We start from the raw sequence: 104719 nt of genomic DNA, 5'->3' as shown, positions 1-104719 counted from the left end.
CCAAAGTCTGACGCAGCTGTTAAATTCAACAATTCTTGCATCGTAAAAATTCTTGGCAACCTCTTTGGCAAACGAATGATGAGGTTGAGGGCGTCGGTTATTCATACGCCATAGTCTAAAAGTTCCATCGGATCTCTCGGTAGATTACTTACTGACGTATTGCTATTACGTAAGAATAAAGGAGGAAATGGGCGGTTATACGCTGCAGTCGTCAAATGATATGTTTTATATCGGTCTCTTGAAATCTGAGTTATAACGCAAAAATATAAAATGAGAAATTAATAATACATATGTATTTGTAAATGCTGTTTGTATATGGTATGAGTAATAATTATTACGTATCAATTAATATAATACAGTAATAATAGTAACTTTCTTTGAGGAATTTCAATAAATAATTTAATTTTGATTTATTTTATCTGACACGTATGTATATTACATTTATTATATTTTTCTTTCAACTTTAATTTTTATCATTACGTAGCATTTCTTAAGTATCATTTCCTGGGTTTTACCATCTCCTTTCTATTCCCTAGTAAACCTGCTTTCAAGTTCCTTCCGGCAGTCTTTTACGTTAAGCTTTCTCGAGTAACGATACCCGGGAAACAAGTGTGTTTTCCATGCCGCGATATTATAATAATAGTAGTAGTAATAATAATAACATCACCGTCTTTATTATCCGTACAAAAGACGAGCCGCGTCATAATAGCCGCTTTACGATACCATTTCCGCCCACAAGTACGCGCACATCCTCGGAACATCTCTAGGCTATTAGTATTACCTTCGCAAAGTATACCTCCGTTCCACAGTTACTCCGCTTTCAGGACGACTTGCTTCTAGACGACTCGTCTGCATCCAGTCATTTCGAGCTCAAGCACGAGACGATTAGAAGAAGACAATGAGCTCGTGCAGCAAAATTGCTTGCTTCACGAATACGAGAAACAGCTTTATTCTAACCGACTGTGTAACTCGGGTGCGCTTCTCTTCCTCGATTTTAAGCTCGATTGTATTTCCACAAGACTGTTTCTTCAATCTTTGCTTGATCTCCAATCGATCTTCTTCATCAGCACGACAGCTCATCGAGACAAGCGTTGGTGAATGACCTATCCTCGCGACACCTGATTTACCATATCGCAGGAAATGAATCGCATTATCGGTCGACTGGTCGTCGAGGACGATAGTCATGCCGGAGAAAAAGCCGATAAAGAGCCACAGGCGACAGGCAGTCTAGTGATACGACAGCTTCTCTCCTTTCGCGGCCAACGGTGTGTATACACGTCTCGTACGCACGTACGCACGCACGTACGCAGTGTCGCGTGGCTCGCACCTGTGTACACGTAGTACAAGCTCTCCGCTCTCCTATCTCGTCTTGTTCACCTAGCTAGTAGATCGACCACTGTTTATTCGGTTAGCTTTTCCGCGTGATTAAATGCTTGCTCTCCGGGCGTATCAGCTCGTTACTCCAGTGAGGTTGTCTCCGAAGGCTGATTCATGATGCGCCACGTACAACATCCCGATGTGGTATGCATTATCGGATAGGTTGACGTAACGTGCTACGTCTATGTTCGAAGTCTCTTAAGCTGGGTCCACGTTGCACAACATTGTCGAGCAATACACCCGGCTAGGATATTGCGAATCGAGTTATAATCTGTTCGCACTGTCGTCTTATTATTATCGGCATCATTGTTAAAATATAAATTTACTAGGGAAACTTTGCACATTTTTACAATTAGAATATCTCATATAGGGATATTTTTAGAAAATGAGTTTTCAAGTTGAATTTTTAACCTTTATTTTTCTGACTGATTGATTCCAAAAGATTTCGATAGGTTTGCTTTATATAGAAAAATTGAGATCTTATTTTTTACATCAAATAGAAAATAAATGAACAGTTAGTTATTTAGAGGCTTAAGAAAGTTTTCGACAAAAATATAGATAAACAGTTTTAAAAGAGAAGATGATCTCAGACTGTTTTTAAAGTATTAGAGTAGATTGCAAATTGAAATCGAAAGTGGGAGAAAAATTTCGACTCGGTATTTACTAGTTATTGATTATTATGATTCGATCATCATCATTAATATACACATTTGTTAATTATTATTCGTTTTTCAAAGCCTTATTTTATCGCTTATTTTATACACGTTCATTAATCGTAAATTCTACGAAAGGTTTATCGAAAACGTATGATACTTGATTAGATATTGATAAGGAAAAGACTGTGATATCGACGCAATCAAAAATCGATGATTCACTACTCCATTTTAGATATGAGTTAGCCTGAAAATGTATTTCGCTTATGTTACGCATAAAGATCACATTTTTATCGGACGTTTTCCGATAAGCGCCACCGGTACATACAGCACTTTTGGCTCGTTGCATTGTTTGCAAGCCCAGAGATATGCATACGTGTATTGATTTAAAAAAATCAGCGTGACTCACTGTTTTATTATATCCACGGAAGTCAGTCTCGTAAAGCGTTTTCTCGTTCTCACAAGTCTTATTTTCTTCAAGCAAATATTTATTCTGCAAGTGTTTTGTATGATCCTAGAAAGAAAAAGAAAAACAAAGTTTTTGAAACGATGAACGGAAATTTAAGTAGAAGCAGTAGACGTGTATATTTTTTTTGCCGCACGTGGTAGATACAATAGTTAAAATAATTCCACTTCCTCTCTGTGTCGCAAATAAAGAACAGAGTTTTCTACGTAATTCGTCCTTATCTATCTAAGTTAGTCACCGCATTTTAATGTTAACCGCACGATTGTCACGTTCCGTCACCTTGAATCATTTTAGATCGCACCATTCGTCTAACCCGGTTATATGCCGCGCGTGAGAGGAGAAAACACGCGAAACACCTGACGTATGCAGAAAAATAAGTCACGCGTGGCACGAGCGAGAGCGAGATCTATTACGCGTAAATCGAGAAAATCCGTGCAATGCCCGCGACGCAATAAGCCACGCGTTAAGTCACTCCACGACTTTTTTTTTGTCCGATCACGCAGGGTGACTGTTTACTAGGTAACGATAGAAAGTATGCTTGTTAACATTGGCCGGTATATATTCTCGCTCTTGTATTTTAACTACGCAGCAGTTTATTAACTCTCAATTTTATCTGTCATGTATCTATCTATTTGAAGTTTTGATATATGCGGGTGTATTGATAATATTGAGATATCTAAATAGTATGTGTTGATAATATTGTACAATATTAAGATAAAATGATCTAAATGGTATTTAAAAAAAAGTATTCATTATATATTTTAAATACCATTCAAGATAATATATTTTTGAGTATGACATCAGAAAGGTGATTTATATGCCTATGGTGCAATAAAAGTGTATAGATGTTAAAAGTAGAAGCTATTTACACCATATTTTTCCCATATATATATTTTTGATAAAAATAATAAATCTAGACATATATAGTTTTGTTGATAATTTTATTACTTTGAATTTAAAATATGACATTATTTTTATTGAGCACTCATTTTCCCACGCACTATTCGAACTTAATAAATGATCAAGAACAATCAATCAACAGTCCATTGAAAAACTATCGAGCGTGTCGCTCCTTTTTCGTCAGAGTAGTTACCCATATAGTCTAATTTTCGCGGATAAAGTTCGTCATCCGCAACACGCGCGTATATTCGTGTTTAATATCCGCGCGACGCGCTTATCCGCGGACAAAGGCGACGACGTTCATATTTCACGGACCGAAGGGTCACCAATAAAGGGCTAACCACCTACATAACCCACTAACGCCTGACACGCGTCCTTTTGTGGCCGGCTACCCATTGTTTCTTTCGCAACGACATCTAATCGAACGGAAGCCGCGATCTTCCTCTCTCTCTCTCTCTCTCTCTCTCTCTCTCTCTCGCCGGAGCCCGATACGTAAAAATCTCTATTTGATAGCGCAACGCGGTGCGATCGGTGGAAAATATCGACACGTGTACTCATTTCACGCTACACGACGATTAAAGGGCACGGCGATAAATATTTTTCACACAAAACTGAGCGGCAAATTGCTTGTGCAATATAACGATTACAACATTTACAATGTCTATATAATAATTTGCTATACATACACGCCGATTTTGTTGATAAAAAATTATTGACATGTATGTTTATTTTATGATATATAAAGAATTTGACGCGACAATATTTACATGCCGCCTATTTTCGCTTTAGAATATATATATACTCGCTTGCCCATTCCTCACTGTTTCAACCACAGGCGACACGTGCATTGTTTTTATCTTTGAATTTTATACAAAATTAATTACAATATACAAAATAATTAAGATTTGTAAAAAAAAAGAGTTATTTAGATTGATCTTTTATATTGTAATTGTCAATAAATACCAATTATTCAGAATAACGTGTAATAAACTGTCCACCAAGTAGAATAAAAAGAAAACATCCCTACCAAATCAACGGCGTCTATTGCACTTGCATCCCGCGTGCAAAAATATAACACGTACGAGAAGAGCTCGATGAGAATCGTTGTCCAATCGTCGACGCAGACAAAAACGCAGAGAGGGACGTTACTACACGTAGACGAGCGGGTGGGCTCAAACTGGTTCGCGAATGTATGCAAATAGAAATGTAATCTGGTGTCAGCGGCGCGACCAATAATGTCAATCAAACGCACTGGTGGCCGAAAGCCAACAATGGGGAATTGGCGATGCGAGTATATGGCCCAGAGCGAATATGCAGTATGTAAATGTTGTCATATCAATGGGGATCTGCATATGGATGCACGCCAGATATACAGGCGCTTTCTCTATCCGGTGACACGCGCGCTTTTGGCGACATGTGCACTCGGTTTAACTCCCGCACGTTTTTCTCCGCGATTTCCGAGACTATCACATGCGATGCAACGTACCGGCGCCATACAGATTTGTGAATATATTTTTCATTCACGCCGGGTCGAACGCGTTTCCGCGTTGTTTGCACGCGGTTTGCGAATCGATTGAAAATGTGAACGACAGCGCTAGAATTAAAAGGGAAAATGAAGATATTCATTATTCGGGAGTTTACATCATCTAGATTATTAATGAATTCGAGTATGATTTCGAATAGTTAAAAAATAATTAGTTTAATCATTTAAGAGAAAGATTATTTATTTATCAATTAAAAAAATATGAATATCACTTTTGATGCCATCTGTCACAGAGAGAATCTCTTTACAGTGAAAAATTATTTTTTATTCATCTGTGCGCAATGCAATATTTTCAAAGAATATTTTCAAAGAAATTGTCCGCCTATTTTTAGTCTCAATTTTTTTACATTTATGGATTTGAAAGGATTTCGATCTTTTTTTAAATAGAAATTAAGCTTTTTATTTTAAATAGGAGGAAGAGGAACAATTTGTTTAGACGAGTATAGGAAAACATTATTTTTGATGCATTTTTACATAGATAAAAAATTTATATTTTAAATATACATATATTTTACATGTATATATAAAATTGGGTAAAATTACAAAATGATATATACATAGTTTTGAAAAAGGACAATCTGATTGCTTAAAGTAAATCAAGGTAAATGTTAGATTTGAAATTAAAAATATTTTTCGGGATATTTGTTTATTCATGAGAAAAAAAAATATATGTATCTATATATATATATATATATATATATATATAATAATCAATATACATAGTTTGCGTATTTAATTAAAGCTATTGTTTCATTGGTCGCTAGTTTCCATGTCCTGCTACGTTTCGGTTTGCACATTTCTACTTTATTCGACTTTCCACACCTGCGCTTCCGATATATAGTCGGTGTTATTAAAAACATAGCGAAGCACCACGAATGTTTTCCACGCGCGCTGTTACATTGGCGTGATTTTTTTTTTCAGTTACACGCCGGATATATGCGCTCTCCTGTTTGCTGTTGTTTCGGATCGAGTTAATCCACGGAGAAACATACGAGTAAAAATCGCAGCAAAAATGAGGATCGAGGAAAGGGAAAAAAAAAACGCGAGTCCATATGTGGCATATGTGCGTGCTTGTTATTCGAAACCACCGATACGCAATTTAGTTGACGCAGCGCGAACTGCGAACGCGAACACCGGAAATCTCCCTAATGATGAAATTTGCACAATGTGTCGTTACCACTGATTACTTTTTTTTAAAAATAACTTACTTTATAATAATAAATCACTTCGATTTTTAAATAAGACTATATATTATTATAAATATGATATTATTAAATGGATATCTTACTTACCTATGCAGAGAGATATGCCCAGACGCGCGCCAGAAAATATCAGTAGCTCTGAATTTGCTATTAATATTTCAATTTCCTGATTTGCATATACCGTTGTCTGGGCCCGTTACAAAGCAATTGCCACGCTCTAATCCGCTATACAGAACAACCGGCAACCCAACGTCTTGCGGTCCGCATTAGATTCAGAACACTGAATAGAATGGGGCACAACGCTCGATTGGTTTGCGGTCGCATCCCTTAGTAATGAGCCTCGCAGATGGCACGTCTCAGGAAACCCATTAGAACGATTCTAAACACCGTGACCGACCCGCGCAGATCGATACAAATTGGGCAACCCAAGGCGTCTACTACTTCATCTATATATAATCATGACTCTTACTTTATATAATTAAGATTTATTTGAAAATTAGAATTTATTAAAACAAAATTTACTTTATGCATATTGTCGATTATTTATTCTTAAATAATTTAAATTAAGAATTATAATAATAAGGACAATAAAAACGTTTAATAACTCTATAGCATAATTAACATAAACGGCTTAAGATAATAAAAGATAGGATTAGATAAAGGAGAGTGATGATATAATATCAAGATACGTATGTGTCAATGCTTTCGGCGTGTTCACATTTATTCAATAGAAAAATCAAAAAAGTACAATAATGGTACGGCGACGCATAAGTGGCCACCGCCGCAATCGACGTTGCGTAACGTTACGATATATCGAGATAACTATATAAAAGTGAAAAAATCTGTACAATGAAAGACATGGTGGGTAGCGGAGAGATGCCCCCGTCCCTTTGCGAACTCCCAATGGTCGTCGTCGCGCCTCGAAGGCGCCGCGCGTCACGAGAGAAACGAGAGCATGCGAAAAGGGAGAAGAACAAAAAAAAAAAAGTGTAGCCAGTAAGTCGGATTCCTCTCGTTGTAGCAGCGACTTTGAAGGTGCTTCGTCGACCGACGGTCGGACAGCGGACGTGAGAGCGATTCGTAAAAGTAATCGACCATGGGGAGTGGTGATGATTACAAAATATTAAGATTACAATGATAATATAATCATAATAGTAATGATATCTCTTTTTTTTAATATTATAATATTAATAATAATTAATAATAATAATAATAATTAAATCCGGCAATAATAATAATAATAATCTATTAATAGATAATAATCATAAACGTTCGCGCACATAGTACTTAAAATCATACTCAATAAAATTAATAACACGAAAAAATTGTCATAAACTAAAATCAAAAGTAATCGATAACATATGGTATATGTAATGACTTATAATAGCACAGCATTGCATGATTAGATCCGCGCGCCAAATACGCATCGGCTTCTCGTTATGCGTTTTTTTTTTTTTATCACTTTCACATATCATCTCCTTTTTCAATTCATTCGGAGATAATTGGCAGTATCTCGCAAATTCAGTTTTCGCGCGAGAAGCCGAGGCATATCTCGACGATCGCGCGACCACACACACATATATAATTACGTTCGTTTAAAACTAAAAACATCAATAAGACGCGAAAGAGGAGAGAGGTGGATACGAGAGGGAGAAGAGAAGAGACAAAGGAGAAGAAACGATGGATGGAAAAAAAACAAACAAAAATAAAGGAAAAAAAAAAAAGGAAACAGAGTACAAGATATATTCTCTCGAGCATCTCTGCATTCTGTGTTGATTATTACAGCATTCTCGCTTCCGTCGCTGCTCCAGGTCGGAGAGACGGGAAGAAACGACGAGAGAGGAGGAGCTCAAGAGTTTTCTGTTCGAGGTTTTCTCCTCGCCTCGAAAACACTCCTAGACCGCTCGAAGAGCCGCTGTCTTAAGTCGAAATTTAATTGGAGGCGAGGAGAAACAAAATGCAAAAAAAAAAGAAAGTAAAGTCAGGTAGCAGAAGACGAAGGAGACAAGTGGATCGTTACGAGAAAGTCAAAACGATCGAAATTAATAGGGGAGAAATTAAAAGGGGAGACAAAACTAAAACAAAAAAAAAAAAAAAGAAAAAAGAAAACAAATCAACAGTACTCTGCTCTCTTTCGCTCACATCTGTACTAAAGAAGGAAGATTATTACATAATACCATATATTTTGTATAATATATATCACGTGACCGCCGTACATCTTCCGTCTAATCACTCGCATCGGGATAATCGAAGCAAAAAAAAAAAACGAAAGATATACAATATCTAAAAAATAAAAAAAGAACAAAAGAAAAAAAAATATACCGACACGCGTATAGCATCTCAATATCGTATCTCAGTGTTGTCGATAGAAAAAAAAAAGGAAAGAAAAAGAAAAGCACCTCAAGCGTCGTGCAAAGCGCTCGCATCATTTCCCTCCTCACTTATTTATTTGGTCGCTTCTTTGGATTGGTCAGCTGGACGAAAATTGATCAATGAGATGTATTGTCTTTTTTTTTTGTGTGTTTTTTGTTCTTTCTATGTTTTATTATACACATAGATCGCGTATTCCATTGACAGTCTTTACAACCTGATTATATATTATTTCTGTCACGTGTCGGAATTATTTGCAGTCCAGACTCTATCACAAGGCAGCTGCGAGCTTTACATACGACTTGAGAGACCCCATAGCAGTTTGTTCTAGGGGGGGGGGGGGAAATTCTAACGATTAAAATTTCTTATTTTTTGTTATCAAGTTACTCTCTTTCTCTCTCTCTCTCTTTCTCTCATTCTCGCTCTCTTTGTATTCATACGATCTCACGCACGCTCGATCGATCCAAAAATTTCTTCGCTCTCTCTCTCTCTCTCTCTCTTTCTATCGTTTTCTTTCTTCTTTCGCAAATAACGTATAGATCGCGGCGGTCTATATGGTCCACGGGACATTTGGCTACAGGTAACGTATTTTTGTAGGCATTTAAAGTTTACGAGCTTCTTGCTATTTAAAGTGGAGCATAAAAGATTACATAGCAAAGAGATAGGCAAAGGTGGTCCGCCGAGTGTGACTTGCTCGTTTCTAATTTCAATTCGATCAATTTTATATGGAGTGACAGATTACACATATTTGTGAAAAATGTTGAAAGATTTCTATGAAATAAATGCGATAAAGATTTACGAAAATCACATAAAGAATCTAATAAAACTTTCTTGTCGAAATATTTTCCAAGAAAAAGATTTCCTTTTTCCCAGCAATTATCCTTGAAAAAAGATTAATTATATTTACAAAATTTAACAAGAATAGATATATATTATTTTGTCATGTTTGTATATTTGTAATTTAAAGCAAATATATAATAGTAAGAATTACATAAGAACAACACAGTTGCGTAAATACTAAATTGACGGGCGAGACTAAATCGAGATACGTATTTCGTCGAGCGAGTGACACTCGGAGAAAAGCGGGGTTTCCAAGTGGCACGGTGACACAAATGATCGACCTATCGATCGGAGCCGAGGGTCACTGTTACGTGTCCCAGCGTGCTCCGTTAAAGAGAACGAAACCGTGAGCGACGGTTGGCACCTGACTGTGGCTGGGGCGACAGAATCGCGAATAATTCTCTTACTTCTAGACACGAGTACTACACATCCGAAGAACGTACAACAGTCATTTTATGGCAAACTTATACAGTCTGAGCAAAAGAAAATTTCTCATAAGATCTTAGACAGTTACAATAGTATTAAGGGTAAGTGTATGTTTGTGTATGTTACGTGTAATCATGTAAAATTCATATCGCGCGTGTATGTCGTGTCAGCGTATATATATGTGTGTGTGTGTGTGTGTATATATATATATATGTAATTTTGTGTACAACGAGTTCTTGTCTCAATACATTCAAATTTGCGTGTTATTTGAACTAAAGGGTAAGAGGGGCTCGTCCGTTCAGCGCAAAGAATGTCAATCACGAAAAGCACGCGTTATGATTATATTATTATTATTATTTATTACTGGTAAAAGAATGTGATTTTATGAAGAAATATAAGTGTATCTCGATCGATATTCTTCGTCGATCTTGCATCGAGTGATGTCCTGCAGGAAAGTCCTATCAAAAGTTTATCATCTGCACGAATCCGAAAGAGCCCACATTTTCCCTTCAATATTTTCGAACTCGATACTTTGGGAATTCGCAATTACAGGAAAGGACAAAAACTGCCTTTCTAGGAGAAGGAAGGTTTAATCATTCAAAACAAAAAAATATAAATATATATATATATTTGTAAATATATATATATATATATATATATATGTATATGTATGTATGTATATGTATATATATGTATGTATGAGAGGGAAATCTCGATCCTAAAAAATATGCGTCGTTAAACAAAAATACACGAATCTCAATGGTTGGTCCGATAAGACTAGTCGATTACCTCTTTACAGCGCCGGAGAGTTTGAGACCTCAAGCTTTCACATGTTTTGCGACGAGTATAATAATAGAAATTATAAAAAAAAAATCAATAATACATATTAATAATAATAATAATAATCAGTGATCGTACTATGTCGTAGATGAGTGCGAACGCAGTGATAAACAGTTTTTCGTTGTTATAAACCTAGCTATCCGAATAAGATCGCTACAACAACGCCGTTATCCTCCGCCTCACGTCGAATATAATGGTTTATCTCTCTTTAATCCTAATAACCCTATCTTTATCTAATTGAGGTATCGGCCAATCGAGCGCTGATGCCGTTCGTTTTGACGAACCGTTTTATCGAGAGAGAACGAAAAAAGTCGAGGACGAGAAGAAAGAAAAGGGAGAGAGAGAGCAAGAGGGAGAGAAAGGCTTTCTGCGCGCGGACGGGCGGAAACGAACGGCGTCGGCCGCTGAATTCGCGTAACAATCGATACCTCTAGGAGATCATATGAAAGATTCATTAACATATACTTAATCTTACGAGATTACTACAAACTAACGCGCGCGCGAACGCGTATAAAAAAAATAAAGATAAAGAAAGAGAAAAGAAAAAAAAAAAACTAGGTGGGACAAAGAAATGCAAATGAGAGAAAAGCGCAACCGTAGTTGCGAAAGTATGTAAATCGTATTTTCGGGAAGGGGGGGGGGGAGGGAAAGGATGTATTAGTATTCAATGTGATTATTTATTATAATAATCGGATATTTTATTAATAATTACGAGATCACAGTGACGCTTTGACGCGCGGGGATCTCAGGTGGGCGGGCTGCCTCTACTGCTGCATTCTTTTCCATCACATTGTGTTTGTGTGCACTTGTCTTAATTTATATTAATATATATTTATATATATATATATATATATATATATATATATATATATATATACACATATATACATATGCTGCGGGTTCGTTTTTCTTTTAACGTAGAAAGACGTTCGAGAAGACCGCGTTTCTCGTGTCTTCCCATCGTTAAAAGTTGTGGTTAAATTATCTCACTGTCAGATGAGAACTTTCTGGCGTGTAAACGTATCAACAGCCTGCCCCCCACGATCCGCATAGTCACAGTTACAGCTTATTTCCCATCTTCGACTTACGCCCTTCGACCATCAATCTCCGAAGAATCAATCGTCTCGTCTCCACTACCCTTATAATACCACCTCCCCGTTATACTTTCTCCGGGCACATCGAATATACGATTCTCTTTCCACCATACAACGAGTTTTATCATCTCTCTTTCTCTCTCTCTCTCTCTCGAAACAATATAATATCCCCGAATATACCATTTAAAATATATATATATATGTTTTTATATATATATATATATATCTATATATATCTTCCATATTATATATATTTTTATATGCGTTTATCTATATATCATTATTATATCCTCAATATGGCTGACTATTACCTAAGTGCTTTTACAGAGCAATTAATCTAAAAAAAACGAACAAAAAAAAGTAAAAAAAAATATATCGGGGAAAAACCGTAGTTCGAACGTTATCGCGTTTTTTTACGGCCCCGAAAAAAAGCGACTATGTACATGCGCCGTGTTTTCTCACTTTCAATTTTCCTCCGACATGTATATATATATATATATATATATATATATTCCGCCCTGGGCCAAATTCGGCGAATTTGCTCTGCCTTTCCCTATCTATACGAAGTAATAAGAATTAAATGGCTACGACCTTTTTTTTTTAGGCCGTTACGCGCCACGTTTTACCGCGCTGCAGGAAAACGGGAATTTTCCCTTTGGTCGGAATGCAACAACCTCCACGAGAGTAAGAGTCGTCTCCCTCTTAAAACTCGCGGCTCTCCCCGTGACAACGACAAACACTATCTATATCGTATCAATATGTATACACGATAATCTTGTACCGTTGCGTGCTCTCTCCGCGAAAGGAGCAAGCTGCACAGAGGAAACTCGATCGAAGATTAGAGATTCTGCCGCGGTGAGAGTGAGAAGCGAATCACCGTTGAATCCAGACAAATTTCTCGCAACAGCTGTCAATGTTTCTGACAATTGGCGCGAGTTCGATCATCGACACGAATATTATTCAAATTTTGACAATTTTATCAAATTTTGACAATTTTGACACGCCGATTAGAAGCGAAAATTCCGAATAAAAATTATTTATGTAATATTGTAAATATTATCCCGTGAAATTAGAATTCCATGAGATAACTTGTACGATTTAAAACTTTATAATTTATATATATATATATATATTTATATGTATATAAAGAGTATCTTTTTTAAATATTCTTCTGGTCATTTTTCATCTGTTTAATAGATTCAAAAATATGATCAATTGTTATTTATATATTAAATGTATAAATTTATAATATATTAAATTCATTTGCTAAATACTTGGATGGAAATCTAATTTCACCATACAGTTAGATTCAACGGGTGGTCCATGTTCCGCAGAAATAGATTTGAGTTTCTAAAAATAAGAAATGTGCTCGCAAAAAGACGACAGAATGGAGCGCTAAATATGATGAAAATACACACGATAAAGGCTGGAAAATTTGCGCGTATTGAGATTAAAACGACGCGTTAAATACTTATTTTTTTCGTCGTCTAAGACGACTTCTCCTTGCAGCGCGTTTCACTAATTCTCGTATTCCCTTAAAATATCCGTGTCTCAACGACGCTAACTACTTTCGTCTTTAAGAATTACAGACACCGACATTATTATTGACTTTCCACAAAGCCGCTCCTACGAAAGCGTCTGGCGAGGATTTGCTTATCTCGAAAAATGGCAGTAATATATCTCGCCCGCGCATATATACTATTTACTTCTCATAAACGCCTATTAGACGAATAGAAAAACTGTATCGCCTATAAATAAATACTATGGACCTACACATTGGAATACTTCGACGGAGTAACGTCACGATCAGCCTATCAATAGGGAGACAAAGGAAAAACGCAATAGACTTGCACTCGGGGGAAAAAGAAAACGCGGCCCGCAGGGACGACTGTACAGCAGCCTCAGATAGTTTTGGTCTCGATAGTCTGCAACCGAAAGTCCAAGGGTATATATGCGTTTCCTCCCCTTCACTCGTTATTTTCTTCGCCGTTCCTACAAAAACTAACTTCCTTAAGAAAAATCATGAAATGAAAAATTCTGATCCGCTCGAGCTCGATTGAAAATCGAGACTCACTGAATTGTCGAGTGAAAACAACATATGACATTTTATCGATACACTACGCTCGAAATCATCAGGTTACGTTACGTCGCACGCAACAAAACCGTCGTCGATATAAATTATAGAACGGCGAAGCGCGAGGAAGTGAAACGGGGGCAATCGCGTGGAAAACTGAGAACAGGTGAGTCAGAGCGAGAGAATCGATAGACAATTTGCTGACAAAGGAAAATGGGGAAAAACGCGCGGAAAAGAGAAGGAAAGAGAAGGAGTATAGACGAGTTGTAGAAAAAGTACGCACAGGGGAAAGAGGCAAGTGCCCTTTCCGATGTGTCGCGAAAGGCGTCCCGCCTGGACGAGGGCGCCCACCTAATAGCTAAGCTACCGGAGATCATTTGAAAACTGTCCACGGGAGTCGCAGCTAGCCAATCAAGATGCTGCGATCCTCGACCTATATAATCGATTATCTATTTTAATTATTATAACATCGACTTATTTACTGAGTTTGTTTATTATTTTAGATAAAATCCTCTATACATACACAAGTTTGCTCCCCTGTCTCCACCTTACGTCCTCGCTCGTCCCCTATTCTCTTATATATTTGGAATACGTCATCCCTCTCGATATCTCTCTATGTATATACATACGTTCCGTCCGCGTCGCTTCGACATCTAGCAAGGCCGATCGATTGTAATCCAGACGGAATAGATTCGTTGATTAAGTTTCGCGATATTATGTATCAGACCAAGTATGTATATATATTGAGCAAACCTTGCGAAATGTCGTAGCGCGGCGTCGTTGAAAAAAAAAAAAAGAAAAAAAAAAAGAAGAAACTTTGAGAAAAATTTTCGACTCCGATATCGGTCGGGAGACCGCGTTATCTACAAATCGCACACCGAAGAGTCTTTCTATGTTGGCGAGATCAAGAGAGGGACGGACGCGAAAAGAGAAGACGTCGGAGAATAAGGGACGTTGTGGTCCGCCCTCTCGCGTTCCCGTGTAATCACACTACTTTATTTAATTCTCTTTATTTATCCATAATGAGATCATCATTTGATTATTGGGTTTAATCCTCTTTGGATCTCGTCCTTGCCTCGCCCCTCTATACCCTCTCCCTCCTCGTGTCGTCTCGGGCTCCGATGGACGCGACGTAATACGCAATTCGGTTACTCTCGCCCGGGTTATCTCCCCTAAAACTCTCCAGCCCCCCTCCTGTCTTTCGCTCTGCGTTTACGGATTCGCAGGACAAACTATCGGTACGTACAGCGTTCGAGAGAATGACTCCTGCGAGTCACGCGAGAATGCGCTTGTACCTAATAATTCGCCACCGTCTCGCCATCGCTACCTCTCATCATTCCACGGCAATCACAGTCATAATTTATCGATAGCACGTAATTCTCGCGACGAACAGCAGCGAGGTAGAAGTAGATCGGGCGAGCGATTTCTTTTGAGCTCCAATGTCGATTTAATCGACAGAAAATAATCAAGAGATCGGAACCTTACAGATAGGTTCCTAATCAGAGATCTTTTTACTCCTTTCTTACTCATTTCCACTCGTCCCGAAGGGACATAAAAGGGAACACATTTAATAGAGAGCGACTCTGATTCGTCAAATTAATCGTTTAATTATCAATTATCACAATTATCGATTAGTAAATTTGTCAATCGTCATAATCATCAATCATTATCATTATAAATTATCAATTATCAAATTTATCATTATAATCATCAATTATCCTAATAGTAAATTATCAAATAAATCTATTATTATCATTATTATCATTATCAAAACCAATCAATGATCAAATTATTAATCATCAAAAGTTAAAAACATATGGATTAATCATCAGTACTTTCATCGTCATGATCAATTATATCAATATTTTCTAAACAGTCAAGTGGTCCCTCAGGAACCGATCGAAAGTCGGTCAAGCGCATTCTCGCGTAGTCGCGCGTGGCAGGGACACGCCAGATACAAAACAGATATACAAAATACAATCGGAGTTATCGGAGTGAATATTTAAACGAGAGAGACTGTTTGTCTTCTCGATATATTCTACCTCGAGCATAATCCATCGTCCGATCACAAAGTGAGATCCGCAGTACGCGCCGCAGACTGCTCTCCACCTCCTCTCAAGACGATCAGTCCGATCGAGGATTCCAGAACTTCCGGAAGACACCCGGAAGGGAATTGCTGGCGGAAGTCCGTCCGTATTCTAACGGTTCTCAACGCCATCGTTCCAGTCGCTGACACGATCACCGATCGAGCCCGCGGCAACGACGGCTCAACAAGACTGGCGTGTCTATCGCAGGCGGGAGACAAGTCTCCAGCCAAGGTACAGGGCTACCGTTGCCCAGAGGGTCTCTCGCAATGGCGTCGGAATCAGTAGCGACAGCAGGCTGTCGGTGGATGACGAATTGCTGTTGCGACCATTGGACAGACCCGGGCCGATCACCGGTAGTCTCGACTTCTCGATCTCAGCATCCTGCAACAGTAAACAGCAACATCGATCGTTTAATATTTTTGCATGTGATAGTAAAATAATAATACTAAAATATAAAATATATATTCCGTGACGCGAGTAAAGAGAAAGTATCTTTAAAATTAGATATTTAAAGCGCTGAAATATTGATATCGACACCTGTGAAAGGCACAAATAATAAAATAAAATAAATTTATAATACCAGCAGTTTAGTCGCTAATCTCCAAAAATGAACAGTGGAGAAGAGTATCTGACGGTAAGCAAGCGTAACCAAGTTTCTCCGATACTTTCGTGAAAACTTGGCGAAGGCGACCTGTCGTAAGTCTCTCCGCATAGAAGATCCAGAAAGTTGGAGAATGGGGTACGGAAAAGGAATGACGTGCGTGCGCGCGCGGGGTTAAGGTTCCTAATTGGAAGTGTCCTAATTGGACGGAATTACCGACGATCCGGCACTCTCTTGCGGCTAAGCCTTCGACGGAGGAGAAAAAAGGGGAAGAAAAAGCGTCGCGGTCGTTTTATCGAGTCCCCTTATCCCTATGAATTTACACGGAGAAACGACGACGACGACGACGACGACGATGACGACGACGACGACGACGACGATATAGAGGGGAAAAAGATCGCGTCTCGCAAAGTCCACAGCGTGTCTCTACTCCCTTACATTTTTTTTTACGAACGCGCAAACCACTTGCGACCAGGAAAAAAAAGCTCAATTAAAGCCTGCTTATTAACGACACTAATTACCCAATTAACTTCCATTCCGCTGCGTCGACTGACGTTCGCGGCTACTGTGTTGGTACCGCGGCGGGACTTCGTGCCAAGGATCGTGCAAATGACTGGCGCTCAAAAAGAAATTCCGTTAGAACGTACTTATGAACGATACTTATCCAATTAGCTCGCGCTATCTTCGGATGTTTATCCGATATAATATCCGGTATATAATAATTTCACGTATCAGCGACTCGCGAGGAGGCTGCATTAAAGAAAACACGGATGAGATTGCTCTGCGGATTTTGTCGTGAAAATTTTGTTTGCGGCAATATCGGTGAAAGTTTCATTCTCAATGGAAAATGAAAAATTTGTATTTTTATCATCGATGTATTTCTCGAGGCAAGCTATAAGTGAGGTAACGCGTTTTCAGCTCGTGCCGAGGACGATTGATACGTCTCTGTAAAATATAGCTAGAGAAGTAACCTTATCTGGAATATAATACCAGAAGAACGTATAAAAAATCCATTACATCGACCTAGCCAAAGTCCGAGAAAATTATCGCGGATCTCGGATACGATACGATCTCGTAATATCTCGCGTGAAAGAACAATCTCCTGCCGCAGGACGATTAACTCCCAAGGGTTCCTTTTGTTTCTCCATTCCGCCTGCCCTCCCTCTACCACCCTCGTCGACGTTATCTCGACTCCGACCCGCGACTTCCGATTCCCGTCTCGTCTTAATCCACTCGCTGCGACCGGACGTGCAATAATAAACGCCCGGGGAAAGCCCAATCGCCGAGGTGGTGGGCTTTTATGGGGCGGCCATAATATCTGGACAGCGTCGCTAGTTCGACCCCCACGAAAAGGGAGAGAGTGAGAAAGGGAGAATCGCGCGCTCTCACACGTTCGCAATCACGCACGGGAAAAAAACATTCGATTCGTCGTCGGCGCGATGAGAAAGATTATCTCGGATGTGGATAGGGCGAAAAGTAAGAGGAGTAGACGAGAAACGTCACATTAAGGGAGAATTATGTGGGAGGGCGCGAGAGTGCTCTGTCGTGGCAGTTCTATTCGTCAATTAATAGTGTCCCTTCTTCTTGCCGCGAAATCACGCGTTGATTCCGTAGGGCGTTGAGTCTCCGTAGCTCAGGGAGAGATCCAACGAGCTTGATCTACGCGCGTTAATGTTTAACACGTACGAGGAATCGCGAGACCGACCACCTGCGACAATAACCGCGGGATGAATTTTCTTCCTCCTCTCTTTGAAACATACCGTTATTTTCCATGGGTATAAAAAAGCTGGGGAAATATTGTTGTTATTTTATAGCCTCACGGTTCGAGAAAGAAATATATATGATTCGTTTCCAATACGTCATTCGTATACAAGTAGAAAATTTTTTATATCAAAACTGTTTTATGGAAAATGAAATGTGAGCGAGTATGGTTGTATGTATTTATAAAGTGTGTTATATCTGTATAAAAAGGAAATTTTTATAATTTTCAAAGAAATATTAAATAGAGAAAGAAAACATTAAAAAATTGTCAGAAGCTAGTAAGTACTCATTGTCAGTGTGTATTTATACAAAGGAAAATGCGCCGTCACGATAGGTCAGTCAATTCTGTAGATTTGAAGAGAGGAAAGAGAGGAAAAAACAAGGACACACCCGGCAATATGTGGCAGTAAAAACAATACAATCAAAAATATAACAAAAATGCATCAAGGATTGGAAAGTAAACTGTTGGAAAAGATGCAACGCGCTCATTGCTTTACGACGGATGAATCGTAAAATGTAAATTTCCCGGTGATTGCGCGTACGTCTAACCGCAACTAATTCTTCAAGTACATTGCGAAAGGAGAATCAATACTTATATCGCATTTCCACGCTTATATCCATGGAAGCTATCTTAGTACATTTGTTGTACTAATAAATAAAAAAAAAATAGCAAGTCATTATTATAGCGAACGAAATAAGAACTCGCTTATTTCCTTTTATACGTCGGACAAAGTAAATCAATTTGCGTGCGGTGAGATAATAAATGATCGAGATAAAAATCGCGAATTCGATCGCCGTGGAAAGGGTTGTCAAAAAACGATTACGCACGAGCGACTTTTGCGAGAGAAAGAGAGAGCGCGATGCTAAACAAATCGTTCGTCTCTTTCTTTCTCTCTCTCTCTCTCTCTCTCTCTCTCTCTCTCTCTCTCTCTCTCTCTCTTTTTTCTCCGTCTTCGTTCAGAAACGTGACGCGATAGAGAGGTCTTTACGGCCACGCGCGACTACTGGTAAGATGGATTATTGTGCAACGTAATTGCGTGGTTTGCCGTGGAAACGGCCAATCGCCCGGCTCCAACGTTTTGCCGCGGAGACTAAGTAAGAAAAAGCTGATGGAAAACCGAAGTTGCGGTTGGCACTCGTTCGGTAACGCGCAACGCGGCCGACGAAACGAGCTGCGCCTGCCGATATCGAATGATGGGCGATAACAAAAGTATACCATCACCAAACCAAGACGAAAACAAGGCGATTATTTTATTCCTCCGAAGGAGGAATTGTTAGTGTGGCACTTTTAAAGTTTGCGTGAAAAAAATTTCTCATTATTATTGCATCTCGGTCAACGCGTTATATATGTATATTACTTATAATTGATAATAGTTAAATGTCGATCAACATTAATTCTTATGATTGCACGATTTCCGTACACGAATATAGTAATAAACCGCGTCTGGATGCTGGTTACGGTCGTACTGCAAGAAATTACTCGCGACTTTCACTATTTTTCGCGAGTCGGCGGTCGCTTATCTCAAGCAGAATATTATTATTACACGTATCGTTAGATCCATGAGATATTATATAAATTATCGGCTAAACGTTGCGCCGGCAGGCGAAATCGAACAGGCGCGGTGTACGATAATAATTTTCTCTCGTTTTCAATAAAGCGGGAATAGGCGAGCGGGAAGTTTTGCGCCGCGTGACAAAGCGTCATAAATTTGCGCGCAGATTACGCGCAGTAGCGCGACCGCGTTCCGCGAGAGGATAGCAAGAGTGGCGTCGCGAGAGTGGGTAGGTAGGTAGGTAGGTAGGCAGGCAGGCATACCGGCGAAGGTGAAAATAAGACGTAAACGAGAGTTAAGCGGTTTGCGTGCGGTGAACACGCTAGGCTACACGGCCGAAGAAATATCGACGACTTTCTTGCGTCGAATCCCTCCTTGCCCCTACTCCCCTCCTATATGCACCCGTGTTGCGCCATCGCGAAAGATCCGTTATCTCACCGCGAGGAGGGTATACTAATGTATCAATTTGCGCGTCGGTCAGATCGTTTAAACTACTAGATAAATGTCAGCGCGTTTCGCTGTCAGACGCGCCGTCGTCGCCGCCGTCATCGCTGACACGTTATTTCGCGAAACGCCGAAAGGTTTAAATTAGATCGAATCGTTTGGCAATTTTTTTCTTAGACGAAATTTCGATATATGCCAGGATTCAGCTGGATAATGAGTCGAAGCGGGGTTCCCTCTCTCGCGGGGGGGAAATTGCCTGACTTCAATTTCCCGAGCAATACGGCGAGGAGAGTCGGCTATTTCCCTGTTTCTGACACGTTGAAGCGCTGTATCTCGTGTTTTATGGCATGCGGGCGCGCGCGCTCGCTCGCTCTCTCGTAATCCTGTAATATTACATAAAAACCAGTGAGGTGCAACCCTCTCTATGCGGAGGTCAACGAAAATGCGTATATGACTATTCCATTACCGAGCAAGTGTAGAAGCGACGATCGGTCGAAAGGCTATTCGAAAGAGCGAGATTAGAGTAGGAGCAAACAAGCGGCGAGGGGCGGAGGAGGACTCCGATTGCACGAGATAATTGAAGATAATTTTCTCGGCCTGTGGCCACGGCTCGTGCTGCCATGCCCACTTAACTTTCACGTAAGGGGATGTGGCCACTTAGCCGTTTACATGCTCGCTTACTCTCCATGCATATGTAAAGCGCCGTCGGTGGTTTCCCGTGATGGGTAGACCTAAGGAGAAGAGGCGGAGGTAGAGCACACATACGAGAAGATCTCTCTGACTTGTGACTGTATTCCCGGAAGTTTAGGCCGCGAAAAGCTTTTAGTCGCTTTAGTCGGGAAAGCCGCGATCCGGTGGCGAGTTTTGACCGCTACACGATGATGTATCTATGACATTTATTTATGAATTTACATCAGTGGATACAAACAGTGTGGCGGTGACATATGTCCCGCGTGCGTTTTTGCGGTGCGAGGAAATGAAAATTATTACATTGTCACATTTGGCAGATGCGACAAATCTGTTGCATCTGACGCGATTTGTTTCGACGTTGAATTTATCGAAGCAAATGTAGATTTTATCGAAATGGCTTAAATTTCAATTTTTATCAAGCGATATAGATATAAACGAGGCAACTCGGCGACTTGCGAGCCATGTTATCAGTGATAATTAATCTGACATTTCAATTTCTTCGCGCGGGCAAACAAGAAAGTAGGACGAAGACGATCCTGCCGAGGATGCTCCGCGATTCGTATTATCAACAAGACGCTCCTCAAGTTACTGTGCCGAGAAACCGACCGGTATCCGATCTCTCCTCTACAGGCAGGCGAGGAAGAAAGATTTCTTCAATTTCACGGGTCTGTTCGCCCCCTTCAATTACCGGCACTTAACCAGCAATAATTAGACGTTCCGGGATTGGGTATCACGCCGACAGACCTTTAAAGCGGATAAAAGCGAGGCGGAATAAAAGAAGGATACCCTTTCCACCTTGTGTTTACATCGTTTCTCTTCCCTTCTTTTTCTTCTCCTTCGTCTTTCTTTTCCTATTAATGTCTCATCCTGCTCCCTTTATTTCAATCCGCCACGGCAAACAAGAATCGTCGTAAAGCCAGGGAGAATTGTCTCGCTCATCGATACATATTTGATTGAACGACTCTCTGCGAACGAGTCTTCTAATGACGAGGGGATGGATATCTCGTAATTCTGTCGAAGCAGTAATGAGAAACTTGCCGCAATAATTGCGCTCAATAATTTCTTTCTCGTATTCTGCAAAAACTATGAGCCGGATGAATTGTCGGCTATAAAATATTAACATCGCGTAATATGCGTCTGGATTAATAATAGACAACAGGAGATTGCATTCGTAATCGAGTGTGTTTGAGCGTTTGAAATTCAAACATTCAAGAAATAAGGATTGCGATCTCTATGTTTCTAGTTTCTTAGAGCATCTTTAGAAAACAAGAGTTTATACAATTAATTTTCCGCAGCACAAAACATATTTATCGTTTCTTTCTATAATCTCAAAGAGTCTGAAAATAATCCTTTGTATATGTATATATACATATATCTGTGTTCATCTCTCGAGCTATCAATGCGCGAGGATCGATCTGTCAAGATAATATCATAGACACCAGTCTCAACCACGCTGCGTTAATCTCACAGATGATGACATTACGTGCCTCCACTACACATATACCAAATATCTCCCGATTCATCTCTCTTATCCGCTCGTTCGCCAATACGCACACAATCGCTGCTTCCTTTCTTCCGACCACAAACGAGAGAGGAGAACCGTCGTAAAATCCCGGAGAGAAGAACCATACCGGTCGGCGATACATATTTGATCGAAACGACCGAGCCGCGGTCGTCGGAAAGGGGGGAGGCGGGTGGAGTTTTGATGAAGTGCCGGTGGCACGGGGCACGTACACACGGGGGGCAATACTAGACGTCTCGACGGTGGTGAAGCCGATATTTATTGCACCCACGAGACCCGCGCGCACGCACACACACACACACACACACACACATATATACACACAATAACGTCGATATACTCTGATATAACTAAATTCGCGTTTATGGGCCCCGCCCACGCAACGATGGTAGTTTCCATCTTTCTTAAAGGAAGAAACATACACCTTCTAACCACGAATCCATCGCGATGAAATGTCGGAAAGTTTCGAGGCGAAACGGAAAGCACTAAATCATTCGTGACGCTATTAAAGCCTGAGATATCAAAAGGATCTGGATCCTATCTCATTCGTTTTCGGCTAAAATCGATTCTTCGCGCATGCTCGTGATATCGTTGGGATAAATTTGGACCAGTCAGACGAGACAGAGATATAGGAAAACTGTCCGTGAACTGTCTTATTGAAATAATAAGATATTTCGATGAATTTTATGTAAGGGAAACGTCAATTTTAATTATGTGCAGCTAAAAATATTTTGAGGTCCGTCACGATTCACGGAAAAATTCATGAATAAAATGTATTGTGCAAAAATAGGAAAGATATATATATATATATATATATATATACATACATTTATAAAGCCGGCGATAAAATTTGTAAATTAAACGATAGGAATTTAATAGAAGATTCGACGGCGAGCAAAATTTTGAACTAAACACCCGCCAGAAGACCTCTCTTTGTGCGTATTCGTTACGTTTTATAATACCCGCGACGCGAGGGTGGCTTTATGACGAATAAAAGCCTTCATGGGGAAGATGAAATTGCGATGCGTGGAGTGAAAAGTTACACGATGGCTCCCGTGCGTGCGCGAAAACGGGTGCCGTACAATTTTTATACGAGGCATTTTACACCTGTAGTCCTCTCACTAAATTGTTCCTGTATTATGTCATCAGCGGCGAATAGAATATAGAAAACGGCGAATATGATAACGTTAGCATGTTCGAAAAAATTACCGATGAACCGATGGGAAGTTAAACTAACGTTGTAAGCTATAAGAAGGCGCGAAATTTTATGCAAAATATTTAGTAAATATCGTTCCAATTGTTTTCCATATATATGAATATATGAAATATTATTAATTCGCGTGCGCGATCAAATCGCGGAGAAAGAATGCAAACTACGGATCTCAATGTATTCGAAACGTTATTTCATATTGACATCCGCAATCTGCATTCGCATTCTTTCCCCGCGATTTAATCGTGATTACGGATCTTGATGCGGAATAACGATCTCGCGTGCGTAACACTGACCTTGGTCCTGCATGCATGGAAGTCGCCGGCGATGTTCCTGAGATTGGCACCCACGCTCGTCCACGATTGCCTCTCGTTGAGGATCAGGCAACAGCAGGTGTTACCGCTGTTGCAGTTGCTCACCTCGATCGGGCCCGTCTCCATGATGGAACTCTCCGAGGCGAAGCGTCTTCGCGGCCGTGGCCTTGGGCTCGGCAGCGGCGCGCCGCTGCCGTTGACGCACTCGGGGAACTGGAAGGTCGCGTCTCTCATCGGGCTGTTGGGGACGGAAACTGTCACCTGGGGCGAGGGCGGTGGCAGCTGATCTACGGCTGACTGTACCAGATCCGGCAACGGCAGATTCGACAGATCTTCGGCGCTGCCGGGCTGTAGAAAGATCACCAGAGGCTGCTGGCTCTCGGAACCGCCGGGTCGACGAGGTGCTCGATCTAAACAAAACAAAACAAAAAAATGGACATTTAGAATATGTATAGACGAAGATAATCGCGAAAGAATTTGTCAGCTCGACGTAAATTGAGAAATTGACTCGGGATTCTCTCACATCGAGTGCGTTTAACGAAAAGTCACGTGATATGTAAATTAATAATGATCGCGTTTTACAACTTCCCATGCGCGCCAACGAACGTAATAACACCGGGGTACTCGTGTCGCCACGCTCATAACGACAATTGATTACACGCAAATTACGTCACACAATAGTGACTTTCCATTCCGGTGACTGGAATATGCTGAGACAGTTACTTCGCTTATAAGGTTTTAATACTACAAAGTGCTCGCTGGACAAGGTAAGCATGTAGTCCGTGTATGGCGAGAACGACATTGTTGAGTAATGATAGCTTTAAAATTTCTAACGGGTGATTCGCGGCAACCTTCTCTTCGCAGTTTCAACATTTGCTGTATGTTACGAGAGAGAATCTCCTGAGTCATATATATGTATATATATATATATATATATATATATATATATATATATATATATATATATACGAAGGAGAAAGAGAGAGATATTTTATCTAAATAAAAATATTATTGTGAAAAGTGATATCTAACCGTGTTCTCTAATCTTATATAAGCAATTATTTTTATGTAAAAAAAAGATAAAAATATATTTACAAAGCACAATCATGTATATATGTTGAGGCTTAATTTCCTTGGCACGAAGAGTGCTTTTAATTCGTGTGCGCATTTCTTTGATGATGCAACAACCGTCAACAATATCGTAGTGAGGCATCAGGCAGAATCAACTGTTCCACGAGCTCGACAAACATACGTCTCGCTATCTATGCTTGAAAAACGTGCGTTATCACATCTCGCGGCAGACTGCTTGTCTCCTGTCTGAATATGTATGCCTTTTTTATCTCTCACGGCTATGATTTCGTTAGAGCAGAGTCCTCATCGATAAAGTCTCGACTCACGACCGTTTCTGTTATCCAGAGTGACACGCTTCCCACTGCACACTTATGTCGTCGCTTGTTTACCTGTCAAAATAATATTCTTCTCTTTCCTATCGCGTCATCGACGTCATCGACCAACGCAGTTTTATTTTTTTTTAATAACTACCGTTTTCCCGAGTTCGAAAAGAATTTTAATATTGATTCTAATATCATAGAGATAGCTAGTTATAAATAAATATTTCTTCATCTCGTATAATCAATATCAGATACGATTGCACGTCAGATGTATCGGCGCACGTAAACTGATGACGTCATTCTTTCCCTATAGATAACGGAGCATCGAGAAAAGACACTTGTCGCGCGTTACGAAATAGAATCGCGCGATATCATCGCGCTTCTCCCTGCTCTCGTGGTTGCAACCTTGAGAGATTGAGAGCTCATCATACGCAGTGAAAGCATCATTTACTATGCGTTGCTTACTGTACTGTAAGACTCTAGAAACATTTAGACGCGGCCACTTTTCATTTTGCGCGATGGATGGATGCACAAATACATGGCCGGGGAGCCCCATGCGTGACAAAATAACAATTCTGGTGCCTCCCGGCCGCTCATTGTCTCATGGACTCTGCGCATCCCTCTTTTCTCTCTCTCCCTCCCTCTTGTCTTGTCTCGTGAGTAACCGCGCACATGGTTGCATCCTTGACATTTCGAGTAGAGGCCCTGAGGCTCTTTCGCTTGTGCAACAGCACACACATCGTCGTCACCTACACTCGATTAAAGTCTCCACCGCTCGCCGTCGCGGAATCTTCGATAGCTCGTCGAGAGTGCTGCAGTATCCGCGACAGAAAGAGAAAAAGAGAGAAAGATGCGGCTGACTGCACTTTTCGCTTGCAAAACATACGTGGCATCGACGCCCCACTGCTTTCTACTTGCTTTTCCAGCCAAATGTCACTCGACCCGTGGCCCGCGTGAGAACTGCCCGCGCGTTCGAACCTTTTGCACAGAGATTTATAATAATCGAATCCGATATTTGTTATTACGACTTGATGTACCGCTTCTGATAGAAAGATTAGCAATAGTTATCCGTAATTTACCAGAGACGTAATATCTCTTTGAAAATTGATTTCAAATCGACAATAACGCAAACGCTAAAAGTTATACATCTATGAACAGTGGACAGATGCATTGCGTAAGAAAACATAAAAGAATAAAAAAGAAACTGTAAACAAAGTGCGTCATATTTTTATCAAAGATAAGTTATCTTTCTAGGAATATATAAAAATGTCAATATAACTCATCGAATATATTGTAACAATAATACAATAAAATAAATTATTCTAGAACAATTGGATGACTATATAATTAGTAAGTACTCGGTAAAAATATATAATTAAATAACATTACGTTTATATAAATATTTATATTTTTATTTAAAAAACGAGATATTGAGTCTCTTAGAATTTTAGAAAATATATTATATTAGAAAGAAACCTTGAGAACGAATCAATTTACTATATATATATGGCTGACATGTCGTTATCAAAGAAAAGAGAGGAATAGCTCGACCAAGCATTTTCATTTTACGAAAAAAACACACGGTGATCTCGCGCGCGGTTTTCGTATCACCTTTGTTCAACGGTGTGTACCGAAAAGCTCGTCGTAGCAAATCGCTGAAAAGGGCATAAAGTTTCAGTGCTGGCGCGCGCAACGCATAAAAGGCGAAGGTTGCCACGCGAGCAAAAAGTGCAGCGCGCACGTGGCCAACACCCGCATGCACTCTTCATGGTTTCATGTGTGCACTTTGGCGTGTATATCTGGTTCGAGCTATGTGCACACTCCGAGGATAGAGACGTTGATCGACAAGGAAAGAGAAGAGAAACACAGAAAATAGAAAGAAACGGTATATACCTATATATACATGCACATATATACATGCATATATACAAATGAGAACGAAAGAGTGAGAGAGAGAGAGAGAGAGAGAGAGAGAGAGAGAGAGAGAGAGAGAGAGAGAGAGAGAGAGAGAAAGGCAGATAAATAGAATAGGACGAAGAAAGAGAGAGGAAAAAAGATCACACAGAAAGGAGCGAGCGAGAGAGACGGAGATGGTAGCATATGCGAGCACGTGAGTCACATGGAGCGCCCTTTGTACATAAGCGCAACGCAACTTGTTACAGTGTATGCATGTAACGGCGCGAGCCAGTTTCGACTGTGTAGGTGTACGCGCGCGTGCACGCGCGCAGTGAACGCACAAAGAACCTCTCTCAAGGCCGCCGGAGTTGCACAGCATCGCGTATATACGTACACGAAATGCGTAAAATACACCTCGGCCGCTGCACCGTATATATACGCTTCTCTGCGCGCGCGTTTCTTCTCGCGCGTACATGCGCGCGACAATCGGGCGCTCTTTTTATCGCGCTACTCTTTTACATACATACTTTTCCGGAACAATGAAGCAGCGACTGGATAGAAACGAGAGCACGTGGTTGTAACTACGTCGTTATTTCGCAGACCTATCGTGGTTCAACCGTGATTCCCCATCTCGGAAAGAGCGTAATGTGTCTTGACGTCTAGCCAATTGCTAATTGATGTTCTCTTAAGAGCGTCATTTTTATCAATCTAAGAATTACGGTCAGCTGTTACTTACGCACTGAGAATTAACTTATCGTAATTAAGTTTAATTTCACATCACGAGATTATAAATTTCATTATTAAAATATATGCGATAAGTCTGTAACAAAAAAAAATTGAATAAAGAATATTGTAATAGTGAAAGGCTAAACTGAAATATCTTCATTCATTTGGCAAAATCTATGATTAATCGCCCATAAATATAGATAAATATTGTTTGACCAAATTAGCTGCTTAAAATTAGACTTGTAAATTCACACTTTTACTACGTAATCAGAAACGATAATTTGCAAGATAAACGTTTGAAACAAAAGTCTCAAATTTACTGTGTTTTTGGCTCATGACTTCTCGCATATATATTACATGTTTGGAGAGGGATTATACAAAGTGCGCGCAGTCGAAAGGTTATGCACGTAACGCGATGCATCGATCGATTGCGGGGCGAACAGAAAGGTCGATCTGTCGGATTCGCGGCGCATTGCGTTTAATAACTGATTAATAAGAGGCGTCATTATCTATCTTCGATTTTAGCACATCAACAATCTTACTAGGCGCGTTATCCTACGTGATATCGCGCAATTGAAATGCTAAAAAAAAAAAAAAAAAAGAAAATACGTGGCGCAATAATGTTGCGTCAACCGCGCGTGCGATATTAGGCATGCATTTCCAATACTCATTCGTCTTTTCCAATGAGCGATTGATTCGGGATCTAATTATTCCATTGTGACAACTATAAAATATTCAATTTTAGATAATTAGATCAAAATCGCTAGTAATCAATTAATAGTAGATAATATGATTAAAACGACCAAACTAGTCAATAAATTCTTTATTTAATAATACGACGTTTCGACCATTTGGTTGTGGTCCTTTTCAAGTGTCACTATAATGAATACAAAATAATAATAAATTAAGCACAGAAGATAAACGCGAAAAAATCAATTAAAGACAAATTAACTTAGTACGTACATTCAAATAAAACAAGGGTGTATAACAATGTGTTGTAAACGTGGAAAGTAATTAAACATTTCGCTGTTGTAATATTAATAAGACGAATCAACAAAGTAACGAAACACGTCTTGTCAAAACAAATCTTGGAATTGAACTGACGATTTTAAAAACATTTTAAACGACCTTTACTATGACAAGATAATAAAGGTCGTTTAAAATGTTTTTAAAATCGTCAGTTCAATTCCAAGATTTATTTTGACAAGACGTGTTTCGTTACTTTGTTGATTCGTCTTATTAATATTACAACAGCGAAATGTTTAATTACTTTCCACGTTTACAACACATTGTTATACACCCTTGTCTTACTTGAATGTACATACTAAGTTAATTTGTCTTTAATTGATTTTTTCGCGTTTATCTTCTGTGCTTAATTTATTATTATTTTGTATTCATTATAGTGACACTTGAAAAGGACCACAATCAAATGGTCGAAACGTCGTATTATTAAATAAAGAATTTATTGACTAGTTTGGTCGTTTTAATCATATTATCTAAAATATTCAATATTTGTAAAGTCGATATCATAATAATATCTCACTCTCTCTCTCTCTCTCTCTCTCTCTCTCTCTCTCTCTCTCTCTCTCAGTTTGATTAAAATAAGTAAATCTTGTGTATTAATAAATTTTTTTAAAGAATTCTTTACAAAAATATAGAATAAATAATTAACGTTTTTATATATTTATTTATGGATATTTATTTGTAACCGTTCCCGTTCGTCCGTTCGTTTGTTTGTTTGCTCCGGATGCGACCTTCCGTAGCGGGCGCAATTTCGACGTCAATCCGGTGCAACAATCACGATTATTAGCGCAACGGTCGTCCCTGGTCACCGTCATTATTTCACAAATACTCGGTAATAATCGGACGAGTTTTGTAGCGGACAAACGCGTTGCGCGAGCGGAAATCGATTCCGCGAAGGGCGCTTCGCCGAAGAGGCAACGATCTGCGATACGGCTCTTCGAAACGCGCTTCGGGACACGTGCGGCGCAGGATGCGTTTCGTGAGTCGCGAAAATTAAATAAAGTACCCTCCTTCCATTCCGCACGCCCGCTGCACTTCCCCGCGATTGTCTCATTCTTTTATCGCCCGCTCGTTTCACGTATATATACTTCCCCCGTCACGGTTTCCCCCCTTTTCCCTTCCTCATCACGTCTCCTCGTCATCCCTGATAAATTTGCAGAGCGTGATTCGAGTCCATCATTCATGTGAAGGTAAAAGACAAAGCAATAAAAAAGAGTATTTATTCGCTTCGTGCTTCTTACAAAGTGTCACTTGTCAGTTTCTTATTTTTTTTCGTCTCGCATTTGTTAGCATTTAATAATTTGTAATTTAAATAAAATAATCATTTAAATTTTTAATACTATATATATATATATATATATATATATATATATATATAATTTATATTTCTTTTACGTATGATTTCTTTTACATTTAGAATGATTTTACCTTGAGTAAAATCGGAATCAGTTCGAATCAGTTCGAATCAGCCGTGAGTGTTTACCATCGCATCTTCTTCAGCGTGTAAGTGGACGCTTATTTTCGACTCTCGAAAAGTGCGTTTTGCGAAGCATGGAGCGCAAAGATCGCGCAAGGGCGAGCTGAGCGCATTAATCAACGTGGCATTTGGATGTCTTAAAGAAAGAGGACTGAACCTTTAGTTAGCTGTATTTCATCAAAATACGCAGAAGATAACGTCAACGAGCGTTGCGCATGCAACCAGAAGTTATTTTTAAAAATTGCGAAGGACTTTAATTAGTATACAGCAGGGGGTGTCTCATCGTGACTCACGATGCATCTCAAGTTACTTTAACAAGTAACTGAATTGTGACGCGATGGAGATGGCAAAGAAGGAAAGTAATAATTTGAAAGGATTAAGGGCGTGTAAAAAAAGAGAAAAAAAAAAGAAAAGAAAAAAAAAAACAAATCGTTCCGTATCGAAAGATCGCAAGGACTGATTGTGAGTGCATACGTACTTGACTTTCACGCTCGATGAAATTTCGATGACAGATTACGATAAATATATAATACGAGTCGGCGCGCAATCTCGGAGGCACAGGAGGAAAAGGTTCGCGTAGATAAGATCTGCCGAATTTCATGAGCCGGTGGATACGCGTGCCCCTATCTGATCCGGTCTACCAGAAACGCGCGGCTTCAAGAGACCGTAAAAATGTTTTACACCGCGCGTTAATGCTAGTGCATCGGTGAAGAGCAAAGAGCGGATATTATCTCCTCGATGAATTATTAATGCCGCTGCAGGTAGTTAGTACTACTACACCAAAATTAGCGGAGAGTCTGTTGACTGCTTCAATCAGCGCTGGAATTAACAAACCGGAAAGATGCGCGTCCGTCGAAGATAATAAATATTCATTTGCCGGAATATGAGCAACGACCTCATTTACGAGCGTTGATTACAAAATGATTCATAAAGGATTTAAAAAAGCGGAGTAAAAAAAAAAAAAAAAGTTACTTGTACGTTACTTAAAATCATTTTAATGTTACGGAACATTTGTCAGAAAACATCTATACTTTTCCACTTACTTTCCTGAATTAACGATTATATATTTCTAATAAGCCGCTATTACTTCATCATAACGCGTGGATTATTCAATTTTAACTATCCTTATGTAATTGTAATAACAGATTTAAACGTCATTATAGAATCTCGAACGGACGTAGGGTTTGATAATTAGAGAAAAAAAGTGCGATCTAAGAGTGACTTCTTGTTACTATTCCATTACTTTGAACTACATTATTACGTCTATTCCAATGACCGTTCTTTTATCTCGATCAGCGACGCTTGCATAACGACCAACGACCGCACCGACAATTAATTAAACGTCCACTTCTGTCCGCGGTCCGGAAACCGCTACAACGCGCGTTTATTATCGTTTGCTTTTCGCGCGTATGCTGATTTATCGACGTTTAACGAGGCATCTCCGAGAGAAAAACTGCAGAGAAAGAGAGAGCAAAATTCGATAAGCTCGACGGCAGAATAGATAAAAAGAAGCGACGTCGTGCCCTCGAGTGTGTCTGCCTTGCGACGAGATAAAGCGCGGTTTACACGCGCTTCCGACGATAACGGATTGCCGATGTGAGAAAGAGAGACAGGGAAGGGAAGGGAAGGGAAGGGAAGGGAAGGGAAGGGAAGGGAAAGGAAGGGAAGGGAGATCGCAGGATCTCCGTCGGAGTGAGGGATGCGATGAATTTTTGAAGAATTCTGTCAATAGCAGTCGCGCTTTCGCCGAGTATATATGAATGGCGGGAAGCGGTGGAGAGACCCGGCAATCTGCAATGACGAATTCCTTTCAATATTTCATGAGGTCTATAGACTCTCCAGTCACTGTTCTCTCATCCCGATGGGCATCGATCGCCCGTCCGCCACTACTCTAAGTGGGATATCCTTCAATAAAACAAGCAAGTCATAGCTGTCGTGGTTTTCACGCTCGATTTAATGCTCGAGTCAATGACGAAAAAGCTTTCATTATTATAATTAATTCTAATTATATATATATATATCTGAATTCTCGAGAAATGTCGTTTCAAGGGTGATTTTAGCGCGTGGATGGATAAGCCAGTCCAAAATTGTGAGCAGCTGTTACGAGAGACAAGAGGATTTACTAGAGAGAGTAACATAATACCAAGTTCAGTGTCAAGTGCGTATCGCATTACACGAACGTCATCCGATCTTTCTCGTACCGAGAAATCGAACTCCTCCGATTAGAGCGCGCGATCCCGATCATTTGATTCGGCTCTTATCAGACCCGTTTGTGGGAAAGACGCGCAAAAAGAGATAAGTGCGAGAGATAAGTCGAATCATATACCACATTTAACTCGCAGCGTCGTTTCGGAAAATTTTTTTTTAATTGATACTGCATATATTCAAGTATTTCGCGTTAACTAGTCGACGGCGCTCGTTCGAGCGTGATAAATTCCGAGGAAACGTTTTACTAGAATGAGCAACGTTCGGATTTTGATTGTATCTTTCTCTTAAAAAAGGCAACGAAGGACAGCGAGGTGGCAATCTTAAAATATATTCGGGTTCGCGCGCGCGTAATCGCGACGATCATCGCGCTTTCGCGAGGCGTTTGCCGCTCACGCGCGACCACACGAGGGGGAAGTTTTCTGCAAATGTGTTACGAGAAGACTCTCTGGGCGCGCGGGGGACTGCCCACAGCTGTTCCTATAAATAACAACCCTCGATTTGATGCAACCGAGCGAGTGCTCGCGGCGGCAATTCTGCATCTTCTCTCGCGAAAGCGCGGCAACTATGGTTATTGACCCTCGTGCGCGCGGGCCCGGCCCGGCACTATTTCCGTTCGTGAAATAATGGGCCGTGAGCATCGTAACGTGTGATTTAAACGAGCGAAAGGATCCCGAGGTTCAATACGTTCACTACGTAATCCAATATATAAATGCGAGACACATTGTTTCAAATTGTTCATTATACGTGTTTAGATATACTTGAAGAATATATTTTTTTTTTAATTAGTCGCTGTACTATATTTGACTATTTATAATCTGTTTGAAGAGAGATATCTTTTATATATATGTAATAAATTTCATCATTTCTTGAAAATGTAAAGAATAAAATATATGTACTTATACCTATTTATCTTGTTTCAGCGAATTTTTTGAATAATAATATATTAATTATATAATTATAAATTAATAGATTAATTGTAGATTATTTTATATATTAAATTATAGAGATTGAGAGAATGAATCCTTTCTGATAAATAAAATAAATCGGAGATAAACTTTTGATATTCGTAAATCAAACGTTTTTGAATTTTCACAATTTTGTCGATAAATGAAAATTACTCGCATGGGAAAATAAGAGCAGCGTGTGTTCGCATTAAAACGATGCATTACGATTGAAGATTTGATTATTGTCCGGGACATAATTACGTTCTGCCTGACGTACAGCTTTATTCGCACACCGAGTAAAATGCAATAAAATATATTATACGATAAAGCGGGATTTATCCACGGATTACATTATCCATCACGATCGCGAAAGATTAAATCTCCATAAATTATTCGTTGTACAAACGATATTCATTAACGACACGGTTCGAATAGCCGCCAAGTGTAATGTGCGGTAAGCGCACCCGGTAATCTACCTGATTCTCTCTATATATTTTTAATGCACCGAAGTAATATATTTTACCACGTAACTATAGCTTACAGAGATTTTTTCAATCACAATTATCAGATTGTAATTAAATGAAGCGAGCAAATTTTGTTATGTTTATCCGAGATCCGTCGATAAAATTTCCATCGCGATGTTGCTTCACTTCAAGGAAGGTTTTAATATGTTATAGAGTTATCAATTTTAGCTAATCAATCGATCGCACGACAACAATCTTCTACACTTATACTGATTGATGCACACTATAATAATGTTTTTGTTCAGAGAATAGGAAATTGCTCAAAGTTATTCTGCACGCGCCAAGTTTAAGACTTCAATGAGAATTGAGTACCAATTCTCTTGCGGATTTTCTACTTAATTTACAAAGAGAGAGAGAAAAAAAAACGAAACAGAGAAAGAGAGAGGGTGTAATCGATGATGTCACGCACTTGAGATTGATAGCCGCAATCTCTTTATGACATGCGTCGGCACGATCGACATCCGAGATTTGGGCTTCGTGGCAGCATCGGCTGCGCGTTTTATAGTGAGTTTTAGTGCGTGTGCTGCGATTGACCGGTGATCTTTCTCTTTCTTTTTCCTTGTCTCGCTCTCGTATTCCTCTCGCACATATCACCGATTATCCTCCTCGCTCTTCGGGCCTCCTCTCTTTTCTTCGTAAAGGAGGCACGATCAGCGGGGCAGGGTCATGGCCGGACATCGTCTGCCGTACTCTCTTTCCGTCTCTTTCTGTGTCGCTCGATGCTCTACACCCACATTACATCTGTTCTATTCTCGCGTGTAGCCTCTCCCTCCCCCCCCCCTCTCCCCCTCCCGTAATGCACTCTCGTAAAGCTGAATTTTATCGTGCGCCAAATATGAGCTATCGCGATTTCACGAGAGATTTTTTCTCGCACCATCGAATAGATCTGTGAGCGATTTTTTTTAAACAAAAATTGCAACTGCAGAAATGAGACAATTTATGGGAGACGTGTATTGCGGTATTTATTTCTAGAAGGATTAATCTAATCAGCATACACTCTTTTCAATAAAAAATGGCAAAGCATTGTTAAAACGTCAAAAGAAAAATAGATTTATGTCGATACGAATTAAATATCATTATACCTTTATATATTTTTATTTATTGTATAAAATAAATTTTAATAAAATTTACTTTAAATGTTACATTTTACAATAAAAAATATGCAAATTTCGCAAACTTTGATTGTACTTGAAAATACAATTTATAAGAGCACAAAAATATAAATGAAAATGAGCATATTACTGTAGGAATAATATTGCTATTTCCGCCACGGTGATATAATGTGCGACAAAAAAATAATACCAAGATATTACTATCGCGAGGGTAATGCTCGAAACTCGTGTGATTTTTTTTATAGAATGACGTCAAAGATGTACGCCTGAGGCATTCGCAGAAAGTTGAAAGTCAAAGTGTCTACGAATTTCGTTACCTGAACCGAACGAAATATTCCGACGGTGATTCATGACAAGGACAACGACCTTCGTTAAATTTCCATGCAATTTTTGTTAATGTGATGCAACGCATGCGAAAGGCCCAAAGTTTCTCTGATTCTCGAAAACAAGACAGGTCAAGAAAGAATGGTTCTGTATTTTTAGTGAATATATAACTGTACAGCTTTCTTTTGACTGACATATATTTTAAGTTTGATTTATTTGAGACGAAAAACATGTATAAGTAATTTCAATATTGTATTTTCAATCGATCACTCTTATTATGAATTTCACGATGAGAATGTAAATCTTTATGACGTACGTTCGTAAAATATATTTATCGAAACAGCCTCTATGAATTATTAGCAACACGTAAAAAATTAATCACGCCAGGCGCAGAAATTAAAATGTCACACATGAGACCCTACCATATTTCTTGCGCTGCTTTGAATTGTTCCCCGCCACAACCACGTGTTGCACTCCAGAACTCTTCTGTCCGAGATGTTATCGATCGCTCTCGCTACGCTATTTTCGTTCTGATAGCTTTGACAATCCACTGATTCTGATACTTGGGTAATTTTAATGTTTTAGACAGCATCATATTACAACCAGTAGCAGCTTTAAGATTGGCAAGTTTGCCTTATTTATTTACGAAATTGTCATGAAAGAAAGGAATTGTGTCGCTTTTTATAATTTAGACATTTATTAAAAAATTATAATTGTAATATTCTTACAAAAAATTAATAAATTTCTTACATTTTACTTTTTATATTACTACATTTATTTCGCATGTTATTTTATAATCTACGAATATACAGTCATTGTAAACGAGAATGGCGCGTGCTGCGCTTTATTTCCAACAATTGCGTCGCATAATCGATAAATGTGTCAAGGGATAATCGGATTGATAATCTCTAGTCTGATAATCGCTCTTAAAAATACTAAGAAATGGTAAGATCTCTTTCACGTCATCGCTCTCAATCTCCATCATACTTTTTCAGTTACCATAACGAAATAAATTCTGTTCTACATCTATATATTCGCAACGAGCAATGACAAAAATAATCTATATATTCTAATTTTCGGGTATAATTTTTTTTAATTTTTTCCTACACAAAATTATGATATAATTTCCAATCTTAATTATCAAACATTATCTTTTGCTACGTATAATAAAATTTAATAAAGGAGTATAAATCTCTCTTTCTCTCTGAACATAAATATCATTATTGAATTCATTCATCAAATAGCATTATTAAATTTATGTATATCGGTGTATTTTGCATTTTGCTAAATTTATGCGTTAATAATTGTATGCGACAGTCAATCAGTTCAATCAACAATCTTTTCGCTACTAACCTCGGAGTCGAGTTGTTCGCAGTTTCAAGTTTCAAATGACATGTTGACTGTCAGTATTTTTTTTCTTTCTTTTCCTCATTTCGTCTGATAAATCGCTCATTGTGATTATTTGCTTATAAGAAGCTCCTGATGTATCTCAAGATGTAGAAGCATATATATATAAATTCGTGCAACTCACGATTTCGCGACGGATGGTGGGCGTTCCTGCTCCGGAGGGCATTGTGCAGAGTTACGTATAGCTGCAGCATCAGCTGCTCGTTCGTTCGCGTCTCATCGTTCTCATCGGGCAATAAGAATGGTACCGCCATGATTAGGTGCCTTTTTTACTCTTTCTTTGCCTCTGTTTCTTCTTTTCCTCGATCGTAGGCGCAGGTAAACGTGCACTCCGAGATGCGTTTCAAAGTCAGCGTGTTCCCTGCGTCGCCCTTCAACGGCGCACTGCAACGAAAGCAAACAATGTTCGAAGATGAGCTTCACTATACACTCTCCTCGCACACTTCAATCGCTCGTTCAGAGTCTCGAACGATATCTATTTATATAGTTAGCACACCGAATCGCGCGGCGCGAATTAGAACACGTATTAGATGACGCACGTGTGACCGTTCAGTTCACCGGCGCACGCACGCTTTCAACGTTCATCGTAGTAGATCGCACGTGGTGCGCGCACGCAGCAGCTCTCAGTGTTTATATGTATCGGAGAAGAGAATTACGCGATTAATTTTTTTCTCGCGCGACCGATAAATCGGAACAGCCTCTTCTCGTACGTTCGAGGAAACTGTCTGTGTGTGCGTTTCAAAAGTACTGATCACTCACGTTCTTGGCCACTCGATGGAAATCGCGAGAACCGTTCCTCCCCGCGAATTATCGTTCGATCGCTCCAACACTGAACTCGACGTAACGTATAAAACTTTGCAAAAAGTGTGTCGCAAGTTCTCACCTCGAAGAAAGTCAAAAAGCTCACGCTCTTGTCGACGCACGAGCGTTCAATGTCCTCCTCCCCACAGTGGTCTGATAGCAGTCGCACCAGTTGATTCACGTCGCATGTCATTCGAAAGAGTATAAACACATAGACCGTCACGTGAACTCGGAGGCGCGTGCGATGTTAACACGACGGGATGAAAACGTTCTGCGTCAACGACAACGAGCGACGATAACAACGACCGAGTCACGGGTGAGTCGGCGACACGCAAACTCTCTGGTCCTCTTTGGCGCGATATATCACACGCGTGTAAAATTCGGCGGCGCGCCGAAAACAAGAGTAAAGGGAGAAACGAAAGTTAGTGATAAACTACGACGAGCGACACGAGATCTCGACTGAGCAGAGTAACGAGAAACACGTCTGTTCTCCTCGAGGTCTGACGTGGTAATGATTCTGTGCTTTCGCAGTCACTCGGTCCGCACGTTCTGTCTCGAGGCAGCACAACCGGCTGCTTTCCCCCCCCCCCCCCACCCCCTGCGCTCCGCTCCGCTCCGCTCGCGGCCGATTGGTCGAACGGTGGGGACACGTGCGCGCGCAACTTCTCGTGGCGAGAAATAAAGCGGCTTGGTGAGGGTAGTCGATTTACTCCGGGGTGGGGTAAGCGCGCGCGGGGAGCGTGACAATAGATTGTCTGCTCCTCGGACGTCGCGAGTGAGCTCCGTTTGAACGCCAATATTTACTGCAATCATGCGTTTGCAGTCACCAGATACACGGTGTGCCCGGTGTGCCCGGTGTACTCTCAACGTGAATAATATATTTTGGAAAATTTTTATCAGGAAAATTGATACGGTCGATGACATTTTAGACGTTTGATAAAAAAAAAAAGAAAAAAAAAAAAAAAAGAACATAATTCAAACTTAAGACGTAAACTTTTTTTTTATCGAAATTAGATAAATGTAAATATTTTTTTGTTATAAAAAATATCGCGTACATTTTTTCCACGTCGATATATTTTGCGTTACGCTTTGTAGCATTGATAGATGTTGATGCACGAGGGCAACTGGTTCCGTGCTTGGAAGACGCAAGTGCATTTCTGCGCCGCGTGCGACACAATCTTAGACAGAGCGTGTAGCACGTAGCAATGGGATCTCGACGAGGGAGAGAGTGAGAGGCCACGCACGCATACACACACACACACGAACGAACCGGCGCTCGCGTGCACTACCGGGGCCGTAAAGGCACGTATGACACTCGAGCGCAACTGCGCAGTTTATGCGACCAACTACAACCTTTGTACAGGGGTGGGATTTGCGACTGCCAATCGAAACTGTTTACGTTATCTCGATTAAAAAAAAAAGGATTAAACTCTCTCGGAGAAGCTGAAAAAATTAAACGAAATTTTTGTTCATTTTTATGGTTTTAATTCGGATTCTAATTTTATTCAGATTTTACTGGAATTTTAATATCACGATATTCCTTTTTTTGAGAGAGCAAATGAGTTTCGATTGACAGTAAAGTGTGTGTCATCGATATTAATACCAAATACTATTGCGATAACACCGTCTATAACTATTACATTGTCTCCGTTTATACTCTCTCCGACGATTATAATAGACGCTCGGATAATAACGAGCATCGGTCCGCGGTGTCAAAGATTAACTCGAATCGTTCGAATGACTACATGCAGAATTAATGAGCTCGTGCTTATAATTAATTAGGAACGGGTGAGCGAAATGGTCATTAAGCGTGAGTGGGACTCACGTTTAATTTCCCGATAATTTGTGACGACGCGAACGATATTTACGATGATATATACATTTATATCGCAGTGCGTTAATTTTTTCTTTTTTTTTTTTTTTTCGTGTAGCCGATGAATGGACGAACAGAGAGAGAGACAAAAACGCACAATATGCTCCTATTGCGCGCGCTGATTCATGATGCATACGTATACACACGCATACACACACGGTAAACTACAGAGAGTGCGACTATATAAATAAATATGAGCATATTGGTTTGCACGCACATGCACAATCTGCATGAAAAACGGGATCCTGCATTCAATGCGAATCAAGAAAAAAAAATCGGTATCACATTATTAATACTATTCTCTTCGTTGCACATACAATTCGCGTAATATTTGTTGAATTTTACAAAAAATTACGCACCCTACGACGAAACGCAATCGTATTATAAAAAATGTACTATTATATCCTTTGAAATTCTCCTCAATATTTACATATCTGCTTTTATAATATACACTTATTAATACACAGCACCGCGCATTTAACTTAAATAAGACTTACATCCAAATCACGGAAGAATCGAGTTCATCGCACTTCACTCTTACGAATTTCCACTCACTGAATTGCATAACGTAACTTAAGTAAGTACAAGAGACATGCATTCGCGCGCGCGTTAAACAGTTCTCGAGAGCGTAAACGTGCATGCCACTTGAATCGATGGACGATCGTGGTCTGTTCGCGATATGTATGTGTGTCTGTGGGTGTGTGTACACAGGCAAGAGAAAGAAGTGTGTGAGAGAAAGAGAGAGAGAGAGAGAGAGAGAGAGAAGAGATTAATGCAAGGAGTGCGGAGACGTGCAGGGGGAGATATTGTCATTGGATATCAGATGCGGGAGTTAAAGGCCAGGTGAATCTCGGCGCGTCGGGGATGACGTTACAGAGAGATGACATTACCACTATAGATCGTGGAAATCGGAGTCGATGCGCGCTGAGATGTGTGCGCGCGTCCGTAGAACGTTCGACGTTGGAATGGCACGTCGGGTATCGATGGATCGATGCCTTATATCAGCGGCGCGATATGAGACGCAAGTCAAGTGCGCAAGTCGCCCGTCGCGTCGGTGCGATAATTTTGCGCGTGCCAATTTCAGCGGATCCTCTCGGGACTGAGATTCATCGGTGGATCGATACGCGTACGCTTATCGCATGTCTCACGGGAGCTACTTGTTACGAGAGGCGCTACTTCTACGAAACAGCAATTGTCTCAATGTACGCAAAAATAAACAGGAGATGATGATATCAGTGACGTGCGAGTTGCTTGTACTATCATTGTACGACATGTCGATTCTCTCGACAAGGTTAAACTTTGTTGGAGAAATTAAAGTTTGCAAGAGAAGTTTGAAGAGTATTTTCTGATATCTTTTACGCGATGAAAAAGGAGACTTTAAGTTGCGAGAAGAGATGAAAAGACGCGATTGGAATTACGAAATGTTGCACAATGTATGCAACATGAAATGTCTTGACGGATTAAGATTGGATTAAGATCACTAGGTGGGCATAGAAAATATGCAAGCGATTACACTAGCGATGCAAACAAATAAGTGACTGAAAAGAAGCGTTAAATCAAATACAGCGAGCAATTAGAAAACTTGGAATCGTTTTTGTCTTTAAACTTAATCTTCATTTGCCTCAATATACGCGTTCCGACAAGTTGCGTTTTATCAAGCTTTTGATAAGCATTTTCAATCAATATCCGAACAAAATTATTCTTCAATAGATGTTCAAAGATAGTACGATTACATATGAAATCATAATGATGAAATCTCTGATTAAATTGTTATTACGCGTTTCTTATCCATCATTTTTCCGAAATTTTTTTTATTTTCATTTTATTATCAATTATAGTCGACAGATTGTACAGATTGTCTTATCTAACGCGATTATAACGATGGTAATTAATTAATAAATAAATAACCAGCACAGCTCAGACTGTACAATTTTCATCATGCAGAAACGGTCAGGCGATATCTCGCTAAATCTATTAATCGCAATTGTCTATTTAACAACCTTCAGTATTCTCGAACCTATCAGAGTTGACGATCAGAGTCAATGTCGCAAGGTGCTTCTCGTTGCTCTCGGTGATTAAGATTAACGATCCGCGAGTTTAGAGTCATAAAAAACGCTTCGACAAGAGCAACCATATTCCTTTCTCTCTCGCGCTCTCTCCTATCTCTTCCGCAACCCCGTCCTTGTCTGTCGTTTTATTTCGGCGGAAAGAGCATCGCGCAACGCAACACCATCGGTTATCGTCCGACGGCCGAGATTTAAAACCAGTAGCACCGTAGGACCGGGCTGTATATTTTTAGAACGACCGCCGCAATCGCGTGGGCGAACGCTGATCATCGGTCCGAGAGTCCGTACTTTGTTTCTCGAGCGCGCACCTTGATCACAATGATCCCGTCGGATCAATCGGCGTATTCCGCTCGACTACAATTTGGCAGGGTAGGATAAAAAAATGTGTCTAGCAAAGAGAAAAGAGAGAGAGAGAGAGAGAGAGAGAGAGAGAGAGATAAATTCCGCGCATTTCAAGGCCTCGCGATACCCCATGCAACGTTTCATTTTGGAGTAAGAGCTCCCTGTGATAATAAATTATAACGTGCGTGTAAGAGTCATCGTCGCGTCTGTTCGTAACTCTAAGCAAAGTACATTATATCTTCATCCGGCCGACGGTAGAATCTCCACGCCGACAAGAGGGTTTTCATTTCATATACCGTTAAAGTAAACATACTCATCAACTATAACTGCGATGATTGAAAGCTATTGGTTTAATAATACATATACATATATAGCCATTGAGAAAATTATTAGGCATCCTTAAATTTGCCGTATTTCTTATTCTGTTAATAGTATATAAATACTAAAAAGATTTAAAAAACTATCGATAGCACTTACGCGCAAAGATTCCGATAAAGGCGTAAATTTTTAAAAGTCTGATTGTAATTCTAGTTATCACCAAATTATGTAAATGAAATTTATACATATTTCACGTTTATGTATGAAAAGCATGTTTATGCATGCATATCTGCGTCACGTATCGTAAACAACCTGTACAACGTCGTTAAACTGAATCTATGCGAGATAACATGCGTTTAGAGAATGATTCATAAACTCAAACACTGACATATAATGTATACACACATACATATATATATATATATATATATTTATTTATTTACTTATTATATCTGTTCAATCAGTATGGAAAGATTGTGAAGAAGAAAGGAAGTTTAAGGTCTCCTGCGATTAACGAAGCGCCTTAATTATCGAGGCAATTACCGCGGCGGGGAAGAGTGTTATCGCTCGTCGCGCGACACGCGTCCACATGTTCGAACGGGTTTCATGTCTCTTCGCAGTATTACGGACACGCTGTTGCCATCGCTTACAAGGTTAACGGCGAGAGTAAGCGTTATTAAACGCTCCCTGTAATGAGTGACCGACAAGAACGGAGCTGTTTGCCGCAATTATACACATACAAAAAAAAAATTACTATTTTATTGTTTTATCTTTTTTTTTTTTTTATACGGTAGAAACAAATAAACTTACTTTATAAATAAAATAAATAATGCATTAAAATTGTCTGTTTCTTTCTTCTCTCTTCCCCTCTCCATCTCTTATCTTTTTTACATATTTTGTTCAAGTGAGACTAGTGTGGGAAACGACAGAAAAAAAACGCGTGCTACAAGAATTCACGTCCGAAAGATGACTCAACTTATCAGGTTGATGTTACGAATTGCATGTCTTATCATTTTTATCAAGTCATTGGTGCGTTCACCCTTCGAGCAGTTCATCGAACCAGATTTCGCGCACTCGTTTTCTGTAAATATTAGATGTTTAAACGGTCACGAATATATCAGTAATATGTATCTCGCGGATATATGTCGTGGATATTTCACCGTGACCTCGTTTTATCCACGTGGCTGCTGATAACGGACAAGAAAAAAGAAAAAAAATAGGAAGCTGAAAACAATAGAGCCGGAAAATCGTGGGCACGCATCTCTTTCATAGTCATTCTTGAACATCCGTTTGCGTTTTAAATACAATATTATTTAAGAATGATTATATTCAAATAAAAATATATAGGAGATTAACTTATCGGATATCAAAACTAAAATAAAGATTAAAAAATAGGTAAATTTGAGGCCTTTCAACCAAATGTATTTATAGAGCACAAGATAAATGCTACGCTGTCTGTTATCATTGGTAACCTAACCATTTCGAGAGACATATAAATAAATAGAAACAAGAACGATTGCGATAAACGATGTAAGTAGGTAAACTTAAAACAATTCAATGTATAATTTTCGCAAGTACAAGCGCGGGTATATGTGTATTTACGTACGGATTCATCGTGCAGCTGCAAAAGTACGACTAATATCTGCAATTTTGCAATTTTAAGCCTACGTCGTCTACGTGCTAACTGCCCTGAGTGAAAGAACTTGGTTCCGAGAACGTTCCATAACGTTAGTCACGAAACCCTCGAGATACATTGATGCGCTTATTACGGTGATTTCCACGATAAGTTAATCCCAGTGTCAAGGAAGGAAGTCGCGGCGAATTAGTTTCTCGAGAAATAATCAAGGTGTACGAAAAAGATAATATTATTCTTACGTTCGTTGTGCTGCGACGTTCAATTATCACGTCTTTTAAAGTCGACAGACAGTGAAAAGAAACGTTTCTACCTTTGAAGGGAATGGAAGCACGCGTCAATATCATTCGGTTTAGTCACGAATAGTGAAAGTCTCAGTCAATATTGGCGAAGAAAGCAGTGAAAAGTAGTACAATAAATGATCTCGTAAATAAGAGATCGATAAAATTGAAATAGAAAATTTGCTTTGCGTTATTTGAATAAGTCTTTTCTATTATATGCGTATCAACGGATGATATGATAATCGGACACGAATGATGGATCGTAAGGCCGGAACTTCGCGAGGGTGTTTGCGGATGTGGTAACGAAATCGTCGCTCTTTAGCCGCAAGGTTTCTTGTCTGCCGCGTTCTTGCGGTTTTTTAAGAGACGGCGGAGCCGTGAACCGTCACGATAAATATCGAACGTAGTTATGATCGCGGACGAGGTCTCTGCGCAAAATCCGTTTTTATCGCGGTTCGATCGCCCGGCTATGTTTTTATACACACGACGGGACGAGTTTAATAAACGTTTCGAGGCAATTTTGGTTTTTCTGCTGATGCTGATGCTGTTTCAATTTTACGCACGACGGCTGAACTTGATTTACGTGTCTTACAACCTGTTATTGACAAATACGTTCGTAACGTTAAACGCTGCGACAATAAAGAACGATGCGCGGTCGATTCGATAAAATACGAGTTGCTAAAATATTTGCGGGAGATGAGCAAAAATGTCGGATTGCACACAAAACTCAAACGCTCAAATGGACAGTAATTGACTCAATACTTGCAGAAGTGCACGGATAAGCATGTAACGCGCAGGTACCTACGTACGTTGCACTTGAGGATAAGTATTTACCGCCAGCCATCATCAAGATGTAATAAAGACGATTGCAATTTAGACGCGACACAAGACACCATATCATTATTACCTAATTATAACGTGATATAACACAGGTACAATATTATAACACCAGTCTTCTTGCATTACCGATATACAACATTAGTAGTACACGAAAATATTAATAAATTTACGTCGCGTCACTGGCAAAGATTTTTTTTTATTCTTTTCTTTCGCAATAATGTGAAATACATTATTATATGACACTTCTCGAGGGAACTTCGCTTAAAGAAATTTTCTGACATATACACATAATATTCTGATCTTACTCGCTTTTTTGTCCTCTGACGTAGTGACCGCGATAAGGCAATGACTTGGAAGTTTTGCTGCGAAGAACGTTTTACTACGATTGAAAACGACGTTGTTCTGAAACACAAAATTAGGACACACATGATAAAGTATTTTCGGAATATCGGGTCGTAATTTTGACAAAAGGATCATGTAATTCCCATATGTACACTGAAAAAATAATATTCTCATTTTAAGAATATAGCACTTATTTTATATAGAATATCTTCCTATAAAATAAGCGTCAAGAGGATTTTCTTAACTAAAGACAGAAATCCTCTAAAAAAATAGAAAATTAGATATTCTTAATATGTAAGAATATACACACTTCTAGTCTAGGCTTTCGTGACCATTAGAATTGTCTAAACTGGGGACTTCCGAATGGATGCCGCGTGATTAAACAGCGTAATGCACGCAATGATATTTCGCAAACGTTGCAGTTTGTATCTTCAGAGCTAAAAGCCCCGATACTGAGCTCTCTTGAGTTGGGGTTCTTATATCTTGCGAGAGGTTTTCTATCTACGGGAAAAATTACCGTAATGCCCTCTAGTGGTGTGAGCGCAAATAGGGTTTGTATGATACAATTTAAGAATATTTTCTTTATTTCATATACTATTCTTAACAAAAGATCATTAGAGGGGAATATTCTGAATTTTTTAGAATATTTTATTGGAGGAAAGCTTTAGAAGGAATTCTTCTAAAATAGAGAATACAATTTTTTCGGTGTATATGTATACATATATTTGCTTTTCACGTTATTATTCCATCATATATACGACGAAGTAATGAAACAATTTTTTCTAATTGGTCTCTCATTATAATGAGGTTCACAATTCTTAGAAATAGTATTGCAAACGATATGTGCTATCATAAACCGGATCAAGCTGTGGTTTTATGCACGTGTTAACTTTTATATGTGTATCATACTTTTATATGTATATTAACTTTTACGTCGTATGCATTTTTCTTTCTTTTTTATACAATTTTACTTATTCCGAAGAAAAAAAGAATAAACTACATTTTTTCTCTTGTAATTTTTTCTTTGCTTCTTTTGCATTTCTTTACTTGTATCTTTTCTCGTATCTACTCTTCTCTCTCTCTCTCTCTCTCTCTCTCTCTCTCTCTCTCTTTCTGTTTGTGTTGCTTACTCTCACGCACGCACTTCTTTACTCATTCTCTGTTTCTACTTTTACACTCTCTCTGTTTTATACAAAATAACAGTGTTCAACGTGTCATTGATTAAATTAAAATAATATTTCGTCGCGCTTCGCTTTTATCGATTTCCGATGAATTCAGGATTAAATTCAGATCTGAGATTGAGCTACTTACCAATACAATTAGTAGATATTACGTAAATACAATGAATAAATATCCTGCCAGTTGTCACCAAGTTTTTCTCTAACTACTACTTGTAAGTACAGATAGATACTGTACTAATGAGATCTATTTGTAAAATAACATCCAACTTCTTCAGAGATGTTTTTCAGACAGTTCTTTTGAAAAAGACGAAGAAGGGGAAAATGGAAGGCGAATGGTTAGGTCTGACAAAGGGCGTGACAAAGTGACTTGCCCTTTTCCTGCTATTGGCAGATAAACAGTGAATCATTCAGCCTAAATTCTTTTATTTAATTTTGTGAGATTCTTTTCCTACTTCTTTGTTTGATTCTTTTTTTTTGTGCCACACTATGTAATGTCGAAATGAGTTATGTGGTAAGTGACCATGAGAATAAAGAAATGTTATGCTCTTTTTTGGTCTAATCTGCATTTTCTAAATTTAATCCTGAATTCGCTATTTTTTTCGTCAAAGTTTTTTTATCTCGCAAGCACATTAATACCAGAAAAAAAAATGAAAAGATAGAAGAATCTTATGTTAATCATATTGCGCTTTGAGTTTAAGACAAACAAATATAAAATACATTCTTTTAATTTTATTTGCTTAATCTTGGTGCATCGAAATGATCATCCGATTTTGATCATTCGGTAATTTTAGAATATTTCCAATGATAAGAGTATGCGAATTGAAGATTTGATAAGATAACGTGAATCTTCGCTTTAATACGTTTTATTTTTATATATTTCACATAACAAATCGCAACACATAAGAAATATAATGTGAGACACATCACCCATGATGCACCTGTAAAATCAATGTATGAATCGATTCTGCGCTATTAATATATTTGAATTATCAATTTGATTGATTTCTCAGTCCTCGATCCGAGTACTATAGGGGAAAATAACAGTTATGTATAAGAAAAAGGTTATTGTAATTGATGTTGTTTGTATACAAGTTATCTATTGACTCATCAAAGATGAAAGATATGTCATGGCGGACTATTTAGCAAATCGAAGCAGTTACTCAGTGGGATGAATCATAAGAGATGCGCCTTTTTCAAAAGAACAGGTTTGGTTCGACCTAGCAACCGGTCGAGATGGGGAAGGGATGCTTTTCGCGTTGACCACTGAAAGTTTAAACCAATCGAATACAAACACGTCAGAAGGAAGCATGATTCATTCTATAAAAAGAAACAAATTAACGAAGACGCCATTGGCCGCGCGCTTATCGCACACTTGTCTGTGCATCACGTAATCTCATTATGCATACGCTAGGTTAAACTTATCACATAATTAAGAACAAGACGATAGGGTAATAAAGTACCTTTGCGCAACACTAAAAAAAAAATAAATTTTTATATTATAAATTTCATTTGATTGCTTATTATTCGCTCAGAAATGCTGTTTTTGGAATTTTTATTTTCATATTTTCTAGATGTTTTCTACATGTTAAAGAACAAACAAAAAACTTACTTATTAAGGTTTAAAAGTCAATTCCTTCTATGAATAAAGTAAGGACCTAATGTAAAATTTCCTCAAAAGGAAATTTTTATAATTTAATAATTTTTTTTTTTACTGGAAATATGTGCAATGAAGATTTAAATGATATGTAAATGTGCAAACAAAAAATCCATTGGCGATGATTTTAATCTAGAATTTCAAAATAATTAAATTTGTTATACTTTCTTTATACATTTAGAATCTAAAAAGAAAAGTTTTTAGAAGATTTTAATAAAAAAGAAGTGTGAATTAAAAATAAAGGAATATACAAGTATTTGTTGCAACCAGGCTGAAAATCAGTTTAAAAATTTCTCTGCAGAAAATATATATATCAATGTAAAAAAGTAGGAATATTTGTTATAATAGGTTAATAGTAATATTTGATATAATAATCTTTTGTTTGCTTAGCATAGCGTCTGAGCATTATTTGAGCGTCTTAGGATTATAAGACGAAAAAGTCTTAATTTGAATTGAGAAAAGATATGAAACTTAATTTGAGTTCAAAAGATAAAAAATTCTTTCTGTATATTTACAAAAGTGCTTTGTAAAGAAAATAATTTGAATTATCAAAACACTTATGTAAAATCATATTTTTTAATCTTTACATCTCTTTTTGTGGAAACCACTTTGATCCTAACTAAATATTTTTTTAAAATTTGTTCAGAAAATATAATTTGAACGGGCAATTAAAAAAATAATAATTTTATCTAAACATAAAATTTTTGATTCTAGAAAATCGATACTTAAAAATGATAGAAATTATATACATACATTATACATATAAAATACATGTATTCAGTTGCGTTTCCAAGGTTTTTATCAACTTTGATCAACTTTTTTTTATGTTAATGCTAATGAGTATGGCAATTAAGTCACATTTTCATTTTACATGCGTAACATAAACAACATATCTATTCTGACGAACATCTGAAGTGTCAAAAAGGTTTGTAATGCTCGTAGATTACAAATAAGTGAACAAAAGTGAATATTTTGAAATAGAACGGAAGAATTTATTTGTAACCTTGGTATTGTAATGATTAAAAATAAACTTTTAATTTTTTGTTATATTTGTACTCGGAATTTTAAACGAGTTTTTTAAAATTGTTTTTTTTTAATTAGATTCTAATTAGATTCAGAAATTTTTTTATATGTATTCACTGGAAAAAATAATAAAGTATCTGAATGATTCTGAATTTTTGTACTAAATGTGTAAATGTATTCACTTTTTTATTAAAACAGTTTGCTAGTTGTAATTTGCTTTATTTTTTTACTTCATTTTTCGTTTCCTTTTTTGCCATTTTAAATTAAATGCTAAACTATCAACGTCCGTTCGTAGAAATTTCATATGCGATGCTTCTGACAAGAATTATTTTTCTGAGAAATTACGGATCTACGGCACATTTTAACTTGCACGCGGCGTAATTAAGAGATGTTCGTCGACCGGAAGTCGCCCACCGCATAATTCGGTAATAAGGCGCTTCTAATCGCGGCCGGAAATCTGCCGACTTGCATTTTCGTGATCTCGTTAATTTCGCACGGAACGACGAGACGCGACCGACGTCGGTTTCGGGAGGAAACGCGCCAGGAAGGCGATTTTTCATGCAGGATGCGAGGTTGCACAGGGCGGCCGATATTTTGCCCGATAACGCACGAACAACGACCGGTTTCGGAGCGGATTATAAATGCTGCTCGATATATTTTACGTGCCGTGAGAGATGAGACAGAGAGATCCGCTCGATCTCTTCCCAGAGACTGGAAAATAAAGAGAAAACTAAAGGAGCGACGGTACGTGACATTGTGCTTAAACGCAAACTACAAAACTTTATCGCATATTATAGTCGATCTAAAAATGCATACGATTTATTATATACACGTAATGCTATCTTGAAACACAAGAGCACAAAAGTTACTATAGACTCGGACATACTCGTAAATATACGAAAAAATGCGTTTTATAATTTTATAATAGCTTTCTTGCGGAATGTATCAAGATTACATGTAATATTTATGAAAATTTATTTTTTACTACATTCTTACACCCGTTTTTTTTGTTCAAAAAGAGAATATTTTTCACTTCAAATAAAAACATACAAAATTTTTATAGTAACTATTCTAATATTATGATCATTTCGCGTGAATTTGAACGCGTGTCTTTTAACTGTGAAAGTACATTGCAAATGTTCTTTCTATTTTATCGGAATAAAATTTCATCTTAACGATATTTCGTATTAAATTAGAAACAAAACACTTTAAACGTGCGAAAATGCAGAGTTTGCGATAAGAGCATTTCATTATTGGATGTAGCAGAAAAATGATGTGCAAAAATTGATATATGCGATCAAAGAAATTCGATGCAGAAAAACAACGTAAAAGATCAAAAGATTTTCTTTACTGCATTTTGGATACCTGCTGCACCTACACAACAGGAACCGATAGATCTACTGTGAAACTACTGGGACATTTTCCCCACCACACAATCACACAACTGTTTATACAAACTCAGATTTTCTTTAAAGATGTATAAAACGCATCGATTCAAAATATCCAATTAAATATCAAGTATATATCTCACGATAAAATTTCGGCTTAACAATATTTCGTATTAAATTAGAAACAAAGCACTCCAAACATGCGAAAATGCAGAGTTTCGCGATAATAAGAGCATTTTATTATTAAATGTAGCAGAAATGATGTCCAAATATTGCTATATACGATGAAAAAAATTCGATGAAGGAAAATAGCATAAAAAAATCGAAAGATTTTTTTGCTTTATTTACTTCCAAACTGCGTTTCGGACACCTGCTGCGTCTGCAAAATAGGAGCCAACAGGTCTACGAATAATATGAAACTACTGGGATATTTCCCTTTTCACCACACAATCACATAAACTATTCACACACACACATCTCAGATTTTTTTTAAAGATACGTAAAAAATAGAATTAAACGGTCTAAAAGAAATGTGACAGCGCGTTCACGATTGCCATTTAAATCTTTGAATGAAAGAGAACGTTATTAAAGATTCTGAATTTATTCTCTCTTTTTCTCTCTCTCTCTCTTAACGCATATAATCTTATAGTTTTTATTTGTGATAGATTTATGACACGCAGTATGTCAAAAGTTTGTACTGAAAATGTATATTTTGATTATATGCATTAAAAAGTTTGTAATATAATTTTATTACTCTCTATGTAAATTTATCTTATTTTAAAAAAATAATTTGCGTTTGAAACCTTCTAAAAAGTAAACAAGAGTTGTTTACTTTTGAAATACATTTACTTACTGACCTATTGTCTCGAAATCTTAAACGTTGAAAATCTTTTTTTTAGCCGTGAAGTTATTTTACTTTTCCAGAAAGGAAGACTTTTTCTAAGAAAATCGTTTTAAGAAAAAAAACTAGTTTTTCAAACATTGATTTTAGTTTAAATCATATCTTATTGTCAGTCTCTTTCTCTCGAATTTAAGGAAGACATTGAAAAACCAGGCCCTAAATGACAATGTGTCTTGGGATACTTATCGACAGACTGTGTAGTTTCAGATTTGTTTTGAAGAATGGTCAAAGTAAATTTGTTTAGATGAGTCTTCTTTGTTTTCTTTATCTCAAACTTAATCTGAAAAAAATTTTTTCCAAAAAAAGTTAACTTGTTATTATGTTCATAACCACAGGTGTTCTACGTAATACTATAGTAGGTAGTTGACACTTAACAAAAGATTTACAAGACGCATCTTGAGAGGATTTCTTCGCATGCAAGATGTCACATCTGGCACCACTCTCCTGTCCTCATTCTTCTTTTCTCTGCTGTCTCTCTCTTTTTCTCCTTTTTTGCCGTTTCTCTTCGCCATTTTCGTTGGGATTTCTAAAAAGATTCGCAGCGCGTCACGTAATAAACGAGAGAAGAAGGGAGGGGAGAGGGGAAGCTAAAGACCCGAAAACTGGTCCCGCTCGTCGACAAGGTCCCTATCTTTATGGCATCTCCTTGTGAGAAGGACAAAAAAGGTTCTCCCTTCTCGTTTCTTCTCATGAGAAGTGCGTAGTTCCTGGAATCGGGTGAGGTTTTCTGAGACTTTCAAGACTCATACGGTGAATCCTGCGATATATCGATGAGGTTCTACTGCGCATCGAAAAAATTCCGCTCGGTTGGTCCAAGTTCGCTGGTAAACGTAAGATGCACTAAATCGACAGGTGATGTTTCCGCGTGGAAAAGTATTTTTGGAAAAGGTGATATTGGCAGTAATGCCAAATCTATTGTGTTTTACCTGCTTGAAGGAACGTTTTGAACGTTTTGAACAGGTGTATGTATGTGTGTGTGTGTGTGTGTGTGTGTGTGTGTGTGTGTGTGTGTGTGTGTGCTACCGTCTGTAGTCGGTAAATGCAAAGTACAATTTGAGTATAATGTGCACTAAATATTAAGATTAAGTCGATAATATTATTTGTAGCATAAATGTTTCATTATAAAAACAATGTAAAAGTTAAACAAAGCCTTTCTTTTTTTTTCTTTTCTCTATTTTTTTTTCTCTAAATTTTGTTTACTTTGATCTAATTGACTATAATGAATAAAAAATATAAAATTATAAAATACCTATATATAAAATAACATTGAATTACGCTTTGACGAAAAAGTCATTATTCTTTATCGGTTCGCATGATACGCATCCAAGTTTTAAAATGCGGATAGTCGAACATTAAAAGAACAAAGGAATACAGAACGATCGTTTACTGGAACGAAATTACATTAGCATTAAACGCGTTATTCGAGCCACGTAATTATAGGGTATAGCGAGCAGCAGATATACATATACAGTATCGGAATAATATCGATAGATCTGATGGAATGGAAACGATACAGTATAGAGAAACATGCTGGCACACAACTGGTTTTTTTATCGGCCATAAAATCCTTTTGGTCTATAAGAAAGTCTCGGGGGAATTCAATATAAAGACAGAAGGAAGAGAATCGTTTAAAGCTTACCATGCAGGTGGATTAAAATCATCATAAATGCTCAGATCCAATGCGAGAGATAAATCAGTACGAAGAACTAGAAATTATACCGTTAGATCGCGTCTCAACCTTCTAAATGATTCACAAAAAAAAAGAAAAAAATTATAAAGGGCTTGGACAGCAACCTTGGATTGTGGTGCGGTACGCGAGCAAAAGAACGGCAAAACGCGTGCGTTTTCTGTGGATCGTCATGAAGATAGAATTAGGGCACAAGCTAGAACGGTGGTTAGCGTGGGAGAGAGAGGCCCTAATCACAGTAATTTTGTTATGGGAGCCACGAATGGGGATGCTCCGGTGCCTTCTACACGATGCATTTTAATAAACGCGAGACAGCAATGCTTAGCCAGCGGAAGAAAGAGAAACTGATAGACAGACCACGAGTGGGAGGATAAATGCGGCGCGGGGGAGCAAGTAGAGGGGAGGCGGAGAGAGGAGCCCCATGGTGTTGCCGTATGGGAAATCGCCGGCGGCGATGGTCAACGCGCGCATAATCGGTGGGCGTTACGCGAGATTATTACGGGAAGCCAAAAAGTAACGATGAATTATTCTAACAATAAGTTTGAGCTGTGCAACCGCAATATGCGGAAAGTCTCCTTTTCGCAACCGAACTAATAGAGACCGGCAATAAAAGACGTTCCTTGACCTCGGGATGCACGGTGGACCAGACCGGGCACACAAACTCGCTTTCGCGATTCCGAGGAACCTTCTACCGGTTTTCTGCCGGTCCCGAGGGTCTGAAGAGAACCTTTTCGGAAATTATGGGTTAGTGAGACTACACCGATCCTCGCTTTCACCCCACTATCTTTCTCTTTCTCCATCTCTCTTGTCCACTCATTGACTCACTCATCTCTCAACGCGATCCGGTATATCTTATGACGTCTGACCTGCGTGCGTCTACCTGTGTTCGACTTCTTTCCTTCGATGTCTTTTCAAAGCTGAACAATTTTTATGAATCTTTTGATTAATCGCTTCCTCAATTTAAAAAAATTGACTCTTTTAAATCTTAATCTAAAGTAAAATTTAAAATCTAAATTTAAAATTATTTTTTTCATCATCCGATATGGCACCATCTGTAATGTCGTATTTTTATGTGTTTACTTGTCGTTCAATTCTTTATATTCAACTTGTTTTTTTCAATGTCTCTTTTCTAAAATTCAAAAAGTTTCAAATTTTTTTAGTAATAATACATTAATAATAATTTATTATACATTAAAGTAAGTAAGATTAGATAAGATTAATGGTTACTTGTATTATATATAAAGAAGGAGAGAATTTGCGATTTAAACAAAAAGATCTGAATATTGTGCAGCGAAAGGTTGTATACGCATTCATCATTTTTTACGATTGCAGTGGCAGTTCACGGAAGTTGTCCACCGAATCCGCAAGGAGGAAGTCGTTCTCAATCGAAAATTATGGCTGAGTGATGTCATGTCGATCGTCCTTTTCTTCCTTTTCACTCCGCCTCATTATCTCTTCATGCTTGCGCATTCTCGCAACGAGTCAATGACACGACGATTTATAAATTTATACTTTTGAACTTTTTTTAACGTCATCCATTTATGTTACCGTACTTCTTGTCACGAAGACGGGCGTAACTTCACGCTCGCTACCCGAAAAAAGTATCGTTGTCGGTAGATATAATGACATTTATTAAAAGTTGCAAGAGCCTTACGTGAAGATATAAAAGAAAATTTTTATCATTAAATATATTTTTAAACTTTCTTTGTCGTATTTTTAAACTTAGATTAAAACAGATTCCGCTTCGACGAATTCAAGTTTTTCGAAGCACGTTTAAACATGTTACGGCTCTTTTGCCGCACGAGCTTTACTACCGACTCGGAAAAACATATTTTGGCCGAAGGGAAATAAAGAAGAGTTGGTAGAATCCTCTCGTTAATCCAAACTGGGACTCGGCTGGGCGAAATCCTCTTTAGATGAAAGTATTAGTCGAGAGGAAACAAGCGGGGCTCGCCAATTTTTACTTTTTTTCTCTCTCGGACACGATGATGAATAATTAGAGAGATGCTCGGATTTTTTCGCCCCCGTGGGATCCGCAAATACGTACACGTGGCCTTGCACCGTTTGCCTGCAGGGTTATGTGCACTCGTTATCTCGCTGTTTCAGTGACCCGTTCGACCAAAAAAAAAAAAAAAAAAAAAAAACACATTCACCGTGAGGAAAATTCAAGTCTTCGGTTGCAGACATTGACGGACGAAAATCTTATCGTGAACAAACAAGGTTCTCGAGACAGATCTTACCGCTGTCACGATAAAGTAGAGTTGCGATAAAAAGAATTGTATCGACGTATTGTTTACGAGTTTGTTGAACTGACCCGACTATTTCCTAAAAGGAAAAAAAGCGTGGAACAGAGTTTGTAGATCTTTATTTCGCCCATTAAATCTCACGCGTGAAATATTACGAGATTTACAACTGTATCGTGATTCAACTGTGATCAATGTATGTTGTTGCCTACAGTGTATAAATCCCGTGTTTGGATTTATCAGATTTCATATCTAAAAATACCACATGACTCATATCGATGCTCGTATTTCGCAATCGTAATGTCATTTCTCAATTTGACATAATTCAATCGCTCAATAAATATCCGACTTTTCTTTTATTCTCTAGTTCAAGTTTGCTCTCATTATAAATAAATTTAAATTTCTAATATAATAAAATGTACTAGATTTTCTCAAATCAAATCAATATGGTAAGAATTCCGTGTTTATAGATAACGCTAATCTGATCGCGCGATGCAGCTATTATCTTATCGTGCTGCCAGCTATGCATTCCCATGGTCACACGCAACAGTTATAATTTTATTCGAGCGCGAATCATTGGTGAAATTGTGTCACCTGCTTTTGCATACATCCGTGTGAGTTATGCGTCACGTTTAGGAACCATCGTCCGCTCGTAGAGGGCAATGCTTGATTGTGCAATTCTCCCCTTCCTCTTCGCTCTCCCTCTTTCCGTCTCTTTATTCTCGACGCTCGAGAGTGTGCCTTCGCTAAACGAATCAGCGACTACTGGTCTTCAAAAGAGGATGTGGTAAGAAATGGTTAGAAGCGGGAAAGAAAAAGTGAGCAGTTTGATGAACGAAGAAAGAGGAAAATGATGTAAGACAGAGAAAGAAAGGAAAGCTTTTCCATGTTTATAATGCGCATATTATTTATGTAGAGAAAATAATTATCTATATAATATCTATATAACCTTCTTGATAAATTTTTGCCTCCATAATACATAATAATAAAAAAAAATATTCTTAATCTTTGATGTCTATAATATAAAAAAAAAGTTAATTATTTTTTATCTTTATAGCAAATTAACAAATATAAGTAAAAAAATGACAAATTAAAAAAAATAATATAAAGAGATAAAGGAAAAACAGAAAGTAGGAAAAATAGATACCTAAGCAATTAACTGACAATTCTTAACTTATACACATGCACGTTCTTTTATGCTTGCCAAACACGATGCTATTAACGTATGTTTTTGCTGCTCAGATCGTGGTAGCGGACCGAAATTCGCGGAATGGTACTTTCAGTTAGTTTACTACTTACTCTAGTGCAGTCTAGCTGACGCAAAAAATTATTCTCGACATTCACGCGAGCATACCGCCTTCGGCTTTCCGCGGTCTTTCTATCTTTCTCTCAGGGACGCACTGATGGACACGATTAACCAATTAGCAGCGGTGTTCCACTTGCACATGTATCATTGCCCCGCAGCTACGTCGCTCAAGTGGCTGGCTCGACCGAATGCATTGTTGACAAAGTACGAACAAAAACGTCCTGTTATTGTAATCTGAAAAACGATTCTTGCTCCACCGTGTCGAGGTGTTTTCGGGATGTTATGGTTGTTTTTCATCCATGAGTTAATAATGCAGTTAATCAGCTCGAATATTTTTTTTTCGTATTTCTTCAACATTGTCCGCATAAGATTTTTTAATGTGTTAATGTTGAAGTCAAACAGTAATGAAACATTTTTTTCTACATCGTTTCAAAATCCACGAATATATCCTAGCATTTTTTACAAACAAAAACGTTTTTGTTGCTAGCGATAATCTTTCCGAAATATCAGCGTTAAAAATGATATTTCTTAACAAGTTTAGCAAAGAAAAAAATTTCTCATTGAAAAATAATTAATTCTTAATTAATTGTCAAAGTATTATATATGTATATTATACTGCCTACAGTTTCATCATTAATGTTCTTTGTGAAACTCACTTCGCGTGATCGTATCTAAATGTTGCGCGTCCGGTCCGATATTTTGCTCAATCTTCGAGTCCATAAAAATTAATCCCCGCCCTCGGTCATCTGAGTTAACATATTCGTATATGCACTGGCCGACAAATGTCCAAGTTCGTCGACCCAAAATACTTCGCATTCCACGAAGACGGGCCCGCCAAATGCGATGTATTCCTAGATGTTCGCGCTTCGCGTCAGGGACGTGGTTCGTTCTCCTGCAAAGTCGTTTGCACCGGTCCGTGCGCGCGATGACTCACGCGATCGGCAGTGAATTCACGCCGTACATTGACCTAGACATCGGTCTAGTCGTCTGTTGTACACGTGCGTGGATCAGGTGGTGAATACGGTGCGACGGAAAAACGGAGGAAAGAAAACGGAAAAAAAATCGAAGCTTATGGTTCCGGATGACTTGATGACTAAGAACTCGCTCGTACACGTGGGGCGCGTTCTAACGTCAAGGGGGTAACTTCGCAATAGGGGTCTCGCAGTCATTGCCACCGCCATAATATCGTCGTCATCATGAGCATCATTATGTCCGGGCCCCGATGAGTCATCCGACCGTTGGGCCCCTACCTGAAGATGCCAACGGTGCGGTTTGCAGGGGCGCCTTCTCGCGCGTAAGGCCCCCACGCGCTAGCCAACAGACTAGCTAACCTTGTTAGATCCCCTATACACCTTGCACGATGCTGCTAATTATTCCGCGTACAACAGCCGGCGTGTCCCTGACGGATACCGCGGTACGGAAAGTTGGTCTGATGCTTGCGCGGTTTGCAAATAACATACAGTCGACGACACATGGTCGCGAAGCTTTTTATCAGATAGCTATTCCTGTCGCGATAGTAACGTTGCAAAAGTTTTCTTTTACCTCGCGTTATTATGTTTACTGAAATTATTTTTATATATATATATATATATATATATATATATATATATATATTGTCGTACATTTTCTTCGATTTAATCTTACACTCTATATAAGCACACGCTTTGGAATGTAATCAATTTCAAGGACGCACTGAAACCTGTTCAATTTTATCGGCCTGTTTCGTCGTGAATTCCGGTAGCGTGATTTCGAACTTGGATTTTGCAGCTGCGGCAAGTCTTATCTCCGGCAGCAATGTGTTCTTTTTGTACAGATCCTGGTAGCGGGCGGCGCGACGTAACTATAGGTGAAATAATGAGATAAGATTTTATCAAGTGGCAGCAGAAAATGCCTGTAGTCACGATGATAGAATAACGGCCGAGTTTTTTTTTAAGACTGTGAACGTAATATATGTGCCTTAGATTACTTGGCATATGTCAACCGATGCAAGTTATGAGTCACTGCGCTTACCGCTACATTTTCCAGTAATGAATCGTACTCACGGTTCTCTATGTCTCAAATAATGTATTTAATAATATTTTCGACTAATAACAATTTCATTGCAATGATGGCACTAGCTTTTTTTACATTAATATAATATTGTAGCATAAATACATATAAAAGAGAAAATATAAATATAAGATAAATATAAATACCACATTTAAAAGTATATAAATAATTTCATCTGATTTTATAGATTCGCAATCTGCAAGTATGATATAAAAAGTTTGCTTGTTGATAAAGATTTAAAAATCATTTTGATTAATAATACTTTTTAATGCTTAAAAGCAAAATCTGTGACAATAATTACTATTTCAAAATCAAATATTTAATTATTTAATATTTGTTGATAGTTTAGTCACATGTTTTTTTCATAATTTTATATGTAATAACACGACATTCACAGTCAAGCGCTATTTCAATTTGCGTAATATATATTGCTCACGCCATAATGGTTTGTAAAGTGATATCTCGCATCGCGAAAAGGTGCAAATTCATCGAGCTCTCGGGACGCGAAAGCATAGTGTAAGACGGCTACCCGAGACGTCGGTCGGAGAGAAAAATCGGGAAAAAGAGGCCGAAGTCATTCAACAATGTCACTCCACCGGCTGGGAAATAAATGAAATGCATTTCCATAGAGTGCATACTTCGATACTTGTGGACTATTAATATCAGTATGACAGTTTGACTAATGATCCCCAATATCCAAGCACAGCTTTGACATTACGAGATTAAAATCCGACGGATAAAAAAGAAATGGAATCGGAGGACAGAGAGGAATAGTAGAAGAAAACTTTAGTCACACGACGACTTAATACGATTATATTCGTTTGGCACGTCATTTGTATCTGTTAAATGCGCGTCTGCAAAGAAGAAGATAATCAAATCCAGAATTAAGCTCATTATACATCATCCCATGAAAACGTCGTGCGTTATACGTGTTATCATAGGATTTGCATATGTAAACAGTATATTGCTATTTAAAAAAAGGTACAAAATTCAGAAACGAAATTATGTATTACAAAAGCCTAAACGGGTCCTATGACCCATGCAATCGATCGCTTTTATTAGTTTTGTCCTAGCAGAAGGAAAAATGACGAGCGAGAAACGGGCTCGATTACCCCTCTCGTCAGAGTCGATCAGCGTGGCAATAAGGGGTAGTTTACCCGGACCATCGAATTTGCGAGGGTGTTAGAGCGACGCGAGGGGTGGACCGGGGGTGGTATAACAATCTCGCAGAGTGTTTCTGGATATCAGCCTTAATGCGGGGTGTCTGGTCAACCAGATGCCCTGATAGGCCGATACAAATTTTTTATTCATGACTACCGTCCTGATGGGATTTTCATCGCTGGATCACCTGTCTGGCCACCGATCAGTGTCCGATGTGATTATCCGGGCCGTGCGTATATACTGCTTCCTATCGCGGGCCGTCGTGTTTTTCCCGTTTCATCGACGTTGACGATCCAATCGCTAGCATTTTCGGAATTTTTTATTTCGTGAAACCTATTCGCGCGTGTCCGGACGTATTGGCGCTGATCGATAAATAATTCCGAATCGCAATTTTCTTTAACCGAACAAACGTTTTACTTCTCGCTATTTACATGACAGACGAAGCAATGAAGTTTAATTTTTGCATATTTTATCCGCCAATTAGACGCAAATGGTTGTTGCTCGGGCATACATCGGGGAATCTACGAGTCTCTGTCCCGTGTTTTCTCATGCGAAAAACTGCAACAGCCGAATTGCAAGCTTATTCCGCGAGCGAATCCCGCCTCTCCTGCAAACCATGCGTGCACGAAAATTAAATTGAGTCTTTCAATGAGAAAGGGCGCTTTTTTTCTGCCGCGAGGAACCGAATCAAATAACTGTCGAGTGGCAAAAATGAATGGAAAAGAAGAGAATACGAGGAACGAGGAGAGAGATAGAATAGTGGACAGAGAGAGAGAGAGAGAGAGAGAGAGAGAGGGGGCATGGAGGGAGGGAGGGAGAGAGGAAAGAACGAAAGAGAATCTGCCGAAATTATCGTTCATCAACGGAGCACTCATAGAAGTCTCGTGGGAATCCGCGCTCATCCGCTCTTTGTTGCATAGCAATTAAAATTAGTGTTGTTAATTACGTGCCGCCGCTGCGGCGCCTGCGACGCTTGTTAGCGCACGAGGGCGCGGCGAAAACTGCCAAAATTAAACGCAGAACAAAACGTAATGCGCCGCGTCTAATGGCGCGGGTGCGTATGCAAATCTCGCCGTTTTTTCACGGAACGAGGACAGCCTGATTTAGATATAACGGTGCGAGAGCTGGGAAATATTTTCAGAACAAAGAGAAAGAGAGAGAGAGAGAGAGAGAGAGAGAGAGAGAGAGAGAGAGAGAGAGAGAGAGAGAGAGAGACAAGAGAGAGAACAATGCGCGAGTAAATATTGAATCAACGATTACATTTTTTTCTTGTTTTAAAAAATTTTAATCGCAATCAAACAGCAAATTAACAAAGAGATATATTTATGCAGCATAATATAATTCCAACAATACTATTGTGTCAATATTAAATACAACATGAAAACTGAAATTTAGGAAATAAAAAAATTAATCTCTAATAATTAAGTTGATTACATTTCTTCATTAAATTTCATGATACTAAATAGTTCTCTAATGAGATTTACGTGATAGTTAAATATTGTGATTTTAAATATATAATATACAGCACAATAATTTTCCAAATCCAAATCGAGATATTTTCTTTGATTATGTAATTCTCAATTTCTGTTTATTTTACAGTGACAGAGTTTGATTATATAATTTATAAGATCGGCGTAAAGTACTTTCAGATAGGGAATTCTCAGCGGGTTATATCCTCGTTATTTACGACCATACGCGTCCGTCGTATTATTTATGTGGCTATAAATAAATTGAGAAACCTCCGATCGCGTTCATCTATCAACGACTAACCTTTCACCACTTCTTGGCACCCAAGCCCAAGTGACATTAATCCGGCAGCCGCCTCCACGGTTTTTCCTCGCGCGGTACAATGTCGGATCTCTACATCACGCAGATCGCCAGTCACGAAGACCACGTGATGAGGATCCAAGCACGAGGAAGACAATGCGTTTAGAAGCGATGCGGCGCCACTCCGATACTTAAACTTAATGTCTGTGGACTGTGATCTGTTATTCGATTCTTATTCTAGATGTACTATTTTACAACTTGCAATCAATATGCTGCGAAAGAGATAGCGAGAATAAAAAGCCCCATATGGGAATAATAACAGAAAGTGTTATGTCACATAATTTTCCAACGCAAAGGAAGTTTATAAAACAGGAGAAAATTCCATTGAATTGTATTACAACTTGTTTTGTACTCCATTATAAGGTAGCCAAATAAAAACAAGAACAAAAAAGTGAATATACGAATATACGAATAATTAGATGCACTAGAAAAAGAGACAGAATCAAAATTATATCGATAAAAAGGTGTCTATCTATTGCGATAGAAATTAACAGACCTTTCACATTAATTTGATTCCGTATATACGCAAATTGAATATTAATCCGTATGCATTATCTCCGCGATACGTTTATTATAGCAGATTCGCATATAATTATATCTTCTATTTAATTATATATCTTCCATCTGCATCTAGCAAATTTTATGCCTGGTTTATTTACCATGCAAAAGTCAGAGTAATCTCATATAATGTTTATTCGCATATTATCGTGACGTATATGTCGATTTTATTTATTTTACTAAGTCTGAAATTTATGACAGACGTATAAGCTTAAGAGATATTAATTTAATTGCTATTGTGTTAAATAGTAGTTCATGATATTTATATGAAACAATGTTCCTTTACTCTTTATCATTTACATAATATCACGAAAAATTAAATTAAGCTCCTGTTGTGTGTGTGTGTGTGTGTGTGTTTAAGAATGAAAGAAAGAAATACCGACCCGAATATCATTTACATTTAATATACGCTCGAAATCATTTTTCTTCGGTCCGAGACTAATTCGGCAAGATCGCATCGCGAGCGACTAATCCGTACGATCCTGCGGAAAAGCGTACGCTCTCTCCTCCCACCAATGTATTTGTTAAACAGTTGCGTAAGTACCTACAAACAGCGGCGTGATTGCGGTCACGTGGCGGCTCGCATCGCTCAAATGGAAAGTAAAACAGCGAGCGTATACGCCCCGGAGGGTGGTTTCTCTGAATGGCTGTTGATTGTAATCATCGGGTGTAAGTAATGCCCGCACGATGCCATTATACACCGGCGTAAATTCGGCTCTAGAGTCGTTCCAAAGTACAGTCGCGTCGGATGCGTACACGTGCGTGCGTGCGTGCGTGCGTGCATGCGTGCGTGGGTACGTGTCGGTGAATCCCGAAAGCCCGGGTCGTCGCGCCGGTCGCGTAGGAAAACACGGCGAAAATCTCTCTTTAAAACAAACGCCCACGGTTTCCACCCGCTTGCCCGTCTGGAAAATCGTTACACGAACAGTTTATTTAAACGACTGCACGTCCGTTTGTAAGAAATTAATGGCGGTGAATTCATGGAAAGAAATTGCTGCTAGATACCGCTAGAATTTTTACGCGCGAAAAATCGCAGATATTCGGAGGGATATGTAGGATTTTCATTTCCGTATTTTTCTCGAATGTTAAGTCCTTTGTAATATTCTTCTTCCTTACAAATGTGCGATCATACGTAATACTTTATGTATATACATATACTCAGAAAAAAAGTAAGTGTCAAATCAATACTTATATACTCATATGAACGCGTTCATTGTTTCATATATACGCAACATACTACTTCAATAATTGTCATTTAAAGAATAAAAGAATTATTTTAACTCTAAGAAAATTATAATCTTCGATTTGAACATGTGTTATTTTCTATCCAACATTTTTTCCTCTCCATTCAAGAAAATTATTCTTAAATAACAAGAATATATTTTTCTTGGTTGAACTATGTAAAATGTCTTTATCCAAACAAATTTTCTTTGTTTAACGCAATATAATCTCATTTCAAGATTTACATTCTGAAACTAAAAATATTGTCAAAGTAAGAACATTCTTTGTTTCTTTGTATATATATATATATAGAATTAAATATTATATATAGTACATATAAGTATATAAAGCATTATAAAGTATTATGTACGTAATAAAGAGATTTTATCTATTTATTTATTAGTAATGTTACTGGAGCATATTACACTTCGCATTATGTAGCAATCGCATTTTGTCCCGAGCGAAACTCACGATATACATTACGTAAGGTGTGCGCGTGTGCGGCGCGAGACCGACTTCCTGGCAATAAAATTTCGTCGTTACAATCTTGCCACTTGCCGTACGCGCTGCAATCAATCCTAATAAAACGTTCGTTTTCGTTACGCTGAGCGCGTATCGCCATTCGTCGACTTTTTCCTCTCTTTCTCTCTCACTCCGTCTCCCGTCGATGGGTGTGACTGTCGCTGTTTGAAGACAAATATCTAGAGACCGTAAGGCAGATCGAATGTGTTTGCCGAACAGAAACACGCTGTCAAACTAGGTACAGAGCGGTTTGTCTCTCGGTACACAAGAGCCCGATCCTAATTGGTCGTCGACGGTGGTGTCTCGTCGCTCCTGAAGCGCCCGCTCCGTAACTCCTTGACGCTTCTCGCCAAATTGAACGTGTATGTTCGCGCGTAAATTGAGGAATTGAATATTCATATAGCCCCGGACCCACTCCTACGCACAAAGGTGAATTCAATTACGCATGATTGCCCAGCCTCTCCTCTCACTTCTCTCTCACGAGACTTCTCCTCCTCCTCCTCCTCCTCCTCCGCCTCTCTTCTCGCTCGTCTCGCAAAGCAGTTAGGCCAATTTTACGCTTATTGGTACGTAAATACGGATCAAGCCGTGGAAGTCTCTCGCCTGTGAAAAGGTGCAATTCCGCACACGTCACACACCGCACCCGACGACGATGAGCACTTTAAGCTTTTATACGTGTATTGACGTCAATGTTATATACATATATATAGGTATATCCGATGGAATCAGAATTTCTCCATGCGTGAATGAGTAATCCGTCTACGTGTCCTCAACCGATTGGAGGCTGCAAGATTCGAGAGGGATACGCGCAGATTACATTAAAGAGACACGCACCTGATGAGTAACACACGTGTGTCCTTGGATTTAATGGCAATAAACTCGTTATATTTTTATTAAAATAATTAATTAATCAATGAGTAAGGAAAAATATTTATAAAATGCTACTTCGAAATTAAACTGACAGTTGAGAAAAACGAGAAGTAACAAATAATAAAGATTAACTCCGCTATTACAACATAGCATGTAACATCTAACAGTGTCTGAGATATGTTTTAACGGACTTATGTGCGATTCACGATGCTACTCGTTAATTCTTCCACTGCGAGAATCATGGGAGTGTTGACATCGTAGCACGTTCTTTACGATTGCATCCCAGGGTCGTGATATCCCTGGCCCTCTTTCAAAACTTAATTTCGCACCGTTTTTCGGACAATGCGCGACGCGAAACGATCCGCCCGTTATTCTCTCCGACGAGATCGGAAATAAATGGAGGGAGCCACACCGCGCTCGTTAACGTACTAATAACTCATCAGTTTTACGACTACGAAGGTGACGGTTCTCGGATTTTAGGGCGACATGCATCAGCGATTATCGCAGGTGCTACGATGGTACGTGAATCGTGTTCTCCTCTCGACCAAATCCCGCCCCGAATTCCGTCAGGAGATTGCCGGATGTGAGTTTATTACGATAAAATACGATATACAATACGCATTGTGTATATAGAAAACGTTACCCTCTAATAGCGTTATTTCGTGCGTGTAAAAGTGCGATGACATAAGATTCTCTCGTCATTTCAAAATTACCGTGTCACTCTTAACTGTAGCTGTAGAATATATTCTAGTACAATAAGATTAGAAATAATATTAAAATAGAAATTTGTATTTTAAAATCGCTATAATTCAGTAAAATTTCTCGTAATCATATAACAAATAAGATAATTATCTTTAAAATACGACAAAAAATATAGACGCTGAGAGAGAGGTAACAGAAACAGTTTTTATTACAGTAAAATAAAACGTATATTTTCTTTCGTGTATCCAAAATTCATAGTCTGACTCAGCTTTACAAAAGTTCACGTCTGACTCATTTTAGATTTTTGAACACGCTTGCATTTATCATTATCTTATCGCGACCATAGTTTGAGTAACACATTCGATGACATCTCTCGCTTGACCTTATCGATCGTAAAGCGTAGCAGTGACTCGGAACAGTCCGGCCTCGATTTGCCGGGGTTCACCAGGCACTTCGATATATACGAGCGAGGATCGTAATATGAAATAAATTATAGCCGTGATGCAGCGGCAAAATGCGCCAACCGAGTTACAAGGTGTGCGTCCATCGCCGTTACTTCGCATCGGTAACACCGTCCGCGCAATGTTAATGACGGGCGTGATTTTCATGTGATATTTTGCAGAGCGTGTCCGATGATCTGGTCATATTCTTTTATCATTTTCGCTCTTTTTCGCGAGACGAATTTTTCGAGGATAGTTGAAATTGCTGCGAGACATAACCGGCATGGCGGTGTTAATGAGGCCGACGTGATATAATTACGGTCGAATAACACATCGGGAATCGTAATACGCGATTTGTAATTCGTGGTCGAGCCAATTGCGGCCGAAATTTGCATTTAATCCAACGGCGAACGCAATTTGCGACGAGTGCAATGTTGCAACAGTAATCGATATGACGGACTGATTGACATGGACGATGATCCACATCGCTATTGCCAATTTATAACTTTCGCTTTGAAAATATATATAACAGATATATATATATATATATATAAAAAAGGAATAAAATCATATGTTGTTACATATATTTTTTTTTAAATATTGCATATCGGTTGAATGATAAATTATCGTATAGTTTCAAGGATTGCAGCAAAATCTGGCGTAGAGCAGCATTACGGGAAAGCCTCTTAAATTTTAAGCGAAAGCCCGTGCCAAGAGGATGCGAAGCGGTATATTGCCTGCCAACGTTTAAAGCGGGAATTAAAACTTGCGGAAATCCAGCGGATCTGCGCGGAAAAATATACACGCATATCTACAACGAGAACTCCCAGTCGTAAACGAAATGAGACGTAAAATCTCGCGCACGATACGCCTCTTGGCTCAAGTTATTCCAATAATGATCGTTGCGCCCGCTAACGTTATAGTTATCACGCCTAGCATTGCCGTTTTGAGAATTATTACCGTGTGATTCCTGCATTTTTCCTCGGTCATTTTATATTCGCGGTAAATTTCACTGCCCGTCGCCATTCACGCGATCCGATCCGATGAGAAATCGACCGTACGAAATATTACAATCCTTGGTGGCGATCTTTGCGATTTCTAAAACAATTCTATTGTATACCAAGGTACGAAAAATACATGCAATAATGAAATTACCAGGATAACGATGGATATGAGAAATACAACTGGATAGATATTAAAAAGAATCGCTGGTCAAAGTAAGACGTAACGATAAGCACTACGTGCCGTTACGGGGCTCGCAATGCGGAAATTTGAATCACGGTAGCGATTGAGATTAATCGCATGCCTATTTCGAAGTGCTAACAATAATGCCGAAGTAGCTAGAAGTAGTAATGAGATGATGAAGATATATGAAAGATTAGTCACGGTAAATCTATCAACGTGTTACACGTGTGTAGATAGTTACTTTAAGAATAGAATTGGTCGTAAATTAATATACGAGCACAAAGTTTTTACACCTACACACGTTTCCTTACGAAATTAGCAATATTCATACATTAATTTGTACATAATAATGCAATAATCCAGTGACAGAAGACAAGTCGAGGCTTGTACGAAAACGTGAAAAAATATATGCCCGACAGTTGGTAACGTATTATTTTATAGGGATAAATATATGCCCTATAATATCGAGAGAAAAAAGAGAGAAGTAGGGACAATCAGCTCTTCAGAATAAAATCGGAGCAATTTTTATAATGACATAAGCGAAATGTTTTCTGTAACGTATGATCGTTTCAGTGTCGATATACCGTCAATTATGATGTCGATGCATAAACGTGATGCATAAAGTGGTGCAAAGATGACGTAGTTCCAGACGTGAATAAACATGACAATCGTATAGCGAGAGAAAATACAGGTCACGTTTGCGAACGTGAACATTAAGTCGACGTAACGTTTAATGTAAAGAGAGCGAATGCATATGATAATAGAGAAGGAAAGTAAAACACAGACAAACGTCTGTATTCTATACAAGAGATACCTACATTACATTTTTATGGTTTAAATTTAATTTTACAGAAATTACTGAGACAATGTCAAATGTAAAATATGCCAAGTAAACATTTAAAAACCAAATATTATGCAACTTTTTCAAACAAAGCAACGCAATTTAAAACGTGAGCGCGACATACAATACATAAATATATAGCGATCAATAAAATTAATGATACATTTAAAAAGATAAACTTTTGTAACGACAAACAATAAATATTGTACTTTCCTCTGTTTAAAAAAAAATATATATTTTGCAAATAACAACATCGAGATTCGCTCTCTTTTAGAGCAAATAAAAGATTATGTCAATCCGTTCGTGTCAAGATTGTACACCATCTATATCAATCGAGCTAAAATTGCAGCCACAATTAAGATACGCTCGTCTACGAGGGAAGTCGATAGGCATTCCCGAGTCACCCTGACGAAATAAAAGCGAAAGAATGAAAGTCAGAGCTTGAACACTTTTCTCTTCGCAGAAATGCGTGGCATTTCCTCGTCGCGGACAAATTCCTATTACGACAGCGAGGTGGGGAAGGGAGGGGAACAGAAAGAAAGAGAGACGGAGAAAAATAGCTCGGATAGTGTTTTGTTTTGTCCGGCGTGTAGGTGGACATCATGATGACAGGGTAGAACATAAACGTGGGGCTCCCGAGGGAGTTACGGGACATAAAATCCTGCATTCTCCCTTCTACGCTGGCGTCTAGATGTCGGGACTTGCTCGAGACTTCCCATATAAAACGTACCCCTACATCCTTGGCCCTTGCTCATCAACGATGACAGCTGATCCTCCCTTTAGGCCGAATTTGTCCTACGATCGAGAAGCCAGATTGAATTTGCCTCCTGCCTTCATTGATCCCCGTGAAGGAATCATCGTTCATTGCTATTTGCGAAAAAAATATGTGTGCCGGTATTGACGTAAAATTAATATTAGATACGGGATAAATCTTTTCGGATATCAATATGCGAGCACCGACATTTTATCAAATATTTCGAAAAAAAAAAAAAAAAAAAATGTTTAATAACTCTATATATGTATATATAATAAAAATTACATAATTGTTTTAATATATATACCTTTATATATTATATAAAAAAGATTATACTTTTATATGATTATGCTTTTGTAAAAATATTATGTATTATATCTCATGAATTCTTTAATACAAATAACAGTACTATATATATGAGACTAAAATTTTTAATTTTTTATAATTTCCGATATTTTATATGTATATAAAAATCTTATTTATTTATTTATATATATTGTTATAACTTAGTTTCCTTGAAAAACAGCTCGTTCTCTTTTCCTAAAGAAATAAAATTTTTTTGTAAGCATAGACAAGATACTTTTAACGATATGTAATTACGATAGCGCGTGTATACGCGATATTAACGCGTAGAGGACAGGAGGTCTCTTTAAACAATAATCTGCTCTGATTTTTTGGTTTAATCATTTTTCACTCACGGGTGGATGAATGAGTTTTACCCGCCTTATGTTCACTGAGTCGCGCAGTAATGACTTTGTTTATCACGTCATAAGGCGTCCAGGTGAAATATTGCATCGGATTGGCGCCCGACACTCTCCAGGCTTAATTGCCACTCCATCGTCGTTTCCAAACGACTTTACGCAATAACAATCATCGTAGCACTCTCGCGCTCGCTCACACAGGTATACGCAACACACAGGCTACACGCACACTCGAGCGGTCGACGGTCGACCGCACGCACCCGCTAATGCTTGTACGGACCGATTCCGTATACCTGCTCCTCCAGACACGACGGAGTTCATCGGCAAATTGAGCTGACTCACGTCTTCCCGTTACGCCACGTAAATGCGTGCAGTGTGCACACTCTGGATGGTGTAATCTTTTTCTTTTTAGAGTGTCGCAGCTATGAATCAGAGGCACGAAATGCTTATCCTCGATTTTCTGTCCACGATCATAATTAGCATCGTACGAAACGCTTTGAACGGTTGGAGAGATCATGTAATTGAGAATTTATACAAAATTGTATTATCAATATCGTAAATGTGTAGAATGCATCTTGAACAATATTGTAACGCTGTTCGTTTCATTTTCGAATCCAGGATTTTTACATTCTTAATATCTTGCAATGATTGAAAAAAATTAATTAATGTTAAATTGAAGAAACTACGCACTTTCAAAAATAGTTGAACATAGAATTTTACTATCGGAGAAAAGTAAAAGAAGAAGACGAGACAAGCACGCGCTGTGAATTCGACCACGTGTGCTGGTTACTCATGCACGTATATGCATGTATGCAAATCTCCCCTGTCCGATTGTTATGCAAGATCTACGATAGATCTATGCTAATGGAAATCGTTAATGCATCCATAAGGATCCTAATCGGGTGCCGATAATCTCACCGCGGGATCGTGAAATTAGAATACGCGCGCACAGGTGGGCATCGCGTGTACGCTGCTCGGTCCGAAATTGCGTGACGTCATCTTGCGTGGAGGACCACACGGTGTTTTCAGAATTTTTTTCCAAAGATAATATATCGGAAATGAAAATGAAAACGAAAGTGAAAAGGACGCGACATGTAGATATATAACTAATAGCTTGATAAACTCATACACAATTCTAATTTCAATATCGATCAACAAATAAAAAATTTATACAAAATTATAATATAAAAAGAATAAATAATATAAAAAATTAAAATAAAAAATTATTTTACAAGAAATAATACTGCTTTCTACATACAGTAACCGATCTTAATATTCGATAATAATTTTTACAGAAATAATAAATCGTTATGTGCTATTAATTTTCTTTAATCATTTTATATCAAATTATCGCTTCATAATCTATTGCGTAAAGAGTGAGAATTAATATTTTCCCATATAGTGTCCCTACACTTTTCTTCAATATTTAAGTGTACTAGAATTGTGTCATCCAATCTAATCAAGAGTTATTTTGACAATTAAAGGAGCTTATATGATGATGAATTATATTACGTTGGGGAAACGAACCAGCAGAAATTGCTGCTCTACCTGTTTCAAAAGCGTCGAATCACGTTCGAAATAATAAATCCGGTAAACGACGTAAATCCCGAAGCGTATTAATGTAAATTCATGCGAACGGGTCCTAATCGCCTTCGGGTACACCTGCGCGCGCCATATGGTGTTTTCTATTCCAGGACCACGATATATACAAATAGAATATACAGGGCACCCCGGCCTCGACCCCACCATAGGTGAATTTGGAAGCGACTCCCGACCCTCAACCCCAATCATTGTAGCGCTACGGCTAGACGGATTACGAGCTATTATCATTCCGAAGTCGAGGGGTGTCCGCCGCGCGGTCAGGAAAAACGCGAGCATATGTTTAATAAGTTCGTATGGCGTTTCTTTTGGCCCTTCCGGGAGAGAGTTAACCACGTTGACATATGATAATTAACTTCAAGTAACAGTAATTGGAAACTTAGTTCGGAAACCAATCGCGATTGTAGTATTGTGTGCGAATTAAATTCGGCAAAAGATCTAATATCAAATCTACGTTAGTGAGAACTTCAGGTATTTTGAAAAAATATTTTACTAATTTGTGTCGGAGAATCGCAATGGTGAAAAAAAAAAAAAAAAAGAAAGAAAGAAGAGAGAATTCAAATTTAAATCTTCTTCGTTAAAAGAGATTTCTTTGCTCTTTTGTGTTTAATAAAAGTTTTTTTCCCGGAAGAGAAGAACATAATAACAAGGAAGAAACGGTTTCAGTGCCGCGTCAAGGTTTTAGAACATATTATAGGCGGCAACAGTTTATTAACGCACATATGGGTTTAGTCTCGGACCTGTCTCCAGCTCAAGTCACCGACTAAGCCAGCAAGGTAGCTACTGGTTTCCCGCTTGGTTGATCCTGTTCATAATGCTACTCGAATAAAAGAAGTTTCTCTGACCAGAACGAAAAGGGAAACCAAAAAAAGAGAAAAGAAAGCGACCAGATTCGGGCTGCTGTAGACGGATTGTAATTTCTATTTTGATCGTGATGTTGCATGATCTCTCCGTGAAAAAGATTAAACCGATGTTAATTTGATTATAAAACCTTTCTATATACTCTACGCATAGATAAATATCTAATCTATACACACTTTTTAAAATGTACCGATAATTATTAGTATTAATAATTAATTGTGTATTTAACATTTTAAATTTTAAATAAATATAAAAAAAGATGTAAAATGTCTCGTCGATATACATATGTCTCAATCATATAATACCATGTGTAATTGTGCATTTACAACTTTTGATTTTAATTTATAAAACAGATAATCTATATAAAATATCAAAGTAAAATATTGATTTTTTTCTTAATAAATATATATGTATGTAATATAAAATCTCGCGTATCGATATGGAGGTTAATATGAGGTGTTTCCAAACGGAGTCTTTAAAAATTCTGATCGTTAACCCCGTGATAAATAACGAAAGTTCGAGTGTATCTTTCGAAAGATCAGGTTGGGATAATGAGAGGCAGGGACTGAGCCGCAGGTGTGGGATGGGGACCTGCTACCGGGTTACGCGCATCATTGGCGTAAGTATCAAAAAATTTTGATCGACAAAAATTTGTCCCGATAATATTTTTGTGCATCAACAACGTTCTCCAAGTAAGTCTTTAAACATGATCTAACTGTGTGAGATACAATATTTATATAAAACACATATTTCTCTGCAAAATTGACTAATATATTTTTCTAAAAATAAAGATTCCAATCTAAGGAATAGAAATAATGTTAGAAATCTATCGAAATATATTTGACGTCGCAAGTCAAAGAGATTGAAAATCTGTAAAATCATCACGCAGTTACTATAGCGTACGGTATACTCGACACGATTGCTCCATTCCGACAATTTACTTCGCTGACTATCAGAAAGATTCATTTAGACCCGAATCACAATTTCCAGCGGAATCGTTCGTGGCATTCGAATAAATTTTCCCGGGATCTGTCGGCCGCCCTTACTTCCTCTTTTGTCGTGGAGATAAATTTCCAGAATCGACGACGTTCAACGCAGCGCCGGGGAAAATGGCAGCGGCTAATTGCAGAGGACTTTTATACCGTCTGGAGAAGCCTCTTCTCTCTGTCTCGTGTAGATCGCATTCCACGCACGAATACGCACACGCTCGAGGGAAAATCTTGAACACGCGCGGCCGAGAGCTGACGGAATGTAATTTCGTTCTGGCTGAAATTCTGCCAAGGAAGACGCGACCTTATTGGCCCTTATATGCTGGACCGGATGGTGGCCGCGGCATCTATAAAACTCGTCCGACCATTATTGTATGTCCTACCACCTATCCGCGTCCAAACGTCGTACGGAGATGTGGAAAGGAATCGTGGTCCCTTTATAACAAGGACCACAAGGAAGACACAGGAATACGACGAGAGGACGGGCATCTCTCGAGTCGGGCAATTTGAAAAATATTAGCAAGACTGAAGGAAATATTGCCTGGGAGTTTATGAATTTTTCAAAGACACTAGTTGTGTAGGTACATAAAAATAAAATATCTATGATTTAAAGCATTCTCTATTGTTATATACTTTGTTTACTATATCAAGAAGAAAATAATATATTATTCATTAGAATTCTAAAAACATTTGATTTTTGTATACCTAGCTAATTCAGTGAATCGCGTTATTGTTACATGGCATTACGTTACGCACAAAGCGATTTTCGTGGTAAACCAAGAGCGACGAAGCTCGACGACCTTTTAAACCTCGCCCATGGAAACAGTATTTGTTCAACGGGAGGTGCTACCGTCTGCTCGTTTCATCAGCACACCCGCGATGACGGCCGATGATGACTTTGATTCGCAAACACGGCTCCCAATTATACGGGGATGGTATCCGTACGGTAGCTGACCGTGCATTAGCTGCACCAACAATGCATTATTCAGTGTATACACGTTGCGTTGACGTATTTGCCTGTTTCGTAATATGATTGCTGCGATATTATTCGATGCGCGCGGTTCAACGTACCTGGACATCGGTTCGAATTTTGCGAGCTGTCACTGACAAATTAATCCGGCCTTCTCATCGTTTATTCGCGCGCGCATAATCCGCGCCGCGATTGAATCGGAAAGAAGCGGAAGAGTAAATAATTTTTGTTGCTGCGCCAGTAACGCACGCACATCTCGTATACTTAGTTTCCCGTTCAGTAGACATGCGCTGGATTTTAATTCAGAAAGCTTTTACGGGAAAACACACCGACTATTATTATTCGTTAAGTGAAATTTATTTGCGGTTTTTATACTTATATTAAAGCGAAAATTATCGGAATTGTATCAATATTAAACACACATTAAAGCTGATGCATATTTCGTCATTTAAGCATGGATGTAATAATAAAATACAGTAGTATAAATGTATAAAATAATAGACAAGACATAATGTAATAAATACTAATAATTGAAATATATCTCCACTAACTGGGTTTTAAGTGTGAGAGTATTAAAATTTCTTGAAATGTTCTTGAATCAGAAATTAAAAATTTGCTAATAGAAAGCAAATTATTATATTATTAAAATTATTTAAAAAAGATTTTAATCGATTTATTTAATATAAAAACTATCGCAAATCTATTTGAGAAAAAAATATACAATATATATTATATAAAATAAAAATTAGTTTTGGTACACTTACCGGTACGATGCACAATGGAGCAATTGTACACAACAGTAGATCTGTAAAATACAAATATTCAAATTAAAGTAATATCCAAATAAAGTAAACAGTTTCAAAAATAATAATTGAATTATTCATTCTTTAAACAAGTACTTAATAAAAAAAAGTATATAATTTTCGGAACAAAATTTTTAAATAACTAGATTTTTATAAAATATGATAAAAAAGATATACATATATTTGGCACAAGATACTCTCTCGATAAAAATCAAATTCCCCTCTCCCCCCTTTTTTACATAAATAATGTAAATAATTATAAGCACAGAAATTTTGAAATATTTTGTTAAAATATCAATTGTTATAAATAGTTTAAGTATTTCAAAACAAAATGTAGAGAGTATTCTATATATATGTTATATATTATATACATTATACAAAATAGTTTACCATCGCGAAAATAGCAAGCTATTAATCTCTCACACACATAAATATTACATTAAATAATCATAAACTACTCACTGCATGATTGCTCCACCGTTTCTCATTCGAGCTTTCTCCTCGTCTCTCGTTCATCTTTGTTGTTCCTTCACTCTGGCACTCACTCGCGAAAACATTGATAATCGCACGATTGAACATAAAATACGACAATCACATGACACTTTGCACGGCGCTCTCAATGTTAATCGTATGCGACACGTATTATGTGTATTACGACGGGAAAACAACGTGAAAGCGATCTCGTATATCTACGATTTATTTGATACTGAAAATTACGCAGCTAACTTGACGTGTCACTCGTCACGACGATGCCATCACTGCTGCTAACGAATAATAAACTCTCACATTTTGTCATTTCGCATTATAACATAAATGAATAAATCTACAAGTTAAAATTGAAGGTAAATATTCGCGGAATGTAATATTTGAAAATATTTCGTCGTTTTGCCCTGTACAAGCGACAAATTTTGATCGAAATAAGTACACGAAATATTTATTTTAATAGATTACAATGTAAAAAAATTTAATTTTTGCTACGCGCTTGACAATGATTAAAGTATGTCGTTAAAAATAATCGCATAAATTAATTAACTAAATGCAAAGCTATTCGAGTCAATTCTTTCTGTATATATGTATGTATTATAATATTATAAATTATATGAGTATATAATTAGGGATTATTGGCGTGATTATTGTCAACTCGATTAATATTGCGCTATGTCAATGTAAAGATGTTACTTTAATAAATATACTAACTGTTATAATTGTAGTAAATTATCGCGTTTAAAATTTCCTATTATATATATATGTATATACAATAGGAAATTCTAAACGAGGAACGATAATAGCGACAAGTAAAGAGAGAGAACTTAAAGAAGATCGTTCATCGTAATAATCATAGTAAATCGTCGCGTCGTTATCTCGTAGTAACTTGTCGCGATCGCGGTTCGGAAAGAATGAGCACAAACATAGCTGCTCCCGTCGTATATTCAGATCTTATTACCTCTACGCGAGTGACAAGGTCGCCGCGCCGTAACCGCGCGCAGCTCTGTGCTGTGTCGTCTTATCACTCGGCGGTCGTCACAATATATATTGTGACGACCGCCGAGTGATAAGACGACACAGCACAGAGCTATTGTTTACGTGCGCGCGGTTACGGCGCGGCGACCTTGTTATTCACGTAGAGGTAACAAGATCCGAATATACGACGCGAGCAGCTGTGTTTTGTGCTCATTCTTTCCCGAACCGCGATCGCGACAAATTACTACGAGATAACGACGCGACGATTTACTATGATTATTACGATGAACGACCTTCTTTAAGTTCTCTCTCTTTACTTGTCACTATTATCGTTTCTTAAATAACCTCGACGTAGTATATGTATCACGCAATGTCAGAATAAAAATATTTTCGAAATCCTCGGTCACTCATCGACACGTACCGGTACAGAAAAAAATCGACGAATGGTTTTACGATATGTTTAATTAGTAAATATGTATTTTATGTGATATTTTACGTGATTGATTCGGTCGAGATCTATCGCGAGTAGCTGGCAAAAGCGCGACGTAATTTATTTTCGGAGATGTTACATTCCGCGAATATTTACCTTGAATTTCAACTTGTAGATTTATAGATTTATATTATAAATGTGAAAATGGAATCGTATAATTACTCTCTAAAATGTGCGTGCGAGCTTACTTACTTTGTAGCACCAGCGATACATGTATGACGAGACATCATGACGCACTATGACGAGAAGTCGGCTCCGCAGTGTCCGAGCTCCGAGCGGCTCGTCAGGTCAGGTTAATGCGATCGCTTTCCCGCGTTATTTCCGCGCCATAATACAGCACGTGTCGCGTATGATTAACGTCGGCAGTCGGGAGTGCCGTTCAGTGTCGCGCGATTTGTCATATTTTACTGATTATCCGCAATCGTAATTAACAGTATTTTCGCGAATGAGTGCCATGAACAAGTAGCGAAGGACAAACAAGAGAGAATGAAGAGATTCGTGATCCGAGGATGTATCGGACAACGGCGGAGCAACCGCGGGGTGAGTAATTTTTTATAAAATTTTGCCTGCGGTCAAGACGGCGTTACGAATGCTTCGAAAATCATCTTTATTCTCATAGAATATGGAATAAAGATAAAAGATGTTTCGAAGTATTCGTAGCGCAGTCTTGACCACAGCTTTAATTTAATATTTATTTGCTACTTGTAAGATTAAAAAGTCATACGTTTATTTTTTTCGTGATAATAAGCGTGATAATTATATTATAATATATATATATATATATATATATATATATATATATATATATTATTATATCATTATATCTGTACGTAAATCTGCATATATAAAAGTTTATAATGCACATATAAAATATTTAAATTTAAAACAGATATACATACATAATATAAAAAATATATACATACAATATACTAAATATGTTTTTATCTATGTAAATATATATATGCACAGTGCACAAATACGCGAATAAAATATTTTAATATTAATTTGTTTAAGATTTCAAATTATTTGGATTATTTTTATATAAGAATTATTACAATTTTATTTATATTTTATAAAAGTTTTTATTTAAAATTTATTAATTATTTTGCTTGTAATAATTATTTTTTAAAATATCAATTTTGAACATTGTGTGCTAACGTGAATAAATTGAACAATACATAATATAAATATTTTTGTATTCTATATAAATTAATGTTGTGTACAATTCCACTGTTGCGCTTTGGAGTGGTATGTTAAATTATTTTTCATATAATATTGAAGTAATGAATTTAGGAAAATCGTATTCAATAAATCATAAAGCATTTCTCTGATGTGACTACCAAAATATAAAAATTCGAAATTGCTACTTTAATAGTATTAACAAATTTTAATTACTTGCAATTAGTTGCAAGAAAATTAAGAATTAAAATTTTTGAAGAATTAAAAAGGTTCAAATAATTAAAATTTAAAAATTTTTACTTGTGTACATTAATTTTTTTATTTTACATTGATTCCACTTTGATGTTGTGAAATTCTGTCATCGATTCTTGCAGTATTTTCAACGCAAACTCGCATTGCATGATATGCATTCAACTTTTAATAGATCCAAAGAATTGTGAAGCATTTCGCACGTATTTAATCCGTGACTGTCGTGTCAATACTGAGTATTGTGCTGTTACTGTATTTAACTATTCCTTGCTGAACTTCCGCGTACCTGTCTTGATTGACGTTGCAGGTGAGCTCGTCTTCAGTATTATCACGTATGCTTTGTAATACTACTCGCATCGAGCGATTGAATAATTTCGATTACAATTAATTAAGACACTATGTAAATATTTTCTTCTCTTACTAATTAATATAAAATGTTGTTTCAATGAAAAATACAACAACAACGAGATTTAAATAGTAAATACTTAATGTTACAAAAATAAAAGCATAAGAAAATGCAATTTTAATGAAAATTCAATCGCATTTAATTATCAATACATAATTTAAAATAAAAAAATTTAATGTACACAAATAAAAAATTTTAATTCTTAATTTGCTGAATTTTCTTAATCTCTAAAATTTTTAATTATTACTTTAATTTCTATAATAATTCTTCCTTGAACCTTAATTTGCAAAAAAAATGTTGTATTAAATGATAATTAAAACAAATGTAGATATAATAAAAACCAAAAAATAAAGATTATAAATTATAACAGAGTAAATAAAAAAATAAAATTCTACAACTGATTTCACATTAGAATATAACGATTCTGTCATTGGGCTGACGAATCTGAAATGTGATGAAAAAAAATTTTGTTATACCTGTATAGAGGGGATTTTGCGTGAAATCGTCGAGCACGCAATTTTGTAAAAACCGTGAAAACCGAACGTTTCCACGCGTCGTGAATTCCGACGAAAATTCACGCTGATGCAAGTAAACAAATGCGCAATCGTTAAACAAAAATATTCGGCCAAACTGCTGAACACACACGTGACTACCGACTAAATATTTACGTAGCTGAGTGCCGGCGCCGGCGTCGGTAATAACAAAGGAAAATAGGCGAAATGCAAACAACAATGCATCACATTCGTGCGACACGCTTCAGACAACGGCGCGCCTTTTTAACGGAGTGGTCTATCCCTTTATATTTAGGATAAAAAGTACTTAACAGCTGATAAGTTTTCGACCGTGACATTCTTCCTAATATTAACTGACGGATTTTTAGAAAAGCCGACGTACGAGTAAGAGCATGCAAATTTCTTGAAAAGATTTAACGAGTATCTTTTTTTTATTGCTGCGCTGTGTCGTTGTAAGATAGAAAAATATTACTCACTATCTTCAAACAATAAAAATATAGCAAATAGAATCAGCTTGTAAGCTTTATGATAAAAAAATTGACTAATCGGATAATATAATTTTTTCGGCCGACAAATTACATTGTAAATATTCAATTTGCGAAGGAGAAATAAAATCCGCGATTCTACTTACATCTTATTATGTTTCGTTATGTCGAAAACGCAATTCCAACACGTAACAAACCACCATCGCTCTCCTGAGATGGTTATAACGCGCTCGATTTAAATTAATAAAGCTAATCAGGCTAATCTATTGACCGGGCGAGGCCGCCGCCATTGTTGATGGTTCGCTCGAAATATGCAAATGAGCGGGGGTTGAAAGCGGATGGGTACATCAGCCGCGCGCGTCATCACTCAGGTATCCGCTCGTCGCCGTTATGGCTCATTTCCCTGTGTCTGTGGATTCGCCTGTGATAATGAAAATACCGGGCAGCCAGTATAGCGGGAACGAGGAGGGGGAGGGGGGCGGGTCCAACCGGGGCGATCATTACAGTCATCAGCGAGATGACCGGCTCGATAGTCGATCAATTAAATGACTCTGCTGGACTCTCTCTCTCTCTCTCTCTCTCTCTCTCTCTCTCTCTCTCTCTCTCTCACACTCTCTCTCTCTCTCTTTCTCTACGAGGCCCAAAATCGATGCTGCGCAAACGAGGCGCCTCCGGCGTATCGAAAAGAGTACGCACCCCGACGACGAGCAATAAAATTATTTTAGAAAATTACCGGTGATGATGATGAGAGACGCGAATCGAGTTAGGTAATATTTAATAAGCGTGTGTTTTCGAGTAGCTGATGTCGATCGCATATATATATACCTTGCAAAATTGTTCGCGGATCTCGTTACATGGAAAGCTAACGCAACGATAAGTTTGTTACATCGCGTTTAGCCGACCGTTGTACGCAAAGAGGTATCTAACTTAATCCTGGTCTGCGTTACATATCGTTGGTAAATGGAGTTTTGCGGATAATTACAGCAGCGACTGCGGTAAGGGTCGAAATAAAGTTCGGTTAGCCAGCGTTCATTGCGGAATCGCGAACGCAGAATTGTGGACACGGAATTTCAGTTTTCCGTGATTACAAGGGGCGTGGCACGTCACTAAACATTTTACGATGTAATAATACCAGCAGAGATAATTGTTCTATTATGCGTCGTTCCGTTTGCGAAATATCGGGGTACTGCAATGTCTCCAAAGCCTTCACCTATTCTGTTCTTGGATTCTATTCGAGAATGAGAATCGAATTTTAAGATTACAGATTCGAATAACTATATATCCTTCTTTCTGGCAAAAGTTTCGCCAACAATTTCTCCTACGACAGCAAAGAGGAAGAGGAAATATTTTTTGCTCTCGATTATTTCACTCTCGAACGGTAATTCAAAGTCATTTCACTGCCTATAAAAACAAGCAATAAGAAACCGGCCACAAATAGTCGTTTCTTTTTATGGGACTTATTTTTGCGTTATGCATCTTAAAGCACAAGTTACCGAGAATCCTGTTCACTTGCAACACGCTTATAATTTATACGAATCACATAGCGTGTATGTCATAAACATTACGTCATGATTTCACAATTTATGTTAAAATAATACTAATAATAATAATAGTTAATTACATGAAAGAACGCGCAAGTGCGAATAAATATAAAATCATAATTATAATATAATTGTAATATTGTAGTAAAAAATTTTGAATAGAGTGTTTATAAAATTATTAAAATATTGTCAAATATGGATAATTCATAATAAAGAAAATAGAGAAAATAGAAAAAAGCAATAGAAGAAGTATGATTTTCATATTATTTTAATAAAATAGAAAAAATATTTAAAATAAAAAAGAAAATTTAACGGGGATCTGTGTGACATTACTAGAATAATATAGTTCCATTGTGCACTTTTAAAAATAGACTCTTTATAAAGTGTCACTTTTGTTACATGTTTTTGTTATGATTAGTCATAAATATGCGAGAATCTCAGAAGGGACAATAGTCAAAGTCTGATTTACCCTTTGGCCTGATAGATTTCAAACACTTTGAAAACAGTTTTTGAAAGCACTTTTACAGCGTCAAGCATCAGTTTTTTCCTTTGGGACACTAATCCCAGCTTTGGATAATATTTCTAAGTGGCTTATCTTTTTTCTTTTTTGTCTTTTGTGTAGTTTTGCATTCATATGCATTTTAATTTTTTACATAATAGTTTTATACGTTTAATGCATTTTTCTTTAGAATTTCATAACACAAATAATTCAGCGACATGATGACGATAATAAATGAAAAAGGACGAAATGGAAAAATATTCTCCAAATAGCTTTCATTACGAAGTTTTTCTCATGCGGAAATCATAAAGTTAACTGATTTCCTTAAAGCAATTGCCAACTTATCGAATAGTAGAAGGGAAGTTTAAGCCTTCAATCTCATTTTAGCGTAGCAGCTGTAGATTTAAACACTATGTGTATGTATGTATATGTATATATGTATGTATGTATATATATATATATATATATATATATATATATATATATATGTATGCATATATGTATGTATGTGTATGTGTATATATATGTATATATATATATATATATATATATATGTATGTATGTATGTATCGATGGCTGTAAAACGAACAGGCAATGAGCCAAGAGGCGTTGCTTTACACGAGAGCACGTGTAACCCGTACGGAGGAGGATCGTTGCGTACCTTATGGGGTTACGAGTGACGTTACCGGGGTTACAGCGAAGTTATAGCCGTTCATGCGAGCTGTTGCACGGGCTATTTGCCTTTGTACAACCAAATACGAGTTTCGCTTGCGACGTCGAACAGGAACACTAAGCAGCTGCGAAGAAAATTCGTGGTGAAAAAAGTGTTAAATATGTACACGTACTATTTTATAGAGTCTTATAGAAATGGATTTAAGAATTAATAATAATCGTAATAAAATGTATCGCGTTTTAAAACTAATCAATTCAAAATTATATATATGTATGAAAATAATCAGTTTTGTGTATAGATAAAAAAATTAATAAGATTAATTCACACATAAATGTCATTTTTTTCATTTTGTTACTGTTATATTATTTCAAGTATAAGAAAAGAGAGTCGTGTTCTGTAAAAAATATTTTTTCTCTGAATCACTCGGAGCTACCGTTATCGTCATGACGATCATGATCCATTTCCTCAGCCGAAGGGCGTTTATCGTGATCGTTGAACGCCTCCGCGAACAAAACTACACCAGCAGACATAGACGCAGGATGTAAGTGCAATTACCGGCAAGGATAGGACTTATCCGGGCTGTAGGGCAGCGGGCAAATCACGTGAGGGAGCGAAAGAGAAAGAGAGCGCGCGAGAATGCTATTTTCTCGCAAATCGCGCCTTTGACAGTCTCGTCTGCTTCAGATCGGTCGAACGCGACGGTTTTCAACGTGCGGGAGTAGGCTGTCGGTTAGGTTTATAGGTCTAATTTAAATAACGGGCAACAAGGGGTGCTATCTCATCGCGGTCGTCTTCGTCGTGAATCCTCCCCGTCGTTCCGAACCTTGTCAGTACCCTTCTTTTACTCCGCGTGTCTGATGACTGAAGGATTTACGGACTTTTATTGCGCAGCGCATTTATCTCGAGCGGGTGCTCATGCAAATTAAGATCTCGCTGCTCGGAGACGCATTCGGAGCCCAAGTACGGAACATTACTACCTCTGCTGCCGATGGAGAAAGAAAGAGAGAAAGAGAGAGAGAGAGAGAGAGAGAGAGAAAGAGTTTTTGTCTTGAATCTCGCAGTGCCGATGCACAATGCTTCCCTTTGTTGCCACCTCGGCACCCGCTACCCGACCATCCTTCCCCTTCATTCTTCCTCCACGGTGTACTTTCCTTCGCACCGATTTACACGGAGATGCGATCTCCTACGGTATTCTCTGTAAATTCTTACAGCACGTGTTTCTGCGTTCTTCGTAGAAAACAGTACATTTGTGCGCGAACGACAAAAATATTTTTCTTTTCGTGTAATTTTCCAAGGTGTAATTTTCTCGATCAAGAGCTTTTTTTTCTCTTTAGTTGTGTCGTAAATGTTTATTTCCATGTGAAATTAGCATCTCTCTCGTTTCATAACATTATTTTAAAAATATAAAATAGGGTAAGAGAGATAAAAAAAAAAAAAATAGTATAGAAGTACAGTTGTACAGATATTGTGCTAAAATTGGCTGAAATGGTGAACGGCTTGCATTGCAAACGATGCTAATAATTCCGAGCAATTTCAAGCTCGAATGCCTTCTCCATTGCGAAGCGATTTATATACGCATTAAATTACTTTTCCTTTCTGCCGCCAGTAGGAAGCTATGATAATTGTACAAGACAATTGTACGCCACGGAATCGCGTGAATAGCCTACTTTCTACTTTTGCATTTCGCCAGTTTATTACGAAGGGGAAAGGGCATAAATTCTCAAAGCAACAACTTGAAAGAATAGGTCTCTATTTATTCAGGTATAACAGATGTTTTCTATTGCACTTTTAATGTATATTTAAATTGATAATATTCTCCCTCTCTCTACCTGATTATATGTGAAATTATAATTATCTCTTCTCCTATGATTTTATAGTACTAATAAATGTCATCGCATACAAACGAGATGAATTTAGAACAAGGATACAATTTTAGTTATAGGGAACTACTTTGATCCATTTAAATTAAACTCCTCCATATATACTGATGACAGATCTTACTGACAAAGTAGTGATTATAGTACATGTCGCTTCAAACCCGATACATAATTTATTGCCCCGCTTAACCGATGATAATAATACCGGGTACTGCATTCATTAGCCAAACTCATTATTCATTTAATACAAAAAAATGTCATCTGTTTCGATCAGAACAAGCGTCGTTACGCTTTCTCAATTATACCATATGACAATTTTATAGCGTATGAAGGGATATAAAATATTTTAAAAACCGGAGAAATAAGTCTAAATATTGTACGATGAATTATTTCCCGAAAAGTTGAAAAAAATCTATATTTATCTCTGACCTACTTTTTTGCGTTACTCACTTCCACAAAAGTCAAGTTGGTTAAATAATCGCACAATTATCAAAGTATGACGACAGCTGTTTAAGCTAATTATATAAAATTATCTGGAACAGTACTATTTACAATAACCTATATTTTCTGAGCACTTTCATGTCTATATATCGACTAATATCACTTACGAAAAAAAAAAAAAAAATACATGCCCTTCTTCTCTTTCTCTATTTTCATCCCGCAATTGCCCCTAATTTACTAATAATTAATAACAGTACACAATCCCCGTATCAAGTATGAGCTATGCGGAATTTAAAAAAAATTGCAGGTTGAAGATAGTCCATATTGTTATTCACTGGACATCTAATAGCGGACTTTAGCGTAATTTCGTCATCAGGCACGCTTATCGTGACGACTTCGTCATGTGCTCCGACCGGAGCAGACTGCACGGGATGCAATTCGCAAAGTGCACGCCATATGACGTACAATATAGTCACCCCGCGACGCGACGCCGCGCCGCGTCGGCCCGCAGGGAGTGAAAGTATAATGTCGGCACGTACGAAGGAATTTTCTAGCGGCACGTGGTCGATGCACGAATTGACGTGCATATGGGAGAAAGGATTGTTCGGTGGCGCGTAGACGGGAAAATTAAATGCAACTGTCGGGGAGACGGGAGAGGGGACTAATTTCGGGCTGTCGCGGCGACAGTGGCGGCGGCAGCGACGGCGATGGTTTTTCGAGGGGTGGGTAAACGCATCATACGGCTTCAAATATAAATACTAGCGTGAAAGGAAGGGTTGTCGCGCGATTGGGGATCGCTACGAATGTGTCATACGGACAGATCGAAAGCTTCAATTCGCCCGAGGGATCGTCAATATACGTATGGCAGAATAGTGACTGATCGCTCTTCACGCTTGGATAATCCCAGAGTATTTGCGGCCGGGAAGTCGAGAGTGTAGGTGTAAGGTTTAATTAATACGTATCGACCCGTTGATGCTTTCGACCTTCCGCGATTAAGCGGAGATTTCACTTTCACTTCTCTCTCTTTCGCTTCTCTTTTTTCCCCTGTCGCTACCTTGTTGTACTCCTTTTCAAATATTTTATAATTATATAAACAAGAAACATAAAAATTTTAACGTATAGTATTATAAAATTGTCCTAGAAAAGCTTTATATGTAACATAACGAACAGATATTATAGAATTAATATTTTTTATGCACAATTTTTTACTCTACTAATATTTATTATTTATATTGTCTCTGTATAATCTTATATTCTTTTGCATAATTTTACATGAAGATTAAATAATGAATATAATTGATAGCTGTGATTTAGAGATAAGCAGTCGTGACGGCTTGTAATCTCAGCAGTATATATGCATAAATGTATCAAAGCTAATATATCCGTGCAGGTAGCAATTAGCACGGCGGGTTCTTGCGAAAGCATGATCAACGAGTGGATGCTAACATACAAAAGTAGTAAGAATATAGTGAGATGATCGTAAAAGTTAAAACGAGTACCACAAGATATAAACGCCTGCGGTGCATTGAATCGGTGGCTTCGATTCTGATAATAGAGGTCACGCTACGTAGACGTAGATACTCGCACGTGCTGGTAGCTAACGTTCCTTCGGTTCTGTGTTACGTTAGCTACTACTAAGTACTAATTAACATCACAATGGCACATTATACTCTATTCTTCATCGGTTCTACGAAGCTGTCTCACTAAGTGATTATTACCGGGTTGCGATCGCGGGCATACGCGATCGCAATCGACGTTGGTGAATTATGCAACGAGTTAGTTACTTCATCAAAACTCCCAACATTATTAACATGTCGGTTTCTTATCTGGATAAAAATTTGCAGCGTAAAAAGAAAATATTTTTTTTTCTCTTAAAAATTACGAATAGTAGTACAGGGCCGCCCTAATAGAGCGTATTTATAATTAACGATATAACGAATGCGATTCTCGGCTTCGCACGATTTGTAATTGCTTTTGTCCGTTTAGTAACTTGCGCGAACCCTTTTATCCTGCAAACTGACTGTCGCGCCAGACAAATCAGTAAGTTGCTTCGTTAATTTATATTCATTACATACAAATTGAATATTATATTATTCTGCGGTGGGGCGCGAACTCTTCCCCTAAGGGCTCTCCGCACGGCTGACACCCTATTGCCGCACGAGTAATCGCGTTTGTGTGCGGCAATGGTTCTGGTACAATCAACGGCACGAGCCTCGCCATTCTGATGAATCGCTTTGTTTGTATTTCATAGCTACAGATATACGATACTTATTGAGAACAGACGTGAAATCTAAACGGCATCCGTAAAATATATGTATGATAGTCTCTCGATCGGTTTCGTCGAGAAAAAAAAAGCTTGATTTATTTCGACCTCGATACTCATCTTTGGTTATTTTCGCCAACTGTACGACGCGGGAATTTATCTAATGCATTGTAGCCGTCTTATTGCAAACTGCCGCGTGTCCGTACTGGTGCAATAGTAAATCGCGAGGAAATATCGTTCCCCTGAGAGACGGAAACGGATATTTATCGTGCGCCGGGAAAATAGAGAGAAAAAAAAGAACAGAATGATGTCATTATTGCTTTTACGACAGTCTCTCTCTCTTTCTCTCTATCGCTTTGTAAAAAAATATTATGGACATTCAGAGGAAGATTATCCTCCCTGTTCTTTATTCTCTCATATAATTTCGCGGAGCTCGTTTTTTTTTTCAATTACAGACTTCACTATGGTAAGGTCGTGGCGGAATAATTATAGAGTTGACACAAGTCACAATTTACAAAATTGAATAGGTATAAATAAATTAGAGCTAGTCGTGGCGGAACGAGCTTTTATCATATTTTGTACAATTTTGTACGATAAAATTATTTGAATGAATTACAGAGCTTGAGAGACCGCTATGTCGCGTGAAAGGATCTTATGGTTTACAGGTGATAAATTATTTAGAATGAGATACTTGTTCCACTTTTATTTCGTGTTTCGTGTCACGAAGGTTTCAACATTATACGATATATACTGAAGACGAGGGTGACGAAAAATACCACATGTCTAAAACGTATAAAGAGACGGATTCGGACGTTTTTACTATCTGTTTTTCGCAGAGAATTTATATTTTTACGAAAAAATTTTTTTCTAGAATATATCGTAGTAAAACTTACAACGAATATTTAAATATCTTATAATTATTATACGCAAATTAAAATTTCTAATATTTTGTTTAGATTAATGCATATTTATATCAATATTGCACGTTTTCTTAAGATATATATTTTATTTAAAAAAATTGACGTGATTAATTTAAAAAAAAAAAAAATCCTGTATCAGAAACTCTCTAAGAAATGTTCTTTAAAGTATGACGATTAATTTTATTCAAAATCCAATAAAGAGGTGCGAGAGACAGCAAAGGCGAAAAACGGCTGGTAAATATAAACAAGATTCAGATGGTGAAGAAACTTGCGGACGAGTAGGAAAGAGAAACCGCGCAAAGAGGTTTCAATGCTATCAGCCACCGCACTGAACGTCGCGATCCTTTTTGATTATACGTTGCGATAGAGATTGTAGCACTGTTCGAGGGATGCCCTTACCCATCCACGACGGGGCCCATCCCCCGTCCCTTTGCGCCCGGCGAAGATTATGGCAATACAACGTCGGTCAAACTCCGGTAAAAGGCCCTTCTTGTTTTTTTTCCCTTTTCTTTTTGCATGGTCTGCGCTCAGGAAAAGACGTTCTTTACGCGCGTGAGCATAGGTTCTCTCGTCGCAGGTTACTCGCTTCCTGGATAATTTGAATCCCCTTTTACATCGTGCAATTCGTACGTACGATTCGTCGTTGTTGATGGGCGTGCGTTGTCTCGCGAAGAGCCACGCGAAGTATTCCGTATCGTAGCTGCAATCGTTGCACGTGTACGCATGCACGCACCGTATATTATGAAATGCGAACGTCAGTGGCCCCCACGAGTTACCTTGCTAATGAGGGGTTCTCTCTTTTCTTCTTCTCTCTTTCTCTCTCTTCTTTTTTTTCCTCGCTCGCTCTTTTTCTTTGTGCGGATGGCGACGTAGAAACTTTTGACGAACATTTCGACAAAAAATGCAGCGCATGGAGATGATTGTATAGATACATAAATTTGTGAAATGAGAGAATTATCATAATTATCCAGATTTAATGGAAGTCATTAGTGCAGAAATATTTTTATTTGTTTAAATATCGTTATTCGTAGATGTATATTTGCGATTGTTCTGATGGAAACATAAAATATAGAATATTTTTAGTTTTGTTTTTATTATCCATGATGGATATTTCTTTTTTATCTCATATAATCTTACGAGTATAATGCCCTTGTCTTCCTTTGGGAATAAATGCTAAAATCCTGGTTTATTTCTTTCTCTGCAGTTTTGCTTTTTTGAGAAGAAGAGAAAGAAATGATACTTCAAAGAATCTTTCCTTTGAAACGAGGCTACGGCTTTTGTTCTCGTTCTAGGTATGATAGAAGAAAGGGTCGATGAAAGAATTGAAAAAGGGTTCAACAAAAGTGGTGGGCGTATACCAATTGTATCCGCATTTTCTGCGTCGAAAGGACACGTAATCAACATTCGCAAACATATGATCAAAATTAATGCAATGTATTTCATATCGTGGTCAATGTCCTCGCGAGAAATCGCGTCAATTCCGATGACAAGTTTAAGCAAAAAGATAACACAATAACCAGAAATACAATAGGAATAATCTCATTTAGGTCTTATTTAATTATTAGAAGTTTAATATCCTTAATTAATGTTTATTCAGCCATCTCATAAATTCTTTTGATTCAAGGTGCGAAAAGAAATGTTATTATTACTTGTAATGAAGAAAGAAGAAGTTTTTTCTAGTCTTGCTTCAGAGTCTCGACGACGGTTTATCCAGGTGTTCACTCGACCTCGAGCGAATCTTAATTAAAGGGAAACTGCAGCGATTGCAGAAATGATTAAATTCTTACGAGGCGGGACAATGCCGAGTAGAAATACGTGCCAGCTCGCCCTAATAGAGCCAAGATGACGTGTTTCTAACTATCTCCTACGTCATAATTACCCGACATTACTAGGATGATACCTGTATTCGTCATCGAGTAGCGAGCGCGCAGTACTGTTACGCTCATAACATTCATTATATTGCGACCACTACAGCAGCTGTCGAACCTCGGAGCATATTCTGGATTTCATGTTGTATACTAGATATTGTCATTAATATGAGACATGCGTATATAGGCAATTTTATATCAGAACAGCTATCGTGTTACGATCGCGGTAACGAGATTATCCTTGATCTATCCAGTGTAGACGGCTTCCAGAAAACTCCCGGAGGTACCGTCGACTTGAGTTTGTTGGTCGAAAAGGCAAACGACCCTTCTGGGATTCGTGATCCAAGATGGGCAAATGGTTCTAATTATAATCGCATTAGGATCGCTGGCGCCAGTTTGAGAGGATGCTAAAGCGCAATCTAGATCGATTCTTTGTCCAAGTACTATACATCGTATTTATAATACCATCTTTTTTTATATTTAATGTAATGCATTTATATTTATGTAAACAAAGAAAAGCAAACATAAAAAAAAAAATATTTTTGTTTACATTATTGAGAATTTAAATTGATAAAAGTCAAGAATTAAGATTAATATACTATGAGAAACTTTATTAGCATCTTTAATAATATATTCTATCTTATTATCGTGTATAAATCTTTTGACGTCATAATTCAGACGATTCGGTGATTTTATTTAAGCCGCGCAACGAAATTTAATCCGTGATCGGGGACCCGTGATCGAGATCGAAGAACACCGGATCGTAGGATCCTCAGCCGTGATCCGCCAGCCGTGCAAGAGGTGCTTCGCTTACAGGAGCAATCGAAGCGTGTCCTTCCCCATTCGTCGACAATGTTTCGCGTGCGCTTTGACCGTGACCACGAAGCGTGGCAGTCGTGCGTGTGTCACTCGATGACTCCTGGCCCTTGCCAGGATCGTTCTCCTACTCCGCCCTAAACGTGCACGCGTTGCAAGTCGGGCCTGCTCCTCCTCCCTCGGCTCGTCGTCCCTCAACTATGCGCGGTGTTTCCCTCATGCGGACTCTGAGGCTTAAGGCTTACCGCGAGCGCAGACCACTAGATCCCCCCCCTGCCCCTCTGGTATCCTCCTCACTCGCGTCCCCTCTCTCGCCAAACCTCACGAGACGTGCCTGCATCGTCAGTGCAGCAGCGCCAGGAACGTTTGCTTTCGCTCTCGTTTATCAAAAATTATATTTATAGGAAAGAGTGAGAAAAAAACCTGAATGAACGATAATAGATAACACATTCAAAGATTGAAAATATATAAACAGAACTATGCTTTTTAATTTCCTAAATAATAATATAGGATTAATTAATTATACGACATTTGAAAAATTATTTTTACTCGACTGAAACGATATTTTTTAATACTCTATTAGATATTCTCTACTAACTATCGACATCGACGGTTAGTCATAGAATTAGCCGAATATTGCCTACTTAGGTGGAGAAGAGACGTAATCGCGAAGCTAGCCGTAAACGTAGTCGCGCATAAACGATAATTTCTAATCAACCTCGACAACAGCTCTGAAGTAAGAATCCAAGCGCGGGATTATTAATTCGAGGAGTCGCGGGGGTCAAATTAAATTTGAAGCGACGGGATGGTCTTGGCGTCCACCGTTTAATGCCCCATCCAATCTCATCTACAAAGTCGCGACGATTAACCCCGCGCACCGACCACGAAGAAGCAAGTAGCGGCAACAGCTACCGCCGACTCCTCTTCTTCAGGGGTGGATGACTCCGGGATCGGCACTCTCTCCTTCTCTTATCCTTTTTTTCTTCCCCTCTTTCTCTCTTTCTTCCTCTTTCCTCGATCTCCGCGCATCTCGACGTGCAACTACTGTTCGCCACATGGCCTCTGTCCCTTCTTCCTCTTCGCCTCGTCTACTCCTGATCCTCTCTTCTCTTCTCTCCTCCTTTCCTTCCTTTCCGCGCTCCAACCCGCTCGCTCGCGATGCCGCAATTATTGCCAGTATTCTGGGCTGACGTGACGTGACACACTCGGCCCATGTGCATAGGGTCAGGCTTCGGGGTTAGCTGAAATTACGGTCGGCAGGCGCCTCGCCGAGGAACGAATTACATGCACGCGTGCCAGAGCGTTCCGCGCGCGCATCCTCGCCTGTACGCGTCTGAAAACGCGGCATTTTCCACAACAATTCGCGTTAATCGATCATTTTGCAGCGTTTAATTTCGAAGGTTGTATTAATATGATTATTTTGATTACTAGAAACGACTCGTGAAAAAAGGTGGCAAAATATTATGCCTATATTTAATTATACAAAAAGGAAGAAGAGAATATACATGATAATATACATACGATGTGTTTGAGAGTATTTTAATTAATGTGCTTTTGTTTTTTATTATTATTTTTATCTGGAATATGCAGCTGCGCGAAACAATGTTGACAGCGTCATTAGATATTCCAAGTTCTTGCGCGATCATTTTTTGCTCTTGAATGATTCATGAGAATATACTGTCGTTTCTCGCAATATTAGTAGCTATATATTTTTTTGCATTTATAATTATCTTTGAAAAAAAAAAAAAAAAAAAAAAAAAGATGCGAGATAAGAACATGCCATCGTATTGAAAGCACTTCTGCATAAAACCTTCTCATTGTCGTAAAGAAGACAAGAGTACAAAGAGATAATCGAGTACTTGAAAGCGCAGAAATCGGTTACTTTAAAACTCGAGACACAGATGGATCACAGAGGATCACAGAGAATCAGAAAGAGATTAGCTTAATTGCATTTCTCTCTTTCTCTTTCTTATAGAGCCAGTCAGTCAGAAAGAAACGAATAGCCTTAAAAATAGATAGATAAAAACGTTCCAATGACAAGAAATCGCATCAAGAAGCATTCAGAAGTCTGAATGCAGCTAAAAGTAGAGAAGACGTAGAAAGAGAGAAGAAATAAAGAGAAAGGAGTCTCAGTAGCGGGAGGAGATCGAGAGAAAAGGTAGAAAAAAAGAAAAAGAAAGAGAGATGGAGATGGAGACTTAAGACAAGGGCGAAAGGGAGAACGAGGAGTGAGAGGGCCGTGACTTGCCCGTGACATCGCGATTACGCTCGCACACCTGTGCTCGACTCAACTTCGACTTAAGAACGCCACTTACTTTACCAGTCGTCACGTGCTGCAAGAAAAGCCGGAGAGCCACGCGTCCGCACTCTCTCCTTTATAAGACGCACCGAATGCAGTTTTCCTTCTATCGCGTATCCACAATCTTCCTTTCGCAATATTTTCTTGACTCTCGATTTCGCTAGCTCGTCTTGCGAATAATAGGATTTAATATATAATGTCTCAAGTCAGATGCTGTTTCACGACAACTTTTTTTTATGCGGTAAAATTAAGTAAGACTTTTTACCGATACTCGATGGCTATAAAAAATTGCGCATCTTTCGTATTTTGCTGTTCGAGATAATAATTAATAAGTAATGCACGATGTATATTGTCGATTTATGGTTATCATTATTTTTTGTTGTATTGAAAGATCTTTACACGGCTATAATTTTTGTTTTTGCATTACTTAAGCAAATAATAGATTCGGAAGATTTTAATATATGTTTAATTTAAAATTAAATTGCACTTTTATCAACTTTCACTTTCTTTAAGATCTTATATAATTTTTTATGATAAAATTAGTACTAAGAATTATTTTATACATGCATGTAACTATACAAGTTATTCTTTGATATAATTTAGATTAATTTTACATTCTCTCTTCCCCTCTGTCTGTTCAATTTACAATATATATAACGTTGCTATTCAAGATAAGTTATTGTAGTTTTATATAACAATATAAAATTAATGTGATAATGAAATCGACTGTTCAAATCTAGCTTCCATCGATATTTCATTTAGCTATTCTGGAAACTTTAAATTATTGCAAACAAATTTTTTTTATAAATATATACGTCCACTCTGATACTTAAACTAGACACGGAATAGATTATAGATATATTAGAAATTTTTTTGCATATTGATGAAGTCAAACTCCCGTTTCAAGATCCGAAATCAGATCTGAGATCTTATTACTCCTTGTTAGCAAAACACCGTGGCTAACATGTGATGTGCATAATCAGACAAACGTTCACTCTCGCTCGCATGGACCGATACATGCAATTTCATTCGACTGTCAGGAATACTTTTTCCCGCCGGGATCTTTACGATTCCATAACTTCCATATTACGCGCAAATACCATTTCCGCGAACGCCGTAATTTCGAAAACATATACTTTGATGTGAGAGTGATACTTACAGTCTGATATTTCCATATATTTTAGTAAATTAAAGATATTCATCATGTAAGAATAAATATTTTTGCAAAACCTGTTTAATCTGCAAATTGCACATCGCCGTTCATACCGATATCTTATTTATTTGATTTCGTTACAAGTCGTTATAAAATCGCATTCACGATTACGTCAACATAATTACAACGTAATGACTACAACGCATTTAGAGTTCATCAATTATAATCTACAAGGTTTTGCTAATGTAAATGTAATTGTCGATTCTAAACTTCTAATTATCATTTATGTTATATCGTTAAAGTTAATGATTGCGGTGATTAACTAATATAGTCTATCTTATAGCAGCGATTTTTTCGCATCAAAGATAATCTCCGATACCGTAAATTCGAGTCGTGTATGATAACGATTTACGATGATTTCGAGAGAGAACGCGATCTCTCGCGGACAAGATCATTCCATTTTACTATCTACATGTCAAAATTTTTCGCGATTGAAACGTTACGGGAACTAATAATACTTTAACTTTGTCACTCAACAAATAAACCATATTGTGGATCTATTTTTTTTTTAAATTATGAATGACACGAGATGTGAAAGACGGGGAAACAAAAAGAGAAGCAATAATAAAGGAAGATTTTTCTGGACAAAGTTGGCACATGCCACAAGTGTATCCAGCACGTTTGCTATTGGATTACAAATCTGGCACTGTTCTTGCGCATCGGTTTAGTGTTACTGTATGTTATGCGACATATTACGCGTCGTGGAAGTCCTCAAGTCACAATAAACGCACATTCTTGACGTCGCGCATTTGTTCGCACATGAACCTGGAAATATGACAAGGGCGAACCCGACGAATTAATCTGATTCCCTGATGTGTGTATGTGTGCATGCCCCTTCTTTCTGCTTCATCGGCACGTTAATTAAGGGGCAGCCCTAAAGCGAAATTAAAAAATAACGCGTCGACATATTCGATGCGATGATGCGTGACAGAGCAGCCACTTTATGGTCGTGACGATAATTGAGAAATTTCTTTCATTACGTCGAAATGGTAAATGAGGAAACGCAGATAAGCCTAACGCTGTTAGTATTCCAGAAATAATATCTGTTACATCGAGACTTGAAATAAAAATTATGAGATTAAATCACCATACAATTCTACAATTATTGTAAGATGAATATACAATTTATAATCGTGTAAAAATGTGTCTACTTAAAAAAAGTCTTTTCAGAATTTATAGAATTATAAAATATAGTAGTAAATCATTAAATGATTTAAATAATGTAGAAAACTGTTGCATGTATTGGCCATTTATTGATATAATTAATGTATCATTATAACTTAAACCAAATATTCACGTTTATATTATATATTATAATTTTACAATATAATACTTTTATAATATTTTTATATTTTATATATTTGTTTTATAATTTATATTTATATATATTTTATTATTAACTACGAGAAAATTGGGTTGATATTTAGTTTTTTTAAAATATCTTTTTCATTGACAAAACTTTTTTATTGGATATATTATAATAATATTTTTGAGATATTAATTATTCTGAGTGCTATAATTTGGTTCTTGTATTTGTATGTTATAGAACAACTTGGCTTTTACATCACTGCTGTTGTACATCGACTGGTGAGTGATAAAGTTTTATTGTATTTTATGACAAAAAAGTCAAGTACATATTATATAAATATATCTTAATTTTTAAATTTTTTAAAAACTTTTATTTTTTGCATACAAAAATTATTGACTACATAACATTGAATAATTTTTTTATGTACTTGGCTTGTATTATTTATTTTGTTTTAGAAAGTTATAAATTACTATCACGCAAATTGCGCGCAGCGTTTGTTGTAAAGTCTGGCTAGCAAACTATAAACATAAACCATGTGATTACAATATAAAAATTATAATCACATAGCTTCGGATGATTTCAACATCGAAACGCGCGTGTTTTGTTAGTCGTGTGGAGCCTTGTGTGCGGTTAAGCCAATTCGACATCAAAAATTGGTCGTATGTTACATCAGCCTCTCTCTTTCAAACGCGACCAACGCGCCGCTTTATTTCACGGTTGTTGCTGCATTATTTCACCGAGTTTAATGCCAGCATCCGTACAATAACTGGTTCGCTTCGCGTTACGTAATGCGCGGCAATAAGATAAGAAATCCCGTAGGGCAGTAAAACTGGTAACGCTCCCGATCGCTTTTAGTTTTCCGCCGGGTTTCCGATCGCGGGCACGCGCACTCGTTACTCGCAAGCACGCTCGATTTCTCGCGCGCGGGAGCGAGAAAGAGAGAGAGAGGGAGAGGGAAGGCGTGTAACTATGAACCGCTATCAGATCACGCTAACTGTGTCAGTTCGTAAATGGATAATAGATAGTAGTAGCTAGCGGTATACACAAGAGATTCTAAAGCGACTAGGGGAAGCGGAATAAACGAGGCAAACTTATCAATAGCGAGGTTCGAGAAAGCGGACATAAATACAGCAGGAAATATCAACCGTATTGCATACTGAGATAGAAAATTATACCTGCATCACATTTTCCGTAATTTGATAAAATCGAATCGCGAGAATTACTACTGCAGATAATTACAGTCTTGTCACTGAGAGAGACTGTATTGAAAAATAGTAAAATATAAATCTCTCTTATATCGCGTTTTTGAAAGTGTCATTGAGTTTCTTTCGCTATTACTGTAACTTGTCAATGCTGCGCAGTTACGGCGCGGTTTGTAGGCGCGCGCGCGCGCGCGCACACACTTTAATTGATATTTTCTCTTTCTTTTTCTCGACGAGGCGACCCCTCGTTGTGCGCGCTGTCAAAGCGCAGTCCGACCCGCTCGATTGTCAGTGGTGAAGAGAGACCGAGCTTCTTGTCCAGAATCGGCTCCAATGAAGTCAATACGGACAATAGCACGATAAGTAGATAATAATGCATAATATAATAAGAGAGCACCGGTCGGGTGCGTTCCGTGCGTGACGCAGTGTGTTGGTAGCACGCGCCACATTGAGCCGCCAATTCAACTGGTTGAGCAGCCTTTAACGACTCCTTTCTACGCGAGCGCGGGACTCGACACACAATACTGTTTCTTAAATTTTATCGTTAGTCGTTAGACGCTGGTATTGTTGAGTTTATGTAACGCGTATTTAACCGTGCTTGCGATCCAAAAGCCGTGACGATGGCTCTCATTTAGATGGCCGAAACTAGATTAAGACTTAAACACGCGCAGGGTTCTTTCATTATCTGTACTATTTGTAGCTATTGCTGAACTTGGATTATGTTTTAATAGAAAAGAGCAAGCTTGTTTGGAATATAATTTATATATTTAAATAATACAATCGTGTTCACAGAAGTATGTAATTATAATACATTGAAATATTAGTTGGTGAAATTAATTAGCGAACACGTACACTTTTTTCAATAATCGCAACTTTGCACGCGTACAATAGCACGTTGGTTTAATAGAAGAAAAAAAATCGCCTCTCGTTTAATCTACTTGTACGCGATAAATGCGCTGGCTCGGATTGATCGTTTCGCTTGGGATACCTTCATTTGAAATCGCATAATGAAAACGTACAGACCTTTTCACTCCACGTTGGCGCGTACACGCCAACGAGGGGTATTAAATTTTCATGCCATCAATTTTTCATCGGACACAGCATGCGAAACCGTGCCAATGCGTCGATACTTCTAGTTACATCTCTCGGGTCGGCGTGTTAACGAATAAACTTTATGAGCGCACACTGAACGGATCACGCACTCTTTTACACGTGTGCTCGCGTTACGATGTAACGCGCATGGATATGGTTCCAAAAAAGTGCGAAAAATAAAGAGAGAGAGAGAGAGAGAGAGAGAGAGAAAGAGAGAGAGAGAGAGAGAGAGAGAGAGATAGAATGAAATCATCGGGAGAATATTCCCCTCTCGTAACGCCAGCAGAGAGATTACACCTCGGTATCGCGTAAAGTACTGCATTATTGACGATCCTGGTAAAGTTCGGAGGATACACGGCGTGCGTACGCATCGGCTGGTTAAGTCACCTATGCTTTAACACCCCATAACTCATCGACCCCATACATACATACGTCGTTTAAATTATCGGGAGGTGAGAGTAGAAGAGCGCAATATACGCTCGCAATGGCTCTTTTTCTCTCTTACTCTCCGCACCTTCCAGTCTTTACCCATAAACACGAGCTGAGTATCGCTTTACCCATTATAGAATCCAGCGAGTTTCCGTCTCGCCAGAGTTGTGAGCAAAACAACCCTCTTCCGACGTCGCGAGCCGATTTTCATGGACTTTATCATTCTCGAATAGATAATACTATATCTAAAGTATATGTAGTAAAATAAACAGCTCTTGAAAACTTCATCTATAAAACTGTCATATCAAAATTTTTAATCGATCACTCAAAAAAATGATCTTGCAACTTGAACAAAATTTTTCTAGGTATAAAAATTCACTGAAACAGCTAAATTATTAGCAAATACTGTGATACTGCACATGTTTTGCATTTAATCAATTTAAATGACAGAGACAGAATTTGTATCTGTACTATTAGTGTAATTTAGACAGAAAATTTTTCCGTTATATCTATCTTTATTCTTTCGATTAAAACTTTGATAAAATTAGCAAAAATTAAAAATTAAACAAGTTAGAAATGATTTAAATTATTACACATTATGCAAATAATAAAGTGTATTGTATTGTATAAGACACACACTATGCGCTTTACCCGCGAATATCTTGCAAGTGCGATAACCCATCCTGTTTGTAGGCAAAAAGCACAGCATCGCGGATAAACATTTGGAATTTCGCGAGATGCGGGGAAGTAAACACTCGTCTCTGTAGTAGCACCTGACACCTATCACTGTCTATTCAACGGTTTGACACCCAGATGCCGCATGTTAATTCGTAGCCGAGTTTCCTCCAGCAAATTGTTTGTGTAAAGACGTCTGTTTGCCGGTGCGATACGTGCGCGAAACGTGCGCGACTGAATACTAATTATAATTCAAACATATCATTGAATATATACGTATTTTACTGTTTTCGATGTAATTTAAATCTCCAGAATGTAACGTCGGAGTATTTTTGAGTAGTTAAAAAAATATTTTGTAAAGCATCAAGGGAGAGAGAAAAAAAAGAAGGGAAGAAAAGAGAATAAAATGATGGGCTACATCGTCGTGTAAAATTCGCAAAATGTGTACGAAGTGTGCAATCGACCGTTGTATTAAACCGTCGATAAAAGGGAATGAAAGCTCTCGGGAGAAAATAATTGTAGCCGCGTAATTTTCGTCCTTCTCCCGTCCTATATAATGAGGCGACGAATAATTAAATTTCGAGCTGGTCCGGGGCGAAACCTAACCGATGCTGGCAACGTCGGGCTGCTTTCTTTTTTTGCTATGTGCGGGCGAACATTAGTGAAAAATCGGACCTCTTAGAAAGAGACAGCGAGCTCAGTCAAGAAGTAAAATAGAACAGAGCAGAAGAAAAATAAAAGGAGACGAAGGAAGAGAATGAACAAAAAACACGGAAACGAATAGGAAAGCATTGGTATATGCGGGAGGAGGGAGGGGGACGAAAGAAAAGCTTCGAGCAGGTAAAAGCGAGAGAGTACAATTACCCACTGGCAACGGAAAATAAACTAAAAGAGAAAAGAGGGGCAAAGGTAGAGATGCGCGAACAGTCGGAGAAGAATAAGAAAGAAAGAGAAAGAAAGGAACTAAGAGAGAGAGAGAGAGAGAGAGAGAGGAAAAAGAGAAGCACCAGGGCACGGAGATGAGAGGAAAGACCGAGAAGCGAAGGATGGAATAGGAGAAATGCCGTAATGCGTATGCTTCATCGAACGAGCGAGCGAGATGGAGGATGAAGCGGAGGCTGAAGAGAGCGCGCAGCGAGATAAGTGAACACAGAGGGAAAGAGGGAGACCGCGAAAGAAAAAAATCTCGAGTACTAGATGAACAAGGAAAGGACGAGAAACGAAGAGAAAGAGAGAAAGGGAACGCATTGAGATGCGAGGGAAGGAGAAAGAAAAAGGCAAGAGTAGGAGGGAGAGAAGGAGATGCAGAGATTACCATATAATGGTGCCCCGAGGGCGCATAAGCTGCGCCACAACGTAATTTCTTCGTCCCTTTTCAACGAACGGTAGCAACGCGCTGCGCACACGTTCTATTCGGTCGTCTTTGTCGTTCCTGCGCTCGTCAAATTTACTATCCCCTTCTCTCTTTTACGATGCTCTCTTCGTAAGCCCCACCATCGAATGGAACTGTCCTTCCCGAGAACTTGTTGCGACCTGTGCGCGCGCGCGCGCGTTGCGTTGTCAAGTCAGTCTCAAACCTAATCCACCTACTTATCGAGTCGATAATCCATGTTCCTGCTCTACTCCAGCTCCGTTTCGCGGATCGAGATATCATTTCGTCGGTGCGAACGCGCGTTACCGGACTGCCAATCATCATTTCTCTATTACGCGCGATACACATCATCCGTGACTGCCGTATTTGCATTCGCGATTGGACAAAATCCAGTCTTCGCCAGCGCGGCCGTTCCGTTCCGTATCAGTTCCTTCGGATTACCGTGTCGACGCGCGATTTAATGCGTAGTATCTTACCCCCCTAAGTAAAACCGAATATATTGCATGCGCGAACCAACTTATCTCGAAACTGGCGTATATATATATATATATATATATAACCTCTAGTAGTTGGAAATGTTATGAATTTCAATGAGACACGATACAAGGCGACGCGACGCGATGCGTTGCGACGTATCAATTTTGGCTTAGATTTTGGCAAGATTTTTCAGCTTATTTAAATTGAATTTACACTGGTCTCGAAATAAACTTGTAGATTTTAAATCTTGGAGAGAAGTCTTTCCTTTTTTTTTTGTGCTACATGCCACTATCTTTATGATTTATTTCAGACGCATGCACAGTTTTTTTAATAGGATAAAAATGATATGAAAAAACATTACAGCTACAATAAATTATACATATTATACATAATATATATAAGCTCTCTCTTTTAATGTCTTTATTATTTAAATAAAAGAATTATAAAAATTGAGAGAGAGAAAGAAATGTAGAACAAAAATACTTGTGTTATTTTTTATAATCTACTAAATATAAAATCAAATACAATCAGTAATGGTCGATACTTTCTAGTAATTTTATTGTTATTTTATAAGAGAAATTCAAATTCGAAAAATTGGAAAAAAATTAATTTGAATTTAAAAATATATTTCCATTTATTGCGGTCTTCCAAATATTTTGCATTTCGTGTTATGTGAATAGTGAATCTAACTTGTGCAAATTTACGCCGACAAAATCTCTGTCCGTCATCAATCCGAGAAGCAATAGCCGATTGAAAGTCATCGCTGTCGAGGTGAGTCGGTCGAATCGATCGACAGGAGCACCGATCCGGCCGCCGCGTGGGAGTCGTCGCGCTCACCGGGTGTATCTCTCGCCTTGAGTTACGTCTCACATTTTGACGTCTTCAGGCAGCACGTGACTCGTATATTTACGAGCGACACAGATGCACTCGGGAGACCCAGGGACTAACGCGCACGCACACACAGCGCGAGCAAAGCGAGCGCGCGCGTACGAGGAGGCAATGAACTTCACCTCCTCGACTCTCGAGGAGGAGACGACGACCACGACGACGACCACGACGACGACGACGACGAAGATGACGACGATGCGGCTTTTACGTGTGTATAATGGCCCGTGTTTATGCCTCCTCGTTCGTACGTAGTACTCGTTCGCTCGCTCGCGTACGCATTCACGCACACGCGCGTCTTTATTCGTTTAACTTCGTTCGCGTCGCGCGTACAATACGCGCGCAGACCGCCAAGGGAGAGAAAGAGAGACAGAGATACCGGTGGTATTGTCATGTCACGATAATGTCGCTCTCGGTGCAGTAGCAAGAGCGCTTTCGATATGCAGCTCCGCGGTTCGTAATTTATGCGCGCCATAAAAGCACGTTTATGACGTGCTTCGGAATTTATCATCCGGAGCCGCGATTTTTGTCGCGTCGCCAATGACGACGAATTTAAAAAAGTTTTGAGCACGCTTTTCTGTCCGACAAACTTAGAACTCGTTCAGCTGGCGGCAATGATTGATGCATGCCTACATAGTCTGCGTGACGCCGTAATAAACTTAAATCAACGATATAAAGCTGTATTTACGAGCTGCTACCTGCGAATTCTCACAAACTTGTTATTTCGCTATTGATGTCATATGTCATACATTCCTTCCTCCCATCAGAAAATATCGATAATCTTCGAGAATCTTCGATTACATAGCGCGCACAATATGTCAGTCGTAATAATAAACTCTTATTTTCACGGATCATATATCTCGCTGTGTACAGGCTTGTGAGATTTAATATAATTTACGAATATATTAGATCGTTTTCTCTCTCTCTCTCTCTCTCTCTCTTTCTTCTCTTCCTTGTTCTCTAATTTATAGCATTATCTTTGAAGAGGATTATAATACGCGATAAATTACAGTACCCTTAAGGAAACATGAATAGTTAACTGCGACTCGGAGATCTCTTGTATTACAAAACATGTCACAAGAGACAGAGACGGTACACTCTTATCCCCGCGGCGTGGGGGTCACGGAAGATGACTTTTACGAAATCTCTAGAGACTTTCGCTCATTCGTCGCAAAGAAACTACCGGGATCAGCTACGATCTCGCTCGTAAAACGAATCGAATTTATTCTTACCGATTCGAAAGGCTATAAGTGAAAAGATGTGTTATAATCTTAATCTGGTGAACGATCAGCATCGATAAGCTGACAAAAAAACTATCGATAGTGGTCAGCCCACAACGCGTTACCGTAAAAAATGATCAAACGAACGCGCGAACGGTTGCATTCGCGAGCGCGGGCACGGTCAGCTCGCGGTGTGTGTACTATGCAATTTTCTCAAGTCCAGCCGCTTATTCTCATTTACGTTCACGTTTACATCATCGAGGCGTAGTAAAGTGTTACTGCTAGGTGCACAGGTGCGCCCTGGTTTTTCTTTTTAGCCTTCGTCCGTCCGTTCGTCGGTCGGTCGGTCGGTCGGTCGGTCGATCGGCTGAGGAGAGTTGGTTGGCGGTCAGTTTGGTCGTAGCTCTTTTTGTTCGTGGTCTCTACGTAGGCACCTTAACGAGTCAGGGCCTGTCATTATCCGTTCTCGCTACCTTCCTCTTGACTCCTAGCTCCTCCATTTACGCGCAGATTATCCAGGAAACTTATTGCGGTAAATTTATGGACAATAACGGCGGAATCAAATGCATTTTCTGTGCCTTGCCCCTCCTATATCATCCACTTGGTTTACCAAGCTCCCGGGGTTCAAGCCCGAGAGAGCAGAATGAGAGCGCGCGAGTTTGCGCGCGCTCCGAGAGAGAAGAATCGCTTTATTAGCGCGAGAGCGTATGACGCAGTTATTCCTCGCTGCTCCGTATTCGATTGGAGACGTGTTATTAGAGGTGACTGCGCGGCCGGCCCGTTGACTGCGTGAGTTAAATTGCTACGTCTTAATAACTTCTCCTTCCTTACCACAGATATGCATCAATTATCCAAATTGAAGTGTAACGCTTTCCAACTTATATCTACGCAGTCTGCAATGTTGTTATTCGATACTGTTTTATCATTAGCTTATAAGACATACAATTTTAAAACGACATCAAAACTACTCGCTGCTTCTATATCTCTTTCTTTCTCTTTGACATTTATACGGTAATATCTCTAATCGGCAATATCTGTTTTTTTTTTTTTTTTTCATTCGACACACGTGGTTATAGGTATGTGTACGTAAACATATATCCTTGAGATTTTTTGAAAACTTTAATAGAAAGCATTCTTCCAGTTATTCTATTAACTTTATTTTTTAGCTTAAGACGTTATCGAGTAAATAATAATTTAGCGTGATGAAAAGATTTTTCATTATTTTTATTTCATGCAGCTGGTCTTTATTGAATTAACGCTAACTCTGTCTCTGTTTCTCTCTCTCTCTCTCTCTCTCTCTCTCTCTCTCTCTCTCTCTCTCTGTCTATATATATATATATACATATAGACAGAGAGAGAGAGAGAGAGAGAGAGAGAGAGAGAGAGACACAGAGTTAGTGTTAATTCAATAAAGAATATATATATATATTAATTATATACACACGTGGTTTCTCGATTTGAAATAACGTTTATAAGATGTGACATATGTTTTTGGCGATATAATAACCGTGTAGATGCGAGAAGATATGCGGAAATAATTACGACATGATTCGATAAAGCGTATTGATAAAAATGTCGTAATGACGCAAGTCATCTCTAACGGCAAGTAGTTTATCGAGCTATCTCTCAGCGATTGGATTAATATCTGTAAGACCATTTTACAAAACTTATCAATCATACTTGCACCGATCCAGAAGTAATATATATCGTATAATTGGCTCAGGGTCCTGCTCTGACGTTTCTCTCGTGAATTTTTTCCCCGGATAGATATAACAAATGATTTTAATGTCGCAGCATGTATATGACTATTAAATCTATAATTGCTGCCGGCGTATTTATATGAGATACAAATTGGCGCGATGAATCTTGTCGATGCATCTCGCTTGTTAAACGATCGAGAATTTGTGTTATACTAATCAGCCACGGATGCTATCG

The 104719-nt window shown here is 38.2% G+C and overlaps 1 protein-coding gene across 17 annotated transcripts; it reads right to left on the bottom strand.

The window, feature by feature from the left end:
- Positions 1 to 6831: 6831 nt before the first annotated feature.
- On the bottom strand, positions 6832 to 77162 carry LOC140669840 (uncharacterized). Of its 17 annotated transcripts, none has more exons than XM_072900024.1 (7): positions 77075 to 77162; positions 75394 to 75692; positions 74893 to 74933; positions 45459 to 45555; positions 37124 to 37383; positions 23950 to 24377; positions 6832 to 16253 (listed from the first exon to the last, which is right to left on the bottom strand). In XM_072900024.1, exons 5-7 carry the CDS (start codon positions 37251 to 37253, stop codon positions 16071 to 16073), a joined length of 741 nt encoding a protein of 246 aa, XP_072756125.1. In that variant the 5' UTR covers positions 37254 to 37383; positions 45459 to 45555; positions 74893 to 74933; positions 75394 to 75692; positions 77075 to 77162; the 3' UTR covers positions 6832 to 16070. The 17 variants fall into 17 exon arrangements, with proteins under 17 accessions (XP_072756125.1, XP_072756127.1, XP_072756121.1 ...); XM_072900026.1 differs by having other exon boundaries at positions 75394 to 75695; positions 77071 to 77153; XM_072900020.1 differs by having other exon boundaries at positions 75394 to 75695; positions 77075 to 77153.
- Positions 77163 to 104719: the final 27557 nt, after the last annotated feature.

Source organism: Anoplolepis gracilipes, chromosome 9, assembly GCF_047496725.1.
Source record: "Anoplolepis gracilipes chromosome 9, ASM4749672v1, whole genome shotgun sequence".
Lineage (NCBI taxonomy): Eukaryota > Metazoa > Arthropoda > Insecta > Hymenoptera > Formicidae > Anoplolepis > Anoplolepis gracilipes.
The sequence above is the reverse complement of the archived record's forward strand: the minus strand, read 5'-3'. Positions and strand labels throughout refer to the sequence as shown.

Bases quoted from the DNA above. Each gene is read 5' to 3' on its own strand.
- LOC140669840 (XM_072900024.1), bottom strand. From the start codon at position 37,253: ATGGCGGTACCATTCTTATTGCCCGATGAGAACGATGAGACGCGAACG. The intron at 24,378-37,123 runs GTGAGTTGCACG...TGTTTTGTTTAG, and splicing joins CCACCATCCGTCGCGAAATC to ATCGAGCACCTCGTCGACCC. The intron at 16,254-23,949 runs GTCAGTGTTACG...TTACTGTTGCAG, and splicing joins TCCATGCATGCAGGACCAAG to GATGCTGAGATCGAGAAGTC.